Source organism: Phyllostomus hastatus, unplaced genomic scaffold, assembly GCF_019186645.2.
Source record: "Phyllostomus hastatus isolate PE091 unplaced genomic scaffold, TTU_PhHast_1.1 phas_contig_118, whole genome shotgun sequence".
Lineage (NCBI taxonomy): Eukaryota > Metazoa > Chordata > Mammalia > Chiroptera > Phyllostomidae > Phyllostomus > Phyllostomus hastatus.
This window is the reverse complement of record NW_025333543.1, coordinates 10,901,880-11,046,058: the sequence shown is the minus strand read 5'-3', so window position 1 is coordinate 11,046,058 and position 144,179 is coordinate 10,901,880. Positions and strand designations below refer to the sequence as shown.

At 34.8% G+C, this 144,179-nt stretch overlaps 1 protein-coding gene across 2 annotated transcripts; it reads left to right on the top strand.

Moving 5' to 3' along the window:
* Positions 1-49,474: 49,474 nt before the first annotated feature.
* PPP1R3A (protein phosphatase 1 regulatory subunit 3A) lies at positions 49,475-122,356 on the top strand. 2 transcript variants are annotated; one of them, XM_045847915.1, is made up of 5 exons: positions 49,667-49,914; positions 50,193-50,275; positions 114,809-114,867; positions 114,962-115,086; positions 116,934-122,356. In XM_045847915.1, exons 1-5 carry the CDS (start codon positions 49,807-49,809, stop codon positions 119,289-119,291), a joined length of 2,733 nt encoding a protein of 910 aa, XP_045703871.1. In that variant the 5' UTR covers positions 49,667-49,806; the 3' UTR covers positions 119,292-122,356. The 2 variants fall into 2 exon arrangements, with proteins under 2 accessions (XP_045703861.1, XP_045703871.1); XM_045847905.1 differs by having other exon boundaries at positions 49,475-50,275.
* Positions 122,357-144,179: the final 21,823 nt, after the last annotated feature.

The following is a 144,179-nucleotide window of genomic DNA, read 5'->3' as shown; positions in this document are numbered from 1 at the left end:
CAGAGGTTGCACCCCTCGTGGGAGGATAAGTTTTGTCTTCGTAGTGACTTATGGTCCCAAGGTCCCCTAGCCATGGGGCCTTTTCACTTGTTGGAGGGGTTACAGCTCCTGAAACCAGGCAGGATTATTCCTAACAGTAGGCCAAATGAGGCCTCAATACAATAGCAAGTTCCATGTTCCTGTCATGGCCCAAGAAAAGATTCCAAAGTATGATAGAAAGAGTTAGGAAGCACAGTAATTTTACTAAATCAATAACATGCACTCAAGAAGTAAAAGCATGCAACCTCAGTAAACAAGACATCTGATGAGGTCTAGGTAGAAATCTTTGATTAAACATAGGCAAGGCGGTGGGTAGAGTAGTCTTCTGCTTTTTTACATTGATAGGGTGAATGCCAATTTGTCTCTCCTTTGCCCATCCTCTCTGCATAGTGATTTCTCCTTGGGTCTTCCCAGAACTGTCATGATGATAATGGGGACAGGGAAAGGAGGTGTCTCAAAACCATAATGTATATTTATTATAAAAATATTATAATGGCTCTGCTGGTCACTTTTTGGTCATTATGGCTGCTGAATATAGTTGAAACAGGTTTTATTGATCTCAATTACATAAAATTGGGGAGGGGGAGTGGGAGAACAGGTATTCAGTGAAGGTCATGTCTTCAATGTTGCAGCAAAGACAGAAAAAAGGAGGAGTAGAGCTTGGGCCTTTGTTCTCTAGTGTAACTTCCCTGCCGCACATTGACCATGCTAATCAAACTGTATGTGAATGTTTTATTTTCACCAGCCACACAGGTTACCTTGACCAGATGGAAAGAAATGACTAAGAATGCAGATTTGTACAATACATCCTTATCTCAGGGGTCTCAGGATCTATTATAATTCTTCTTTAAAATAAGGGTGTTTTTTTTAGAACAAGGCATAATGCTCAGTAATAAAGAATATTCTGAAGAAGTGCCAACTGTCATGATGGTTACATTTACCAACTATTTACCATGCTGGAAAAAAAACAAAACAAAACTGGAATAGAGTGTTATATTTGGTATAGGATTTGAAAGACTGCTTCTTCAATATAAGTGTTTTGAAATATTATGGAGTCCTTAAAAATACAATGAAACTTACCAAAGAATTAATTAAAAGATTTTTGCCTCCTCACACTCTCTGCTTTTCAGTCCTCAGCCTCTTTCCATTATCACTAACATATTACAGAATTGAACATTAGAACAGATTTTACCCTTCACAACAACATGGATAGAACTGGAGAGTACTATGCTAAGTAAAATAAGCTAGGCAGTGAAAAAAAATATAATATGAGCTCACCTAAAAGTGGAACCTAATCAACAAAACAAACAAGATATCAACATAGAACCAGATGCTTGGAAATAAATAACAAACCAAAAGTAAACAAAGTGGATGGGGGAGGGGAGAACAGGGGAAAAAAGGGGAAGGGTCAAGTCATGTATAAAAGACCCAAGGAGAAAGACAATGCAAGGTGAAGGGGAGTGAATGTGGGAGGTGGGAGTGGGTAGGGCAGGGGAGAGTAATGGGAAAATGGGGATGACTGTAATTAAACAACAATAAAAACAAAAAAAAATAAACAGCGTTACATGTATAAAACAAAAAAATAAAAGAAAATGTTAAAAGGGGGTGAGAAGATACAAAGAGAACATAAGCTCTGACACATTTGTGAAAGATGACAGGTAAAGTGGTCACCAGGGTTATTTAGAGGAAAGTTATTTATAAAATGATCATTAAATGTGTCCCTCTCACTTGTAAGTTTGAAGAAGTAAGACATACTATTTCTTAAAGTCATTTTGTAATCTACTAAGACTTATTCCTTCTGTGCCCTCCTGACAATTTGTCCGTTGTTCCCAGATTCTCTCCTCATCCATTTTCTTCTTTGTTTTTGAAAGAGAGAAACCCAAGTCATTTGCCAGACCCAGTTGTTTGTGCTTACCATTTCCAATTGCTTTACAATGGATGTTTCATGAGACTGTATATATTAAGTATTAAGGAGACTCATTGTGTAATTTATGTATAACATAAAGGATTTATAATATAAAAAGCTATTTACAGTTTATGATCTAAACTTTCATGTCCTTTTCCTTCCTAGAGACACCTGCCTGGATATATTTCCCCATCTCTTGCTAATTGAATCTTCCATTTTAGATGTTTCTTTCCATTGCTTTTGTTTTGTTTTCTTTGAAGAGAACATTTGGTTTTTATTTTCACTTATCTTTTTTCATCTTCTTTTCTACTGAATAGGTGGCCTGCTTTTTTGTATCTCACTGCTAGGTTGTGAAATTCTTCACATCGATTTATTCAATGAAATAATTATGATTCTTCTAATTTTAATTTGGTCAACTACAATATATGTTTGGTTACTTCAAGTTCCTGGACTGACAGAAAGTGTGTCACTTCTAGCAGCTACAAATGCCATGGAAAATTAAAATTTGGTGTCGCTTCAACCAGTCAGCTTTCCCTTCTCTTTTTTAATTATTTATTTTATTTTTAATGCTCAACTTCTGTCATTAGGAAGAGGGTTATTCATTATTCCCAAAACTGCTAAGAACAGGACTGCTACCCAATCAGAAGAGGATCTGTTTTAAGTGGTGAGACATTTGGGTTGATTGTGAAAGAAATAGGTGTCTCATATTTCCCCTTCACTAGTAGAAATATTTTATTTTATTTTCTCAGACCTGGTCCTTATTCACATTATCCTCAAAATAGAGTGTAGTGACATTTATAAAAGGAGGAATGAATTCTACTTTTTTTTGTAGCTAAGTGTTTTATAATTTACATACTTCATGAGGAAAGATTAACAAAGTGTATCTATTAACACTGATAACTAAGTGAATTGAAGTCTGTAGAATTAGGTGTTGAAAGGGTTATTCAAAATATTTATTTATTTCCATCTATCTATATTACTGTAATTTGTGTTTCTCTGAAATACAAAGAAAGCAGAATTTAATTTGATTCAATAAATATTTATTATTCTAACATTATAATCAAGACAATGTGCAAAATACAACATGTAATACAAATATAGAAAATGTAATCTAACAAAAACTTGAGTTAGGTTCTGTTTATTTCAAACAATGAGTATTGAGCAGCTAGGTATGATATTATGTATCAAAAATACAACATACTTTTGTAATCAAAGGAACTTACAGTCTGGTGAATTGTGGCTGGTGAATCCTTAAAATTACATACAAAATTGTGTGTACAGGTGGTGTGTGTGAGAGAGTATGCGTGTGTGTGTGTATTCATTTTTTTCTAAGAAGAGGGGTACTATTTTCTGAATTCTCAAAATCTTCAGTGACTTCCTCCCACAAAATGTTAAAACTCATGTGTGCAATACAGGGTACACTGTCAGAACTATAAGAGAGTTTCAAATAACTACTACTCCTCTGGGTCATTCAATTGCCTACATGGTGCTAAGTGATGTTCTAAGAAGACCACTAACAAAATATTTTACAAGGCAAAGGAAGATAGACCTTAGAATCAGAAGGAAGTTAAAAAAAAGTTAGTGGTAAACAATGGGATATAAATGTTACAAAAGAGAAACTTGGAATAGGGGGACAACTTTTGGATCCCTGAAAGAAGTCAGCTCTGAATGGAGTCTTAAGGGACATGTAGGGCTTGAGTAATTGGGCACAGAAGACAGTGCACACCTGATATTGGAAGAGAGACTAATAAAAGCTACAGAGGAGGGAGAGAGCAGCAAATGGACGAGAATTATTTCTTAATTCTTCTATATATATCTTGAAATGCTGGAGTTTTGGACTCAAACTCTTTGGAGTCCAACTGTCCTTAAACCCCAACTCAGAAGTTGTCAGACATGTTATACCACTTCTGGCTGGGCTAGAAAACAAAGATTTTACATGCACAAATTTGTGTAAGTACACATACACACACATTAATGCCACATATATATGTGTGTGTGTATGTATATTATCAACTTTCATACAGCTCTTTTTATTACATTTTATTAATTTATTTATGAACACATACTTTTTGCTAAGCCTTGTGTAAGAATTAAAGGTGAAAAATAGTTCCTATTATTAAGCAGTAAATAGCATGAAGAGAAGAGAAAGAAGGTAAGTATTACAAAAAAAAATAGAATAAATAAAAGCAGGGAGATAGGAAACCTTATGTCTCTTTCTGGACATGACAAGCATATAATTTGAACACTCGTTGGAAAAGAAGTCCATCCAGGAATGAACTGATAAAGCAAGAATTCATGGCAGCAAACCACATCATCTTCAGAAGCTTGGGTTTTAGGTATCAGAGAAAATTTAAAAGATTTTAAGCATAAGAAAATGCAATTAGATTTAGATTTTAGACCATCACTCTGGCAAGGATGTGGATACTGAGACCAGGGAAAATTTGCACAGTCTTACAATAGATAAAATGAAAAATGTCAAATAGACAAGGACATATTAAGTAAAATTGGTAAGACTTGCTACCTTATTATATATAGAAAATGCAGTCCAAGAGGAATCTAGAATAAATATTGGGTTTAAGATGTGAGTGACTAAGTAGATGATGGTTCTACCCAACAAAGAACAGAAGTAAAAAGAACATGTAAATCAAATTATGATAAAATTTCTAGGAATAGTTTGAATTAGAGAGATTTGAGGAAATAAAAACATGGAATAATCTTAGATGATGAAGCCTGAAAAAGACCTCTAGATCAGGAGTCAACAAATGAGGGTAAGCAGGTTGAATCTGGCCCATCACTTATTTTTGTACAGCCTGTGAGCTAAGAATAATTTTTCCTTTTTTAAATGGTTGAAAAAATCAGAAGAGGAATATGTTGTGTTGGTTTGCAAGAGCTTCAGTAATGAAGTTTCACAGACTGGGTGGCTTAAACAACAGAAGCTAGAAGCTAGAAGTCCAAGGTGTCCATATGGTATAGGCAGGCTGGAGTCTTCAGAGACATCTCTCCTTGGCTGGTTGATGGGTGTCTTCTCCCTGAGTTATTGCACCACTGGTTTCCCTTTTATATCTCCCTGTCAAAATATTCTCTTCTTATAAATCTAGTTATAATGGATTAGGGCCCACAGTAATGAACTCATTTTAATTTAATTACTCTTTAAAGATTTTATTTCCCAATACAATCACTTTCTGAGGAGTTAGAGTTTCAACATGTGAATTTGTGGGAGAAACCATTCATAACATATATCATCACATGCAAAAGTTGTATGAAATTCAAATTCCAGTGTTTTATTGGAACACAGGCATGCTACTTTGTTCATATATTTTCTATGCCTGCTTTTTTTCTACAACAAAGGTTATTAGTTGTGACAGAGATCATATGCTTCCAAAACCTAAATTATTCACTATCAGCTCCTTTTCAAAAAAGTGTGCTGTCCTCTACTGTCAGAAAAAGATTTATTGGTAGTTACAAGTTTAGGACTCTTAATATAAGCAATGAGATTACTAAGGAAGAGTGTGTTGTATGAAAGGAAAGAAGAGAGACTTGCATGGTTACAATACAAACATATAAGGGTAGGAACAGGAAACAGGACTAACAAAGTAATGGAGTCAGAATGAGCAGAGCAGTCAGAGAAAAAGAAGAGTTGAAATGTTTATGTTGTGTTCCACAAAGACGGTATAATGAACAGTGACAAGAAAACAGAAGTCTTCTAATGTCACCAAGGCCAGTATTTAACACAGGAAGAGCTGGTAAATTAAAGCAAACACTATAAAGAATTAAGCATAGTAAGCATTAAAAATGTATTTTAGATTTATTAATTATATATTTTCCTTGGAAATTTAACATGTATAAATTTAATATGCTGAATAATTTATATATTTCAATTATGCATAAATTTAATTAATATATATTACTTTAATGAATATTTAAAATATGAACATTTAATTTAATGTTATATATAATACACATCACTGTGGTTTTCCTTTCAAAGGGCTTGCAGAATGTTGCTCAAGAAAGTAATCAACTGTGTGTACTATAAATACTTATATTCTGAAAACATTTCTTCTGAAATGGTCTCTAAAATACTGTTTTAACCAGTGAATAAACTAATATAAAAATGACACACTTTGCAATACATTGTAAAGCCAGTTGCTGGATACATATTTTAAATAGTGATAATAGCAAATATTTATGCCTATATATGTCAAATTTACCAGGAATATACGAGTTTTCTATTTTACTTTATTTTGAGAAAATCATTTTATAACATATTTAATGTCACTATTAAATTCTTAACTATTTCTCCTTAAAGCAAACCACTTTCACAGTGAAACTTTCATTTTTTGTACTACTTCATATTTATGCCTTGAATAAAGTTATTCAAGAGGTATGGCATTGAGAAATTTATTACAAATTTTCTTTTAAAATGGCATTTCAATAGAAAAATGAGCCATAATCATGAACCAGCAGTTTCAAAATTGTGATTAGGTCAAAACCAATGCACCCTTTCCACGTACTTATTAATGAGACCATCACAGAAGACCTATATATGCTTACAAGAATTACATTGCTATCAATAAGAAATTAACTTAAACATTTAGGTTCAGTATGTAGGAGCATAAGCTTATTGCAAAAGTACTAAAGAAGGAACTGTTGTTAAAATTCAGTAAATTAAAGACAAATATGTGATGAACACAGAGAATGATAATTGTTTTAAGAGTAATTTCATTACTATTAAATTCCCTTATGCCTCATATTTACTCTTGAAAATTATTTTTCTCTATTATTATCATTTTTATTTAGTTATTACCTTTAAATCTTTTTTCCGAAAGATTTTGACCCTTTCCACATTTCTTGCCATATTATTTACATATTTTGTACCCAAAATTATATATTTTCTAGCATTTTGCTTCTTAGGTAAGTACAAAATACTTTAAGGAAAAACATAAAATATTCCTGAGAACATGTTTTCTGAACTGAGTACTTTGACATACATTTTAATATTTGTATTGGGCTAGACCACACCACTTATTACTTAGAACTCTATCACTTCAGGAGCAAAGGAACAAAACAGTCTGTACCTGAGAAATGTATTTCCATTTATAACCCCCAAGACTCTATTAACAAATTATTTCTGCATATCAAGGTCCTAGAAATACATTTTAACTAACTGTTTTTGATAAATAAATACAAATGATAAAGTGTTTGGAGTTCATAAGTAATATAAGAGCATATTTACAATTGCCAAGATAAATACGACGTTTTTAGCCACATGCTTGATGTACTTAATGATTACTTCCTCCACAGAAAAACACTTGACTTCAAAGCAAAAATACTGGATTTCTTGAATACTTTCATATATAGGAAATTTTATTACTTAATATGCTGACACTACTCTATCTTGAAGAACAACTTAACATCAACTTTTAAAATATGTTCTCAAAAATGACTGTTTCTTAAAAAGACCATCATCTCCTGTTCCAGGCAATTTTGTTAAGTGGATACTGCATTGATACATATTATAGGTGCATTTCACTTTCAGGGGAAAAAAACAGTACTCCTGGTTGTAGAGGGAGATGGAAAAAAGAAAAAAAGAATGCGTGGTTAAAATATTCTGGAAGGCCTACAACAAACAGAACACCTGAGAATGTTCAATATATACAGCCTGCACACAACAAAGATTGGTGATTGACAGTGAGAGAACTAGAAGCGGATCTGGGAATTCCAAAAACTACTGTGTCTGGGATTTTGATGTAGAATATTGGCATGAAATGTGCAGTGGTAAAATGTGTTCCATGGTTCTGCTACCAGAGCAGAAAGAACATCATAACGCAGTTGCTAAAGATGCTGGAAGAACTGTGTGAGGTCCCAAGGTGTCTATTTTGAAGAGGACTGAGGAATCATTGTCCTATGTGCAATGTTTATTGTGTGTTGTATCTTCTGCAATAAACATCTCTATTTTTCATATTACATGGCCGGATACCTCCTGGACAGACTTCATATTTTCTGGTTTATTTGTCTGGATGCTTGTTCTCCAACTGCATCTTATCCATCAACACTCTACATGCATGTACTGCACTTAGATTGCCAGGTAGCCAAGCAGGAAAAACAAAAATCACAGTCTCAGAAGCTTATTTCCTAAGTTAGGCAATATTTTCAACTTTCTTGAAGATATTTTCTTTCATGGCTTTTTAATGAAAATACCAAATGGCCCTATCTCTTACATAAGAAAAAATGTAATCACTTACATTGGGGCATGGTGAAAAATGTCAAGGCTGACTGAGGTGCCAAATTATGTTACATTAATCTTCCACACTTAGTTCAGAAAAAAAATATTAAAACTTAAAGTAATAGGGGCTTCATTTTATAGAATTTGAAATTGTAATTTCAAACCTTTTACAACTTTTTAAAAGGCACCAATTAAGCTGTTAAAGTTTGGAGTGGTTTAGCTTAAATATAACCCCCTTCCCATAACTCAATGTTCATATGAATAGTCAAGAATGCAATTTGCCATTTTTTATTTTTATTTTTTCTATTTACACCCTCCACTCTTTTCAGCTCTGTATCTTGGTTTGTTTCTTAAATCCACTTTTTCTGCTGACAATCTTTTCAATTTTGATATAATTTCATATTAACTGGGTCTCCCTAAAAGTCCCAAAGTATCCAGCTGGCATAATGACAATACAATATTTTAACTTTAATTTTATAAATCACTTATACTATTTCCACAGTTGTATAAATATATAGGTTTGTATTATTTTACATTTTAATAAAAATATCTGGATGAGCACAAATGCAAACTTCAAGAGAAGAAATCAACACCTAAATCAAGCTGAAAGCCATTCAACACACTTTCTTGTTTTGTTCTGTTCTCTATGAAGTATCAGGTACAGTGATATGTATAGTGAATTAAAAAAAGATATTTAAGATATCCTTGACCTCAAATAGCTGACAGTCTTGTGAGGTAGAAAACTATATTTGTCTCCTGTAATGCATGACAGAAAAGATGTTTAGACCTTGTACAATTTTGAAACTAAACAAAGCTAACTATTCTTTACTGGCCATATAGCAAGGCTCCTTTTAAGGTATCTGCCTTCATACATATAATTTTAATTTTAAAAATGTTTTACAAAGTAGCCATCAATCCCAATAGAAGTTTGGAAAAATGTTAACAAAACAATATAAAACAAAAATTCTGAGTATATAAATTTTCAAATTCATTCTGTTTAAACTAAAATATTAATCAATAATTTTTTTACACAGAAACTCGGTGAATTTACTACTTTTTATTTCTTCTTCCCATTCCCAACATCTTTCTCTTTTAACCTTCTCCAGCACTATCCAGAGTCCTGTTCCCACAAATCCTTTGTACCTTATCTTGATCTCCCAAACAGAAAGAAAGGGAAGGACTTTCCAGTGAGAAAATGAAAAACAATGTTGTGTTTCAGTCAAAAAGCTACCTGAAAAGGTGGCTTTGCAAGAGACTGTAAAAGGTCCTGAGTGCCATATGTGGGTATGTGAATCTTAGTAAGTGTTCTGTTGGAAGGTTTTAAGCAAGATATGACTAGATTGGGTCTGTATTTTAGAAATAGGCTTGCAATAGCACAGAGGTAAAAAAAATAATTTCAATAATGTACAAGAAGAATAATGTGGGTCTGGAAGGCTTTTATAGAAGAATTTAATTATCACTTTTTTAGGCATAAGAGTCAAAATTACTTTGCTAGAAGTGTTATAACAGAGTACCACAAACTGAATAAATTAGACAACAGAAACTTGTTAGCTCCAAGTCCTGGAGGCTAGAAATTAAATCAAGTTGTTGAGAGGGTCAGTTTCTCTGAGGCATGTGAGAAGAAGATCTGGCCCAGGCCTCTGCATATGATATATAGATGGCTGATTTTATGTTTACATAGTTTTCTCAGTATGACTGTGTTTAAATTTCTTGTCTTTTTAATCTTCACCCAAGGATATGTTTATTGATTTTAGAGAGTGAGGGAAGGAGGAGGATGGGGAGAGAGAGAAAAAAAACATCAATGTACGAGAGAAACATCAATCAGTTCTCTCCCTTACGTGCCCCAGACTGGGGAATCAAACCCATAGCCTAGGTATGTGACCTGACTGGGAATCAAACCTGCAATGTTTTGGTGTATGGGGTGATGTTCTCATCAACTATGCCAGCCAGCCAGGACTAATTTTTCCTTTCTTTGAAGAACACCCATCATTTTGGATTTGAGTCCATTCTGATGATTTCATTTCTAATGTGCTTACCTATATAAAGACCTTAGGTCCAATAAGGTCATATTCTGAGATATTGGGGCTTAAGACTCAACTTATGAATTTTTAGGGTATATAATTCAACCCATAACAGAGACCCAAAGACACAGATTAAATAGTTAGAAATTACACAGCTAAGATTAAAGTCTATATCTGTTAACTCCTAGTCATCTACTATACTAGAGATGATGCTGGAAAGGACTCTGTTGCTAGCCAGCATGGTGGTTTCAATAAAGTACTTTCTAAACTGTTGATATTGCCCATCAGGAATTAACTGTTAGCAAAGAAATTGATTAATGTCTTGAGAAATTGTTAAATTAGAGTACTCTTTTTACCAACCAAATAGATTTTTCAATAGAATTTAGAAAGTAGGATTATTCTTTTTAAAAACAATCACACACAAAAAATCATGAGATAATTCAAAGTACTACATCCAAACTCTCACTCATGCAGTATTACTCTCAGAACTGTACAGTGGTGTTTTCACCATTGTGAAAAAATTTGGTGGGACAGTTTTTTTTCCACTGATTAGAACACCATTTTTCTTTTATATGCAATAAGGAGATAACATTTTTTTTCATAATAATGTTATATTGTTTATATCACAATATCCAAAACAAACCAAGACAAGGAGTAGATGGAAATAATATGAAGCCTAAGCTTGATAACAAATCTTATATTCACTTTTCCTGCTGATATATGTCAGCTTGTATGATGATTAGTATAAGATTTAAATGGGTAGTACTCAGATGCTATAAACTACCAAACAGATAGTTACAAATACAGGTAATTTAAATTATTCATTATACTAAATCATTGCACCATAACATAGAAATTTAATTAGCACTACTAAAAAGACTTCATTACTTGAAAAGGCAGAACGGTTTTATTAGTTGTCAGAATTATGTTAAGATCACTAACCCTTTCATTGGTGAGAGAAAGTGTGTGATAATAGTTTTGAATAAGTATCAGCTTACATTGAGGTGCCCCTCAAGGATCTTGGAAATAAGTAAAATTAACTTGTACATGAACACACAAATTGTAAAAGCAACAAGTAATGTATCAGAGAATAAATAAGCAGTCACTGAAAGAGATAGGATTTCCTTTTTTTTAAAGATTTTATTTATTTATTTTTAGAGAGGGAAGGGAGGGGGAGAGAGAGAGAGAGAGAAACATCAATGGCGGTTGCTGGGGGTTATGGCCTGCAACCCAGGCATGTGCCCTGACTGGGAATCAAACCTGCGATGCTTTGGTTCACAGCCCACGCTCAATCCACTGAGCTATGCCAGCCAGGGCTAGAGATAGGATTTCTCATAGGCTTTAGAGTTGGCTTTAATTCTAGTCCAGTTACACACACGCGTGCACGTGCACACACACACACACACACACACACACACACAACACACACTCACATACACAAACACTAAAAAGGACTATGCCCCTCAGGAAGGAAATGGCCATCAGAAAGGTTATCATAGAAGTAAAAAGAAAGAGTCATAGAGGCAGCTGTTACTAGTATCCATTGGAGCACTCTGTAAGCCCACAGCCACCAGACATTTTCTATCAATTTGGAAAGTCTGTCTCTCCAATGGAAATGGATGGAGGTGATGACAGATGATGAATTTACATATTTCTACTGCCATTGACAAACCCCTTACTTTGTGAGAATTGTGTGTTAAGCCACCTTAGAATGAGGCAACTCTATATTTAATTCATTTAACTTTTTTGTTTAAATTCTACTATGAAATAGTATCTTCCTAATTATGATGTAGTTCTCTGTATACCATGATTATATAGAGAGAATACAAAACTAGAATACAATATACATCTCTGTACTCCCCACTGGCTTATTTTCAATTTCAGTTTCCAAGGTTTCAGCTACCTGCTGTCAAATATATTTTTTAAAAATTTTTTGGCAGTAGGTAGAAGAGGATAAAGGGGGGATAAGTGGTGATCTAAGGAGGCTGACTTGAGGTGCTGAACATACAATACAATATACAGATAATGTATTATAAAATTGTGTACCTCAAACCTATAAATTCAATAAAAAAGTTTTAAAAGTCCAGAAATAATTCATAAGTTTTAAATTGTGCACTATTTGGAGTAGTATGATAAAATCTTGAGCTTTCATACATTGTCCCACTCAGATATGAATCATCCCTTTGTCAAGCATATCCTTGCTGTATGAGTTCCCCTCCCATTCATTAGTCAGGTAGTAGTCACCTGGTATCAGGTAGACTCATGGTATCATTGTGCTTGTATTCAAATAGCTCTTACTTTACTTAATAATGGCCCTAACGTGCTAGAGTAGTGATATTAGCAATTCCAATGTGCCAAAGTGAAGTCATAGTACTTGCTTAGGTAAAATGATGAAAATTTCAATAAGGAAAATAAAATCAAATGTTGAGGTTCCTAAAATCCATGGTAAGAACAAATTTTCTATTTGCGTGCTGGTCTAATTTACAAATTGAACTTTATCATAAGTATATAAATATAGGGGGAAAATCATTGTTCATGTAAAGCCTGGTACTACCTGTGGTTTGAAGCATCCACTGGAGGTCTAGAAATGTATCCCCATGGATAAGGGGAGCTACTATAGAATATTTTAGTCCTATACAATTTCCCTAGTTCTATTTACAAATGAATACATTGACATTCTAGCATTTTTTTCTTCAGACTTTTATGCATGTTAGCCAAAAATTATTCTTTAAAACATACACGCACAAGATGATATTTTAAGAACTTAAATATTAATCTCAGTGAACACTGAATTAGTTTCATCATAGAACTATAAACAGTTTCCTATAAGAAATTCAATTTACATTCCATTAGTTCATACTTTTTAAAATGCTTCAAATGAATATGTCTTTGAATGTGAAGTATTTTAGCCTCCTGAGGCATTCTATTTTTCATTAATGCTTCATCAAGAAATGGCTTTTTAAAATAACTTAGTTTTAGAATTCCATCAATAAGCACAAAACTTCATAAAAGACCCTTGAACTTCCATTCTCAATAACAAATAACTTTCATCTCTTTATTTTATACACACTGTACACCACAATTAGAGCCCCCTATAGAGACATTAGATTAGAACTTGTAAAATCAATATGGCATGCAGTCATTGCCCCACTATTTTTAAACCATCAGCAAAGAACAGTAAAAGGGGCAACTCGACTCCGCCATGTGGGACCATATTATGCAGCAGAGTATTTCTATAAGATGCAATAACTAGACCACCTGTGTAAAGTTAGATAAGTGGTAGGCTTAATGATGAGAAAAGCTATAAAGATTATGCAGTTCACCAAGCAAAGTAACATTGCACCCTGAAGAGTCTGAATCAGATGATTCAGCATGTGAAGAAAAATATTTGTATTTAACTGGAATTTAATTTAGTTTTACATCCTCACTATAGGTAATTGTCTTTTAAAATAGGTCAGTAAATGTGTAGCAATTTGAGGTGTGAATTTCTTTTACCATGTCTGTCATGTACACCAAGTTTTTAAGTTTATAATATAAATCAACATGGATCCAGATTAATTTAATTCAATTGTGTTAGAAGAAATGGCTAAAATAAAGACTACTGTTTTTTAACAAGAGTTTCAGCAAAAGTTCTTCAAACTTAATTTAAAGAGAAGGGATTTATTTGTAATTAGCTTCATCATTTCTAAATCTGTGCTAATAACTCTATCTCTAAATATTCTATGAAGCTTCAATTTATTTCCTAAATAAGTGGTTTTTCATATTATAAGAATTCTTCATATCAACTCAGATCTAATATTTTAAAACTCATGAATGGCTTTTGAGCACATGGTAATTGATAGGCATATATATTTTATGTCTTTCTAAGCAGACATTGGCACGCAGAAACAACCAGAGCTTCCTGCATCCTTAAAAGGAACATCAGAGAAAAAAAAAAAGATGGTGCTGAGGTAAGTGGGAGCGGGGCCCAGTTTTCCCTGTGCCCTGTAACACATAGCTAATGTTATGAAGAACAGAGTGAACAGCCAATGGAATCTCAGCTTATATGAAGTTTGGAGGCCAAAAATTGTAGAGGGCATTGAAAAGTAGATGGTGAGGAGATTGTGCTGGGACACTAAGGTCCCTGGGATCTACGCAGAGAACTAGGCTGCTGTGGCACCAGACTTGGTTTCTGATGCAGGATACAGAAAGGAGAGTTAGATCACCAGCTCCCTCCCCTACCAAAGAAGGGAGGGCAGCGCTGCACCAGGAAGGACCTGGATGCCTGAATTCACTGGGGAGAATAAAGACAAAGTAGGAGATACACAGAGGTGGTGTTCACTGACTGGGACTGGGGACACCAGCCAGGTCATTACCAGAGAAATTGGTGTGCAAGGTGACACCCGGGGAAGAGAGAAGTGTTGGTCCATGTCAGAACCTGACCTGGATAGTCTCCAGACTATTTAGAAAGTTGGACTGTCTGAAAAGCCATGCAAGTGTTAAGAACTACGGGCAGCTGCTTTGTAAGGAACTTGAGAGCAGTAGCTGGTTCACCTGGAGGGTGAGTTAAGCTGCACACATGAGATTGACTCACTCTGCACACCCAGAAGCTGAGTGGTTGATTTGAGCTGCATGCCCAAGTTTGACTTGTGCTGCTCAACCAGAGGCTGAGTGGTGCTGTGAACACAGAAGCTGACTGGCATTGCTTGCCTGGGTATGGGCTCTGGCCACAGTGAGCTGGAAAAGAGCAAGGAGGAGGTGCACTTCATAGACCTCAGGACAACTGGTGAATTAAACTCACAGGCCTGGCACAGATGGACAGTGGGTGCCTGGCATCATGAAAGACCTGGGCTGGAGGCTGAGTAACTGTGAATTTTGCAGCTCAGACCTGGTTCCCATCCTCAAAAAACCATAGGAAAAGAGAAAAGCAAAGCCCATGCCCCTCTTCCTGTGGCATCCAGGAAGACCAGCAGAACTCACTCAACAGGTTTAAAGTCAGGAGGATGCTTATTTTTTTCTTTCTTCCCTCCTTTTTTTTCTCTATCTCCAAGTGAGACAATAAGACCTGGCCTCATGAAAAACCCATAAGCAGATCCAAAAGGGTAGAGAAGAATGCTAACCCCCAAAATTGAGAAACTGAGACAAATGTCACTTTGCTATCCCATAGAACTGATATTTTACTGATTATAATTATTATTATTATTTTCATTATTTCTACTAGTTTTTTATTAACATTTTTGAATTTCTCTTCTTTATATTTAGTTTTCTTTGTTCTATTTTTTCTGTTTAATTGCATTGTTTGACTGGTTTTCCTTATTCTCTCTTTGTTGTATTTTAATTTTCCTTCTTTCACTTCACCTCTATTCCATTAACACACTACTCTTGATTGTGTACTTCCTATTCTGGCTAACCAAATTACATATTTCTTGCCATATTATTGTTGTTCCAGTACTACTGTAAATAATTGTTGTTCCATACAATTGTACATAACACAGCAACCCTCCCTAATCTTAGCACACTTCACTTTAACCCTGAGCATTATTAAGTTGTGCTTAACTCTATTCTCTCTCACACTACGCTGACTTTCTATTTTTAACTCTCACTACATCTCATCATCTAACCTTGTACAAATGCTCTGTTTTCTGTATTTAGCTCACAATATTCAACCCCTTTACCAAGAATCTTATCTCTCTTGTATCTTTTGTAAAAAGTGGCTAGTGGGGTAAAATATCATAGTTAACACTATAATTGTCCAAAGAATCTCCTTTCTCTTAACTACTTGCTGGTACTATAAATACCATAGAACATGATCCCACTGTCTTAACCCATTTTGCCGCCCCTGCCAGTGGTCACATACAAGAATAGTTGGGAGCTGAGAACATCACTTTACCTGCTGAGGAGAGAAATGACCAACAAAGGAAACACAAAAAAGTAAAGACCCAAGTACAACAAATGAGCCCACACAAATAGAAAAAAAGGCAAAACTAGACCATCCAGACAAGGAGATCAAAGAGATCACTGCACTGAACCTCATAAAATCCCTACCATATACGTTCACCCTACAACAACAGCTAGAAAATCAAAGCATCAGGAAACACAAAAACAAACAAAAAGAGTCACCTAAAATGGGGAGCAAAAAAAAAAAAAAAGAACATGCAATCAAAAGGAATGGGACAATCCCCACTAAAAGAGCTAAACAAAAGGGAAGTAACCAGACTATGAGATATAGAATTCAAAATAATGGTTATAAGGATTCTCAAGGAACTCACAGACAACTACAAAAAAACTGGGTGGGAGCTACAAGAGTATGAAAAATAATATAGAACATATAAACAAAACCCAGAAGAAATGAACAGTAAACTATTAGAAATAAAAAACACACTAGGAGGAATTAAAAGCAGGCTACACAAAGCAGGGGAAATCAGCAAACTGGTAGACAAGGTAGAATAAGAACACCCAGAAAGAGCAGAAAAAAGAAAAGACACTGAGAAAGAATGAACAGTTGTTAAGGGAACTGCAGGAAAACACAAAACATAATAATATCCACAAGGACACCAGAACAAGAAGAACAAGAGAAAGTGAGAGAACATTTGTTTGAAAAAGTAATGATGGAAAACTTCCCTCATTTGATGAGAAAAAATGTCACACAAATGCAAGAAACACAGAGAGCCCCAATCAAGATGAACCCAAAGAGGCCCATGTCAAGACACATCATAATTAAAGTGGCAAAATTCCAAGACAAAGAGATTATCTTAAAGACACCAAGGGAAAAACAGGAAGTAACATACAAGTGAGCCTCCATAAAACTAGCAGCTGACTTCTCAATAGAAATGCTCAAACCCAGAAGAGAATGGCAAGGAATAGTCCAAGTAATAAAAATCAAATAACTGCATCCAAGACTATTCTATGCGGCAAGGCTCTCAATTAAAATTGAAGTTCAGATAAGGAGTTTCCCAAACAAAAGAAGCCTCAAAGAATACAAGTCCTCCAAACCAGCTCTGAATGAGATGCTAAAAGGTCTGCTTTAAGAAGAGGTGGGGGAGGAAGACTGAGAGACAGAGGAAAACGGGAATGAAAAAATGGTGATGAATAAGTACCTATCGATAACAACCTTAAATATTAATGGATTAAATGCTCCAATCAAAACACGTGGAAGAGCTGATTGGATAAGAAATCATGACTCACACGTATGCTGCCTACAAGAGATCCACCTCAGAACAAAAGACCTACAAGACAAAAAGTGGAGGTCTGCAAACAAATATTCCAAGTAAATGGACAGGAAAAAAAAATCTGGGGTAGCAAACTCATATTAGGCAAAAGAGACTTCAAAAAAAAAAAGGGCCATAAAAAGAGACCTAGAAGGTCACTCATAATACCCAAAGGAAGAATCCATCAAGAAGATAAAAACAATGTAAATATACATGAACCCACATAGGAGGACCCAAATACATCAAGAAAATCTTGGAAGACTTCAAGAAAGACATTGACAGCAACACAATTATAGTAGGGGATTTAAAAAACAAACTGTCAAAAATGGATAGATCTTCCAAGTGAAATATAAACAAAGATATTGCAGCACTTAATAGTATCCTAGATCAAATCAATTTGACTGATATATATAGAGAGAGCCTTTCACCCCACAAGCTAAATACATATTCTATTCAAATGCACATGGAACATTTTCACAGATAGACCACATGGTAGGACACAAAATAGGCGTCAACAAATTAAAAAAAAATCATATCAAGCATTTTCTCAGACCACAAGAGACTGAAACTAGAAACCAACCTAAAGGAAAAAATTCAAAAACACGCAAAGTGATGGAGTTTGAATAGCATGCTATTAAACACTGAATGGATCAAGAATGTGATCAAGGAAGAAATCAAAAAGTTTCTGGAAACAAATCAAAATGAAATCACAACAATCCAAAATTATGGGAAACAGCAAAGGTGGTCCTGAGACGGAAGTTCACAGTGATAGAAGCCTACCTAAAAAAAAAGATGGAAACATTTTAAATAAACAACGTAGCCCTACATGTACAAGACCTGGAAGAACAACAACAAAGACAGGCCAGAGCAAGTAGGAGGAAGGACATAAGGAAGATCAGAGCAGAATTAAATGACATGGAAAGTAAATGCACAATCCTAAGGATCAATAAATCATGGAGCTGGTTCTTTGAAAAGATAAACAAAATCAACAAGCCTTTAAGCAGACTCATCAAGAAAAAAAGACAGAGGACCCAAATAAACACAATCAGGAACAAAAGAGGAGAGATTACAACTGATACCACAGAAATGCAAAAGCATTGCAAGAAATTACTATGAAGAACTATGCTCCAAGAAATTTGAAAACGTAGGTGAAACGGACAAATCTCTAGAAAAATATAGTCTTCCAAAAGCGAATGAAGAAGAACCAGAAAGCTTGAACAGAACAATAACAACTGACTAAATTGAAGAAGTAGTCAAAAATCTCCCATCACACAAAAGCCCTGGAACAGGCAGTTTCACAGAAGAATTCTACAAAGTATTGAAGGAAGAGCTAACCACTATCCTTCACAGACTATTCCAAAATATCCAAGAAGATGGAAGACTCCCAAACTATTTTCTTGAAGCCAGCATCATCCTAATCCCATAGCCAGTTAAAGACACAACAAAGGACAAAAACTTGACACCAATATTGCTGATGAACATAGACATTAAAATCCTCAACAAAATATTGGCAAACTGCATCCAGCAATACATTAAAAAGATCATACACCATGACCAAGTGGTATTAATCACAGGGATGCAAGAATGGTACAATATCGACCAATCAATAAAGGTAATACATCACATAAACAAAAGGAAGTACAAAAATCACATGATCATATCAATAGGTGCTGAAAAAACATTTGGTAAGGTACAGCACCCATTTATGATTAAAACACTCAGCAAAATGGGAATGGAGGGAGCATTCCTCAACATAATGAAGGACATATATCAGAGACTTACAGCCACCAACATGCTCAATGAGCAAAAATTAAAAATTTTCCACTAAGATCAGGAACAAGACAAGATTGTCCACTTTCACTATTTGTATTCAACATAGTATTGGAAGTCCTAGCCACAGCAATCAGACAAGCAAAAGAAATAAAAGGTAGTCAAATTGGAAAGAAGAAAGCAAAATTTTCATTGTTTGAGGATGACATGGTAGTGTACATAGAAAATTCTATAGACTCCACCAAAAAACTACATAACCTAATTAATAAATTTGGCAAAACAGCGGGATACAAAGTTAATATTCAGAAATTGATGGCACTTTTGTATGCTAACAATGAAATATCAGAAACAGAAATCAGGAAAAAATCTCATTTGATATAGCAACAGGAAAAATGAAATACCTAACTGAGGAGGTAAAAGACCTATACTCAGAAAGCTACACAACACTGAAGAAAGAAATTAAGGAAGACACAAACAAATGGAAGCAGGTACCCTCTTCATGTATTGGAAGGATTAAGATTATCAAAATTTCCATATTAGTCAAAGCAATTTATAGATTCAACTCAATCCCAAATAAAATACCAATGTCACAGTACACGAATATTGAACAAACATTTCAAAAATTTATATGGAACCACAAATGGCCACGAATAGCTTCAGCAATTTTGAGAAAGATGGACAAAGTTGGAGGGATCAAAATACCTGATATTAAACTGTATTAGAAGGCCACTGTAATCAAAACAGCCTGGTGCTGGCATATGAACAGACACATGGACCAATGGAACAGAATAGAGAGCCCAGAATAAAGCTCAGTCTCTATGTTCAATTAATATTTGACAAAGGGGGTAGAAGCATAAAATGGAGTAAAAAGAGCCTCTTCAACAAAGTGTGTTGGGACAACTGGACAGCTACATTAAAAAAAAATAAAACTGAATCTCCAAATTTCACCACTTACAAAAATAATGTCAAGGTAGATAAAAGACTTAAATATAAACCATGACACCATAAATGTCCTAGAGCAGAATACAGGTAGGGAAATCTCCAATATTCTATGCAGCAATATTTTCACTGATATGTTTCCTAGAGCAAGGGACCTAGGGAATAAACAAATAGAATCTCACCAAAATAAAAAGCTTCTGTGCAGCAAAAGGAAACAAAATAAAAATGAAACTAGAACCAACAATATAGGAAAACTTATTTGCCAATGATACCTCAGACAAAAGATGATCCCCAAAATATATAAAGATCTGACACAATTCCACTCTAGGAAGACAGAGAAGCCCAATTAAAAAATGAGCAAAGGACCTGAACAGACACTACTCCAGGAGGAACATAAAAAGGGCCCAGAGACATATTAAATGATGCTCAACATCACTATCCATCAGAGAGATGCAAATTAAACCCATAATGAGATACATTTCATACATGTGAGAATGGCCACCATAAACAAATCAACAAACAGCAAGTGTTTTAGAGGATGTGGAGAAAAGGTAACCAATGTACTGTTGGTGAGAATGCAGACTGGTGCTGCCATTGTGGAAAAGAGTATGGAATTTCCTCAGAAAACCAAAAATGGAACTGCCTTTTGACCAGTCAATTCCACTGCTGGGATTATATCCTAAGAACCCTGAAATACCAATCCAAAAGAACCTATGCACCCCAATGTTCATAGCAGCACAATTTACAATAGCCAGTGCTGGAAGCAACCTAACTGCCTATTCAGTAAATGAATGGATCAAAAAATGTGGTACATTTGCACAATGAAACACTATGCAGCAAAGAGAAAGAAGGAGCTCCTATCCTTTGCAACAGCATGGATGGGACTGGAGAACATTATGCTAAGTGAAATAATCCAGGTGGTGAAATACAAATAGCATATGATCTTACTTTTAAGTGAAACTTAATCAACAAAACAAACAAGCAAGCAAGATAAAAACAGAAAAATTAAAATTAAGAACATACTGACAGTAACCAGAGGAGAGGTGGGAGGGAATATTGGGGTAAAAATTAGAAGGGTTTACTGGAACATGTACAAAGGACAATTGTACAATACTAAGGAGCGGTTGGGATCAAGGGTGTGGAGTGTGGATGCCTGAGGTGGTAGAAAATGGTGTCAACTGTACTTGAACAACAATTAAATATACAAAAAAGAAAAAAAATAGGTGAAATAATGAATAAACAAACATATACATGAAGTATAAGGCAGAGAGAAGGTGCTCAATAAATAGCAGCTATTATTACCATCAATATTGGGCCAAAAGAATATTTGCATTTTTAATGTGTTGACATTGAGAGCAGAAAGCTTAATATACCCTATTTAATTTTTTAAAATTTTTTCACTTTTTAATTTGTTTCAAAAATTTTATTTATTTAATTACTTATTTTTAATTATTTTATTGTTCAAGTACAGTTGTCTGAATTCATCCCCCACCAGTCCCCCACACCCCTACAATCCTCACCGACCTCCCCAACTTCCAACCACCTTGATTTTGTCTATATGTCCTTTAAAGTTGTTCCTAAAAATTACTTCTCCCTTTTGCCCCCATCATCCCCTAAGGTTATTGTAAGATTGTTCTTAATTTCAGTGTCTCTGGTTATATTTTGCTTGCTTGTTTGTTTTGTTAATTAAGTTCCACTTAAAAGAGAGATCATATGGTATTTGTTTTTCACTACCTGGCTTATTTATTTCACTTAGCATAATTCTCTCCAGTTCCATCCATGCTGTTGCGAAGAGTAGGAGCTCCTTCTTTCTTTCTTTTGCAAAGTATTCCATTGTGTAAACACACCATAGTTTTGTGATCCATTCATTTACTGATGGGCACTTAGGTTGCTTCTAGATCTTGGCAATTGTAAATTGTGCTGTTATAAACATTGGGGTGCATAGATTTTTTTGGATTGATATTTCAGTGTTCTTAAGATATAAAACCAACAGTGGAATTCCTGGGTCAAAAGGCTGTTCCATTTTTGGTTTTCTGAGGAAATTCCATACTCTTTTCCACAATGGCAACACCAGTCTGCATTCCCACCAACAGTGTACTAGGGTTCCCTTTTCTCCACATTATTTCTAATATTTGTGTGTGTGTGTGTGTGTGTGTGCGTGCACTTTGTTTACAATGCCCATTCTCACCTGTGTAAAGTGGTATCTCATTGTGGTTATTAATTTGCACCTCTCTGATGGCTACTGAAGCTAAGCATCTTTCACTTGTCTCTGGACCCTCTGTGTGTCCTCTTTGGAAAAGTGTCTGTTGAGTCTTTTGTCCATTTTTTTAAATTGGGTTGTTGGTCTTCCTAGAGTAGAGCAGTGTGACTTCTTTATATATTTGGGAGATCAAACTCTTGTCCAAGGTATCATTGGCAAATATGTTTTCCCATATGGTTGTTTCTATTTTAATTTTAATCCTGTTTTCTTGTGTTGTACAGAAGCTTTTTATTTTGATGAGATTCCATTTGTTTATTTTTTCCCTTATTTCCCTTGCTCTAGGGGATATATTGGTGAAAATATTGCTGTATGGAATGTCTGAGATTTTTCTGTTTATGTTTTCCTGTAGGATTTTTATGGTGTTATGGCTAATACTTATTTCTTTTATCCATCTTGAATTTATTTTTGTGTACGTTGTCAATTGGTGATCAAGTTTCATATTTTTGCATGTAGCTCTCCAGTTCTCCCAACACCATTTGTTAAAGAGGCTCTTTTTACTCCATTTTATGCTTCTGCCCCCTTTCTCAAATATTAATTGACCAAAGAGACTTAGGTTTATTTCCAGGCTCTCTTTTATGTTCCATTTTTCTATGTGTCTTTTCTTATGCCAGTACCAAGCTGTTTTGATTATCGTGGCCTTGTGATACAGTTATATATCAGGTATTATGATCCCTCCTATTTCATTCTTCTTTCTCAAATTGCTGCTGGAATTTGAGGTCATTTATGGTTCTATATAAATTTTTCAAATGCTTGCTCTATATCTGTGAAATATGCTATTGGTACTTTAATAAGTATTGTTTTAAATCAATAAATTCCCTTGGGTAGTATGGACAAATGAATGATGTTAATTCTTCCAATCTATGAACACGATATATGTTTTCATTTGTTTGTGTCTTCCTTAATTTCTTTCTTCAGTGTTGTGTAGCCTTTTGAGTACATGTCTTTTACCTCCTTGGTTAGGCTTATTCCTAGATATATTATTTTTAATAGGTCATCTTGGTTTTTCCTGGGGTTTATAGGATTTTCTATGTACACTATCATGTCATCTGCAAACAATGGCAGTATTGTTTCCTCTTTTCCAATTTGCATGAATTATTTTTCTTTTTGTTGTCTGATTGCTGTGGCCAGGACTTCCAATACTATGTTGAATACAAATAGTGAAAGTGGACAATCTTGTCTTGTTCCTGATCTTAGTGGAAAATTTTTAATTTTTGCTCATTGAGCATGTTGGTGGCTGTAAGTCTCTGATATATGTCCTTCATTATGTTGAGGAATGCTCCCTCCATTCCCATTTTGCTGAGTGTTTTAATCATAAATGGGTGCTGTACCTTACCAAATGTTTTTTCAGCACCTATTGATATGATCATGTGATTTTTGTACTTCCTTTTGTTTATGTGATGTATTACCTTTATTGATTGGTCGATATTGTACCATTCTTGCATCCCTGTGATTAATACCACTTGGTCATGGTGTATGATCTTTTTTAATGTATTGCTGGATGCAGTTTGCCAATATTTTGTTGAGGATTTTAATGTCTATGTTCATCAGCAATATTGGTGTCAAGTTTTTGTCCTTTGTTGTGTCTTTAACTGGCTATGGGATTAGGATGATGCTGGCTTCAAGAAAATAGTTTGGGAGTCTTCCATCTTCTTGGATATTTTGGAATAGTCTGTGAAGGATAGTGGTTAGCTCTTCCTTCAATACTTTGTAGAATTCTTCTGTGAAACTGCCTGTTCCAGGGCTTTTGTGTGATGGGAGATTTTTGACTACTTCTTCAATTTAGTCAGTTGTTATTGTTCTGTTCAAGCTTTCTGGTTCTTCTTCATTCGCTTTTGGAAGACTATATTTTTCTAGAGATTTGTCCGTTTCACCTACGTTTTCAAATTTCTTGGAGCATAGTTCTTCATAGTAATTTCTTGCAATGCTTTTGCATTTCTGTGGTATCAGTTGTAATCTCTCCTCTTTTGTTCCTGATTGTGTTTATTTGGGTCCTCTGTCTTTTTTTCTTGATGAGTCTGCTTAAAGGCTTGTTGATTTTGTTTATCTTTTCAAAGAACCAGCTCCATGATTTATTGATCCTTAGGACTGTGCATTTACTTTCCATGTCATTTAATTCTGCTCTGATCTTCCTTATGTCCTTCCTCCTACTTGCTCTGGCCTGTCTTTGTTGTTGTTCTTCCAGGTCTTGTACATGTAGGGCTACGTTGTTTATTTAAAATGTTTCCATCTTTTTTTTAGGTAGGCTTCTATCACTGTGAACTTCCGTCTCAGGACCACCTTTGCTGTTTCCCATAATTTTGGATTGTTGTGATTTCATTTTGATTTGTTTCCAGAAACTTTTTGATTTCTTCCTTGATCACATTCTTGATCCATTCAGTGTTTAATAGCATGCTATTCAAACTCCATCACTTTGCGTGTTTTTGAATTTTTTCCTTTAGGTTGGTTTCTAGTTTCAGTCTCTTGTGGTCTGAGAAAACGCTTGATATGATTTCAATGTTTTTGATAGCATGCTACTCAACTCCATCACTTCGTGTGTTTTTGAATATTTTCCTTTAGGTTGGTTTCTAGTTTCAGTCTCTTGTGGTCATGGAAAATGCTTGATATGATTTTATTTTTTTTCAATTTGTTGAAGAGTATTTTGTGTCCTAACATGTGGTCTATCTGTGAAAATGTTCCATGTGCATTTGAATAGAATGTGTATTTAGCTTCTGTGGGGTGAAAAGCTCTCTCTATATATATCAGTTAAATTGATTTGATCTAGGATACTCTTAAATGCTGCAATATCTTTGTTTATATTTCACTTGGAAGATCTATCCACTTTTGACTGTGGGTTTTTTAAATCCCCTACTATAATTGTGTTGCTGTCAATATCTTTCCTGAAGTCCTCCAAGATTTTCTTGATGTATTTGGGTGCTCCTAAGTTGGGTGCATATATATTTACATTGTTTTTGTCTTCTTAATGGATTCTTCCTTTGGGTATTATGAGTGACCTTCTGGGTCTCTTTTTATGCCCCCCCCCTTTTTTTAAGTCTCTTTTGTCTGATATGAGTACTGCTACCCCAGTTGTTTTTTTTTTTTTGCTGTCCATTTGCTTGGAATATTTGTTTGCAGACCTCCACTTTTCGTCTTGTAGGTCTTTTATCCTCAAGTGAGTCTCTTCTACCTGATGCACAGAAAGTATGTGTTTGGATCATGCTTTCTTATCCATTCACCTAGTCTATGCCTTTTGATTACAGCACTTACTCCATTTACATTTAAGGTTGTTATTGATAGTTATTTATTCATTGACATTTTTCATATCTGCGTTCTTCTCTCTCTAAGTCTTTTCCTTCCTTTTCTTAAAGCAGTCCCTTTAGCATCTCTTGTGGACTGGGCTTGGTGGCATCATATTCTTTTTTACTTCTTTTTTTTTTTTCAAAGCTACTTATTTGATCATCCATCTTAACTGATAGCCTTGGTGGGTACAGCAGCTTTGGTTGCAGGCCTCTGGTTCCCATTACGTGGAATATTTCTTGACATTCTCTTCTGACTTGGAGCTTTTTAATTGAGAATTCAGAACCTAGTCTTATTGGGGCTTCCTTGTATATTATTTCCTGATTTTCCCTTGCTGCCTTTAAGATTCTCTCTTTGTCTTATGATTTTGTCATTTTAACTATTATGTGTCTTGAAGTAGGACTTTTTGGGTTTGTCTTGATTGGTCCTGTCTGTGTTTCCTGGATCTATGTGACTTTTTGTCTCATAAAATTAGGGAAGTTTTCCATCATTACTTTTTGAAACTTTATCCCTTGCTCTTCTACTTCTCCTTCTTGTATCATTATTATAGAGATAGTATTACATTTCATGTTGTTCTGCATTTCTCTTAACCCCTCTTTGTTCTTTCTGAGTCTGTTTTTTTTTTTCTTGATCTTTCTGGTTGCTTTTTCTACCTAGTCTTCCCTCTCACTGATCCAATCCCCTCCTTCCTCTAGCCTATTTTGATTCCTTCTAGTGTGTTTTTCAGTTCAAAAATTGTATTCTTCATTTCCTCTTGGCCCTTGTTGATAGTTTCTAATTCCTTTTTCATGTTGATATAGTTTTCAGTGAATTCGTTGTATTTTCCCTGTTGTTTTCGGTAATTCTCTGTGAGCTCATTGACCTTCCTGATAACCATTGCTTTGAACTCAATATCTGATGGTTCACTCGTTTCTATTTCATTTAGCATTCTTTCTGGAGGCTCTTCCTTTTCTTTCACTTGGAGATTGTTTCTTTGCCTTCCCATTCTTTGTGAGACCATTCTTGTTAGCCTGTTTCTTAAATTGCTCTGTTCTGACTCTCTGGGTTTCTGGTGCGAACTTCTACGGTAGAAGATCTGTGAGATTCAATGGTTCAGTCTTCTTAGTTTCCTGAATTCGCTGGTCTTGGGCTGTCATTTATGTTGGTTCTCTGTATGTCTTTAGGTTTTGATTGTTTTGGGATCTTTCTTTGGTGGGTCCTTCCCTCCAGCTGTTTAACTGGGGGTCACTTCATCTACCACTTCTTGTATTCTGCTGTGCAGCTGTGGACAGGTTGTGTTGAAGCTGATTCTTCTGTTTCTACAAGGTTTTGAGACTTCTCTCTCCCTTTTGTTTCTTCTGGATAATTTCTTCACCATTTAGTTGTATATCCAGATTGGACCTGGATTAAAGCTAGTATGGCTTCCACTCCTTCCTTCACCTTTTTCAGTTGTTATATCTTTGTGGTTTCTTTGTTGGTGGGTTTCATCGTCCAGTAGGTATCATGATGTTCACAGCTCTCACCTACTCTTTTTTGTTATGGTTGGAGGGGGGAGGCAAAATTGTTTAAGATGGTGGGAATAAATTCTAAGGTATTTAAATTACCAACCCAGAGAGAAGAGATAGGAGATCCTTTGGGTATGTATAGTGTTAACTGTGGCATTTCACTCAACTAGCCACTTTTTGGAAAAGGTAGAAAAAATATAAGAATCTTGTTAGGGGTGGGGAAGGATTGTGAGTTGGATGTAAAAAGTAGTTAGCTTTTGGGGGTCAGATTATGAGGTAAAGTGAGAATACAGGATAGAAAATAGGTGTAGTGTGTGAGAGAATAGAGTTAACCACCACACTAATAAAGTTCAGGAAACCATGAAGTGAGCTAAGATTTGGGAGGGGTGCTGTGTAGTATTTACAATTGTATGAAACCACAATTATTTACCATAGTAATGGATTAACAATCACAACAGTCAAACAATGCAATTTACAAAACCAAGTGAAGAATACTAATAACAGACCAATAACAGTCAGTGAATTGAAAGCAGTAATCTGAAAATTCCTGACACATAAAAGGTCTGGACCAAATGGTTTCACAGAATTAAAAAAGAAAAAAAAAGTAAAGATAAGGTATTTCCTATCCATCTCAGACTATTACAAAAAGTTCAAGAAGAGGGAAGCCACAAAAAACTCTTTTTTTCTTCTATCTGGCATATGACTCTTATTTATTATTTTAATATTTTTATTGTTGTTCAAGTACTGTTGTCTCTATTTTCCCTCCACTACCCGCCCCCCAAGTCATTCCTACTTCCACCCTCTGATCCCATCCATCCTTGGTTTGTCCATATGTTCTTTATAGATGTTCCTGAAAACCGTTGATTCCTTTCCCTCATTATCCTCTCCCACCTCTCTTCTAGTTACTGCCAGTTTGTTCTTAATTTCAATGTCTCTGGTTATATTTTGCCAATAAGGCCAGAATCATCCTATCTTCAAAATCAGATAAAGACACAAAAAAGAAAGAGAACTACCTGCCAGTATCACCGATGAAAATAGATGATTAAATCCTTAAGAAAATATTAGCACACTGGATCCAGTAATACAGTGAAAAGATAAAAAAATCTTGATCAAAAAGGATTAATCCCAGGGATTCAAGGATGCTACGATTATCACAAATCAATAAACACTGCATCACATAAACAAAAGGAAAGACAAAAATCACATGATCATATTAATAGAAAATGAAAAAGCATTTGATATGGTACAGTACCCATTGATGATAAAACATTCAGCAAAATGGGAGCAGAGAGAGCATACCTCAACATAATAAAGACTATATATGAGAAACCTACAGTTGACATCATACTCAATGGGCAAAACTAAAAGCTTTCTCACTAAGACCAGGGACAAGACAAGAGTGTGCACTTTCATCACTTTTATTCAAGGTAGTATTGAAAGTCTAGGCACAGTGACTTCAGAGAAAGAAAGAACTAAAGGGCATCCAAAATAGAAAGGAGGAAGTAAAACTGTCATTGTTTGCAGATGACATTATAGTGTCTATATCAAAAACCCTATAGGCTCAACCAAAAAGCTACTAGACCTAATAAGTGCCTTTGGCAAAATAGCATGCTACAAAGTCAATATTTGGATATCAAAGACATTTTTGTATACCAACAATGAAATATCAGAAACAGAAATTGGGGGAAAATCTCATTTGTTATATCTACAATTGAAATAAAACACCTAGGAATAAACCTATCTAAGGATGCAAAGACCTGTACTCAAAAAACTACACAACACTGAAGAAAGAAATTAAGGCAGACACAAATTAATGGAAGCATGTACCATGCCCATTGATTGTAAGAATTAACATTATCAACATGTCCATAGTACCCAAAGCAATTTATAGAAAGAAATTAAGGAAGACACACACAAGTGGAAATATATGCCGTGTTCATGAATTGGAAGAATTATCATCAAAGTTTCCGTAGTACCCAAAGCAATTTATAGATTCAACGCATGCCCTATTAAAATACTAATGATATATTTCACAGATATGGAGCAAATATTTCAAAAAAAATTATGGAGAAAGGACACATTGACAAAACCAAAAGTGGGTAAGATCAAAGGTGGAAAATGGGGATGACTGTGGTTGGGGGTGTTGGTGGGAGGAAAATGGAGACAATTGTATTTGAACAACAATAAAAAAAGGGAAATAACAGTCATATAGAAACATAAATGACCCTGGATAGCCTCAGCAACTTTGAGACAGAAGAACAAAGTAGGAGGGATCACAATCCTTGATAGTAAAATATATTACAAGGCCACTGGATTGTAACAGTCTGGTACTGGCATAAGATCAGACACATAGACAAATAGAACAGAAGAGAGAGCCCAGAAATAAACCCAAGCATCTCTGATCAATTAATATTTGCGAAGTGCACAGAAGCATGAAATGCAGTAAAAATAGACTCCTCATCAAATGGTATTTGGAGATCTGGACATACTAAAAAATGAAATTTGACCACCAACTTACACCATGCAAGAAAGTTTACTCAAGATGGATAAAAGACTTAAATATAAGTTGTAACTCCATAAAAGTCCTAAAGGAGAACACAGGCAGAAAAATCTCAGCTATTCCACACAAAAATAATTTCACCAATATGTCTCCTAGAGCAAGAGTCATAAAGGAAAGAATAAACAAATGGGACTTTGTCAAAATAAAGAGCTTCTGCATGGCTAAAGAAAATGTCAGCAAAATGAAAAACCAAGCATATGGGAAAATATATCTGTCAATGGTACCTGGGACAAGGGTTTGGTATCAAAAATGCATAAAGAACTCACACAACTCTTCTCCAGGAAAACAAACAATCCAATTTAAAAAATGGGCAAAGGACCTGAACAGACACATCTTCAAAGAGGTCATACAGGGGGCTCATAGACATATTAAAAGAGGCTCAGCATTATTAGTCATCTGAAAGATGCAAAATAAAACCATAATGTGATACTACTTTACACTGGTCAGAATGTTCATCATAAATAAATCAATAAACAAATGTCAGCCATGTGGAAAAAAGGGAACTCTAGTAGACTGTTGGTGGGAATTCAGACTGGTGCAGTCACTGTAGAAAACAGCGTGGAATTTACTCAACACACTAAAAATAGATCTACATTTTGACTTGGCAAGTCCACTACTGGGTCCTAAGAATCCTGAAATACCAATTCAAAAGAATCTATGCACCTCAATGTTCATAGCAGACAATTTACAATATCCATGTGTTGGAAGCAACTTAAGTGCCCATCAGTAAATGAGTGGGTCAAAAAATTATGGTACATTTACCCAATGGAATACTATGAAGCAGAACAAAAGGAGTTCCTACCCTTTGCAACAGCGTGGATGGATCTGGAGAGGATTATGCTGACTGAAATAAGCCAGATCATGAAAGACAAATACCATATGATCTCACCTATAAGTGAAACCTAATCTACAAAAGAAACAAACAAGGAAAATATAACTAGAGAAATTGAAGTAAAGAACAAATTGGCAATAATCAGAAATACAAGGGTAGGAGGATTACTGAGGAAGGATGGGGAGGATTCATCAATGAACATGTGTGAAGGATCAATGGATAAAGTCAAAGGTGGTTAATTTTGAGAGTGTGTTGTGTGGTTCAGTGGGCCTTGGGAGTATAGTAGACAGGAAGTGGAGACAACTCTTCTTGAATAACAATAAAAAAAGAAAAAAACAAGAGAAACAAAGGAAAAAATAAATAAGGCTACATTAAACTAAAAAGCTTCTGCACATGAAAAGAAGTATTCCACAAAATGGAAAGTAAACATACTATGTGGTAAGATCATTATCATCAGTGATAATTCTGATAAGGTGTTAATTTCTGAAATACGGGTTCTGGCAGATGTAAACCCTGCTTGAGTGTGTTTGGTAGTATAATAATATGGGTGTAATAATTTATAGTTTTGATTTCAACATTTCATCTAAAATTTCATGTGATGTGCTTGATTATGATATTATTATATTACAGAAATATATGCTTTTGTTTTTGTAGTATAAGATTTTGTAATAAGAAATGGACATTTGTTCCAGATCCTGTATATAAAGAACTAACACAAATTAACAACATGAAGATAAACAATCCAATGTAAAAATGGGCAAAGAACCTGGACAGACATCTCTCCAAAAAGGACATACAAATGGCCAGTAGGAATATGAAAAGTGTTGAATGCCACTAATCACCAGAGAGATGCATATTAAAAACACAATGAGATATTATCTCACACCTACCATAATGACTATCATCAATAAATCATATATATATGTGTGTGTATATATATATATATATGAGTGCTGGTGAGGAAATGGAGAAATGTGAACCCTAGTGCACTACTAGTGGCACTGTAGATTTGTGCAGCCACTATGGGAAACAGTATGGAGTTCCCTCAAAAAGTTGAAAATGGAACTACCATTATGGCCTATCAATCCTACCTCTGGAAACATATTCAAGGAATCCTGATACAACAATCAGAAAGAATATATTCGCCCTTATATTCATAGCAGCCTTATTTACAGTAGCCAAGATATGGACACAACCCAGATGCCTATCAGCAGATGAGTTCACAAAACGGGTGTGGTACATTTATGCAATGGAATAGTATGTGGTTGTAAAAGAAAAGAAACTGTTTTCTCAGATCAATGTCTATCCCTTTGAGACAGCACGAATGGACCTGGAGATTATTATGCTAAGCAAAATAAAACACAGATGTGTTCATCAGATGACAATCATTGGAAAAAATCCTCTGAATATGTTCATATATATTAACAGAGTACACAGATAAGTTGGTGGAAAATGGACACTTTGCCATTCCAGTCAGAAAAAGATAAATACCACACAATCTAGCTCATATGTGGAATCTCCTGAACAAAATAAACTGATGAGCAAACTAAAACAGAGACAGGCATACATGGAACAGACTGACATATCTCAGAGGGGATAGGAGTAGGGGATACTGAAAGAGATTAATCAAATAACATATATACATATACACAAAGCCCATGGTCACAAACAACAATGTGGTGATGGCCCGAGTGGTGGTGCAGGAGCTGGGTAGAGAGGGGCAAAGGGTGGGTGAGGGGATTGGGGACATCTTTAATAGTTTCAACAATAAAAAAACAATTTATCTTCCTTTGGCAAAGTTTCCATTTTCCATCAACTTATCTGTTTATTGTCTGTTATATATGTTCACATTTTAAGAGGCTTTTTTCCAATGATTGTTATCTGATGAACAAATCTGTATATCAAGTTGTTCTTGAAGTGGTGTTCTTTAGCTAATCGTCAGTGTCTTTTCGCTGCTGGCTCACTTCTGATAAAGTTCTTTTAAGCTGGTTGTGTCCCTTGATCCTCTCCAGCTAGAAAACAATTTATGGCACACTTTGCTTTCAAACTGTGATTTACCTCTTGTATCACCCCTTGAGAAATGGTAACAGCTCTTATGCCCTGGCCCTCAGTTTACTCCACTAGCTCTTCTGGATTTTCTGCATTTACACTTTATAAACAGACCCTTGTAAATAAGCCCTCCTGGAATTATCTTACTTTCAGCATGCCTATACTTTCAGCATGTCTATTTCCTATTTATCGGATTACTTATTGATATAGGCTTTTAGGTTAAATGTACCTTTGACAGTCTTTGATCAATGCAAAATAAAATGGAATGTGTGGATACCTGAGCTTTAGTTTGTAAAAACCAAATACGAAATCATAAAAAAAAAACAATTAAAACCCTAACTCTGCTAAAACAGTATACCTAAGCAGTCGAGAAAGAGTGTGGCAAAAGCCATGTTAAAATAGAGATAGTGATGAACATAAGAAATGGAATGTTGGTCTGATCTATAATATGACAAAGAAGCAAAGCAATGTAAATTTTAACTAATACAAACACCAAGTCACAAGGCTGAAATTGGTAGTGTTTTCCAAATGCTCCAGAAACACTTCATCTGTGGTATTACATTCATCCAGAGACAACTAACTAAAAGAATAATATAAACAAATGGGAAGAGTTCATAGAGGAGTAACAAAATGATGAAATGCACTGGAAGATTGACATGTGAGAAAAGATTAAAAATATGATATCACTCTGTTTTAGTGAAGGGGTGACTTGGGGGAACATGTCAATCATCTACATAAATGAAAAAAATTAGAAATCATTATTTAATATTATATATGTGGATTCTCAATAGTATACCTATCTATATATATCTTTCATTTATCTATTGATGTATCTTAGAAATCAGCCTTTCACAAACATGTGTGTGTATATATATATATATATATATATATATATATATATACACATAAATCATTACTACCATATTTTAAATGACTTAAATTGGTGGTGTGCCATTATTTAATAAAAATATGAGTTTCAGGTGTACAATTACATAATAAATCATTTGTATATTGCATTGTATATTTATCACCCAAAGTCAAATCTTCTTTTGTTACCATATATTTGACCCCCTTTACCATTTAATCTCTGATTCCCTTTTTGCCCTGATAATCACCATACTGTTGTCTGTGTCTATGAGTTTTTGTTTTTCTTGTTTGTTCATTTGCTGTTTTTAGTTTTATATCTCACATATGATTGAAATCATATGGCTCTTGGCTCCTTATTTTTTGGTTTATTTCACTTAGCATGACAGTCTCAAGATACATCCATATTGTTGCAAATGGCAGTATGTAATCTTTTCTTATTGCTGAGTAATATTCCCATATATATATCTATATATATATCTATATATATATATATATATATATCTATATATATATATATATATACCACATCGTTTTTATACACTCATCTATTGATGGACACTTCAGTTTTCATGTCTTGGCTACCATAAATAATGCTGCAGTGGGAACACAGGAGTGCATATATGTTTAAATGAATGTTCTCAGATTTTCTGGGTAGATACCCATAAGAGGATGGGCTGGGTTATTGGTAACTCTATTCTTAATTTTTTGAGAAACCTCCATACTGTTTGCCATAGTGGCTGCATGAGTTTACATTCCCACCAACAGTGAACAAGAGTTCCTTTTTCTCCACAACCTCTCCAACACTTGCTATTATCTGTCTTGTTGATAATAGCCATTCTAACAGGTGTAAGGTGATATCTCATTGTAGATTTGATTTATATTTTCCTAATGACTAGTGAAGTTAAGCATTTTTTCATATACCTGTTGGCCATTTGTATGTCTCCCTAGAAGTGTCTGTACAGGTTCTCTGCCCATTTTTTTTTGTATTGGGATTGTTTGTTTTCATGTTATTGAGTTGTATGAGTTCTTTATATGCTCTGGATATTAAGCTCTCGTCAGAGCTGTTGTTTGAAAATATATTCCCGCATTTAGTTGGTTGTTTTATGTTTTGTTGACAGTTTCTTTGGCAGCACAGAAGCTTTTCAGGTTGACAGAGAGCCATTCAATTATTTTTGGCTTTTACTTTCTTGTCTTTGAGGTCAAATTCATAAAATCCTCTGTAAGACCAATGTCCATAAGTTTAATACCTACATTTTCTTCTTTGTAATGTATTGTTTCAGGTTTTATATTTAGATATTTGGTCCATTTTGAGTAAATTTCCTTGTGTGGTGATAAAGAGCAGTCTAGCTTTATATTTTTTCATGTGGCTTTCCAATTTTTCCAGCAACACTTAATGGAGAGCCTTTCTTTTCTCCATTGCATGATTTTGTCTCCTTTGTCTAAAATTATTTTTGTGTGCTATATAGTTATATATAGATTTATATATATATCAACACATATATAATTATTTCTGGGCACTCAGTTCTGTTCCATTTGTCTTTCTATTTTTCTGCCAATACTCTGATATTTTGTTATTGCCACTTTGTAGTATAATTTAAATCAAGGAGTGCCATACCTCTGGCTTTGTTCTTTTTTTTTTTTTCCTCAGCATCGGTGTCTCTATTTGGTGTCTTTTGTGCTTTTGCTACCAGAAAAGACACCAGTGTTCATGCTGCCTGTCACTACCAAATCCAATAAGCAATGACAGCGATTGAATCTTTTATGGGCGCTTTATTCAGATGGCTGGTGATCCAAGAAGATAACAGGTTCATACCTTAACAAACCATCTTCCCTTCTCTTTCCTGACCAGATCTTTTATAAGGGGGTGAGGAAAGACAAACAAGGTGCGGTGAGGGCTTTGAGATTCAGAAGCTGCAAAATTCCTGTCCTAGGCAGTTAGCTGATCCCAATGGGGAGGGGTGGTCATCTGCTCTCCCTGAAACAAAGGTTCGGATGTCCCCAGGAGGTAATTTTCTATCAGTGTCCCAGGAGGTCAGCTGTTTTTCTCAGGAGCCAGGATGGGTCTTATCTGTATTTTCTGAAACAAAAGCTTTAACATATGCATTATTTGCTAGACTCATAACTTTTTACCTTAAGCTAAAGTTTTCTAAGTCTTGAGTCCCCTATCAGTTTCACAGAAAACTGACAATGTTTTTGTTTTATTTAAAAAATCTCCATTGGGATTTTGATTGGGATTACGTTAAATCTGTATATTGCATTTGGTAATATAAACATTTTAATTATGTTGATTCTTCCCATCCATGAACACAAAATATCTTTTCTTTCTCTCTTTAATTTATTTAAATGATGCTTTATAGTTTTCAGTGTATAAGTTCTTCATATTCCTTGTTAAGTTTTTTTTCCCCCCCAGGTACTTTGTTTTTTTGTTGCAGTTACAAGTGAAATTGTTTTTTAAAATTAATTTTTCTGAAATATCATTTTTAATATATAAGATTGATAGGGGACTCAAGACTTGGAAAATTTTAGCTTAAGGTAAAAAGCTGTAAGTCTAGCAAGTAATGTGTATGTTAAGTTTTTGTTTGGGAAACTACAGATAAGGCCCATCCTGGTTCCTGAGAAAAGCAGCCGACCTCCTGGGGCACTGGCCAGAGATTACTGCCTGGGGACATGTTGGAGGCATCCAGGCCCTTTGTGTGACCACCTCCCACCCCTTGGGAACAGCTAACTGCCAAGAACAGGAATGCTGCAGCTTGGCTCACCTAATCCTCCCTGAATTTCAAAGCCCTCACTGCACCTTGTTTGTCCTTCCCCACCCCCTTATAAAAGATCTGGTAAGGAAAGAGAATGGAAGATGTTTTGTTAGGGTATGAACCTGTTTTCTTCTTGGATTGCCGGCCATCTGAATAAAGCGCCCATACAAAATTCAATCGCTGTCATTGCTTATTGGATTTGGTAGTGACAGGCAGCCCAAACGCTGGTGTCTTTTCCGGTTACAAGATCACAATGGATTTTTGTACATTGATGTTTGTATCCTACAACTTCACTGTATTTGCTTATTGTTTCTAATTGTTTTTTGTTTATTTGTTTGCTAGACTCTTTAGAATTTTAAATATAAAGGATCGTGTCATATGTAAAAGTAACAATTTTACTTTTTTCTTCCCAATTTGGATGTCTCTTTCTCTTGCCTGATTGTTCTGGCTAAGATTTCTAATATTATGCTGAAAGACAGTCTGAGAGTGACCATCCTTGTCTTGTTCCTGCTCTCAGAAATAAAGCTTTCCGTTTTTCACCATTGGATATGATAATAGCCGAGGGCTTATGTATTGAGGTACTTTCCTTCCTTACACATTTTAATGAGTTTTCTGCATCTGCTGATAGGCTCATATGATTTTTTTTCCTTTATTCTGTTAATGTGGTATATCATATTGATCAATTAACATATGTTTAACTATCCCTGTGTTCCTGGAATAAACTTCATTTGATCATTATGTATTTTCTTTTTAATGTATCATTCTATTCAATTTACTAGTATTTTGTTTAAGATTAAGTATTTGTATTCATAAGATATATTGGTCTGTAGTTTCCTTATTTTGTGTCATTTGTACCAGCTTCTGGTATCAGGGTTATGTGGCCTCATAAAATGTTTTAGAAACTATTGCTTCTTCTTCAAATTTTTGGAAGAATTTAAAGAAGGATAGGTATCAAATCCCCTGTGAATGTTTGGCAGAATTTAATAATGAAGACCCCTGGTCCTGGACATTTACTTTTTGTGAGATTTGATAGTTGTTTAAATTTCCTCACAATTGACCAGTCCAATTAGAATTTCCAGTGCTTCATGATTCATTCTAGAAAGCTTATATATTTTTAAGAAATTGTCAATTATTTTAGGTTATTTAATGTGTTGTCATATTATTTAATGGCATTCTGTATGACCCTTTGTATTTCTGTGGTTTACATAATAATTTCTCTTTTGATTTGATTGTGTATATTTGTGTCCTTTCTCTTTTTTTCTTATTGATTCTTGCCAGAAGTTGACAATTTTATTTCTTTTCAAGTAAATAATTCTTTGTTGCATTGATTTTTGTATTGTCTTTTTGTTCTCTATTTCATTTAATTCTGATGCAGTATTTTAAAAATTTGTTCTTTGGTAACTTTGGGCTGCATTTTTTTCTTCTTTTTATACAGTTTTATGATGTAATATTGGGTTTTTAGGTTGGAACTTTCCTTGTTTATTGAGATAGGCCTATAATGATATAAATATCTCCTTTTTATCATTTTTACTGCATTGAAAATTATTTTGAAATGCCATATTATTAATCTGATTTTCTTTTATATATATTTTCATCTCTCATTTTATATATTCTTTGTTTTTTTAGTAGTATGCTATTAAATCACTACATATTTGGTTTTTTTCCTGAATTCTTTTTTCAGTTGATTTAGAATTTCAAAGCATTGTGGTGGGAGAATGTGCTTGTTACAATTTCAGTCTTCTTCAATTTGTTGAGGCTAATTTTGTGACCTAAAATGTGGTCTGTCCTTGAGAATGATTGATATGCAAGAGGGGAGAATGTTCAATCTCATGCTTTAGAATGAAAGGATCTATAAATGTCAACTATATCAATTGGACCTAATGTATCATTTAAGACTGATATTTCCTTTTGCATTTTCTATTTGTTATGATCTATCCATAGATTTGAATGGGTTATTTAGGTCCCTGACTCTAATTGTGTGTGTGTGGGTGGTGGAGTGGGGGGGGAGGTTGTCTTCTCTCTTTAGTTCTATTAGTAGTCGCTTTATGTATTTTGGTGCTCCCTGATAAGATCCATATTTATTGAAGTGTTATGTCTTCTTTATGTATTATCCCCTTCATTATTAAAAAATGTCCAACTTTGTCTCTTGTTACTTTTCTAAAAATATTTTTTATTTTTGTTCAAGAACAGTTTTCTGCCTTTTCCCCAACAGCTCCCCACCTCCTTCCTCTGTTTTGATCCCCACTTCTGTGTTCTTTATAATTGTTTCTGCAAGCCCTAAACATTTTCCCCTAAGAATCCCCTCCCCTCTCCCCTCTGTCCACTATCAGCCTGTTCTCAGTTGCAATGTATTTGGCTATATTTTGCTAGCTTGTTCATTTTGGTGATTAGGTTCCTCTTGAAGGTGAGATCATATGGTATTTGTCTTTCACTGCATGGTTTATTTCACTTAGCATAATTCTCTCCAGTTCTGTCCATGCTGTCTCAAAGGGTAGGATTTCCTTCTTTCTTTCTGTTGCATAGAATTCCATTGCATAAATGTATCATAGTTTTTTGATCCATTCATTTACTGATGGTACTGAGGTTGTTTTGAGCACTTGTCTATTATAAATTGTGCTGCTATGAACATTGGGTTGCATAGGTTCTTTTGGAAGAGTGTTTCAGGGTTCTTAGAAAACAATGTCAGCAGTGGAATTCCTGGGTCAAAAGGTAGTTCCATTTTTAGTTTTTTGAGTAAATTCCATACTGTTTTCCATACTGGCTGCATCAGTCTGCAATCCCACCAACAGTGCAGTAGGGGCCCCTTTTCTCCACAACCTTTCCAACACTTGCTGTTTGTTGCTTTGTTTATGATGGCCATTCTGATCAGTGCAAGGTGGTATCTCATTGTGGTTTTAATTTGCATTTTTCTGATAGCTAGTGATATTGAGCATTTTTTTCATATGTGTCTGGACTTTCTGTATGTCATCCTTGGAGAAGTGTCTGTTCAAGTCCTTTGTCCATCTTTTAATTGGGTTGCTTGTCTTCTTAGAGTGGAGTCCTGTGAGTTCTTTATATATTTTGGAAATCAAAATCTTGTCTGAGGTATCCTTAGCAAATATGTTTTTCTATAGGGTTGGTTTTCTTTTCATTTTAATACTGTTTTCTTTAGCAGTGAAGACGCTTTTTATTTTGATGAGATTCCATTTGTTTATTCTTCTCTTTATGTCTCTTGCTGTAGAGGACATATCAGTGAAGATGTTGCTGCATGGAATATCTGATATTTCCTGCCTATGTTCTCCTCTAGGACTTTAATGGTGTCACAATTTATATTTAAATATTTTATCCACCTTGAATTTATTGATGTGTATGGTGTAAGCTGGCACTTGAGCTTCACTTTTTTGCATGTAGCTCTGCAACTTTACAAACACCATTTTTTGAAGAGGCTATTTTTACTACTTTTTATGCTTCTTCACCCTTTATTGAATATTAATTGACATTAGAGATGGTGGTTTATTTCTGGGCTCTCTGTTCTGTTCTATTGGTCTATGAATCTGTTATTATGCCAGTACCAGGCTGTTTTGATTACAGTGGCCTTGTATTACATTTGGATATCAGATATTGCAATCCCTCCTACCTTGTTCTTTTTTTTCCTCAAAATTCCTATAGTCATTCAGAGTCATTTATAGTTCCATATAAATTTTTGAAGTGTTTGTTCTATATTTGTGAAATATGCCATTGGTATTTTAATAGGTACTGTGTTGAATCTATGAGACGGTTTTGGTAGTATGGACATTTTCATAATGCTAATTCTTCCAATCCATGAACACGGTATATGTTTCCACTTTTTTGTGTGTTCATTAATTTCTTTTTTCCATTTTTAGTAGTTTTCTGAGTACAGATCTTTTACATCCTTGGTTAGGTTTATTCCTAGCTATTTTATCAAATGGGATTTTTTTTCTTGATTTCTGCTTCTGATATTTAATTGGTATACAAAATGCCTTTGATTTCTGAATATTGACATTGTATCCTGTTGTTTTGCCAAATTCATCTATTAGATCAAATAGTTTTTGGTGGAGTCTATCGAATTTACTATGTACACTCTCATGTCATCTCTAAACAATGACAGTTTTGTTTCCTCCTGTCCAATTTGGATGCCTTTTATTTACTTTTCTTGTCTGATTGTTGTGGCTAGGACTTCCAATAATAGGTTAAATGGAAGTGGTGAAAGTGGACAACCATGTCTTGTTCTTAACATAGTGGGAAAGATTTTAGTTTTACACATTGAGTATGATGTGTGCATAGGTCTTTCATACGTGGCCTTCATTATGTTGAGGAATTCTCTCTCTATTCCCACTATTCTGAGTGTTTTTGTCATAAATAGGTGCTGTACCATATCAGATGCTTTTCCACATATATTGATATGATCATGTGATTTTTGTCTTCACTTTTGTTTATATGATGTATTACATATATTGATTGGTAAATATTGTCTCATCCTTTTATCACTGGAATGAATTTCACTTGGTCATGGTCAATGAGCTTTTTCAAGTATTGCTGGATGCAGTTTGCCAATATTTTGTTTAGGATTTTAGTGTCTATGTTCACCAGTGATATTTGCCAGAAGTTTTCTTTTTTCCTTGTGTCTTTATCTGGTTTTGGGATTTGGAAGATATTGACTTCATTAAAAAGATTTGAGAGTCTTCCATCTTCTTGGATTTTTTTGGAGTAGTCTGTGAAGGATATGGGTTAGCTCTTCCTTAAATGCTTTGTAGAATTCTAAAAGATCAACAAGCCTATAAGCAGGCTCATCAAGAAAGAAAGAGATAGGATCCAAATAAACATAATCAGAAATGAAAGAGGAGAAATTACAACTGATACCACAGAAATAAAAAGGATTGTAAGAAATTACTATGAAGCACTGTATGCCAAGAAATTTGAAAACTTAAGTGAAATGGACAAATTTCTAGAAAAGTTTAATCTTCCAAAACTGAAGGAAGAAGTAGAAAGCCTGAACAGATCAATAACAGTTGATGAAATTGAAGCAGTAATCAAGTAGCTTCCAGCACACAAAATGCATGGCCCAGACAGTTTCACAGGAGAAATCTATAAAGGATTTAAGGAAGAGCTAATCCCTATCCTTTACAGACAATTCGAAAAAATCCAAAAAAATGGAAGACTCCACAATTCTTTTAACGAATTGAGCATCATCCTAATCCCAAGACCAGATAAAGATACAGCAAAGAAAGAAAACTAAAGGCCAATATTGCTCATGAACATAGACACTAAAATCCTCAACAAAATATTGGCAAATAGCATCGAGCAATACATTAAAGAGATCATACACCATGAGCAGGTGGGATTCATCACAGGGATGCAAGGATGGTACAACATTCACCAATCAATAAATGTAATACATCACATAAACAAAAGTAAAGACAAAAATCACATGATCATATCAATAGACACAGAAAAAGCATTTGATAAGGTACACCACCCATTTATGATAAAAACACTCAGCAAAGTGGGAATGGAGGGAGCATTTCTCAATATAATAAAGGTCATATATGAGAGACCTACCACCAACATCATACTCAATAGACAAAAACTTAAAACTTTCTCACTAAGATCAGGAACAAGACAAGGTTGTCCACTTTCACTGCTCCTAATCAACATATTATTGGAAGTCTTAGCCATAACAATCAGACAAGAAAAATAAATAAAATGTGTCCAAATTGGAAAGGAAGAAACAAAACTATCATTGTTTGCCTATGAAATGATAGTGTACATAGAAAATCCTATAGACTTGACCAAAAAACTACAAAAACTAATAAATGAATTTGGCAAAACAGTGGGATACTAAGTCAATATCTAGAAATCTAAGGTATTTTTGTACACCAACAATGAAAATACCAGAAACAGAAGTCAGGAAAAAAATTCCATTTGATATAGCAACAAGAAAAATAAATTTCTAGAAAGAAACATTACCAAGGAGGTAAATGACCTATACTCAGAAAAGTACACAGCACTGAAGAAAGAAATTAAGGAAGACACAAACAAATGAAAGCCTATACTGTGTTTATGCATCAGAAGAATTAACATCATCAAAATGTCCATATTACCCAAAGCAATTTATAGATTCAATGCAATCCCTATTAAACTACCAATGGCATACTTCACAGGTATAGAACAAACACTTCAAAATTTTATATGGAACCATAAACTACCCTGAATAGCTGCACCAATTATGAGAAAAAAGAGCAAAGTAAAATGAATCACAATACCGGATATCAAACTACACTACAAGGCCACTGTATTCAAAACAGCCTGGTACTGGCATAAGAACACACACATAGCCCAATGGAAAAGGATAGAGAATCCAGAAATAATCCCAAGTCTCTATTGTCAATTAATATTTGACAAAGGTGACAGCAGCATAAAATGGAGTAAAAATAGACTGTTCAACAAATGGTGTTGGGAGAACTAGACAGCTACATACAAAAAAAATGACTCAACCACCAACTTACACATTACAGAAAAATAAATTCAAGGTGAATGAAAGATTGAAATATAAGTCTTGACTCCATTAAAGTCCTAGAGGAGAATATAAGCAGGAAAATCTCAGATATTCCATGCAACAATATTTATACTTACATGTCCCCTAGAGCAAGGGACATAAAGGAAAAAATAAACAAATGGGACCTCCCCAAAATAAAAAGCTTTTGCACAGCTAAAGAAAACAGCATTAAAATGAAAAAAGAACCAACCCTATGGGAATACATATTTGTCAGTGATATCTCAGACAAGGGTTTGACCTCTAAAATATATGAAGCACTCACAGGACTCCACTCTAAGAAGACAAGCAACCCAATTAAAAAATGGGCTAAGGACTTGAACAGACACTTCTCCAAGAAGGCCATAGAGAGGGTCCAGAGACATGTGAATGAATGCTCAGAATCACTAGCCATCAGACAGATGCAAATTAAAACCACAATGAGATACTACTTCACACCTGTCAGAATGACCATCATAAACAAACAACAAATAAGAAATGTTGGAGAGGGTGTGGAGGAAAGGGATCCCTAGTGCACTGTTGGTGGGATTGGAGACTTGTGCAACCACTGTGGAAAACAGTATGGAATTTCCTTAGAAAACTAATGATGATAATGCCTTTTGATCCAGCTGTTCCACTGCTAGGATTATATCCTAAGAACCCTGAAACACCAATCCAAAATAACTTAAACATCTCAATGTTTGTAGCAGCACAATTTACAATAGCCAAGTGCTGGAAGCAACCCACGTGCCCATCAGTAAATTATGGATCAAAAAACTATGGGAGATCTACACAACAGAATTCTACCCAACAAAAAGAAAGGAGTTCCTACACTTTGCAACAGCATGGATGGAACTGGATAACATTATGCTCAGTGAAATAAGCTAGGTGATGAAAGATAAATACCATGTGATCTCACCATTAACAGGAATCTAATTGACAAAATGAGCAAGCGGGCAAAGTATAGCCAAAGACATTAAAATTGAGAACAGGGTGACAGTGATCAGAAAGGAGAGGGGAAGGGATAAAAGGATAAAAGGGTGAAGGGTTTACAGGAAAAATTATAAAGGACATATGGACAACAACAAGTGGGACTGGAAATGAGGAAGGGAGGCTGGAGGGCTAGGGTGGTGGTAGGGGTTGTTGAAAAAGGTAGAAAACTGTATGTGAAAAACAATAAAAAGAAGAGAGAAATCTCTCAGAAAAAAATGAAATAAAGTACCAACTCATAGAGAAGAGATAAGAGATCCTTTGGATATGTATAGTGTTAATTGATATATCACCCAACTAGCCACTTTTTACAAAAGGTGGAAAAAGAGATAAGACTCTTTTTATGGGTGGGGAAGGATTGTGAGTTGGATCTAGAAAACAGTGAACTTTTGGTAGGTCAGATTATGAGTTAAAGTGAAAGTAAGGGTTAGAAAATAGGTGCAGTGTGTGGGATAATAGTGTTAACCACCACAGTAATAAAGTTCAGGGAACAGTGAAATGAGCTAAGATCCAGCAGGGGTGCTGTGTAGTATTTACAATTGTGTGAAACAGCAATTATTTACAATACTAATGGAGCAACAATCATATGACAGAATCTATGTGATCTGAATAACAAGAATAGGTAGTACAGGGTTTACAGCAGTGTGCTATTGGAACACAAGTGAAGTGGAAGATGAACAATTAAAAATACACTATGAAAGAGAGAACAAAGAAAACCAATCAAATAATGCAATTTATCAAACTAAATGAGGAAGAGTAAGCAGAGGAAAAATACAAAAATACTAATAAAATAAAGGATGCAATAATGAAAAATGATAATACAAATATACAATAACTTGCAAATTCTCTGGAGTAGCAAAATAAAATTTGTCTCACTGTCTCATTTGTTGGGATGAGCACTCTTTGGGTCTAACTCTGGTCTTTTCATATCTCCAGGTTTTATTGTTTCACTTGTGGGAATAAAAAAAGAAAACGAAGAAAGGAAAGAAAAGAAGAAAGAAGGAATAAAAAAAAATGCATTCTGCTGACTTTAAGCAGGCCAAGCCAGTTCTTCTGGTCTTCCTAGCTACAGCAGGCTGAGGGTTTGGTTTTCCTTTTCCCCCTTCCTGATCTGCACTCTTCCACTCTTTGCAGTTGCCCAACCTCCAACCAATTTCCTCAATTCATTATGGGCCCCCCAGTGCCCTTCTGCACCTAGCCTGTGGGTGCATAGTCCACCAGTTGTGCTGTCCTTGAGATGCACCACCTGCTCGCTCTTTGTTGTCCTAGATGCTAGGGACTCTCAGTGCTCCTTCAGGGTAGTTCAGCCCCCCACTGAGTTAAGTCTTTCTCAGGATTGCTGACTCCCTGAGCCCTGCAGTTCTCTGCCCTCCTCTCAGAGAGCCAGTTGATCCTGCAGGGCCCTGGGTGCAGGGGCTTGATGGGAGGTGCCTCTGGGCAGCAGTGTCAGGCACCCTCTGTGCCAGGGCTGCAGGCTGGTCCTGAGCACTTGGATTCCCTGCTGGGGTGGGATGGGCCACTGTCAGGCCTTGGGATCAGGTGCCCACTGTCCCTGGGGCTTAAGGTATGAGCTCAAGGCCAGGTAGGGGATAAGGGTACAGGAGGTGGGGGCCGCTACTGCAGGAGAATTCCCCAAACAGCTGCTGAGTGGCTCTTTTTTTCTCTTTTGCTTTGTGAAAAAAATTTCCTATTCACTTCTGCCACTCAAACCAGCACCTGGCCTCTCCACAGCCGCACTCTCCAACCAGACGAGGGATTGACCCAATCAGGGTTTGTGATTGCCCATCTCTTAGCCAGTGTCCATAGTCTCAGTGGTTGAACACCTCTGCTGTGTGTTTGCCACTTCGTCCTTATTCTCCTCCTGCAACTTCAAGCATCCAGGTTTCTCCTGGTGCTGCACAAACCTTGTTTTGCAGGGGAGGGAGCCACTGACCTGACTCTCTCCCCCAAATCCTGGGGCAGACACAGAAGACTCTGGGCCTGGGGCTATAGATTCCCTGGTCCCCATACTGTTCCCAGGGACCTTATTGTCCTGAAGCACTCTCCTTACCATCTGATTTTTCAATATCCTCTACAGTTTTTGGTCTCCAATCTTCATATATGCTGGGATAACGTTGGCTGTTCGCTCTATTCCTCAGAGGACCAGTTAGGTGTTTCACCCATGTGCAAGGGAAAGTGGACTCTGTTCCCACCTACCCATCTCACCTCCATCTTCTTTTCTCTTGCTACTTTTTTAATCTTCAAATTTATTTTGTCAGATATAAGGACTGCTGTACCTGCTATCTCTGGGTGCCATTCACTTTGAAAATTACTTCCTATCCTTTCACTTTGTGTCTATATTTGCCCTTGTAGCTGACTTGTGTCTCTTGAAGGCATTATATGGTTGTGTTTTGTTTTGTGAACCATTCTGCTACTCTGTGCCTTCTTATTAATGAATTCATTCCTTTACATTTAGAGTGATTATTGATATATGAGGATTTCTATAGCTATTTTCTATTTTATTTTCTGGTGGCTCTGTGTCCCCATTGTTTATTTTTTTCTTGTGTTTTGTCTGTTGTTTTAATTTGGTGGTATTCTATTACTTTTCCCTCTTTTTTCTCTTTTTTTTTCATATTATGTGTCTAAGTTGGAAATTTTCTGCATGGTTTTCATTAAGTTATGCAAAAGAAAGTTGCATATATACAGTTCTCCATTTTCTTCTGAGTGCATCTTAACTCCATTTCCCTTTGCAAATTTAGACCTTCACCCCTCCTCATTTTGTTTTTGTGACACTTGAGGTTTGTGTAACTAGTTATCAAGTCAGAGTCACACTTGTTATTAAATTAACCATACAAATTGCTTCATCAACTAAGAACGGCCAGGTACTACCACCTATAGAATTGAGAAAGACCTAATAACCTCTCTATCCTGTTTGTGTCCTATTACTATATGTTGTGTACTAGAAATGTAGCCATGCATCTCATTTAATTGTTAATATGTATGTTTACAATTAAGGAAACAGAGATAATTTGAGTGATGTTCTGAAAATAACTCAACTAGTAAGTGGCAGAGTCAGGCTATAAACTCAGGGGTCTTTATCTCTTATGTCTCTGCTTATAATCCTTAAATAGTTAAACTACTTTGATATATATCATATCTGTAATTTTTCATTACCTATTTACATAACTGTATGGATTAATTAATACTAATACATTAATTCTAAGAAGTATTTTGTTACTAATTTTCTTGAATACCTAACAATATATTTTAGGTATTTTGGAATAACTATTCATGGCTCATGTTCATTAAATTTACAAAGGAGAGGCATTTTTACAGCCATTTGCCCTTCTTGAACTGCACATGTGATCACCACCCATTCTAGCTATATGAATGTTTTAAAGCGTAAATAATTTTATTTTTATTTCAAACACTACTCAGTTTTAAATTTGACAAATAATTTCTTGATCCATTACTATACACAATTTGAATTGTCCAATAAGTTGTGATATATTTATAAAGTTATAATATTTTTAAAAATATGTGCTATGGATTTCTCTCTTTATTGATTTATTTTTTACTTTATATTTATTGTTGACACTATTGCAGATGTCCCCATCCCCCTACCTCCCTCTTCACCCACTTCCACCCTGCCCTCATCCCCCTTTCCCTCTGGCCATCACTGCACTGTTGTCTGTGTCCATTGGCTAATATTTTTTTTTGGCTAATACCTTCACCTTCCTTCATTCAATTCCTCCTCCCCTCTGACAGATGTTAGTCTGTTCCATGTATCCATGTCTGTTTTTTTTTTTTTTTACTACTCACCTCTCCAACATATTTTGATTTATTTGAGTTGAAGATAAATTTTAAAAAATATATCTTGATCATGGTTAACATTTCAAACAGTACAGAAGACTGTAGGATGAAATGAATGAGTCCTTCTTCCCCTACAACCACCAACCTCTGTGTTTAGAGATAACTGCTGCTTTGGGATACTATTAGCAGCAGTTAGGGATTTTCTATGTGCATATATGTGCACACTAAGTTATTTTTAACTTAGCCACTTATCTTGGTTTTCTTTTCATTTCAACACATACAATGCCACTTTAACCTTTTTAATGTCCATAAAAGCATTCTAATATATGTACCATTATTTATCCAGTTTCTTATTGATGGATGTTTCTAGAGTTTTAGAAAAATTATCTTATATCCTTTGGTCATGTGGCTAAGTTGGTTGCAACATCATCTCATAAACCAAAAGGATGTTGGTTCAATTTCCAGTCAGGGCACGTACCAGGATTGCAGATTTGATCCTGGTTGGGGCATGCACAGGAAGCAATACATCAATGTTTCTCTCTCACATTACTTTTTTCTCTCCCTTCCTTTCTCTCTAAAATCAATAAACATATCCTTAGGTAAGAATTTTAAAAATAAATACAAAAAGTTAAATTAATAATAAAAATTCTCTTATAAATATATCTAGATTTATCTCTACATACCTATTCCATACCAGTAGGACATATTTGTAGCTGGGGCATTCTGGGTGAAAGCATATATATGTTTAAATGCTTTTATAGGTTTTCACTCAATCATTGTCCCCAAAATCTTTTTATATGAATACATATAATAGAATCTAAACAGGCTGTTCATATTTTAAAATTCATATTAAACTGCAAGACATAAATAGCTTCACTTTTGTGAGTACAAAATGGAAATTTGCCAAGTATAAATATTTTATTCTACATAAATATTTCACTCCTGGGCAAGTCTTCCCATGGCTCACATATTCAAATCAATAACACATTTTTTGTGCATATTTTCCATGGCTTAATTAAAAAACATGCTAATGTTTAACATATTTGACTATTTGCTATAGGCCTTGACTCACACTATTTCTTCCACTTTGACAAATATAACCAGAAATATTGAAATAAAGAACAAGCTTTCAGTAACCAGAGGGGATGGTGGAGGGGGATAATGGGGGAAAATAGGGAAAGGACTATCAAGGAACATGTATAAAGGACATGTAGACAAAGGCAAAGGGGCAAGTTTGAGGGTGGGAGGTAGAAACAGGTGGGGAGTGGGGCATGGTGGGGAAAGATGGAGACAACTGTATTTGAACAATAATAATAAGTAAAATTAAATAAATACATAAATAAAAAGTTAAATTTTTTTACACACAAAAAAAGAATATCCATCTCACTTCATGTTGATGTCTTACTAGCTCCTATTGGTTTATTTCGAATAATACCTTCCCCATCTAAATAATATTTTCTTCCTCTGCTCCCAGCACTTCTAGTTAACATTATATGTTCCTGATAAATGGTAACTACTATTATTATTAGGCACTGGATATTTTCATCTCTATAAATATTCTCATTCTCATCTGTTGTGCTTGTCTGCTCCAATGGATTGGTTTAGCTGAAACTACATGTTTAGCATTGTGATACTACTTTTATTTTCTTTTAAAGTAAATGATCTGAAATTTTACTCTTAACAACTGAATAAAATATTTTTATTCTTAAATTTCACATTTTTTTTTAATGCAGAAAAGTGTCTCTGGAACTCAGCTTACAAACACATGCAACTTTGAAAAATAAGAGTTAAATCTGAAAATACTGGTGAGAGTAATATGAGTGTTATCATATTAAAGGTCTTCAGAGGCAAGCTGGCATAGTTTACATGCCAACAAATCTATTTATAGAACTGACTCCTTCTTGTAATGTCAGCTGTAACATTATACTTATTTTAGCCTTTGTATCTCAAATATCAACCTGTACTAGTTGTACAGTTCTCCCTTACTTGATATCAGAGAGTCCAGAGGAGCCTTCCATGGAGCCATCTGAAGAATCTAGTCAAATTAACAAAGATAACTTTTTAGAAGTTCCTAACTTATCTGATTCTCTTTCTGAAGATGAAGAAGTTAAAGCTACCTTCAAACCTGGTTTCTCCCCTCAACCTAGTAGACGAGGTTCTGATTCTTCTGAAGATATGTCCCTAGACATTCCACCTTCAGGTGTGAGAAGAGTTTCATTTGCTGACACCTTTGGATTAAATCTAGTATCTGTCAAAGAATTTGATTGCTGGGATTTACCAAGTGTTTTAACCAATTTTGACTCAAGGAAGGACATTTTCCACCCAGAAGAATATGTTTTATCTCCACTGTTTGACTTACCTTCTTCAAGAGAGCTTATGCAACAACTTCAAGAACAGAAAGCAATACTGGAGTCAGCTGAGTATCTTCCTGGATCTACAAGTATGAAAGGCATTATTCGAGTTTTAAATATTTCTTTTGAGAAGTTAGTATATGTGAGAATGTCCTTAGATGATTGGCAGACACATTATGACATATTAGCAGAATATGTCCCAAATTCATGTGATGGTGAAACAGATCAGTTCTCCTTTAAGATTTCATTGGTTCCTCCTTATCAAAAAGATGGCAGTAAAATTCAGTTTTGTATACGTTATGAAACTTCTGTTGGTACATTTTGGTCAAATAATAATGGCACAAATTATATATTGGTTTGTCAAAAGAAAGAACAAGAACTGAAGCCTGTAAAACCTTGGGAAGACCTTGCTAATAGACAAATAAAAGGCTGTTTAAAGGTAAAATCAAGGTGAGAATATATCTTACATTCTTTATTCTATAATCTTAAAGTTTTTTGTCATTGTTTATTTCATGTAGTGTTAAGAGATAGCCATTCCGTTTAAAATAACAAGGTAAATGCTATTCAAATAGCACTGTGTTATCTCTTCTCCAAATAAAAGAGACAATTTCATATAATGTCAGATGAAAGAGAGAGTGTAGTATATGTATGCATACTGCAGAGTGTACTGTGTGTGTGTGTGTGTGTATTGCCTAATGAGATATAAATTGCTTAAGTTCAACCCATTGAATCTAGATTCTTAACATGTAAAACTATTTATCTGTCATTTAAATAATATTTTTAAGCATTTAAAAAATCTTTACTGTACTTCAAAACATTTCTGAAAAACATAAAACTGTGTTTCAATGTACCTACAGCTCAGAAACTTCTAGACTTCCCCTAAAATCTGCAACCCATTTTTGTTTGGAGTGATACATGTTAAGTTAAATCATAAAACCTATGACTTTAATGATAAACTAAGAGAAAGATATAACCATATGAGTGATGTATGAATTACACATAAAGCTTCATAATGCAATTATAACCAAATGTAACATGAAGCACAAAGGGATATGATTTAGTAAAAGTAAATGGAGCCAAATAAAAGAAATACATAACTAGAAATAAAAATATGTAGCCTTATAGATTAGAAATTTGAACTATAACCCCATATTAGTAGCCTTATTCTCCCGTTAATATGCAAAAAAAATAGAAAACTGGCATTCAATTCTCTTTATTGTAGAGTTGACTGATTTTCATGACACTTGTTTAGTAGATAAAACATCTACTGCAGAATGTCCTACTAGAAAACTTCACACCACTCCACCAGTCACAGTCAAATGTTTGATTATTCTCTAGGTTGTTCAAACTCATTAGGCCCAAAGATTATAGTAATTGAATCAGAAATAGTATGATATAATAAAAAAGGAGCTGTATTAGGGATCAAGATACCCAGGTTCTAACACAATTAAATAAATACCTAAGAAATAATATTGGAAAATCCAAACTTTTTATATATTAATGCCTGATCTAAATATATAATTTTAATGCATTAATAAATTGCATATAATATAGATGGAAGAAATTCAACTATATAAATCATTTCTACTTTTTACTATTCTTCAAAGTCATTTGAAAAATCTGCTTACTCAACTTTGTGAATTTTGCCAACTTTGTTAGTCTAAAGAAAACTTTCTCAGGTTTTAACTGATACTATTTAGAGAGTAAATATAATCATAATCTCTACATGTGCTAAAATAATAATTTATACATTTATGAAATTACTCAGCAACATGATATTTATACAGATAAAATAAGTTAACAGTATTTAACAAAATAATTTATATACATACATATATGCATATTTCATTCCAAATGAGTTTATCATCATGATATCTATTAAACATGCTGCAAATTGGTCTATATGATAGAAGGAAGCAAAATTTGGAAAAGGCACAACCTTATTATCAAAAGTCTCATAAAAGAAGCATTGTTTGAGGATTTTTGTGCAAATTAAATATGCTATTTTATTTTTAAAGCACATTTTATTGATTATGCTATTACAGTTGTCCTAATTTTTTGTCCCTTTTATTTCCCTCCTCCCTTCATCCCCCAACCCTTTAACATTCCCTGCCCCTCAATTCATGTGCATGGGTTGTACATGTAAGTTCTTTGGGTTCTTCTTCTCATACAAAGTTCTAAACCTCCCCCCTGTCTATTTTGTGCTTACCTATTAAGCTTCTTATTCCCTATACCTTTCCCATTATCCCCCTCTCCACTCCAGCTGATATCACTCCACGTGATCTCCAATTGTGTGATTCTGTTCCTGTTCAAGTTGTTTAGTTAGTTTTTGTGTTTTAGGTTCAGTTGTTGATAGATGTGAGTTTGTTGTCATTTTACTATTCAGAGTTTTTGATCTTCTATGTCTTATATAAGTCCTTTTAACATTTCATACTATAAGGGCTTGGTGATGATGAATTACTTTAACTTGACCTTATCTGGGAAGCACTTTATCTGCCCTTCCACCCTAAGTAATAGCTCTGCTAGGTAGATTAATCTTGCATGTAAGTCCTTGCCTGTCATGACTGAATATTTCTTGCCTGCCTTTTCTTTCCTGTAAGGTTTCTTTTGAGAAAACAGCTGAAAGTCTTATGAAAACTCCTTTGGAGGTAATTGTGTCCTTTTCTCTTGCTGCTTTTAAGATTCTCTCCTTATCTTTAAACTTGGTTAACTTAATTATGATATGTCTTGGAGTGTTCCTCCTTGGATCCAAATTCTCTGGGACTCTCTGAGCTTTCCAAACTTCCTGGAAGTCTATTTTTTGACAGATTGGGGAAGCTTTCCTTCATTGTTTGTTCAAATACATTTTCAATTTCTTGCTCTTCCTCTACTCTTTCTGGCACCTCATGATTTGAATGTTGGAGCATTTAAAGTTGTCCCAGAGGTTCCTCAGCCTCTCCTCATTTTTTTGGATTCGTGTTTCTTCATTTTTTTCTGGTTGGATGTTTATTTCTTCCTTTTGTTCCACATCATTGATTTGAGTCCCAGTTTTCTTCCCTTCACAGTTGGTTCCCTGTATATTTTTCTTTAATTCGCTTTGTATAGCCTCCATTTCTTCCTTCATTTTGTGACTGAGCTAGACCATTTCTATGAGCATCCCGATTACCAGTGTTTTGAACTCTGCATCACATAGGTTGTCTATCTCTTTGTTGCTTAGTTCATTTTCTGGAGTTTTGATCTGTACTTTCACTTGGGCCATATTTGTTTATCTCAGCATATTTGTCACACTGTAAGGGGTGCACACCTAAGGAGCTGTTCACCAGGGCAGAGCAACCCTTTTTGCTTCATTGTGCTGCTGTCTTTGGGGGAGGGGTCAGACAGGGAACAATGCCACTTGCTCAGCTCTCACCCCACTCCATCACTTCCCTCACTTCCCACAAGATGATTGTGCCCTTTTAGGTGCTGTTTCCCTGAGTAGGTTTCTGTACATTCTAGGACTACCAGACTTTTCTGCAATATTGGGAGTTTCTCCTACTGCCACAACCTCTACAGACTTTCACAGCAATAGATTTTGAATCTTTAGTTACCCACACTGAAACCCTGGATTTCACAGTCTGTACCACTCTCCATTTGTTCCTCCTGGCTTATCCATTTGTGAGTGTGTGATAGCCTGCCCTGCCAGCTCCCACCTCACCTGCTGGTCCGCAGCCTTGCCCTGCATCCTCTCTGCCCTCCTGCCTGTCTCCACCCCTCTTATCAGTCTGGATGAATCTTTCTTTAACTCCTTAGAGTTAAAGGAGCTCTAGTTTCATAACTTAGTTCATAAAGGATAATTCATGGTTGTTGGACTTCCATGCAGTTTGATCTTCTGGCAGTTCTGGTTGTTTTTAAATTGGTTGTTCTAAAGGTCTGTAAAGATTCCTAATGAGCTATAAAAAATGGAAAAAAAAATCTCTCCTTCAAAACCACAAATATCTTTCTTTTGTTTGTTCGAGGAAAAGAAGTGTTTCTACCTACTCTTCCATCATGGCAGGAATCCTACTAGGTCTTGTCTTCAGGGACCAGAAGCATTCCCTACTGCAGAAGATCAGGCAGCAGACTAGGTTGCTGTTTTGATTGTAGAGGGGAAAATCTAGGTTGTAGGTTTGATGCCCTGGTTGGGGCACATGTGGGAGGCAGCAAATCATTGCTTCTCTCTTGTGTCAATGTCTCTCTTTCTGTCTCTCTCTCTCAACCAGAAGTCTTAATCTTCCTGTCTACAGAGCTGAGGTGGCCTCCTAGCAGGGCCGTTTTCAAGTTCAACTGGCCATCCGCCAACTCTCAGCACCTGCAACTGGACCTGAACTCTCTGATGGCTGCCATAGCTAAATATTCAGTTTTAAAATTACAGGCAATATATGCTGAACTATGGTACAGAAAGGGGATTCATTTGATAAACCAAATTTTGTTTGATATTAAGAACCAAGTGTGCAACTGACAGGCCTAATCTACCTCAGTCACTATATTATAGAATTTTCTAATCTAAGATATATATAGCTATATACAAGGTAGGGCAAGAGTAGTTATTTGTATTAAAAATAATAAATAATAGAACTCTGCTTTGCATACTCACTACTGCAAACTGACTTTTGTCTCACCCTGTATATATATATATCCATAAACACATTTGTATTCAGAACAGTAAACACTGGATTCATAGCAGACATCATTCAAGTTTTAATATTGCTTTGGGTAATAATCTGAAAAGAATTAAACCACAAAATAGTCTAAAGGTCTGTAAAGTTTCCTAATGAGCTATAAAAAAATGGAAAAAAATCTCTCCTTCAAAACCACAAATATATTTTCTGCACTTCTATAACTTAAAAATCACTAACATAATTCAAACCACATTTTGAAAAAAAAAGCATTTGCCTCTGGAGGAGGTCTTTTTTGCTGAGTTTTAGTCCAACATGAATTTTTACATCTGATTTATATACCATTCAAAATGGAGTGTATAAAGGAAATCCTGACAGCTACTTAGAGCAGCATGTGCTATTATAGAATATTTATACAACTTTTCCATGATATAATTTATATATAATGGAGTTTCAAATATTCCCAAAACCCACACAAGAGAGCATTGTCAAATTTCTAAGTGAATACTACAGTTGGATTTCACTGTAAAGAATTTGGTTAGGGGAAAATTACACACCTTATTAGTGCTATTTTACAAAACATGTACTTGGCTAAAATAAAAATGAACTAATACTTATTGGATAAAAGTTATAGCCTTTAAAATATCTTCCTCCTCCTAAAGAGTTATAAAATCTAAATTTGTCTTTTTTGAGTATTCCCACACTTAATTTGGAGGTCAGATATTTCCAAAGATAATACAAAAAAAGAAACATATGTGAATTTTAGCTTTATACATGCAAGCAAATTGATATTAGTGTATAATATAAGTCAAAGTTAAAATGAAAATAAAGTTGTCCTAATGTAAATCTAACATGAATTCCTCTTAATACCAAAGTTAATTTGCTGCTGAGGTCTTGGATATTGCATCTTCTGTGAATGTCAATAATTTCTTCTAATAAGTTCAGAATGAACTGTGGGAACACATTTAGTAAGGCAGGATTTCAGTTAAGTCAGTCATCTTAGGAAATATGGTTTTTTTATGGAGGTTTTTTTCAGATCAGAGATTGCAAATCTCCATATTAATGCAGTTGCCTATTTTTTGATGTTTGTTACTCCATCTACTTTGGATAAAAAGAATATATAGAGGGAGAGAAAAGTTTGTAGCTCATAGATGTGTGACTGAGAGTAACCCAAAGGTATTTAATTGTACCAATAAGGCATGCATCATGAGATACTTGGTAAGTGTTATCATGTATATGGCTTGGGGGTATGTGCTAGCAAACTAAGGAGATTTCTGATCTACATCCCATGGGCTTTATTTCAAAAGAAATAAATAATGTTGATATAATTTACATGAAATATATGTAGATAAATAGGCTAAAAGAGGCATAGAAAAGCAGTATAACCTCTAAGTTAAAATTAGGGGCTTCTGAGTCAAATATTTGTGGTTTTGGAGTCCCAGTTTCATCACATGCTAGCTGTGTGATCAAGTTAAACTTTGTTTCCTCATTTGTTAACTAGGAATAATAATAGTACTATCTCATAGGAGTTTTCATCTATGCATCTACATGAGATAATACATATAAATTTTGGACATGAAACCTGGCACATGATAAGTTATCAGGAAATATTAACTGCTGTAAAAAAGAAAAGAGTGAATCCAGTTTTAAGTGGATGTGAAAAACCCTAAAAAGGCTTAAGCTGCCCCAAAGTTCCTCACCTCTTTCCTTTCAGAATTTCTAAATTTTCAAATTATGAGAGCTATTTCTTTGTCTCTTGTAGGACTTTAATAAATAAGCAAAATTAATTGAACTGCAAATTTTCTGAGATATGTGTCATCTTATAGCTGGAACATCTTAAATTTGGAAGAGATCTTAATGACTATTAATATTTCCATATTTAATAGATGAAACAATGGATGACCAGACTGGAAAGGTTAAAAAGACATTAACCTTGCCATTGAAAAGACATGTGCATTAATTCCAGTAAATGTATACTTAATAGCAATGTGGCCATGGACACATCACTTAATTTCTCAAAGACTCAGTTTACTCATCTATAAATGGTATAACAATGCCTGATATTGTGATGGTTAAAGTAAAATGAGATTATATTTTTAAAGTTTTCAGTACAGTGTTGGGCATACATAAGGAAAAGACCTCCCAGAGGATGAAAGCTGAGAGGAGGAGAGAGAGAACATCAAAACCAAGCTCAAATTCTTTGGATATACAATGGAAGCCATGGATAAAGAAGAAATAAGAAACACTTACATTACATTTAGAGATTTCTAAAATATGTGGTGTGTAACTGATCTTGTGTATTGGGTAAGGGAGTATACATTTTCAATATCTTTTTTTTCCCACCAGCTGCTAAATGTACAATTGGGAACATAGACTAACTTCATCTGGTTTTGTATTTCAGTAAGTGCAACCAATATATTATTTTAAATAAAGAAACAACATGACATAGGTGTTGCATGGTATTTCTAAGTTGGCCAGGTAAATGCAATAACTTTCCGAAAAATTGTAATGCCAAAGGAGAAAATTAATTAGTGGTCAGTTTTTGTACCTAAGGAATAGAACTGGGCACATTCAAGAACTGGGAAGAGAGAAATATTTTCTAAGGTATGATTTTAAGATTACAGAGTGTTTACCTTTCAAGGTGGTAAAATCATTAACATACAGCCAAGAAGAGCATTTGGAAAATGGAGCATAAGATATGGCCATGTTGCCATGTTCCAGTTCGTGCTATTGGATTGTGAGACTTCCTTTATTTATACTCACAGTATAATCTGGGATCCTGGAAATAGTCCAAATAGGTGTAAATAGCTCCAGGAGGCCATAAGGATGTAATGTATTTTATAGCTAACTTGTTTTGAGTCCACAGTAATTGTGGAGGGACTTCTGTCAAGGCCATATGGGAACATAAAACACAGCTGCAAATGAACTGTCAGGAGGACTATTTGGAGCCAAACAGCTTCGAGTTTCCTTGGAGACCTACCAAGGCTTTGTGGTTTCCCAGCTTAGTGGAAATTTGTACCATTTGACCTAGACTTTCCTTAGAGTAATTTTGAACCTTTTCTGAGAGAAGAAGAGAAACTCATCATTAAGAGTTTCTCTCAAGTTCTAGCTGAAGAGAAACACTTTGGATAGCATGTCTCACTTGGATCCTCTGGGATCTCTCTGAAATGAACTTCCCACCCAGAGCCCATCTGCAGCCTGTAAAAAATTGGAGCAGGGCTCAAGAACTCTGAACCACTAAAGCTCCAGGCCAAAAAAAAAAAAAAATGGGGGGGATTGTAAAGTAGGACAAGCATGACACAGATTTTCATTCTCTTCTCTTCCTGCTGAATGTTGCTCTTCTCTGTTCCAAGTTTTTATTCTAACACCTCAATGGGAATAATGTATGTGAAGTGACCTAAAAGGCACACAGTTGAGGTGGGCCTACTTACCCAGTGCTGTGTCAGACTTAAGATTTTCACTACCGTGACGCCTCACTTTGAAACTGCGCCTGAAATATGTGTGTTTGTTTTTATATGTGGATACACACAGACATATATGACACACACACATGCATACATAAAATTCCACCTCTTTAAATGCAGACAGCTTAGGATCTCAGGGATGTCAGGTGCTATCACCATCTTACACCCGATTAAGGTCAGTTGCTCAAATGGGCTTTGACTTTTTATTGAGACCACAGAAATAGATAATTTTAGAGCACAGAGCACTGTGAGGCTTCAGGCAGATTTGAGTACACAGTTATGGTAATTGCTCTATAGAAGCCTGAGAGCAAGGAGTGTGTGCGTGTTTAGGTGTCTCTGTGTCTGTATTTGAGAAGAAAGTGGACTCAAAAACAATGAAGCATAATTAAAATAACCCAGGCTTTAACGTGGGGCAGATTTGGACTTCCATTCTAATTAATTTTTGTATAAACTTAGATAAATTTTATTTTGCATCCATTTTATTCAGGAGTGAAATAGGGATAATAATTTCTACTTGCAAGAACTGGGAAAGAAGGGGAAGAGTCATCAAGGAACAGATATAAAAGACAAGTGGACAAAACTAAAGGCGGATAAGATCAAGCATGGGAGGCGGGGATGTGTGAGGGGGGAGAGTGGAATGGGGAAAATGGAGACAACTGTACTTGAACAAAAATTTAAAAAAGAATTGCTATAAGAAATACATTCAGTGACATGCATCTTCCAAATGTTGGCACTTTGTAGATACTTATAATACTTATAATGGCATAAGTGATAAATTCTACATTAAAAATCTTGTGTCCGGTGAAATTAATGCCTGAAATTAATGGAGAAATTCTTGTTTTTCTTAATATCATACCTGCTACCAGGGCCCAGGATGAAATTAATAGTTTTTAAATTAGTTATGTTATGGGTTCAGTAATCTTTTAGTCACTAACCAGGAAATCTAAATGATATTTATGGTGATGTTTCCATGGGGAAAATTATTTCCAAAATCTAGCAACTTTTGGGTTACAAAATATTTTGTTATATCACCTGATCATAAGTTGGACACTAGCTACTTTTTAAAAATGAAATACACATATTTTTCTTAAAGTAGTTATTCTTGCCCTGGCTGGCGTAGCTCAGTGGATTGAGCGCGGGCTGGGAACCAAAGTGTCCCAGGTTCAATTCCCAGCCAGGGTACATGCCTGGGTTGCAGGCCATAACCCCCAGCAACCACACATTGATGTTTCTCTCTCTCTCTCTCCCTCCCTTCCTTCTCTAAAAATAAATAAATAAAATAAAAAAAAATTAAAAAAAAATAAAGTAGTTATTCTTAAGATGGTTCTTTTGGACTAAATAACTGAGCTGGTTGTATACAATTTCGCCTTATCATACCAGTATATCTATGAAGAAAAGATAAAATTGAATTTTATATAATATTTTCCTCCAAGAAAATACATTATACACTATTACATTCTGGCAATTCCTTTGTTTTAAAGCATTCTCTTTAACTGACCACTATATAAAAAAGAAAAAGCTCTTGAAAACATCTCTCAGATCTTTTCACATTGTAATTCTGTTTCTCTAATAGTTTCACTTGGTAACTGGCATGGTAGAGTTATTAACTAGTTTTGAAACCTTCATCATACTGACCTGCTGTTTAAAGATTTTATGACAAATAGAAATTCATTGCTAAATTGTTCTACTGCATTGTGTAGTGGAGACTAATTGTACTTTAAACAGAACTGCCTTATAAAATTTTGCTATTCCTTCCCCCATTAAGTTACTCTGAAAATGATCTGAGTGTATTGTACAGTAGTGCTATTTAAGTTACAATTAGAAGTATAATTCTACCATCATAAACAATGATTGTCCTATGTGTAGTTGTGGATTTTTTAAAACAAATTTCATACTTTATTCAGATTTCCTTAGTTTTTAAATAATGTCTCTTTTCTGTTCCAGGATTTCAGCCAAGATACCACATTACTAAAACTTATTATTTCTCCTTAGGTTACTCTTGGCTATGACAGTTTATTTTTTTTATTTTCTTAAACTTTTAATCATTATTTTATTAAAGTTGTCCCAATATGACCCCCTTTGCCCTCCTCTGCCCAGCCCATTCCCCACTCCCCCCCATCAATTCCCATACATTTGACCACATCCATGGGTTATTTATGTATGTTCTTTGACTAGTACCTTCATTTTTCTCCCCTTATTATCCTCCCCTCTGGTCACTTCCAGTCTGTTCCATGTTTCCATGTCTCTGGTTCTGTTTTTCTCATTAGTTTACTTTTTTATTGGATTCCTTTCAATAGGTGAGATCATGTGGTATTTGCCTTTCAATGCCTGGCTTATTTTACTTAGGATAATATTCTCCAGTACCATCCATGCTGTCACAAAATGCAGGAGTTTCTTCTTTCTTTCTGCTGTATAGTACTCCATTGTGTAAATGTGGCACAGTTTTTTGATACACTCATTTAGTGATGGGCACTTAGGCTGTTTCCAGTACTTGGATATTATAAATAGCACTGCTATGAACACAGGGGAGCATAGTGCTGTTTGAATTGATATTTCAGGATTCTTAGGGTAAATTCCCAGCAGTGGAATCCTTGGGTCAAAAAAAGCTTCCATTTCTAGTTTCTAACAGAAATTCCATACTGTTTTCCACTGTGACTGCACCAGTCTGCATTCCTACCAACAGGGCACCAGGGTTCCATTGTCTCCACATTCTTGCCAGAACTTGTTTGTTGATTTATTAATGATGGTCATTACTCATTGTGGTTTTAATTTGCATCTCTCTGATGGCTAGTAATATTGAACACTTTTTCATATGTCTATGGGCCATCTATATGACCCCTTGGAGAGGTTCCTTTGTCCATTTTTTAATTGGATTGTTTGTCTTCATGGTATTGAGTCATGATTTCTTTATATATTTTGGAGATCAGAGCTGTGTCTGATATGTCATTGGCAAATATGTTCTCCCATATGGTCAGTTCCCTTTTTATTTTGATGATGGTTTCTTTACCCATACATAAGCTTTTTAATTTGATGTAGTCCCATTTTTTCCTTCATTCCCTTGGACCTAGGAGTATATGGGCAAAAATACTGCTACATGAGATTACTGAAATTTTACTGCCTAGAGTTGTCCTCTAGGACTTTTATACTGTTATGACTTATATTTAAGTTTTTTAAATCCATTTTGAGTTTCTTCTGGTATATGGTATAAGATGGTGGTCTAGTTTAAAAATTTTTGGCATGTACCAGTCCAGTTCTCTCAATGCCATTTATTGAAGAGGATATTTTTACCCCATTGTATGCTCATATCCCCTTTGTCAAATAAAAAATTGACCATAGAGACATAAGTTTAATTGTGGGCTCTTATTCTGTTCCCTTGATCTATGTGTCTGTTCTTATGCCAGCATCAGACTGTTTTGATTACAGGGGCCTTGGTAGGATGGTTTGATAACTGGAATTGTATTCCTGCCTACTTTATTCTTTTTCTATCAGTATTGTGAGGCTATATGGGTTCTTTTTTGGTTCGATATAAATTTTTGAAATATTTTTTCTAGGTCTGTGAAATATGCCATTGACATTTCAATAGAAATTATGTTGACTCTATAGATTGTTTTGGGTACTGTGGACATTGTAGTAATATTAATTCTTCCAACCCATGAACATGGCATATGCATCCATTTGTTTGTACTTTCCTTACTTTCTCTCTTCAGTGTTTTATAGTTTCCTGAATACAGATCTTTTACTTCCTCAGTTAAATTTATCCTTACGTGCTTTATTTTTCTTGTTGCTATAGTAAAAGGGATTTTTTTCCTAGTTTCTCTTTCTGCTATTTCATTGTTGGTACAATAATTTGCAAATCAATAAACATAATACACCACATAAACAAAATGAAAAAATAACATTATCATATCAATAGATGCTGAAAAGCATTTGAGAAAATCTAGCACCCATTTATGATAAAAACGCTCAGCTAAATGGGTATAGAGGGAGCATATTTTCACATAATATGGCCATATACAAGAAAACTACAGCTAATATCATATTCAATGGCAAACACTAAAAGCTTTCCACTCAAGATCAGGAATAAAATAAAGGTGTCTGCCTTCACTACTTTTATTGAACATAGTACTGGAAGTTCTAGCCATGACAATTACACAAGAAAAACTATAAAGAGTATCCAAATTGGAAAGGGGGAAGTAAAACTGTCATTCTTAGATGTGTGATAGTGTACATAGAAAACTCTATAGTTTCCAAAAAAAAAATCCCTATTTGACTTATTAAGAGAACTTGACAAATTAGTGGGATACAAAGTCAGTGTTCAGAAATCAAGAGCAATTTTGGAGCTGTGCATTTAAATTTTACTTATCCCTTTTTAAAGGTGTAGTAGTCAAAATGATCAAATTATTTGCCCAATTTTATTTGTAAAGCATGCCAAATAGTAGATGCCTTTCCTATCTGAAACAGATTTTAGAGCCCATTTAATTATTTGGTTCATTTACTTTTTGTCTTGATGAGTTTGATTAAAAGTTTGTCAATTTCATTTATCTTTTCAAAGAACCAGCTCTTGGATTCATTGACCTTTTGTATTGTTTTTTTTTAACTTTACTTCATTTATTTCCTCTCTTAATTATTAACTTCCTTCTACTCACATCAGACCTTGTTTCTTGTTCTTTTTCAAGTTCCTTTTTTAAGTGTGAAATTAGATAATTTATTTGAGCTTTTTCTGGTTTATGAGATGGGCTGTAGGGCTATGAATTTTCCTCTAAGGATTGTTTTCCACGTGTCCTATCTTAATTTGTGTTTATTTCAGTGTGCTCCTGCATGATTTCTAGTTTCATAACATTGTGAACAGAGAAGATGCTTGATATCTTCTACTGAAACTTGTTTATGTTCTAACAAGTGGTCTGTTCTAGAAAATGTTCCATGTGCAGTTATAAAGTATGTATATTTGCTGCTTTGGGGTGAAATTCACAGAAGATATTAATTAAATCCATTAATCTAGTGTGTTGTTTAAGGCCACTATCTTCTTGCTGATTTTCCTCTGGGGAAATCTATCCATTGAAGTGAATGGAGTTTTAAAATCCCCAACTATGACTGTGTTTCTTTGGATCTCTCCCTTTTTGTCCATCAAGATTTGCTTTGTTTTCCTGGCTGGTGTGTCTCAGTGCATTGAGTGCTGACTTACTAACCAAAGGGTTGCTGGATCGATTCCCAGTCCGGGCACATACCTGGATTGCTGGCAAGGCCCTCAGTTAGGGGTGCATGAGAGGCAACCACACACTGATGTTTCTCTCCAATTCTTTTGCCTTCCCTCCCCTTCTCTCAAAAAATAAATAAAGTCTTTACATTCTTAAAAACTATATTTGCTTTGCATATTTAAGTGCTACTATGTTGAATGTGTAAGTATTTACTAGGGTTATATCCTCTTGTTGGATTGTTCCCTTTATCATTTTGTAGTGTTCTTTTTCTCTTACTATTACCTTGTTTTTAAAGTCTGTTGTTTTTTTCAGGTGTAAGTACTTTGATCTCAACTATTTTTTCCCATATTATCAACTATATTTTTTCTATTCCTTTTATTTTAGTCTGTGTGTATCTTTTCATATGAGATGGGTTTCTTGGAAGCAGCATACATATGGATCATGATTTTTTTTAATCCATTAAGCTACTCTCTAACTTTTGGCTGGAGCATTTAAACTATTAATATTTCAGGTGGTTATTGATAGACACACATGTAGTGCTATTTTATTGTTAGATTGTTTCCTCTGTTTTTTTTCTTTCTCTTTTACTTCTTCAAGTAAGCACTTTAACATTTGTTGCAGTATTAGTTTTGTGTTAGGATGGTGACTAGAGAGGAGAGGGGAGGGAATTTTAGGAGAAAAGGCTGAAGAGTTTGCAGGAGTGATTATAGAGGACACATGGACAAAAATGGGGGGTGTGGAGGTGGGAGGGAGGTGGGGAGGGCTGGAAGGTTAGGTTGGGTGGGGAGAAAAAGCAGAAAAGTGTACTTGGACAGCTAAAAATGTGGAAAAAATAATTAATTAATTATTTAAAAATGAATAAAGAAACCATGAAGAAAAAAATCTTAAAAAATATTGCTTTCACTTTTTCTTGTCTGGGAAACTCCTTATTTATCCTTCACTTTTAAATGATAGCTTTGGTGGGAAAAGTAGCCTTGGTTGTAGGTCCTTGCTTTTCATCACCTTGAATATTTCATGCTACTCCCTTCTGGCCTGAAATGTTTCTGTTGAGTAATCAGATGACAGTCTAATTGGTGTTTCTTTGCAGGTAACATCCTGCTCTTCTCTTGTAGCTGTTAGGATTCTCTACTTATCTTTAAGCCTTGTCACTTTAATTATGATATGTCTCAGTGTAGGTTTCTTTGAGTCCAACTTATTTGGCACTCTCTGAGCTTTCTGGACTGGTACAACACTTTCCTTTACAAGACTAGAGAAATTTTCAGTCATTGTTTCTTCAAAGAAGTTCTCAACCCCTTGCTCACTCTCTTCTCTTTCTGGTATTCCCATGATATGGATATTGTTATGCTTCATGTTTTCTAAGATGTCTCTCAAGCTCTTCTCATTTTTATTAATTCTTTTTTTTTCTTTTTGCTGCTATGCCTGGTTGTTTTTTTTTTCTATTTTGTCTTCCAAAACACTAATTCGATCCTCTGCTTCATCTGACCTACTGTTTTTTTCCTTCCAGTCTATTATTTATCCCAGATATTGCATTCTTTATTTCTGAATGAACCTTTTTTATGGTTTCTATGTCTTTTTACATGATTTGAATATCATTATAATCACCCTAAACTCTATTTGATGAATTGCTTACTTCCATTTCATCTAGTTCTTCTGGAAAATTCTCTTATTCTTTCATCTGGGTTTTGTTTCTTTGTCTTCTCATTTCGGCTGCTTCTTAGAATTTTCCACCTCAGATGTTAAACTGATCAGTTGTTAATCTAATCAATTTGTAACCACCAGTCAGGCTTAAACAGCACAGGGTAAGGAGGAGTAATTCCTGTGAGTGGGGCTTTTTCTTCCCCTCAGGCTGCTGCTATTCAGAGTGGAGTGTTCTGCATGAGAGAGATGGCTCCTGCAGTGTGTGGAATGACCCAGCACAAGGATCCTTGTGGCTGTTCTTTTAGTTCTCTCCTCATAGACACCAATACCAGACTCTCCTCAAGCTTCTCTTGTCCACTCTGCCCTCCCTTTTTTGGCACACAGGGTAAGTGGCCACAAATGAAATTTTGTACTTCTCCAGATGTCTCTCCCTGGTGGACAGAACCTCTGCTGCTTTTCACAGCTGGATGTTCTCTTGGTTCCTTTCTGGCTCTGTTGTTGTAGGCTGGGGAGTCAAGCTTGATATTTAGACCCAACACTTCTTAGAGGTAACCCCTAGGCTGCTAATATATCCCTATGGCACTTTAGCTTCCACCTATGGGAACCCAGCCTGCCCTCTCACATCTCTTCCACACTACCAGTCACATTGCACTGAAATATTTTCTACTGTCTGTGGTTGTAAGGCTTCTTCTTTCTATCTAGTGTGCAGTTGGTTTTTCAAGGTGATTTCTCTACAATTCAGTTGTAGTTCCATTTTGGTCCTGGGAGGAGGTTAGTGTAGCTTTCATTTACTCCTCCACAATTCTTGCTATCTTTTCCAAAGGTTTCTTAACAATTTGTATTGAACTATATTGTTATAGAACATATCATCTAAATTTATCCTTTGCTTTCAGAGAATGATTCTTAAAACTACTTATTTGTTGTTTGTTTACTCTGATTTTTACTTGAATTAAATGTTGGAGTCTGTTATCTCTACATTTTAAAATTTAGCAGTATTATATTGTTTCTGTTACTAATTATTATTTTCTATGTTGAATAGCCACAGTAGATTTACTTTTAGATCTTTGCTTTGAGGTACTAACTAGTAAACTAATAAATTAGTTTGTGGTATTTTAATGAAAGATTCAGAGAAGAAAAAAACTGATAAGCAACTAGATTCTCTTAAGGAATGAATTTTATCATTACAAGAACTTTGCTTTACCAGTGTTAAAATATCAAGGAGTGGTCAATAGGTTAATAACACACTACCTATAAAGCTCTCTCTCTTTGAAGAAAAAAAAACTGATAAGCAACTAGATTCTCTTAAGGAATGAATTTTATCATTACAAGAACTTTGCTTTACCAGCGTTAAAATATCAAGGAGTGGTCAATAGGTTAATAACACACTACCTATAAAGCTCTCTCTCTTTGACTATTAAAGGCATTAATGTTATTACTGTACCTATTATGAAAGTCAAGGAAAAGAAAGCTTTCACAAAATTATGAAATTAAATGATTGAAAAAATTCACCCAGTTTATAGCTCAATTGTACATAAAACAGTAGTTGTATTAAAATTTTTAATAGCCTCTTAGACATATAAAATAATTAAAATATTCATTATACTGTTTTCTAGATACAAAATTTTTAAATAAATTGTTTTTATGAATGTTATTGTATAAGTAAGGCACTGAAAAGAAATCTTGGTTCGATTTGTACAAATCAATTGTTATGTAAATCAGCTGAAATTTAAATTTCTTATAAGTGTATACTTTTGTAGAAAGGTTAATACTGTGTTTATAGGCAAAATTCATTTAAATATATGTTAAATTTTTTTATGTGTGTGTATGTGTGTAAAATTTTAACTAACACCTATTTATTCTGGTAAATGAATAGGTGTACAGGGCTGGTACCACAAATCCAGTTGATAATTTATTTAGTAAATTGAACATAGATGACAGTATACATTTAAGTTATAGGGAGCAGTATACATTCAAAACATCTACATTTAAATCATGCTTGATGCATTGCTTATTTTAGTGGAAAAATACACACGTGTATGCATTAGCTTTGTTTAAGTCTTATCTTATGTGTGTGTTTAATAAAGGCACTCTTTAGTTAATTTTTTTCTAGTATGTTGCATTTTCTGTGTTAGTGATAATGAAAGCTAATTTCAACAAACTAATTTTTTAGAAAATGCTAGTTATATGAACACACAAGATATTTGTTTCTTAATCTTAGAGAACTCTTGTCATTCAACAGGACCCCTACCCCAATTGTTGACTTATCTATATTATGGAACTCGCATTTGCCCTTTCATTTCTTTGTCATACTCTTTTATATTGACAGTATTTCTGGGAATGTTTTCCTATGAAGTACCTTGAGGGTGCAAAAAAATTATTTAAATGAAAGGACTGCTATTTGCCACATTTGCACCCAGTGCAATCTATTTATAGACAACAAAATTAATATTTAACAAAAGACGTAATGTTTATCAGATGATCAGATTTTTTTTTTTTGTATGGAAGGAAGATTACTTCTGCTATATAACCCTATATATCTCTTTAGTCAGAATGTTTACATTGGTGGCATTTACAAAATGGTGATCTTTTCCTGTACTAGTATTTTTTCATATATTTTCCTTTTTACTGAATTTATTGGGGTGATGTTGGTTAAAAAAATTTAACAGACTCCTCAACTTTTAAATACCTTACATGTGTGCTATCTTTCCAAGTGGATTTCAAGTTCCTTGAAGTAAATCATGATATATTAATCTAAAAATCATTCCCCTCACTAGGCAGCAAAAGACAAATACCATATGATCTCACCTATAAGTGGAACCTAATTAACAAAACAAATAAATGAGTAAAATAGAACCAGAGACATGGAAATAAGGAACAGACTGATAGTGACCAGAGGGGAGAGAAGAGAGTGATAACAGTGGAAAAAAAGGGAAGGGTCTAGTCCAGAAACATGTTTAAAGACCCATGGTAATAGACAAGAATGTGGGGATTGACTGAGGGAGGGGAGGTGGATAGGGCAGGGGAGAGCAATGGGGAAATAATTGGGACAACTGTAATTGAACAATTAAAAAAATTATTCCTCTCAGTGACCAACACAGTGTATTGCACATAAAAATCTCTAGAAAATATTAAAGGCAACTGTTTTTCTCATTGATAACTTTCAGGCCTGGTAAAATACAAAAAAGTACCTCTGAATTATCAGAGAATGTATTATGCTTATTATAGTTTTTCAAAGTTAACTTTTATTTATTTTTATTTATGTTCTTATTGTCAAAATTATTACAGATATCTCCCTTTTTCCACCCTTTCCCCCCTCGACAAACTCCCCCTTTCCTGGCTTTCACCACATTGTTGTCTATGCCCATGGACTTTGCATATATGTATATATATTCTTTGGCTAATCTCTTCCATTCCCCCCCAACCCCCTCTGAGTTCTATTGGTCTTTTTCATGTGTCCATGCTTCTGGTTTTATTCTGTTCATCACTTGACTTTGTTCATTAGATTCCACATATGAATGAGATCATATGGTATATGTCTTTCTCTGACTGGCTTATTTCACTCAGCATGATGTTCTCCAGGCTCATCCATGTTTCTGCAAAGGCTAAAAGTTCCTTCTTTTTTACAGATATGGAGCATTCCATTGTGTAAATGTACAGCATCTTTTTTATTCACTCATGTACTGATGGGCACTTGGACTGTTTCCAGACCTTGACTATTGTAAATAATGCTGCTATGAACACAGGAGTGCATGTATTCTTTCTGATTAGTGTTTTGGGATTCTTAGGATACATTTCCAAAAGTGGGATCACCTAATAATGAGTGCTTTTATTGTTTTCACAACCTAAAAATAAGATGCTTTCTGGACATCTTCATCTGGATATCCAGGTGGCACATTAATTCCCCTAAAGTCCCCAAAAGTTACATTTCTCTTCCAATGTTAATTCTACTTTTTTTATTCTATATTTAATTTAGAATCAGTCATCTTTGTTGTCATAAAAATAAGAAACTTCAACCTAATAACTGATTTCCCTTTTGCCAATTCATTAATTTTACACTCCTATTCTATGGCTGTGGAGATAATGGCTGTTCATTTGATGTAAAATAAAAATTACTTAAAAATTAAGAATAGAGTAGAATATACAAGACTATACTATATAAGAGCAGATGGATGAAGTTCCAGCCAAGATTGAGGCATAGGTAGAAACCCTTTCCTTCCTTTCACAATTAAAAGGAGGATAACAACCAATCTAAAATCAGTAAACAACAAGAAGCACCAGAAAATCAAACTTCATGGAACTCTGAGAACCAAGGAATTAAAGAAAAAATGAACCAGATAAACCAGACCAGGTAAGGTGGACCCTGTGGGGTGAGCTACTCAGAAAAACTGTGGTGAGGCAGCTGAGGGGCAGGGCTGACTGGGGAGAAGTGGAGCTACACGGGAGGGATTGAATTAAGGGGGAAACTGAGACTCAGAGCTGACTGTGGGCTAAGGCTGGAGTTGCCGCAGTGGGAAATACTTCCAGTCTGACTCAAGAGTCTGTTGGAAAGTGTGCTAGAGATGAGCGGGTGAGTTGCATTGCTCCCTCTCTGGCCCCTCCCCCACAGACAGCACACCAAAGAGGGTTGTCATGCCTGGGTGAATACCTAAGGCCCCACCCCTTACAACTTATCAGGTGCACCAACACAAAGAAATATGGCCCAAATGAAAGAACACAGCAAAGCCTCAGAACTAAGTGATAAGGACATTGCCAACCTAATTGATGGAGAATTTAAAGTCCTGGAAATCAGAATGCTCACAGAACTGATTGAGAACTGGGTTGAAAAATGAAAGAAGAAATGAAAGATACCCAAAATAAAATAAAGCAAGATATTCAGGGAACCAACAGTGACAAGAAGGAAACCAGGATCCAAAGTAACTATTTGGAACATAAGGAGGAAATAAACATCCAGCTGGATCAGAACCAAGAAACAAGAATCCAAAAAAGTGAAGAGAGGCTGAGGACTCTCTGGGACAACCTGAAATATTCCAATATCTGAATTACAGGTGTGCCAGAAGGAGAAGAATGACAGCAAGAAATTGAAAACTTATTTGAACAAATAATGAAGGAGAACTTCCCCAATCCAACAAAGGAAATAGACTTCTAGGAAGTCCAGGAAGCCCAGAGAGTCCCAAAGAAATTGAACCCAAAGAAGAACACACCAAGGCACAACATGGTTATGTTACCCAAGACTAAAGACAAGGAGAGAATCTTAAAAGCAGCAAGAGAAAAGGAGACATTTACCTACAAAGGAGTTCCCATAAGGCTATCAGCTGATTTCTCAAAAGAAACCTTACAGGCAAGAAGGGGCTGGAAAGAAGTATTTGAAGTCATGAAAGGCAAGGACCTACATCCAAGATTACTCTATCCAGCAAAGCTTTCATTTAGAATGGAAGGGTATATAAAGTGCTTCCCAGATAAGACCAAGTTAAAGGAGTTTCATCATCACTGTATCTTACTATAAGGAACATTAAAGGGACTTATCTAAGAAAAAAGAAGGTAAAAAATATGAACAGTAAAATGACAACAAACTCATAACTATCAACAAATGAACCTAAAAGGAAGGAAAAACAACAAAAACAAAAACTAAGCAAACAGCCAGAACAGAAACAGAATCAGAGAAATGGACATCACACAGGGGGAGTTCAGTGAGGAGGGGGAAGGGAGGAATAGAGGGGAAAAGGTACAGGGAAGAAGCATAATTAGTAAGCATAAAGTAGATGGGGAAATATAAAAATGGTATAGGAAATAGAGAACTCGAAGAACTTGTATGTACAACCCATGGATATGAACTAAGGGGGGGGGGGATGCTGGAGGGTTGGGGGGGCAGTGTGGAGGGGGGTAAAGGGGGAAAATTGGAAAAACTGTAATAACATAATCAATAAAAATACTTAAAAAAGAGCAGATAAAAGGGAAATTTTTCTCTGGAGTCACCATACATTGTTGTCTAAATTGACTCAAAATTAAATAAAAAATTGAAAATATTAACCTTGTTAACATCTTGCAGACAGTCTAATTTAGATGTTACTTTCAATGACCAAGTTATCAAAGAAAGAGGGGGGTAACTGGGGAAAGAAGGGAAAGGGCCAAGTCAAGGAACATGTATAAAGGACCCATGGACATGGATAACTGGGTGAGGGTTGGCTGTGTGAGTTGCAGATGGAGGTCAGAGGTGGGGCTGGAGTGAACAACAGGGGCAAATTTGTGACAACTGAATAATTAGCAATAAAAATAAGCATAAATTAATATAGTCTACTATAGGATACTTTCATTATTGTATTTCCTCCTTTTCTATGTCTTCTAAGGAGATGATTCATTGAATTGCTAAAATTTTACTTTCAGTAATGTCAGGAAATCTTAATATCTCACATAAAAGAAATATTCATTGCTTGGCCTTTGGCATCTTTAATGCTACAGTCCAGACTAATGGGACCAGAACCAGAAAAAAATCCAATAGGCTGCATAAAGAAGACCAAAGGCAGATACTGCATGTCCATTAATTAGAACAGAGTCATTCAGTCTTTGTTCTTGCCGGGGCCAGGACCAGGGCCAGTGATCCTGTTAGTCCAGCAGCTCATGTAAGGTTCACAAATTCTGGCACCAGTCAATCTGGACCTGGCTGTCCTGTGACTGCTTTTTTTTTTTTTTTACTTTATGACTTCCCTTTTACCTCTACCAGATTCTTTCTTTGTACCTAAACACTGTTAAGTTGCATACCACTGTTATCTCTGTTTTTACTTTGCAGTCTTGGTCTTACCATACATGAAACGTAACAACAAAAACGAAGGAGAGCAATGCAATACATCCAAGGTTTTAATGTTAAAACCTTTAAAAAGGCAGTGTGATCAATCTGCAATACTCTATTGAATACTACTTAAAACTATTTTGCTAGAATTCTAGATGAAAAAAAAAGAAGAATATGAAGACTACCCATATTTATGTATACAAATGTTTTGAAATTATATAAAAGAGGGATCCAGTTGCACTGATTCTTGTAGGCAACATCTTTTACTATTGAAAACTTTAAGCAGTGATTAACTTTATTGTTTGCAGCTCATTGCCTATTTTGCATATATAAAATACATTTAAAGTGTTTTGTAAAAATATTAAAAACTTCAAATAGAAAAAGCACTAATCTAAAAATATAATTCTTTTAAAAAACCTTTAAAGTTATATTATTTTACAACATTTTAAGAAATAAATTATTATAGACATTATGTGGTAAAAATAATAATGTATTCTTTAATATAACTTTTAAATCACCACTTTCAACTAATATCTCATAGTGTTCATTAAGACTTTAACTATAATTTTCCTAATATCTTAAATAAGTTCACTGAACAAAAGCTAAAGTGTCTACCCAAAGTATGTATGTATTATGAGGTACATAATGCATGACATTCACTAATAATTATATTTCACTTTCTCGAAAATTTTCAATGAAATTAACTGAAAATTAATGTTTGATCATTTATGTTTGTTTGTTTTTTCCAGTTAATTTTCAATATGTGGATAGGTTCCCACTGTAAATGACACTTGTGAGACTGAATTAAATATTTCCTGGGGAAAGCTTAGCTGTTGGTTAAACAATTTAGAAAGTTTTTTTCATTTGTTTGTTTAGTATAGTTTACTAGTCTGTGATAAGTTGTTATCTCTGAGGAAATCAATTTTTGGAAACCCTTTCTAAAATTATGTGGGAATGATTTTGAGGGCTAACTGTGTGTCTTTGTGTGTTTCTCTAATTCTTGGTAAACTCCTTGGCCACTTATGACAATTTGGACCAAATCTTTTTTATTCTCCTAATTTTGTGAGAATTTACCTGCAAACACTTGTGAGAATTTACCTGCAAAACGAGGTAAGAGTTTCATCCCATACATGGACTGTAGCCTATTGGTAACTTTGATTTTATGTTCTTTATTGAGTTAGTTTGGTTTCTTTTGTTTAGAAATGTATAATTATATAAACTTATACAATGTATGTTTTAATTATTTTTACTATTTCCTAAGTGATATAAAATTACCTTTCATTTGATTAATTTTATATATTATAGTAAGCAAAGCCAGTTCAATTTCACATAAGAAGAAATTTTGGCAAAGGGATTTATTTGATCGAGTGCAGGCAATGTGTGGAAAAGCTGATTTTGTGACTTAAGGTCTTTATTACCTGTGTCTCTAACCAACAGTGACTTAAAAAGCCAGTTATTCATAAAGAACATTTGGAGTTCTTATTTTATGTAGAACCCTTCTAGGTAATTTTTATCTTCAAGCATTAATTTGGTTGAGACAATATTTATACAGATGAGAAGTTTGTGTATACTCAGTATGTGCCAAATGGGATGGCATATACTCAGAGGAAAACATAGTAGTTAAAGAATAATAGACATTATAGAAATGATTGTGCTGCAGGTTACTTTGATTAGGAACAGCATCAAAAGTAATTGAACTTGACCTTGAAATGGTAAAACTTGGGTAGGTGCAGAAGGTGACAGGAAAGCATTTATGTAGAATAAAAAATACTTTTGGAAATGGCAGCAAAAACACAAGTTGGAGCTTCTGTTAGTCAATCAGAGTACCTTGAGTGGAAAGAAATGTGGGACCCAAACTTAAAAAATAAAGCTGAAAAGAATTGTACAGTCTTGCCAGGCAAAGAATTTTCAACTTTAGGTTCTATGTTCAAGGACATAGCAATATTTTAGTTGTACTAATCCACAAACAGTATGAAGTGTACATTAGAGTGAAGAAAAAAGTGTGAATCAGGTTGAATATAATTGTAAATGTTGAATATAACTTCCCTAATATTTTTCTCTTTAGATGCTTTCTATTATAGATTAAATGATCTTGTTTATGTTCATAACCATTTTTTAAATTATTGTCTCTACATGTTGAAATGTTTAAAACATAGATTTTATCATTTTCTCATTATCAATATTAATTATTGAGTTTTTCTATAGGCCATTTTAATATAAATCAGTAGTTATGAATATGGCACAGAATATATATATGTGTGTGTGTGTATATATAATTTACATATACATACGTATTTCATGGGTGATTCATTTGACTAATTTTATTATGCTTAGAAGAATTTATTTTTGAAATTAGTTTTGACCTCAATTTTTTCTTAAAAGTATTATGATTTATATTTTAACTTAGTAAAAAAATGTCACCCCAAGTATTTGAACCTTTATACTCTTGGATGTATGGAAATTACACTAATATCTTTTCCTCTATAACAATATTGACCTCAAGATTGAGAGGGTATGGATCTTGTTTAACATGAAATAAAAATAATCATATCAGTTAACAAGCTCTTATAATCTCTTTAGTTTGTGCATTGATGGGGAGTAAAAAAATCAATAACTGGAAGAAATAATATGTAATCCTTATACCTTCAACAAATATTTATTGAACACATACTATGTGCTAGACAATCCTTGTCCTCATTTAACATGTATTCTAATGGAAAAACTAGTAAGTAATAAGCATAAAGAATAAATATGTAAGAATATAACAAATGCAGTTGAAAATATAAAACACAGAGCAGCATAGTAAGAATACAGAGTAAATACTGTACTTCATTGAAAAAGCTATAATTGAATAGATATTCAAAGACAGTCAGTCATGAAGAAATCTGGGGGACAAGAGTTTCACACTGAATGAAGCAACCAGTACAAATACGCTAAGCAAGTTCAAGTGATAGACTTCCCACTCTGTTTGCATTGGACTCTCTTGCTCTTTAGGTCTCTTATAGACTCATGGGCTTATTTTCTGTAGGACAAGTCACTACAATCAGGGTCTCTGAGAGAAAGCGAGAGTGCAGGAGAAACATAGATGAAACATGCAATTACCAGTTTGTCTTTGGCATCAATTTTTTTAGAGTCCCTTTCTCTTTTCTCTGGCTGTTTTATGACTGCACAGATCCCCGTATCCTATCTTTTATATTCATCTTTTCCATCGAAGCATCCAGTTGCAATGTTCTCTCAGTGAGGGTAGAGTTGTATTTCAGTTAATCTAATCAAAGAGAATAATCCATATTTGAGTTATCATAAAAAGTGCTAAATGTATCTATCATTATTTTGATTTTCAAAATGTTTGATTATCTCAAATATAGACTACTAGTATTATACACATCAGGTAAGTTTATGTACATTAATACTTGTGGTGGGAGTGAGACATCTGGTTAAGATGGCAGCATAAGTAAGCACAATTCACCTTCTTTTACAACCACATCAAAATTCCAACTAAATTACAGGACCATCACTCAGAGCCATCAGAAATCTAGTTGAATTGAAGTCTGACAACTATCAGTCCATCCAGACTGATAAGAGGGACAGAGTTGGAGAATACACTGGCCCCACATCCATGTGTAGTGGCTAAAAATTCTGGACAGATATCTTGGGACCAAGGAATCCTTGCCCCACAGCAGGGTTCCAGTGCCAGAATGATAAGGGATAACTTCTGGCTGCAAAAAAATATCAGAAATTGAGTTGGTAGAAGAAACTGTTGGAGTCTCAAGCAGTTCCTCTTAAAAAAAAACTCACACACAGTTGTCCCCACTTCCCTCCACCACTCCCCCCCAACCCCAGCCATCCCCACTCCCCACCCCTGATCCTACCCCTCTTTGGTTTTGTCCATGTGTTCTTTGTACACATTCCTGAAAACTATTCCCTCCTTTCCCCTCATCATCCCCTTCCACCTCCCCTCTGGTTATTGTCAGTTTGTTCTTCATTTCAATGTCTCTTGATATATTTTGTTTTCTTGTTTGTTTTGTTGATTAGGTGCCACTTATAGGTGAGCTCATATGGTATTTGTCTTTAACCACCTAGCTTATTTCATTTAGCATAATGCTATCCAGATCCATTCATACTTGAACAACAATTAAAAATAAAAATAGATAAATTAAAAAGTAAGAAAAACAAGCTTCCCTTTAAAGTCACCACAAAACTCCCCAAAATGAAATTTGAAATATTTTAACATTACTGCTTAAAAATTAATAAAGATATATAATTTGAAATAAACTCAGACACACACACTTACTCAGACTTACTCTGCCTGAGCTCCAGCACTAGGGAAGCAGCTTTGAAGGCACTAGTAGCATACAGAGAGGAGCTGAAGTGTCTGGCATCAAGGAAAGAGCTAGGGACAGCTTTTTCCTGGACAGAAAGGTAGGCAGAGGCCATTGTCCCTTCTCTGAATCACCCCTAAGAGAGCCACAGAACTGGCATATGGGCACCATATCTGAGACTCCATCAACATGGCTAATACTGTTTGCCCCATTCTTGAGATCACCTGAGACTTTGTCTCACACAACTTAAAGGCCTGCCCAAGTTGTTATATCAGTGACTGGTCTTGGCTTATACTTCACAGCTTCTTAAATACTTACAAATAAGCAATAGCCAGCCTCAGGTAGCCTCTAGCCCCTGTACCTATTGCTAAGTGGACTTAGGCCTGGCAATAGCAGCAGTCAGTCTAGATTCACAGCTTGGATTTGACTGGGAATCTCCAAGCCAAGGATAAGTAGCAGCCATCTCAGATTGCTTTATAGCTCAGGCAGGGTGGCATTGGGCAGAATGGGTTCTGAAATTGGCCTGTACCACCCAGGAATACTAGAGCCTGCACACCCAGTAGACAGCTACAGACTACACTGGAGCACAGCCACCTTGCTGCTTCACAGCTGACCTTCCACAGAGGATGGGAGTTGGTGGTCAGTGCTCAGAGACAGTCCTTATAGGTGACTGGCCTGGATTAATCCCTTCCATTGACCTGCCAACAGCAACCACATCTCAACTATGAGAGAAGGGTGTACTCAGTTCACATGAAGGGCATACCTGGAGTACCCAAGTGGGTGATAGCAGAGGCTGTGCCACTGGACCCTACAGGAAACCTACTATATTATGCTACATTACCAAGACAGGGAGTAATAGCAGCTCTACCTAGAAGACAGAGAGACTGCAAAAATGAGGACACAAGGAAACATGAATTAAGTGAAAGAACAGATAAAAACTCCAGAAAAAGATCTAAACAAAATGCGGATGAGCAATCTATTAGATGCACAGTTCAAAACACTAGTTATAATGATGCTCAAGGAACTTAGTGAGGACCTCAAAAACATTTGAAAAAAGATACAGTCAGAAACAAAGGATACACTAACTGAAATAAAGAACAATTTACAAGGAAACAACAGTAGAGTGGATGAAGCCAAGAATCAAATATATGATTAGGAACATAAGGAAGCAAAAAAAAGGAAGAAAGAAATAATAGAAAAAAATGGGTATAGTGTAAGCAGCCCCTGGGACATATGCAGAGGATAGCATATGCATCATAGGGTTGCCAGAAGGAGAAGAGAAAGAGCAAGAAATCGGAAATCTATTTGAAAAAAATAATGACAATTTCATTGATTTGGCAAAGGAACTAAGCATCAAGTCCAGTCAGCATAAGAGAGTACCAAACAAGATGGATGCAAAGAACCACTCCAAGACCCAGGGGGTGTCAGCTGATTTCTCAATAGAAAGTTTGCATGATTAGAAGGGACTAGCAGTAATTTTCAAAGTTATGAAAAGCAGAGACCTACATTCAATATTGCTCTATCCAACAAATATATCATTTAGAATAAAATGGCAAATATAAAGTTTCTCAGACAAAAAAATAAATTAGTTTATCATCACCAAACCATTATTATATGAAATGATAAAAGGACTTAAGAGAAAGATGATCAAAACTATGAAAAATAAAATGGCAAAAATACATATCTATCAACAATTAAATCTAAAAAACAAATTAAGCAAACATAAAGAACAGAGGCAGAATCGTGGATATATTTGTTTATTCTTTCCTTTATGTCCCTTGCTCCAGGGGACATATCAGTGAAAATATTTCTGCATAGAATATCTGAGATTTTCTTGCCTGTTATCCTCTGGAACTTTTACAGTGTCACAACTTATATTTAAGTCTTTTATCCACCTTGAATTTATTTTTGTGTGTGGTGGAAGTTGGTGATCAACTTTCATTTTTTTGCATGTAGCTGTTCAGATCTACCAATACCATTTGTTGAAGATGTTCTTTTTACTCCATTTTATGCTTCTACCCCCTTTGTCAAATATTAATTGACCATAGAGGCTTAGGTTTATTTCCAGGCTCTCTAATCTGTTCCATTGATCTATGTGTATGTTTTTATGCCAGCACCATACTGTTTTGATTATAGTGGCCTTGTAATACAGTGTGTTATCACATATCATGATTCCTCCTACTTTGTTCTTCTTTCTCAAAATTGCCATGACTATTCAGTGTTATTTACAGTTTCGTAAAGATTTTGGAAATGTTTGTTTTATATTTGTGAAATATTCACTGGCATTTTAAAAAGGATTACATTAAATATATAAATTGTTTTGGGTAGTATGGACATTTTGGTGATGTTAATTCTTCCAGTCCATGAACAGTATATATGCTTCCATATATTAGTGTCTTCCATAACTTCTTTCTTCAGTATTTTGTAGTTTTTTGAGTACATGCCTTTTACCTCCTTGGTAAGGTTTTTTCTTATGTACTTTATTTTCCTCGTTGCTATAGCAAGTCGGATTTTTTCCTGATTTCTGATTCTGATCTTTCATTGTTGATGTATAAAATACTTTTGATTTATGAATATTGAATATGAATCCTGCTGTTTTGCCAAATTCATTTATTAGGTCAATTATTTTTTTTTTGGTGGAGTCTGTAGGGTTTTCTATGTACACTGTCATGTTATCTGCAAACTGTAACAGTTTTACTTTCTCCTTTCCAATTTGGATGCTTTTTATTTCTTTTTGCTGTCTGATTGCTGTGGTTAAGACTTCCAATACTATGCTGAGTAGAAGTGGTAAAACATTGGGATCTCATAAAAATAAAACTTAGAGGTAGAAAGTTTTCTGCACAGCCAAAGAAAACAACATTAAAATGAAAAGAGAACCAACCCTATAAGAAAACATATTTGCAAGTGAGACCTCAGTCAAGGGTTTGGTATCCAAAATAAAATATCTAGAAATCACATGAGTTCACTTCAGGAAGCCAAAACACCCAATTAAAAAATGGGCAAAGGACCTACACAGACACTTTCCTATGGAAGATATACAGAGGGCCCAGAGACATATGAAAAGATGCTCAGCATATCTAGCCATCAGAGAGATGGAAATTTAAACCACAATGAGATACCACTTCACACCAGGGTGGTGAGAATGGCCATCAAAAACAAATCAACAAACAACAAGTGTTGGAGAGGTTGTGGAGAACAGGGAACCCTAGTGCACTGTTGGTGAGAATTCAAAATGGTGCAGCCACTGTGGAAAACAGCTAGGGAATTTCCTCAAAAAACTAAAAATGGAAATGCTTTTTGACCCAGCAATTCTACTGCTGAGATTATACCCTAAGAATCCCGAAACACCAATTCAAAAGAACCCATGCACCCCAATGTTCATAGCAGCACAATTTACAATAGCCAAGTGCTATAAGCAACCTAAGTGCCCATCAGTAAATAAGTGGGTCAAAAACTGGTATATTTACACAATAGAATGCTACATAGCAGAAAGAAAGAAGGAGCTCCTACCCTTTGCAATAGCATGGATGGAGCTGGAGAGCCTTATGCTAAATGAAATAAGCCAAATACCATATGATCTCACATATAAATGGAATTAATCAACAAAACAAATAAGCAAGCAAGATCCAAGCAAAGTCATTGAAATAAATAACAAACTGATAGTAACCAGAGGGTGGGGGGTGGATAATGGGGGAGAAGAGGGCAAGGGCCATCAATGAACATGTGCAAGGAACACATAGACAAAGCCAAAGGGGATGAGTTTGTGGGTGGGAAGTGGGTATGGTTGGGGCTCTGGGGAGTGGTGAGGTAAAAATGGAGACAACTATATTTGAACAACAATAAAAAATGAATCATGGTTACAGAGAGTTTTGATGGTGGCCAAATGGGAGGCGGATGTGTGGGAAAGAGGGAAGAGGCAAGGGGATTAAGTACAAAAGGTAATTAAAGAATAGCCATGGGGATGAAAAGAACTGTACTATGTAGGAAATAGAGTAGCCAAAGAACTTATATGCATAACCCATGGACATGAACAATAGTGGAGGGGTGTTGCCTGAGGGAGTGGGGTGTGCTATGTAAATGGACAATTGTAATAGCATAATCAATGTAATATAATTTAAAAAATAAATTATTACTTCTGGGAAGTAAATTTTTAATAAAATCTATAGCACATAAATAAATAAATTAATTAATAACATTAACACCCTATACAATACATATAAATCAAGCAAACCCTTATAAAATGATGATTCTGAAAGAAAGATTAATCTTTCAAGCCCCTTCACTATCAACAAATCAGGAAAAAAGAAGACCACAATATATGTTGTTATTGTATTTTTTATAAAACATCTCTTAAGTATGATGCACTTCTGACACAAGTAAACTATCAGCATTACTCAGAAATTTACACTTAAACCATTCAATTGAGTTTATAGTTTTTCAGTAACTATCACCTCATCTCTATTACTGTTACTTCAAACTCGTAATTGTTTCTTTTATGAGATGTAATCTCTGAGTGTCTTTGGCAATATACTTTATGTTGCTTGCATTTACAATGATTGTGCAATTTGCTGCATATCACATCTGGAAAACATTTTATTAGCTCAGGTCTAAATCTTACAAACATGATCATTTTTATGATAAGCAATATAGTTGTTCACATAGTAGTGATAAATGTCAAATTACCCCAAAGATCAGCACTAGGTTTCCTTTAAGTTAAAACGTAATAACTTTAAATTCATTGAAGTATGGACATGTAATACCAATGATGAATAGAAATTAATTGTTGTATAGAGCTAACAGTAGCAGAAGTACAATCCATATTTAATTTACATTAATGCTGGTCTGTTTAATTTTATGTACCCTCTCCTCTCCACATTCTTTGAAATGCTTTAATAGAAGAGTATTTTTACTGAAAGACTTAATTTCATACTTTCATACTAACAAAATCCATATAGCAAAATCCAGTATAGAATATTAGTATAACCAGGGTTTCTCAAACTTTGCTGCTCATAGAAAAGGGAAAATAAAGCACCCTTACTCAGATACCACTATGAAGACTCTAATTTAATTGGTCTAAGGGAGGTCTCAGATATATAAAAAATTTTTTTGAAAGCTTCCAACGTGATACAGATATGCCCAAGGGTTGAGAATGGTACAAACAAGACATAAACACAGGTGCTCTGAGTTATAATTATGTTTGAAATTGAAAGTCATCTGTTCTCACTATTCACCAAAAGAATAATACTAAATACAGGAAAATTAGTAAATCTAAACAAAAAAATTCTTTTGCAAATATGACATGAGAGATTTTTAGACAATAATAGCAACATTAAGAACTGTGGAATACTGAGATAAAAAAGGGAATCATTACACATAGGCATTTATTAAAAATTCTTTGCTTCTGTACAGACTTGAGGAAGAGAAAAACAGCACATCAAGTAGCATGGTAAAATTAATTTTCATTTAGAATGAAGTAAACTTTTAGAAAGTAGCCATTGTTTCTTTTTGAAAAATGCATATTTTATGATTCAGAAAATCAAACTTTTTAATCTGATCTCTACATACACAATTGCTATTGTCTTCCCTGAGTTTGAGTTAGCACTTTTATTTTCTATTATAGGACCCCAAATTCTGCAATCACAAAGGTACAACTGTGATTTGAAAATGCTAATTAGCTTTTATCCTTAATTATATTGTAAACTTTATAAAAACAGAGTTTATTTATTTATTTTTATTTAAACTTTATTGCATTTTCCATTACCATTTAGTTCCCTTATACCTCCTTCACACCAAGAATCACTGCACAGTTGTCCATGTCCTTTTGCTTAATCATTCTATGCCCTGACAAGCCCCACAACCACTATCTGTCATCTGCTCTTCATCTATGAGTCTATCTCTGTTTTGTTTGTTAGTTCAATTTGTTAATTAGATTCCACAGATGAATGAAATCATATGGTATTTGTCTTTCTCTAATTGGCTTATTTCATTTAGTATAATCTTCTCCAGGTCCATCCATGCTGCTGCAAAGGGTAAAATTTTCTTTTTTCTTTTTACAGCTGAGTGGAATTCCATTGTGTAAGTATCCAATAGTTGTTTTATACACTCATCAGTTGATGGACATTGGGCCGCTTCCATATGTTGGTGATTGTAAATAATGCTGCAGTGAACATAGTAGTGCTTGTGTTCTTTCAAATTAGTATTTTGGGTTCCTTCAATATATTCCCAGAAGTGGGATCCCTGGGTCAAAATGTAGGTCCATTTCTTAATTTTTTTTGTGGTATCTACATTCTCATTTCCATACTGGCTGCGCAATCTGCATTCCACCAACAATGCAAAAGTATTCTTCTTTCTCCACATCCTCACCACAATTTGTTCTTTGTTGATTTATTGATGATAGCCATACTGATAGGTGAGAGATGGTATCTCACTGTGCTTTTAATTTGCATTGCTCTGATGATTAGTGACATTATGAATCTTTTCATATGTGTATATGTCCTCATTGGAGAAGTGCCTATTCAAGTCCTTTGCCCATTTTTTAATTGGGTTATTTGTGTTTTTGGTGCATTGAAATAAATTTTGGATATTAACTAACTATCAGATGTATCAGCAAATATGTTCTCCCATTCTGTGAGTTCTCTTTTTATTTTGTTGATGATTTACTTTGCTGTGAAAAAAACTTTTTAGTTTGATATAGTCTCTCTCACTCTCTCCCCTTTTTTTTTTTTTTTTTTGGTTTGTGTGGTTTTTTTTTTGGTTCCCTTGCTATGGAGATATTGCTATTAAAAATCTTTTAGGAGCAATGTCTGACATTTTGTTGTATATATTTTCTTCTAAGGTATTTATGGTTTGGGGTCTTACATTTAAGTCGTTGATCCATTTTGAGTTTATTCTTGTGTGTGTTGTAATAAGGTGGTCTAATCTCATTTTTCTGAACATATTGGTTCAATTTTCTCAACACCATTTATTAAGTAGACTATATTTAGCCTATGGTGTGTCCTAGAATCTTCTGCTGAATATTAATTGACTATAAAGGTGAGTGTTTATTTCTGGGCTCTCTATTCTGTTCTATGATCTGAGTGCCTGAATTTTTATGCCAGTATCATGCTGTTTTGATGACTATGGCCTTGTAGTATAGTTTGATATTAGGTAGCATGATTCCCCCAAACTTGTTCTTCTTTTTCAGGATTGCTGTTGCTATGGGAGGCATTTTGTGTTTCTATATGTATTTTTAAATTATTTGTCTGTGAAATATGTCATTGGAATCTTGATTAGAATAGTGTTGAATCTATAGATAGCTTTGGGTAGTAGGAACATTTTAATAATGTTAATTTAACCTATCCGTGAACATAGTATGTGCTTCCTCTTATTTATCTCTTCTTCAATTTTCTTCCTCAGTGTCTAATAATTTTGTGAGTACAGGTCACTTACATCCTTGGTTAGGCTTATTCTTAGGAATTTTATTTTTTTAAAGAAATTGTGATTAGGATTGCCTTCTTATTTTCCTTTCTGTTGGTTTGTTATTGGCATATAAAATGCAGCTGATTTCTGAATATTAATTTCATGCCCTGTTACTTTGCTGAATTAATTTACCTGTTCTAGTAGTTTCTTGGTGGAATCTTTGGCATTCTCTGTGTACAGTAGCAAGTCATCAACAAATACTGATGCTTTTACTTCTTTCTTTCCAATTTGGATGTCTTTTATTTGTTCTTCTCTGATTGCTGTGGCTAGGACATCCAGTACTATGTTGAATAAGGGAGGTAAAAGCAGACATATTTGTCTTATTCACAATCTTGAGGGAAATGCTTGTAGTTTTTGTCTATTGAGTATGATGCTGGCCATGGATATGACTTACACAGCCTTTATTATGTTTAGTTGTGTTCCCACTATTGCTGCATTGGTAAGAGTTTTTATCATATATATGATATGATGATATGATATGATATGATATATATCATATATATATGGTTGCTGGATTTTATTTACTGATTTTTCTGCATCTATTGATATGATAATGTGGTTTTTAGCCTTCATTTTCTTTATGTGGTGAATCATATTTATTGATTTGTGAATATAGTATCAACCTTGCATTCCCAGAATAAATCCCAGTTGATCATGTTGTGTGATCTTTTTGATACATTGCTGAATTCCCTTTGCTAATATTTTGTTGAGGATTATAGCAGCTATGTTCTTCAGGGATATTGGCCTGTAATTTTCTTTATTTGTAGTATCTTTTTCTAGGTTTGGAATTAGAACAATGCTAGCCTCATAAAATGAGTTTGGAAACCTTTCTGCTCTTGAATTTCATGAAATAATTTGAAAAGGAGTGGTGTTACTTCTTCCTAAAATGTTTGGTAAAATTCACCTGTAAAGCCATTGAGTCCAGGGCTTTTGTTTGTTGGAAGTTTCTGATTACTGCTTGAATTTCATTAGGTGTAATTTTTCTATCCAGATTCTCTGAATCATTCTGATTTATTTTTGGAAGATTGTATGTTTCTAGAAATTTATCTTTCATCCAGTTTGTCCAGTTTGTTGGCATATTACTGTTCATAATATTTTCTTACAAACCTTTATATTTCTTTGGTATTAGTTCTTATTTCTCCCCTTTCATTTCTGATTTTATTTTCTTTCTTTTTCTTTCTTCTTTCTTTCTTCTTTCTTTCATTGTTGTTCAAGTCCATTTGCTTCTATTTTTCTTTCTTTCTTTTTCTTTCTTTCTTTCTCTTTCTTTCTTCTTTCTTTCTCTCTCTCTCTTTCTTCTTTCTTTCTCTCTTTCTTTCTTTCTTTCTTTCTTTCTTTCTTTCTTTCTTCTTTCTTTCATTGTTGTTCACATCCATTTGCTTCCATTTTCCCACAACCACTTTCTTAATGAATCTGATTAAAGATTTGTCAATCTTGTTTATTTTTTCAGTGAACCAACTCTTGGATTCTTTGCCCTTTGTATCATTTTTTTCAGAGTTTACTTTTTTTATATTTCTACTCTGATCTTTATTATTTACCTCTTTATATCCACTTTAAGCTTTGTTTTTCTTTTTCAAATTCATTTAGGTAAAGTGTTTTATTGATTTTTGAGCTTTTTCTTATTTATTTAAATATTTTTTTATTTATTATGCTATTACAATTTTCCCAATTTTTCCTCCTCTGTCCCCACTCTGCCCTGACCCTCCAAACCTCCAGCATTCCCCTCCTTTAGTCCACATCCATGGGTTGTACATATAAGTTCTTTGAGTCCTCTGTTTCCTATATGATTTTTTTATCTCTCCCTGTCTACCTTATGCCTATTAACCATGCATCTTCTTCCCTGTGCCTTTTCCCCCCTATTCTTCCCACCCCTTCCCCACTGAACTCCCTCTGTGTGATGTCCATTTCTCTGATTCTGTTCCTGTTCTGGCTGTTTGCTTAGTTTTTTTTTGTTGTTGTTGTTGTTTTTCCTTTCTTTTAGGTTCATTTGTTGATAGATATGAGTTTTTTGTCATTTTACTGTTCACATTTTTATCTACTTTTTTTCTTAGATAAATCCCTTTAACATTTCATATAATAATGGCTTGGTGATGGTGAATTCCTTTAACTTGACCTTATCTGGGAAGCACTTTACATGCTCTTCCATTCTAAATGAAAGCTTTGCTGGAAAGTTAAATGAATGTAGGATGTAGGATGTAGGATTTAGGATGTAGGTCCTTGCCTTTCATGACTTCAAATACTTCTTTCCAGCCCCTTCTTGCCTGTAAGTTTTCTTTTGAGAAGTGAGCTGATAGTCTAATGGGAACTCCTCTGAAGGTAACTCTTTCCTTTTCTCTTGCAGCTTTTAAGATTCTCTCCTTGTATTTAATCTTGGGTAAGTGCTTTGGTATGTCCGTCTTTGGGTCTAACTTCCTTGGGGCTCTCTGGGCTTACTAGAATTCCTGGAAATCTATTTCCTTTGCAGACTGGGGAAGTTTTCCTTCATTATTTGTTCAAATACATTTTAAATTTCTTGTTGTTATTCTTTTCCTTCTGGCACCCCTATAATCCAGATATTGGAATATATCAAGTTGTCCCAGAGGTTTTTAAGAGTGTATTCACTTTTTCAAATTCTTGTTTTTTTTTATTTTGATCTGGATGGCTATTTATTTTCCCCTTTTGTTCTAAATCATTGTGTTGTGTCCTGGATTCCTTCCTGTCACTGTTCCCTGAACACTTTGCTTTGTTTCACTTTGGGTATCCTTCATTTTTTTTTTTTTAATTTTTCAATGAAGCTCAATCAGATCTGTGACCATTTTGATTACCAGGGCTTTAAATTCTCCATCAGATAGGTGGGCAATCTTCTCCTGGCTTAGCTCTGTTTCTGAAACTTTACTCTGCTCTTTCATTTGGGACATATTTCTTCATCTTGGTGCAGCTGATAGACTGTAAGGGGGTGGGGCCTTAGGTATTCATCCAGGCAGGGAACCCTCCTTCACACAACAGCACTGTCTGTGGGGGAGGGGCCAGAGAGGGAAAGGTGTGGTTCATCTGCTGTTTCTTAATGGACACTCAGACTGGGCTATGATACTGAGAGTATTGCCTACTGCAGTAACCCCAGCCATAGCCAACAGCCACCTCCGAGTCCCCTTTAAGGCAGCCCCTTCCAGGCAGCCTGTTAAGCTGAGCAGCCAGCCCTGCCATCAATGTCTGCACATCACTGTGGTTTTTCTGAATCTGTAGGCCCAGTCTGCTGCCTTATTGGTCTGGTTGTTCTGGCTGATTTTTTCTTTAATTCCTTGGTTGTTGGAGTCCCATGCAGTTTGATTTTTTGGCTCTTCCAGTTGTTTACTGATTTCAGATTTGTTCTTGTCCTCCTTTTGGAGGAAGTGAAGGGTCTCTACCTACCTCTCAATCTTGGTCAGACTTTTTCTTGTTTTCTGAGATAAGCCTGTAATGCTATGAATTTTCCTTTTATGATTACTTTCCCAGTGTCCCACATATTTTCTATCATTGTGTCCTCATTTTCCTTTAAGGTAGCTTGTGATTTTTTCCCTTTTTCTTGTTGTTAACCTATTCATTGTTTAATAATGTGTTATTTAGCTTCCATGTCTTTGCTGTTTTGAAGTGTTCTTGTGATTAATTTCTAGTTTTATAGCATTATGGGTAGAGAAGATATATATTGGTATGATTTCAATATTCTTAAGTTTGGGGAGCTTGTTTTGTGTCCTAACATGTGGTCTATACTATAAAATATTTCATGTGCACTTAAAAAGTATAATAATCACTAACAAATCAACAAACAACAAATGCTGATGAGGCTGTGGAGAAAATGAAACCCTAGTACATTGTTTATGGGAATGCAGACTGGTGCAGCCACTGTGGAAAACAGTATGAAATTCCCTCAAAAAAAAACTAAAAACAGAACTGCCTTGTGACCCAGAAATTCCACTGCTGGGATTATACCCTAAGAATCCTAAAACACCAATTCAAAAGAACCCATGCACTGCAATGTTCATTGCAGCACAATTTACAATGGCCAAGTGCTTTAAATGGCCTAAGTGCCCATCAGTAAATGAATGGATCAAAAATCTGTGGTACATTTAGGCAATGGAATACTGTGAAACAGAAAGAAAGAAGGAACTCCTACTTTTCACAACAGCATGAACAAAACTGGAAAGAATTATGCTAAGTGAAATAAGCCAGGCCATGAGAAACAAATACTACATGATCTCACCTATAAGTCAAATAATCAACAAAAGAAACAAATGAGCCAAAGAGAACCAGAGACTCGGAAATAAAGAACAAACTGAGAGTGACCAAAGGGGCGATGGGAGAGTGATAACAGGGGAGAAAGAAGGGGAAGGGACAAGCAAAAGAAAATGAATAGAACACTCATGGGCACTGACAATGGAGGGCAATAGACTGTTGGAATGCAGGGGGAATAGTGTAGGGATGAGCAATGAGGAAAAGGCAGGGCAAAAATAGCTGTACAAAAAAAAGAAAAGAAAGTATGTATATTCTGTTGCTTTGGGGTGAAATACTCTGAAGCTGTCGATTAAATACATTTGATCTTGTGTGTCATTTAAGGCTGCTGTCTCCTTATTGACTTTCTACCTTGAAGATTTATACATTGGAGTCATGGGGTGTTAAAATCTCCAGCTCTAACTGTATTTCTGTGGATCTCTTCCTTTACATCCATCAATATTTGCTTAACATATTTAGGGGCTCTTATGTTTACTAGGGTTGTTTCCTCTTGTTGGATTTTTCCTTTTATAATTATGTAGTGTCCTTCTTTGTCTCTTAGTATAACCTTGGTTTTAAAGTCTGTTTGTCAAATATAAGTACTGCTACCTCAGCTTTTTTTTAATTTTTAATTTTCAGGAAATATGTTATTCCTACCCTTTAGTTTTAGTCTGTGTGTATATTTTTATTTGAGATGGGTCTCTTCTAGGTAGTATATATATGGGTGTTGTTTTCTTACCCATTCAACTACCCTATGTCTTTTGGTTTGGAGTGAATATTTCACTCCATTGCCTTCTGGCCTGAAATGTTTCTGTTGAGTAATTAGCTGTCAGTCTAATCAGTGTTCTCTTGTAGGGTACTTCCTCCTTTTCTCTTGCAGCTTTTAGGATTTTCTCCTTGTCTTTAAGACTGTCATTTTAATTATGATGTGTCTGAGTGTAGGCCTCATTAGATCCAACTAGTTTGGGACTGTCTGACCCTAGACTTGTGTGTCTTTTTCCTTCACCAGATTAGGAAAGTTGTTGGTCATTGTTTCTTCAAATACATTCTCAATAGTCTGCTTGCTCTTTTCTGGTATTTCTATGACATACATGTTCATATGCTTCATGTCGTCGAAAATGTTTAAGCTCTCATTTTTTAATTTTGTTTTTCTTTTTTGCTGCTCTTTCTGGGTGTTTTGTCTACCTTGTTTTCCAAATCACTGATTTGACCCTCTGCTTCATCTAATCTACTATTTACCCTTCCAGTGTGTTTTTTATTATGACTAATACTTTTTATGGTTTCCATATGTTTTTCATGCTGTTAATATCCTTATAATCATTAAACTCTTCATCTGATCAATTGCTTGCCTCTATTTCATCTAGTTTTTATGGAGAAATCTATTGTTCTTTCATTTAGAGTCTGTTTCTTTGTCTTCCCTTTTTGGCTGCTTCTTTGTATTTCTGCCTTAGGTGATACAGTAATCAATTGCCAAAAACGATCAATTGTTAATCTGAGTAAGATGTGATCAGCCACCAAATTCAAGCACCACATGGTGGGGAATAATAATTTCTGCAGATATAGCTATTGTTTTCCCCCAGGCTGATGCCATTCAGAGAGAAGTGTTCTGCCCAAGAACGATGGCTTCTGCAGTATTGGGAGGGAACCAGCACAAGGATCCTGACACTTTTTCCTTCAGATCTCTCTCTCTAAATCTACCAGCCCCAGACTCTCTAGCATCTCTGGTTCACTCTGCCCTTCCTCCACCAGAGTCCAGGGTAAGTGGCTACAAATGAAATTTTGTGCATTGGACCTTTAAGTGGCTCTCAGCATCTCCAGCCATCTCTCCAGGACAGACATAAAACCTGTGGCTTTTCACAGCTGGATATTATCTGGATTCCTTTCTGGCTCTGTTGCAGTAAGGGAACCCAGCTTGTGGTTTAGACCTCACGCTTCTCAGGAGAAGTCTGTTGGCTGCTGAAATATCCTTCCAGAACTTTAGCTGCCACCTGTGGGAACCCAGTCAGCTCTCTTATGCCAACTCCTCACTTCCTACCAGTTTTGTTGTGGTGAAGTTGTTTCTTCCATCTCACCTTGGTTATAAATGTTCTCTCCAGGTAGTGTTCAGTTGGTTATTCTGGATGATTTCTCTATAATTAATTGTAATTTTAAGATTGATTCTGGGAGGATGCTAATGTAGCTTTCTCTTATTCCTCCACCATCTTGAATCTGATTGGGATCACTTCCTAGTCAAATTAAAGAATTATCTGCTCCCTGAATACCCCATCTTGAGAGTCATTTTTATTTGAAAGTGTTATGAGCCTTGGAACTCTTGAGACTTTTCAAGGTAAAATTTTCATAGTCTCAGAGCTGGGTTCCTGAGTCAGGTGGATATTGCCTCACTGCTCAGTATTAGTGGCTAGACATGCCAGAGTGTAGGAGTACTTTGGAAAAAGAATGCCATGCACACTTGATTGAATACATGCAGGAGTAAGACCACCCTAAATTTTAGTTGGCTGATTCCAACTTCAAACTCATCTTCAACTCCTGATGATTTAGGAAATTCATTTGCAAAAATAATTCAAACCAAAGGCAACCTTTGGGATAGGCATTCAGAGGCCTGCTGGATGGCAGAGCTCAATTTCTCCATCTCCTAGACCTGTTAAAACCCTTCAGTAAGCCAAGGTTCAGCACAGTATTAGGGCCTATGGGGTCCTTCAGTTCTGTCCCTGTTGTGCTGGATTTGTGCAAGGCAGAGTTTATTTAATCTCACCTTTTACTATGGTTTAACTTCTTGCATAATGCTTAATACACTAAATATTTATTGAATGAGTACACACTGAATTTTGTACCCTGTGAAACAGCATGTATGGAACTAGAAAGCATTATGCTAAGTGAAATTAGCCAGGCAGTGAAAAAGAAATACCATATGATCTCACCTAGAAGTGGAGCCTAATCAACAAAACAAACAAGCAAGAAAGCAAAATATAACCAGAGACATTGAAATTAAGAACAAACTGACAGTAACTAGAGAGGAAGTGGGAGAGGGATAATGGGGGATAATAGAAGAAGTGCCATCAAGGAACATATAAAGGACACATGGACAAAACCAAAGGGGGTAGGTCCGAGGGTGGGAGGCAAGGATGGCTGGGGTAAGGGGTGTGATGAGGTGAAAATGGAGACAATTGTAATTGAACAACCATGAAAAAAAGCAGTAGCTAAATAAAATTTAATGCTAAAAAAGGATTACTCTGAATTAGTATGATATCCATTAGTAGGTCTGAGTTCTTTTATACTTGACTGTAAAATCTCATACTGCATTGTTAAAAGTGGGGCAGAGATCACCATCTTCAGCAATGTACCTTCATCTCAGAATTTGATTCCTGTACCTGACACCTTCTGAAATCCCAGTCTGTCCAACCTTCTTCAGTCACTTGCTCCTTGCTTTTTGGTTCTCAACTTGTCCTTCCAAGCACCATATTGCTCTTGCACTAATCTCCAACCATATCCTACTTTAGCGAGCCCTTTTTACTTTATCTTCTTAGGATTTCTTGACAATAAATTTTGTTCTATTTAATCACAGATCCAAAAGCCTTCAAGCAGAAGAGCCATCTTGATTCTGATAAGCTTCTCCTTGCCTATTCCATCTCTCCCAGTGGTAGTCTCAAGAGAAAATAAAATGGTGTTTGTAGTTTAAGCTTCCTAAATCAGTTGGGCTGCTTTCCTTGAATATATACTTACATTTGCATCATCTCTGAATCTACTTATTACAGTCTAGTACTTGTGTAGGACAAATAACTGGTGGATGTTTTCCAGCATTTAGTATTGAAAGGAAAATGACCAAGAATGTAAAATTAATTAGCTGCTTGTGATAATGATAACAATCAAGTTGATTCATATTAAAATAATCTCATTTCTTATTTAAAGAGTTTTTGTCAAATCTATGAAGAATAATTTCAAGATAGCAAAAACCTTAAAGGTAATTTTAAAATTGTGTTAGTTGGACATCATCCAAATTTAAAAACTTTGGCCCTTCAAAAGACACAGTCAAGAAAATGGAAAAAAAAACCTCTCATAGAAAATATTTTCAAATTATATATCTAATAGGTGACTTGTATCCAGATGAACTCTCACAACTCAATAATAAAAAGACAACCCAATGTAAAAATTGGCAAATGGTTTGTATAGACTTTTCTCCAAAGAAGATATATTAATGACTAATAAACCCAATAAAAAGCATTCAACTTCATTAGTAACTAGGGAAATGCAAATCAAAACCACAATAAGGTATCACTTCACACCCACTAAAATGACTAGTTTATAAGACAGAAAATAAGTGTTAGGAGAATGTGGAGAAATTCAAATTATAGAATTATTATAAACCCAACAACCTAACTTCTAGGTATCTTCACAGGGAGAATGAAAACACATATCTGCAAAAGCATTTGAATGTAAATGTTCACAGAATCACTATCCACAAGAGCCAAAAGGTGGAAAAAACTCAAGTGGTCATCAATTGTTGAATTAATAAATGACATCTGGAAAATACTTCAACAATATACAGAAAAAACTGATTCATTGTACAGCATTGATTAACCTGAAGAGCATGCTCCTCAGAAGAGGTCAGACACAAAAGAACATATATTTCATGATTCCCTTTGTATGAAATGTCCAGAATAGGCAAATATTTGAAGACAGAAAAAATATTAGTTGTTGCCTAGGACTGGGGGTAGGAATGAGGAGTGACACTAATGGAAACAAGGTTTCTTTTTTGGGTGGTGGATGTGTTTTTAAATTAGATTTTGTTAATGGTTGCACAACTTTGCAAATATACTATATACTAAATAGTGTATATAAAGAAAGATATATATTATTTATGAAATTTAATATGTATGTGTGTGTATATATATACTAAAAATAAATGAAAATTAAAATGGGCAAATTTGTGATATGTAAATTATACCTCAATATAGCTGTTAAGTCAAAATAATTATGTTATTGATTTTTTATGAGGATACAAATATTTTATGACACATAGATGTAGACTTCCGCACACCCACTGTAGTTCATAGTTCATAGAGGTTATAAGTTTAGAAATAATGGTGTGTTTCTCCTGAAATTTTGGGAAAATAGTATTGAAAGATTGTATTTTAGATGAGGCTAGAGTAATAAAGTCACAAAAAATAAATATAGGTAGCATGTAAAGTTCATATATAGAGATGTGTTATAGCATATTTTACATACATTTGGGTAAACTTAAAAAATATTTAAGTAACTCCATAAATTGAATAGCTAATTTTACTGTAAGAATAAGTAATATGTTTGATCCCTTTCTTCAAAGTGTGTTAATTCAAAGACTGAACAACTTTTATTCAATAATCCTTTGTTATTTCAATATGTGACATGGATACTAACCACATCTTTGCACAAGTGCAAACTGTTAACTTATAAAAATAGGTAAATACTTATCGTTTACTTGCTCTATGCCAGGTGTTTAATGGTGTGAATCAATTTCTTCATTTATTGTGTTATACTGCTGTAAATATTTACTCTTCTAACTTGGTTTAATTTCACTTCTTTTGGGCCTTCCCCTTCTCTTTTTTCTCTACTTCACTACTCTTTTCCCACCCACTTACCATCCTAATTATTGAGGTGATGGTCATACTATTCATGTTTCAGAGTCTCATTTAAAAAACAAACAAACAAACCAAAAAACAAGCACTTTGTGCACAATGCTCTGTCCTTAGCTAAAAAACACTTTAACACAGGAAAAATATATCACATCAGCTTTTGTGCTGAATTTTTACTTATTTAGTAAACATGTCCAATTGGTTTTTGTATGTAAACCTGCCTTAAAAAATGTGGCTTAAAGGGAAGGGGTCTTTGATTTGAAGTGGTAGATCTCATGAGTAAATCATCTTTTGTGAATAAATATGTAACAAAATGAAAGAAAGAAAGTATTTTATAAAAGATGTGGGTGAAGGGTAACAAGGAAAACATATAACACAAAATGTGGACATTTTTGAGGTATGCCTCAGTGCGTTACAATAATAATTTTCATGTTAAGAAGACCCACTCTTCAAGTTAATGAATCCCTAACTAGTTCTTGACATAATAGACTAAACCTTTTCTAGAGAAATTATTATGGCCTGTCATGTCAATGATATGCATATTAATGACTCTCATATGCTTTCATCAACAGGTAGCCTAATAGGCTTCCACTCATTTCTTTTTCATTTGCTTTTTAAATATATTCTCTTATCCTACTTTTACAGCACTATTGTGAAGCTTTGGTAAAAAGGTGCAATAAGATGATTTTAATGTGTGAGGCAAATTAACAAATGCATAACATTTAGAAATAATACCTTAAGACTTATTGAGTCTACCTAAAAAACTTTCCAAATGCAGTTAAGTACTAATCCAGTTTGATAATAGGGTTGTTATTTGGATTTTACTACAAATCATCCAACATAATTTACCATATTTCTATTTCCCCTGATATATCAATTTATTCTGTAGTTAGCATAAACAGAATAGTGAGTATGAAAATGTTTGTAAAACCAAATTGCTGAAAATAGAAATGAATGACAGCAAATTTCATATCATAGAAGTTTTTAAAGCCTTATTAAAATAAAAGATAATAGCTAATTGCATAATACATTAAAAATGTACAGGGGGACTAGACATATATTGATTGTATAGGAATAAAGAAATGAAAAAAAAAAGAAATAAAGAAATGGTTCCAGGATCTAAAAATATGACTTCATAACTTTTAAATTTAACATTTAGTTAAAAGTAGTTACATGATGACCTCAAATATCTTAACATTTCTAACATGCTTTGGCATGCTTTGACTTTTACTGGTCCCAATTACGGTATTTAAGATATCTGGCCATTTTTTACAAACATAAAATCTATGATCTCCTATAAGAAATACTGAAGAACTGCATTTCTAGTATTTATATTGAATTATACACTATTTTACCTGATTTACTCTCCAGTTAAATGGAAGAGTATTTGATGCAATCACTGACCAGCAGTAATCTCAGAATGCTGTGGGTGGCTCATCAACACATGAGAAAAACATACACAGACACAACCAAGTCCTGTGGGGAAGTAGGAACTAAATGGCCACTCTCTCTGGTGGGAGGAGAGACCTGTTCCCCCTCAGGAGAGGCTTTCTATTGGTTTCATTTGTATAAGAATTCAGGTAAAGCTCATTACTCATTGCTAGGAAGTAAGGATCAAACAATAGATAACAAGGAAGTCTGAGGGTCTATTTTGAGTCAGGGTCAAAGAGCTGTAAAACTGAGGAATAAACTTACTTCTTCCTTGGACCCTTATCATTCAACTGAAAGCATTCTAAACAAAGCAGGTTTCACAGGATTTTACATATTCTTTTTTAGGCCTAATCACCTGGGAACCCGCCCTTTTCAGCACAGAGCTGCACCACCCTGTCATTGTTTCAGGCTTAGGTGGAGCAAGGGAACTAAGGCATCCAAGAGATAAGGAGATTTTCTCCCAGACAATGAGGACTCAGGCTATGTCAAAGCCCAGGAATGAGGGTCCATCACCCCCTTTTGCTGTAGCCCCCAAAGTCCTTTCTTGGCACCTCCCACATGATCCTGCCTGTCTTAGATCATTCCGCCCTTGTGGAATCTTACCTGTTATTAGCTAACCGACCAAGCATTAGGGTTCAGTTATGAATGAAGCAGCAGAAGCAGCGCTCCTGCCAGGGAGATAAGCTTTTGTCTCCTTGCTGGCTTAAGGTCCAAGGCCACTCCCTCAACCTTAGCCTTGGCTGGGGTTACAGCTTCTGATACCAGGCAGGGTGGTACCCAACAAGTATTGACAGATGTTTAACATTCTTTGTCAAGAAACAAGAATAGAACAGAAGCTAGAAAAAAAGTTGGAGACATTTAGCACGTTGTTCCCCATAAAAATTTTTATTAAAATAAAATAAACAACCAAATGTAAACATTACTTTGCTGAGGAACAATAGAGGACACAGATACTCAGGTGAGTGACTGCATGTTGGTGCCCTGACTTAACAACTAACTAGTCACCTTTACTTGGGCAACAGATCCAACTCCTGAGACATATCACTTCTGAATGATTTGATTTCAGAATATGGTTGCTTGCCCCTTTGTATTCTCTCTCTCTCTTAAACTTTCCAGACATAAGCCTTGTAAATATTTACTGGAACTATCAATTTAAATTTTAAATTACCTGTTCTTTTTAAATTAAAATTATTGGGGTAGCATTTATTAATAAGATTACATAGGTTTTAAGTGCACATTGCTGTGATACATGATATGTATATCGCACTGTGTCCCCACACACAAGTCAAATTGTCTTCTATCACCATACATTTGCCCCCCACTTTACTCTTTAATATTCCCCACCCCCTTTCCTCTGGTAACTACTATACTATTGTTTGTGTCTATGAGTTTCAGTTTTATATACCACATATGAATGAAATCACATGGTTCTTAGCTTTTTCTTATTTTGCTTAGCATTCTATTCTTGAGGTCCACTCATGTCATCACAAATTGTAGTATTTCATCTTTTCTTATGGCCAAGAATTATTCCACTGTAAATATATATAATATCTTCCTTACCCAATCTTTTGTATGATACTTTGGTTGTTTCCATGCCTTGGCCACCTTTATTACTGCTGCAATATACATAGGTGTGCATATATCTTTGTAAATAAATAGTTTCAAATGTTTAGGTGGATACCCAGAGGAGGACTTTCTGGGTCATGTGGTAACTATTTTTAACTTTTGAGGAACCTCCGTAGTGTTTTCTATGATGGCCATACCGGCTTACATTCCCATCAACACTGAATGAGGGTTCATTTTTTTTTCTTTTTACAACCTCTCCAACACTTGTTATTTCTTGTCCTGTTGATAATAGCCATTCTAACTGTGTGAGATGGGATCTCATTATAGTTTTCATTTGCATTTCCCTAATAGTAGTGAAGATGAGCATCTTTTCATATATTTGATGGCTATTTATATATCTTCTTGGAAGAAGTGTCTGTTCAGGTCTTCTGCACATTTTTAATTGGATTATTTGTTTGGTGTTGAGTTTTATGAGTTCTTTATATATTTTGCATATTAACATTTTTCATTAGAACAGTTGTTTGCAAATATTTTCTACCAATTAGTTGTTTGCTTTTCTTTTTGTTCTGTTGGCAGTTCCTCTTGTTGTATTACAGTTTTTATTTGTTGTACTCCAATTCTTTTTTTTTTTGCCTTAACTTTTTTGCCTTTGGGGTCAAATACATAATATCATTTTTATGACCAAAGTACATAAGATCAGTAGCTATGTATTCTTTGTAATTTATTGTTTCCAATCTTATATTTAGGTCTTTGATATATTATGTATTATTTTTTTGTATGTGGGGACAAGCTGTAGTCTACTGCTATTCTTTTATCTTTTCCTAAAACAGTTTTCAAGATAATGTGTAACACAAATATGCTAGAACTTGGATGTGAAAGTTCAGTGCTTCAGAAAACAAATAATTTAAGTGACAATAAAGGAGATTCCACAGGAAAAAAAAATGTCATTTTTTTGTTTATTTTGTTTTAATTTCACCTCTTTCTTAAAAATGCATTATTTTTTAAATTTTTCTTCAAGTACAATTGTCTGTATTTGCCCCCCACCATTCGCCCAGTCCCAGCCATCCAGACCTCACTCTCCTGATCCCACCCCTCTGCCTTGGTTTTCTCCATGTGTCCTTTATAGTTGTTCCTGAAAAGCCTTCCCACTTTTCCTCCCATCACCCCTTCCACCACTACCCCTTGTAGTTTGTTCTTAATTTCAATGTCTCTGCTTATATTTTGCTTGGGTGTTTGTTTTCTTGATTAGGTTCCACAGAAAGCTGAGATCATATGGTATTTGTGTTTCACTGCCTGGCTTATTTCATTTAGCATAGTGCTCTCCAGTTCCATCCATGCTGTGGCAAAAGGTAGGAGCTCCTTCTTTCTTCTGCTACATAGTATTCCATCATGGGAATGTACCATGTTTTTGATTCATTAATTTGTTGATAGGCACTAAGGTTGCTTCCAACATTTGACTATTATGAATTGCCCTGCTATAAACATTGTGGTGCGTACATTCTTCAGATTGATGTTTCAGGATCTTAGGGTATATCCCAGCAGTGGAATTGTTGGGTCAAAAATCAGCTCCATTTTTAGTTTTCTGAGGAAAGTCCATATTGTTTTCCACAGTGGCTGCACCAGTCTGCATTTCCACCAACAGTGCACTAGAGTTCCATTTTCTCCACAATCTCTCCAACACCTGTTATTTGTTGATTTATTTATGATGGCCACTCTCACTGGTATGAGGTGATATCTCACTGTGGTTTTAATTTGCATCTCTCTGATGGCTGCTGATGCTCAGGATCTTTTCACATGTCTCTGGACTCTCTGTATGTCTTCCTTTAAGAAGTGTCTGTACATGTCTTTTGCCTATTATCACATTGCACTGTTTGTTTTCCTGGAGTGGACTCATGTGAGTTCTTTATATATTTTGGAGATTAAATCCTTGTCTGAGGTATCATTAGCAAACATGTTTTTCCATACAGTTGGTTTTCTTTTCATTTTAATGTTGTTTTCTTTAGCCATGCAGAAGCTTTTTATTTTGATGAGATCCCATTTGTTTATTTGTTCCTTTATATCTCTTGCTCTAGGAGACATATCAGTGAAAAGATTGCTGTGTGGAATATCTGATATTTTTCTGCCTATTTTCTACTGTAGGAATTTCAAGGTATCATGACTTATATTTAAGTCTTTTATCCACCTTGAAGTTTTCTTTGTTTATGATGTAAGTTGGTGATCAAGTTTCATTTTTTTTTCATGTAGCGGTCCATAATGCCCAACACCATTTGTTGAAGAGGCTACTTCTACTCCATTTTATGCTTCTGCCCCATTTGTCTCATATTAATTGACTCTACAGATTTGTGTTTATTTTTGAACTTTCTAATCTGTTCCATTGGTCTATGTGTCTGTTCTTATGCCAGTACAAGACTGTTTTGATTACAGTGGCCTTGTAATACAGTGTGGTACCAGGTATTGTGATCCCTCCTACTTTGTTCTTCTTTCTCAAAATTGCTGCAGCTATTTGGGGTCATTTATAGTTAAATATAAATTTTTAAAATGTTTCTTCTGTATCTGTGAAATATGTCATTGCTACTTTAATTGGGATTGCACTGAATCTATAAATTGCTTTGGATGGTTTGGATATTTTAATGATGTTATTTCTTGCAATCCATGAACAGAGAACATGCTTGCATTTTTTGTCTTCCTTAATTTCTTTCTTCAGTGTTGTGCAGTTCTCTGAGTACAGGTGTTTTACTTCCTTGGTTAGATTTATTCCTAGATATTTTTGTTGTTGTTGTTGAGATATCAAATGGGATTTTTTCCTGATTAAGAATCAGGTATTTTAGGCATTTCATGTTGGTGTACAAAAAATGCTTTTGAATTCTGAATATTGACTTTGTATTCCGCTGTTTTCCAAATTCACTTATTAGGTCAAGTAGTTTTTTAGTTGAGTCTACAGAATTTTTTATGTACACTATCATGTCATCTGCAAACAATGACAGTTTTGCTTCTTACTTTCCACTTTGGATGTTTTTTATTTTCTTTTCTTGTCTGATTGCTGTGGTTAGGACTTCCAATACTATGTTGAATAGGAGTGATGAAAGTGAACAACCTTGTCTTGTTCCTGATCTTAGTGGGAAAGCTTTTAGTTTTTGCCCATTGAATATGATGTTGGCTGTAAGTCTCTCATATGTGGCCTTTATTATGTTGAGAAATGCTCCCTTAATTCCCACTTTGATTTATGTTTTATCATAAATGGGTGGTGCATCTTATCAAATGCTTTCTCCGCACCTATTGCTATGATCATGTGGTTTTTATCTTTGCTTTTGTTTATGTGATGTATTATGTTTATTAATTTGCACGTATTGTACCATCCTTGCATCCCTGGGATGAATCCCACCTAATCATGATGTATGACCTTTTTTAATGTATTGCTGGATGCAGTTTGCCAATATTTTGTTGTGATTTTTACATCTGTGTTCATTAGTGGTATTATTGCCTGAAGTTTTTTTTTCTTTGTTGTATCTTTATCTGGTTTTGGGATTTGTATGATGCTGGCTTCACAAAAAGAAAATGTTGGGAGTCTTCCATCTATTTGGATATTTTAGAATAGTCTGTGGAGGATAGGGGTTAGTTCTTTCTTAAATGCTTTGTAAAAGGCAAAATATTTATATGATTTGAAGAGAAACAAGAATATTCTTTAAATTATTTTTAAAATTCCCCTGCGAAACTGTCTGGTCCCAGGCTTCCATGTTCCAGGAGTTTTTTGATTACTGCTTTGATTTTGTCAGCTGATATTGGTCTGCTCAGGCTTTCTGCTTCTCCTTCATTGAGTTTTGGAAGATTATATTTTTCTAGAAATTTGTCCATTTAACCTAGGTTTTGAAATTTCTTGGTAAACAGCTCTTTGCAGTAATTTCTTACAGTCCTTTGTATTTCTATGGTATCAGTTGTTATCTCTCCTCTTACATTTCTGATTGTGTTTATTTGGGCCCTCTCTCTTTTTTTCTTGATGAGTCTGCTTAAAGGTTTGTTGATTTTGTTTATCTATTCAAAGAACCAGATATTGGATTTATTGATCCTTAGAATTGTGCTTTTAGTCTTTATGTCATTTAATTCTTCTTTGATCTTGGTTATTTCCTTCCTTTAAGTTGCTCTGGGCTGTCTTTGTTTTTTGTTTGTTTGTTTGTTTGTTTTGTGTGTGTGTGTGTGTGTGTGTGTTTAATTTCTTGTAGATGTAGGGTTAGGTTGTACATTTGAAATGTTGCTCTTTTTAGATAGGTGTTTATCCTTATACATTTCCTTCTCAGGACTGCCTTTACTGTGTCCCACAAGTTTTGGACAGTTGTGAAGTCATTTTTATTTGTTCCCAGAAATTTTTTATTTCTTCCTTGATCTCATTGTTAACCCATTCATTGTTTAATAACATGCTATTCAATATCCATACATTTGAGTGTTTTTGAGTTTTTTTCTTGTGTTTCATTTCTAGTTTCAGTCCCTTGTGGCTGGAGAAAATGTTTGATATGATTTCAGTCTTCTTGAATTTGTTGAGACTTGTTTGGTGTCCTGTCACATAGCCTATCTTTGAAAATGTTCCATGTGCATTTGAAAAGAAAGTATATTTTGCTTCTTTGGAATGAAAGGTTCTATTTATATCAGTTAAGTCCATTTGATCTAGGACATTGATTCATGTCACAACATCTTTGTTGATATATTTTTTGGAAGATCTATTCATTTTGACAGTGGTTTTTAAAAATTTCCCTACTGTAATTGTATTGTTATCTATATCTTCCTTAAACTCTTCCAAGATTTTTCTTATATATTTGGGTGCTCATATGTTGGGTGCATATATATGTACTATGTTTATGTGTTCTTGATGGATTCTTCCCTTGAGTATTATGAAGTGACCTTCTGGGTCTCTTTTTAGGGCCCTTGTTCTGAAGTCCATTTTGTCTGATATGAGTATTGCTACCCTGGCCTTTTTTTTTCCTGTCCATTTGCTTGGAATATTTGTTTTTAGCCCTTCACTTTCATTCTGTGTAGGTTTTTTGTTCTGAGGCAGGTCTCTTGTAGGCAGCATATGTGTTGGTCATGGTTTCTTATCCGTTCTGCTATATTATGTCTTTTGATGGGAACATTTAATCCATTTATGTTTAAGTTTACTATCGATAGGTACTTATTCATTGCCATTTTACTTTGTTAGTGCCTGTGTTCCTCTCTCTCTCTCATTCTTTTTCTTCCTTTTCTTAAAGCAGACCCTTTATCATATCTTATTGTGCTAGTTTGATGGAGGTATATTCTTTGGACCTTATTTTGTCAGGAAACTCCTTACTTGGCTTTTCATTTTAATTTAGAACCATGCTGTATTGAGCAGTCTTGGTTTCAGGCCTTTGTTTTTCATTACTTGGATATGAAAAATCATGTCTTATCAAAATTTTTAGCTTCAACTAGCTAGCTCAATATGCATGAGACTGTTATAATATATTCTACATAACCATAAAGAAATCAATATTATTATAAAGTAATAATGTCTGAAATTTAGTATCCTTAAAAATATACATAGCAATACCTGATTATTTTTTTAAAATGGAGGAAGTGTAAAGTTCTTAGTAATCCTTTTACAGAGGAATTGAGGAGAACAGTAATGTGAGACTTCTGAGGTAGCAAGACTCACAGACATATAATCACTTGTTTTTTTGTCACCCACCTGCTCCATGGTTGCTTCCTTTATGTGCCCTTACCAGTGACTGAACACACAACTTTAGCAGTGGTGATGAACTATCTTAGTTTTTATTTTTTTTCTGGGAAACTTTTTATTTGTCCTTTGATTCTAAATGATAGCTTTGCTGTGTAGAGTAATCTTGTTTGTAAGTCCTTGCTTTTCATCACTTTAAATATTTTGTGTCAGTCCCTTCTGGCCTGCAAAGTTTCTGTTGAGAAATCAGCTGACAGTCTTTTAAGATCGCCCTTGTAGGTAACTGCTTTTCTCTTGCTCCTTTTAAGATTCTCTCTTTGTATTTAACCTTTGGCATTTTAATTGCAATATGAGTCTCTTTAGGTTCATCTTTTTTGAAACTGTCTTTACTTTCTGGTCTTGTATGTCTATTTCCTGCTCCAAGTAAGTTTCTTATTATTATTCCTTCAAATAGGTTTTCAATCCCTTGCTCCCTTTTCTGCTAGCACTTCTCTCTTAGAGAAAGCTGCCTTTCCAGGCCACATCCTGAAGCCAGACAATTCAATTCTTTCACATACATCCCTGGTGCCTCTTGAATTGCTGTTTCAGCACTGGATCTCAGAGTGAGTGAGTCCATTAGCAAGTAAGTCTGTCAGGGAGTAAATCCACGTGTGTGCCCTTTAAAGGGAACTACTAGGACTCCAACAGCGCTTCATCTCACTCAGCCATGGTCTAAACTGGTTTTTACAGACAGAAGTTATGGGGACTTCTGTTTTTGGCAATAGCACCCTAGACTAGGAAGCCTGGTATAGGTCTGGACTCCTTGGTCTGCACAGGGACCTCTGCATCTGAGATATTCCTCCAGATTTTTACCTACAACATGTAGGTTGAAAACAGCTCATTCCACATCTTGAGCTTTACCAATCTCAACTAAGCTTCTTCTGTATGTCCTTAGTTATAGGATTTCTGCTTAGCTAGGCTTCAGGCAGTTCTCAGTGATTGCTGTTCAGTAGTTTAGTTGTATTAATGTGGTAGTGTGTGGAAGCTACTGCAGCATTCATGTATTCTGTCATGTTAACTGAAAGCTCTTTAATCAAGAGTCAGTTTGGAAATGATACTTTGTAATGTTAACTTTTTTATCCTTCTTAATGTAGAGTTATAATGTTGCTGCTTACAAAATAATAATGATGTTTACTCTGACTTTTGGGTGATTCCATCACATCACACTTAGATGGTGTCATAGAACAAGTCTTTGAGAGGTTCACTCATATTTTAGGAGGGTTTTGGGGCTTTTAGCACAATATTACAGAACTTTAGGGAAGACATATTATTATTTATACTATAATTACTACATTTTTATTTACTAAATTTTGACCATTTTAAAATTAACCTAAAGAAGCAGATGAGCCACACACACAGAAACTACAATAACAGTAAAATGCTTCTTAATTCTGATACTCAATACATCAGTTGTGGAGTAATAAAAAGTGAGAATTGACATTCCCATGCAAACTGCATTCAGAGAAGACATTTTAAAAAATTATTTTCACTAAAAATCTAATGAATTTCCTTTGGAGCATATTAAAAAAAGACTAAGCCCAGAAATAAACCCCGGACTCTATGGTCAATTAATATTCAATTAAGGGGTCAGGGGAATTAAATGGAGTAAAAATAGCCTCTTCACCATTGGTGTTAGGAGTTCTGGACAGCTACATGCAAAAAACTGAAACTCAACCACCAACTTACACCATATACAAAATAAATTCAAGGTGGATAAAAGACTTAAATATAAGTCATGGTACCATAAAAGTCCTAGAGGAGAACATAGGCAGGAAAATCTCAGATATTCCATGCAGCAATATTTTCACTGATAAATCCTCTAGAGCAAGGGATGTAAGAGAAAGAATAAACAAATGGGATCTGTCAAAAAATAAAAATCTTCTACATGACTAAAGATAATGGCATTAAAATATAAAGAGGACCAACTGTATGAGAATAATTTGCCAATGATACCTCAGACAAGGGTTTGATCTCCAAAATATATAAAGAACTCACATGACTCCATTCCAGGAAGACAAGAAATCCAATTAAAATATGGGCAAAGGACCAGAATAAACACTTCCCAAGAAGGGCATACAGAGGGCCCGGAAATATATGAAAGGATGGTCAGCATCACTAGGCATCAGAGAGATATAAATTAAAACCACAGGGAGATATCACTTCAAACCAGTGAGAGTGGCCATCATAAACAACTCAAGAAACTTCAAATGCTGGCCAGATTGTGGTGAAAAGGGAATTATAGTACACTGTTGCTGGGAATGAAGACTGTTGCATCAATTGTGGAAAACAGTATAGAATTTTCCCAAGAAACTAAATATGGAACTGCCTTTTGACCCAACAATCCCACTGCTGGGATTATACCCTAAGAATCCTGAAACACCAATTCCAAAGGACCTATGAACCCCAATGTTAATAGCAACACAATTTACAATAGTTAAGTGCTAGAAGCAACCTAAGTGCCCACCAGTAAATGAGTGGATCAAAAAATTGTGGTACAATTAGACAGTGGAATATTACTCAACAGAAAGAAAGAAGGAGCTCCTACCTTTTGAACAGCATGGATGGAACTGGACAGCATTATGCTGAGTGAAATAAGTCAGGTGGTAAAAGACAAATACCATATGGTCTCACCTGTAAGTGGAACCTAATCAACAAAATGACAAGCAAGCAAAATAAACTGGAGACATTGAAATGAAGAACAAACTGACCAGAGTGGATGGAGGAAAGGTTAATAATGGGGAAAATAAGAGGAAGGGCCCTCAGGGAAATGTATAAAAGACCCATGGACAAACCAAAAAGATATAGAATTAAGGGTGGGAGGTGGGGGTCAGTGGGACAGGGGCAGATGGTGGGAATAAAATGTATAAAACTGTACTTGAACAACAATTGTAAAAATATTGAACAAATATGCTATTATGGGTTGCAAATTTTACTTTTAAAAGCAGCTTGTGCATTAAAGATACATGAGAATGGAATAAACATTAAAAATATAGATAATTCCAATAAAAAGTAGCATTGGAATTGGGTACTTCCGTAGCATAGAACTAATAATCAGTTTAGTATTTACCACATGGAATTAATAATGATAATTAATAGTAGCAATATAGTAATTCATTTATTAAACACTCCATACACTGAGAACTATGCTAAATAAATGCCCTTTGCAAGGAACAGGAAATAGTTTGGAGAAAAAATGAGACATGTAAAGGTTAAGTACCTTGTCTTTGGTCACATGGATAGTAAAGGGCTTGGTAAATGGCAAATAACAGGAAAGATTGATATGTGCAACATTATAGATTGACCCTCTACTAAAAAAAATACACTGACATGATAATCAAGGAACTTGAATCTAATTCTAGCATAACAACTAGTTAGCTTCTGTGACTTCTGCCATATTAACTAGGCTTTAGTTTCTTTCTCTATAATATGATGGGATGGGCCTATCAAACTATGAGTTCCCTTACAAATGTGGGATTTTATGAATTGGAGGAATTTGACATAAAAAGTAAAATAAACTTTTTGTAAGTTACATAAGGCTCAAAGGTAAACCCTCTAAGACTCAATTTTTGGGTGATTAACAGTGGACTGAGAAACAAAAATTATTGTTCTCTTATTAATTTATTTGATAGTTTACAAATACATTTCAATACCAACCTCATCAATGTTTCATTATTTTTTTCTGTAATGTACATAGAGTGGTCTAATCTTCAATGTGTTTCTTCTTCAATGTGTTTCTTCTTCAATGTGATACATAAACAATTTTCTTTCGTGCATAGAACTGCAGTTGTTCTTACACAGTTGGATGTGAAAAGCTAGAAAATCAGAGACAGAAAGAGGCACTTCCTGTATCACTTCCTGGAGTCTTAGAGTATCTACTTGTTGCCCTTTTGTATGTGAAGTTAAACCATGTGTTCCAAAACACTAGTGTCCTTTCATATACCTGAGTTTCTAGTAAAAAAAAAAATTACTGACTCCCCACTCCAGAGATGCTATTTCAGTAGATTTGTATTTTGGCCCCTGAAGCACTGTTTGTAACAGGTACCAGGTGATTTTCATAGAGGAGGTCTGTGAACCACATTTTAAGAGGTGCTGCTAGTTTTTAAGTTTGTGTCTTTTGATCCAATTGACTATAGATTGGTGCCCTGACTTTTATATTTTCATTATTGAATTACCTGACATGTTAAAAATAATTATTTTTTATTGATAAGGCCTTTGCATATGATGTCTTAATTTTATAATTGCTGCTCCTTTCTTCTCCAATATGACTTTTTGTTTAGGTTTTAACTTAGTGTCCATGTCTTCCTGGAAGTCTTTCCTGCCTCACCCTGTACCTCACTGAGCACACATTTATTACATTATGCAATCACAGTAGTCTTGACTTTTCTGAAAGTGATAGTTCCAAGACCTCAGTGGACGCCTGAAACCATGGATAGTACCAGCCCCTTTTATATATGTTTTCTGTTCATGCCTTCACCCACAAATTTAATGCCTTTTCCACCTTAACTAAGACTATGACTGTAACTTTTGCGATTTGAGATGCAAAGAAAACCTAGCCTGAATTCCTTTTTTTCTTCTTCACAACTTCAGAAGATTTGTTCTTAGCAAAGACTTTAGTAACTTCAGCATCTGGGTTTTTGCATTCATTATTAAGTCAAAAATTTTATCTCTTAGAGGAAGCACTTTCTGGCTTCTCTTTGGCATATCTGAATGGCCAGCATCACTAATCTTGCACTTTAGGTCCTTTGTTAAGTAAAATAAGGGTTATCTGAACACAGGCACTGTGATAGTGTGACAGCCTGTCTATCTGATACCCCAGAGGCTATGAAATGAGTAATGGGAAGGGCGCACTAGAGTATAGATATGCAAACAAAGCGATTCACATCCTGGGTGGGATGAGACAGGGAAGCTCAAGATTTCATCATGATACTCATAACTGTGTGCTATGTGAAATTTTTGAAATGTTTATTTCAGGAATTTTTCATTTAATATTTTCAGACCATGGTTGACTACAGGTAACTAAAACATTGGAAAGCAAAACGTCAGATGACGGGGGATGACTGTATTGCTTTACATAATTGTCCCCCTTCCCCATTTTCTTGTGAGCCCTGTGATAGCAGGGTACTCTGTCTTATTTATTGTGATCAAGTACAATATTTAGAAATTTGCGGGCACTCAATATATATTTGTTAAATGATGAGTGATTGATGATTTAATGAATATGAATTTCTATTTATTTAAATAGCTATTACATTTTCATCAGGATCACTATTAGGTAAAAATATTCACTTCATATATTCAATACACATTTGTTTAATATCTAGTTAAGGACATCATGTAAATTTTAATTTTATGTCCTATTTCTTTCAAGTGAGGAAATTTTTTCTTCAAATTCTAAGATGGTGCCAGCAGTTCTGCAATGATATTGAGAGAGATCAAAGGAAAACAACAAAAACTGGGCATTTTTTATTCAACAAGCACTAACTTTCATTTCTCACTTGATCAGAAGCTCATATCCCCTAGACCTTATAAATATAATGCCTTTCCTTCAGAAGAAGTCACCCTTTTCCCTTCAACCTTGTTTACCCTACTGAATTCTCCATCTTAGGTTTTGTGGGTTGCATCTTTAAATTCTCAAACTAGAAGCCTCTGCCTCATATTTTATTTTTCTCGACTCATGCATGTGGCCTAGATTGTAGTAAAGTGTGCTGTACTCATATAAAACTAATACAATGTAGAACTAGGTTTGGGGCCCAGAGATCCAACTAAAGAGGATGAATGACCTCCCAACTCTCTAGTAAAGGGGGAATCTAGACAGCTAAGTCCAATGTGCTTGTGTTCTAAGATACATTTTTGCATGCATCAGAAGTTTGCAATTCTTGCCCCACATCAAAACCATCTTAGAAGATTCCCAGTACCATCATTCTCCATTCCTTCTCCCAACCTTCATGTGCATGTCTTTTAATTTAGAATTCACAGAGATAGGAACTAGTATTTCTGATATGAAAGGTAACTTGGGAAATTATTGTTATATTTAAAAGCTATAGTATTCATGGGAGAAGGGAGGCCAAGGTAGTAGTGCCCCTAAACACCTGAGATGCCTATAATTCCTTCATGAGCTTAAATTCTAGTTTCCTAGAAATTCCTCTCAGTAGAATGCCTAAATCTAGCAAAGAAGATTGGTTACCATTTCTAGGTTGGTTAAGAACTACTGAGAATAGTATGGAACCAGGTGAACAAAATGTGACTGAACTTGTATTTTATTTTTCCTCAGTGAAGTGCTAGAATAAAAGCCAGGAACCTAGACATAATTTGCTGGTCCACCATTGAGGAATTTATACCAGATATTAAGGAAGAAGGTACTTTTCATGACCATCTGAGAAGCAAATCACACAGCCTGTTAGACATCAGAAATCAGACTTCAGATTAATTTGACATTCCTCATTTACAGTGCAGGAGCCCCAGTTAACCACCTGACTTAATTCTTTCTTGCTAAGATCTTAAAAGGGAAAATACTAGATTTCTTTTTTTTTAAGATTTGTTTATTTATTTATTTATTTAGATTTTTGTTCAAGTATAGTTGTCTCCACCCTCCCCATCCCCCCATCTGCTTCACCCCAGGTACCCCAACTCTCCATCCTTGATTCTACCTGCCTTTGGCTTTGTGCATATAACCTTTATACATGTTCTTTGTAGACTCTTCCCCCTTTTCCACCCATTGTCACCTCCCACCTCCCCTCTAGTTATTGTCAGTTTGTTCTTAAATTCAATGTCTCTGGTTGTATTTTGCTTGCTTGTTTGTTTTGTTGATTAAGTTACATTTATAGGTGAAATCATATGGTGTTTGTCTCTCATGGTCTGGTTTATTTCACTTAACATAATGCTCTCCAGCTCCATCCATGGGGTCTCAAAGGGTAGGAGCTTCTTCTTTCTTTCTGCTGCATAGTATTCCATTGTCTAATTGTACCACAGTTTTTTGATCCACTCATTTACTGATGGACAATAGATTACTTCTAGGTGTTATAAATTGTGCTGCTGTTAACATTGGGGTTCATAGGTCCTTTGGAATTGGTGTTTCAGGATTCTTAGGGTATAATCCCAGCAGTGGAATTGCTGGGTCAAAAGGGGGCTCTATTTTTAGTTTTTTGAGGAAATTCCATATTTTTTTTCACAGTGGCTGCACCTGTCTGCATTCCCACCAACAGTGTACTTGGGTTCCCTTTTCTCCACAACCATGACAGCCCTTGTTTGTTGATTTATTTATGATGGTCATTCTGACTGCTGTGAAGTGATATCTCATTGTATTTTTAATTTGCATCTCTCTGATGGCTTGTAATGAGGAGAATCCTTTCATATGTCTCTGGGCCCTCTGTGTGTCCTAAAGCTTATGAATGCAACCAAGTTCAGGCAGAGGGAGGCATTTCAAAAATCTATTTATAAGAAATTGATCAACAAATACAATTGATGCTGTATCAATAGATGTAAATCAAATTTTATTTCTCTTCTTTTTTCTCATTGCTGTTACATTTAATCTCCACCATTTTTTTTTGCCTGAAATGTTGCTGGAACCTTATAACAAGTCTTCCTGCTATATTGTGGTCCATTCCATCCAGGCTCTCTAAATGTATCTCCAGAGATTGATCCCTAAGTATAAATCTAACCATGTCTCTCTCTCATTTAACTCTCTCTCCCCTGCCACCACATCCCCACACTGATTAAATAGTGCATGGAAATTCAGCCTTACTTCATATGGCATGCTAAGACTTTTAAACCTGACTGGATCAAACCTTACTTCTGTTCATTTGAATTTTTTCCTCAATATACAGTCTGAACATTGAACATTTCATTGATTTCAGATGTGTATATTTCTTTGGGGTTTTCTTACCCGTAGCTCTTTGTCCACTTGTTATTCTCCCTGACTGGAATTATCTTAGCATTTTGTTCTTATTGGGGAACTTCTACTTTCCCTAAAATTTAACTCAGAATGTTGGTCTCTTTGTGAAAAATTCTGTGATTTCCCCCAACAAAGCACTTGCTTCAATTCTGTCCTCTCTTTCTTCCTAAGAGAATATCTATCAAATAATATTATTTATTATAATTTTTATCATTTATTATAGCAATTGATATTGATGTGTTTTTTCATCATTACATTATAGCATTCTTGAGGTAAGAAGCTACAGATTATTCATGTGTGAGTGCCAGTACTTATAATAATTTATGGCACATACTAGGTACTCAAAATATCTATTAGAAGAATAAATTACCCCTCTTATGATTAAATAATATCACATTATATAATTTAAGGTTCACTATAAGTTAACTGTTTCTCCACAAAATATATACTTTTGACTTTTTAATTTTAAAATTTACATTAGCTTTTAAAAAATTTGTTTAATTATTTGAACCCATAATTAAAAATATTGTCCTGAACTTTGAAAGGAGTAATACTTGAAGTTTTATGAGATGTACAAAATATGCATAATTTAATTTATTGGGCAGAACTTTTTCTGAAATTTTAATTTTAAATTTTAATGAGGAAAGGACAAAAGAACAATATTAGATAATATGACAAGAGGTAGAGAGAAGGAAAGTGTAGAAAGGATGCTGTGCATTTACTCAAGAGCATTTATTATGCCATGATTATGTGTAGGCCATGTGTTAGCCACTGGGAATACAGATAAGTAAAAAATTCAAAAGGAACTCAGGAAACACAAAGGGGAGCATAGAAACATTTAATAGTACATTTCATTTATATCACAATTGTATATAAATCCGGGCCTTATCATCATCAAACATCAAATTTGTCTTTTGCCTCAAGTGTTCTAAATTTGTTTAATTATACACTTTACATGTAATTAGTTATATGATGGCTATTTTGAGTTTCAGAGAGGGATTTTATTTATAGATATCCCCCATTCTTGGACATAGAGAAACCCATTTGTTTTAGTTAATTATCTGAAAGAATTTAATTAATCAGATAGTATAAACAATACAATGAGCACTGACAAAACTACCACTCAAAACAGGAACTGACTATTACTATTGCCTTTCCTCATTTCTATTACCTAACTTGTTCCACTTGATGAAAGCCATATCTTAAAAGTCAAGCTTTCTTTTTTTTGTAACTTTTTATTATAGTCTATGTGTTTCTTGACATATATTTAAATTATTTTAATTATTTTTAGTTTAATAAAAAAGTACATCCTCTGATGTAATATTTTGGAATTCTTCATTTAATATTATTTTGGTAAAATTTATTCATATTGTAGGTCTCTGTGGTTTACATGATTTTTTGTGATATGAGATGGTTTTGCATCTAATCATGATGGCCATTTGGTTTGGTTCAAGTTTATATACTCAATAGTAATTCTGATCCATTACTACTAAGTGGTATAAGGGTTCCTTATGATCTTGATTTGTATTGCTCTATTTTTTAAATAATGGTGACTATCTATTCATGTACTTACTAGCAAAGTGTATTTTGTCTTCTGTGAAATATCTCACACCCTCCCCTGATTCTACTGAAATCTCTGTGTGTCAGTCACCGGCCAGCAGTAACGTGGAGCACTGCAGATGATCGAGGAGATGACAGAAATACACACAGACTTCCGAGTCCTGTGGAGGAATAGGAATAGAATGGCCACTCTCTCAAGGGAGGAGTGCCACGCCTTCCCACCCAAGTAGGCTTTTATTAAAGATACAGATACAGTTTGTTGATTATAGTCTGGCAGGGAAGATCAAACTGGTAAATAACTTTCAAAGAGCTAAAAGGGCTCACGGTGAGTTGGAGTCTTATCACCTAAAAACTACAGGACCTAAAGGGCTAGTTTCATTTCCTGCCCATGCCTTCATATTCTAATTAAGAGTATCCTACAGCAAAGTAAGTTTCACAGGGTTTTGCATATTCTCTGCTTCAGGCTAATTACCCTGGGAGGTCCACTGTCTCTAGTCTGGACTGCACCACCTCTTGTCATCACTACAGGCCTGAGGGGCAGAGGAGACAAAGACAGCCAGGAGATTTGGATTTCTTATAAGTAGAATAAGGACTCAGGCTTTGTCAAAGCTGAAGGGGTGGGGGTCGATCACCCCCTCTTTTCCACAGCCCCCTGAGTCTGTCCCTGAGGGCCTTCCCACATGATGGTGCCTGTCTTAGATCCATCCTCCTCTGAGAAATGTTACCCATCATTGGCTAACTGACCAAGCAATGGGGGCCATACATGGACCAGGCAGCACTCATGCCAGGGAGACAGGCTTGTTTTCTTAGTGTCTCTCACTCAGCCTTAGCTTTGGGGGGTTGCAGCTCCTGAAACCAGGCAGGGCAGACCCCAACATCTTTGTGTTTTTTATTGATTTGCTAGAGTTCTTTATAATATTTTAATAATTATTTGTGATGATTTTGTGTAGTGTAAGCATGTTTTTCCAGTTTGTAATTTATACTGTTTTCATTATAAAGATATCTTTTAATGAGCAAGTTTTAAATATTGATAAAGTCACACTGAACATTTTTTGGAGTCCCTGTTTTTTTTCTCATTTAAGAAAACATTTCCTACTTTTAGATCTGACAGATACATACATATACTTTCTACTAACAATTTCAAGGGTTTTTTTTTTTACATTTAAGGTCATAATCAATCTGGAGTTCCTTTATGAATATATGCTGTGCTAATTTCATCTTTCCTCATAAGAGTTGCCATTTTTGTGTCTCCATTTACTGAAAAGTTCCTTATATCCCTGCTGTTTGACATGCTATATTTGTCATATACCAAAGTTTAATGTTTCTAGATGTGTTAGTAGGTTTCTCAATTCTCATCCGTCTCTATGCCAAAGTAACTGTCTTAATTAAATCTTCATAAGAACTCTTAAAGTTAAGTACAGCAGGTTCCTCTTTCCTGCTATTTCTCAGAAATATTCCAGGTATCTTTAGCTTTTTACACATTTTTTATAATCATATTACCAAATATTGTGAAAAACTGAATTGGAATTGTGATTAAAATGTAGTAGATTAACTTGGGAGAGAATTAATATCTTCACAATACTTTCTTCATATCTATGAACATGGTATATTTCTCAGTTTTTCTAGTTTTTATATAATTTTATTCTATTTGAGTCTTACTACGTATCTTCTATTAATTTTGTAGACACTTGATATATGTAAACTTCATCTATTTCAACTTCTCTTAAGTATATTTATCACTGAAGTTACTATTTCCCTTTACATTTTTTGTGTGTGCATGTTATTACAAGACATGAATATAATAATACATTTTTGATAATTAATTATTTGTGTCCAAAATGAGTTAAAAGTGAGTTTCTTTTCTTTTGACATAATTTTTTAAATAATTATTTTATTGTTCAAGTACAGTTATCTGACTTTTATCCTCCCACCTCTCCCCCCATCCCAGCTATCCCCACCTCTCTCTCCTGATTCTATGCCCCCCTTAGTTTTGTCCATGTGTCCTTTATGGTTGTTCCTGAAAACTCTTTCCCTCTTTCCCGCCATTATCCCCTCCACCTCCCTTCTGGTTAATGTCAGATTGTTCTTAATTTCAATGTCTCTGGTTATATTTTGCTTGCTTGTTTGTTTTGTTGATTAGGTTTCACCTAAAGGTGAAGTCATATGGTATTTGTCTTTCATTGCCTGACTCATTTTACTTAGCATAATGCTCTGCAGTTCCCTCCATGCTGCCACTAAGGGTAGGAGCTCCTTCCTCCTTTCTGTTGTGTAGTATTCCACTGTGACACAATCTTTTTTAAATTGAGGTATTTTAGAGAATTGAATTTAAAAAACAATTAATAGTATTTTGGTTAGGTGAAAACAAAAGGCTTTAAATGGCGATTTTGCCTCTACAAATGAATTTTTCCACATTGTTATGGGAATGAAGAGGAAGCTAGAACAATTAAGTGATGTTTAGTGCTTTATATATTTTTTAAGCCCATAAATATTACATACATGGAGAAGGGAAAATGTGACAGCTTGCAATATATTTCACAAAAAAATGGGACTTAACATAATTATTATTCTCATTAAATAACATAGATGTATGCATTAAATCAGTATCAATTATGCAAGTACTATAATTTTTCTAATGAATTTTTGTAGAAATATTATTTTCATCCATAGACCCACTGAAATATACTAAATATTTTGGGTTAACTTTAAATTAAACATCATGAGTATAATAAATACTACATTATCTCAGATAATTTGCAGTTATCTATGAATTTTTTGATATAAGATTAGGCTTCCTGGGATTTGGATCACATTGTCCACTGAAAAATAAACTCTATTACACAAATTTATAAGCCATTGCCAATGCCCTAGGTTTCTTTTATTGCATATCCAGCTGAAATAGAACAAGAAAATCTGATGGATTGGCATGTATCATAACTATACACAAAGTGGGCTTCTTTACTAACATTTTTGTTTTTGGCCAAGTGTCATGGGTAAATCTAAATATAATGATTCAACAAATACATCTATAAATAGATTACATTTGAAAGTAAAAGATATTTATCTTTCTCAATTAGTATTCAGGATATGATTGAAAAGGGAGTATAACTTGAAAATATATGGATTCCTATGAGCAATCGGAAGTCTTGGTTTTAAAATCGGCTTGTGGCAATGCACACATAAAGTCTTTTAACTGAATATAAATTTAGCTTTTGTTCAGTTTTTAGTAGTTTTTAGCCCCTTCTTTTCTGGAGAGGTAGAGCTAATGTTATATCAGTCCAACTGAATTTTAGTTAAGATAGAACACAAAAAACTTAATAATTAGGATGTTAGAAAACAATTTCCATGACCACAAATGAACTGTCGGTTCATAAAACTTTATCACTTAAACTAAGACAAAAATGTTCTCACTTGCAAATATTATATTCATGAATGATGAAATAATTCCCTATGTATAAAAATGCTTAGAAGATATAATCCCAGAAAAAGTGTATAACATTTTGTTTTAAATTTAACAGTAAAGAAGAATCATCAGTAACGACATATACGAATCACTTTGAGAATTCAAAGATTACAGGTAATCTTATTTAATTTTTAAACAAAATCTGTGGCTTTGTTAAAGTCTACAATTATAACAATCTTACATAGATACAATTCTATTAACTTTTCAGATACCTATATCCCAACAATTGTTTGTTCTCATGAGGAGAAGGAGGACTTGGAAATTGGTAATCAAAATGTAAAAGATGTAAACAGGGAACATGATGAACTTAATGAAAAAGAATTAAAGTTGATGGTAAGTGTTCTGTTTGCCACAGTATTAGAGAAGATGAGTTATTTAATGTTTCAAAGAGGCTACAATGCTGGCCTTTCAATAGCTTCAGCTAATGTAATTTGCAAATGTGAAAGTACAGTCTATTCTGTTCTAGCTTGATCAACAAGGCACTTTGATTTCAGTATATTTCTTCTGCTCTCTGCAGTGATAAATTAACACTCATTCTTTACCTTTTTACCAGCTCTGAATAATAGTTTGTAAGAATTACAGAAGAGGTAGCACTGTTCTAATGTACATTTCTAATCTTTGTGACAAGTGTACACTTAGCGTAAACTTATCTGTAACAGTAGAGAGCTGGGCTAGGTGATTGCTAAGGCTCTGTCCAGCACTACAAAATTACATTTAGCAACATTTTGTTCTACTTTCATCTTTGTGAGAATCTCAAAGTTCTATATAACTGGAAAGTATTAAATTACAAAATGAGAAAATATTCTGTGCTATATTTTGAAGACAGGAACCAACCATAGTACTATACAATTTAGTATTAAATTTGTTATAAATTTCACACTTGGTAAGCATTCAATCTATTTGGAATTTGGAAGGGGTGGGTTACATGTTTTTTATTAAAAAGGAAAAAATAAGAGTAAATGAATCACATAATCTATCCTTTACTGTGCACTTGGTTAGAGCACTTGTCATTAGAATACATAGATTCATAATTATCTAAGATTAAAATGACATTTGCCTCTTCAAGTGTCAGGTCTGAAACAGAAAAAATATATAGCTCATCTTTTTAACACATATTCTCCCTTTTCTATAGTGATAGGGGAGCTGCATCACTAAAGTGGGCAATATACTTTGTTCTAACTTTAAGAAACTACAAAGTTGTCACCATTATGAGAATTCTTACCAGCAGAAAGTTAACATAGCCATTTTTTTTCAAACCACAGAATATAATGAAAGAGAACTGAAAAATTATGTACTTCACCAATTATACCTCATTAAAATGCAGGCTCAGATACAAGTTTATTTAGAAGTTACTGAAATTATATGTCCAATAAGTGAACAGGGAGCTTTAATTTAGAAGCTAATTTGCTCCATGATGACATTAATGCATAAAACAATGAAGCTCTATAATAGATGGAAATACAACCACATTTGTAGAACCCACAGGCATAGGCTTACAAGACAGCTGTGCAGTTGACAAGTAACATGAGCCTTATGTGAGAAGAAGGGGGAAACGTAAGATTTGCATATAATTATTGAGATCATGCAAATGTCAGTTATCAGGAGAAAAAATACACAGGCATCTCACTGTTAAATCCTGACAGTTGGCATCACTGAAGAGCTCAAACGCATTTGAGTACGCATTGGCAGAGGGTCATTAAAACAGAATTTGCAGAGACATTAACTCCCTCACTTTTCTTTGAGTGACGTTTTACTATTAATAGTTTGCAGAGGCTTTGCAGAAAACATATTAATAAAAGAAGCCGTAATAAGGGCACCTACAGCAAGTGTGAATGCAGAAAGCTACTCTTTAATTGATTAGTCTGATGCAATCAATGTTTATATTCTAGGTGGTGAGAAAGTGCAATGACAAGCAAGAACAGTTGAATAATATAATGTGTTATTTGTAATCTGGGAAGGAAAATGATTAATTTTGGTCTCTTTCTTATTACTCTCATTCCCAAGTCATAGCCTATAAGTATTGCCCCCAAACATCTAGCTTCCATAATTTGTACCAAATCCACAGCTGAAATGAGTCAAGGAAATCTACCAAATAATTAGTAGCCAAGTTAATGAAACCTAATTCATTTTGTATATTTAAAATCATTTAGTCATTATTTCTCTTTTTTTAATTTCTTAAGGTAAATCAACATTTAATCAAAAGCCCTGCTTCTAAAGATGAAAAGAGTACATTTTCAACATATACAGTCAATTTTCCAAATAAAGCTGAGGGGTTCAAGAAGAAACATATTTATGATGAAGTATACACTGACTTGCTTGAAAATACTTTGTCATCAAGTTCATCACCAGAAAGCAACTTAAAGAGAGATTTTTACCATGATGAAAATGTTCTCTCAGGAAATGATTGTAGTCATCACCCTTCACAGAACATTACTTCAGATATAAGAAAAATCAAGCTGCCATTGACAAATATTGGCAGTGATGAATTAGTGAAATCACATATCAGTATCAAAGAGGTATTGGACGATAATGCTAATTCAGATCAAAGAAGAGGTAAAGTGCAAATATCTTGTTCCTCCTCAGATCAATTAATGAGAGACAAACTTAATAAAAAACATGAAGGAGAAGCTATGAAAATTAAAATAAAAGATTTGGAATGTTTAAGAAGAGATTTACCTTCAGATTTTCATTTGGAAGAATCCATAGAAAAAGCATCTTCCATGAAAGATCACGGGACTGGTATAAATGAGAAAGAGAAACATTTAGGTGTTAATAAAAAACAAAGCAAAAATCTTCAATCAATGTTACACAACCAAGAGAAGAAGATGAGCCACTCTGAAATGAATGTGAAAAGAATTGGAGCTAGAGAACTAACTGTTCTACCGAGTAAAGATACTACAACTCCTGACCAGGAAATCAGGACAGATTTGTTTCAATCACCAACAGGAAATCTTAGTTTGGAAGAAGCTGTGTTAACAACCCCAGAGTGTGATCCCTTGCCTAGTAAAGGCACTACTTTAGGAGAGATGCCTGGTCAAGTTTGTTCAAGAAATAGAATTGTCTTGAGGAATTATCATGTTTACCAAGGTGAAGAAGAAACTTCATATTGGGCTAATACTGAAGATCAGAATAAGAACAAACCACATAAACAACTACAGAATGTTTTGGAAGGTCATGAAAAAACAAGAAAGAGTAAGACAAATACAACAGAGCAGATCAAAGAACAAGTAGATTACGAAGACATGTGGAAAAAAAGAGATAATACAATGAGTTTGAATGTTACTCCTACAGAATTGTTTACCTTCCAAGAAACAGTGAGCTGTGAACTGTCTTCTCTAGTTGATCATGATATTAATGAGAAAGTGGGAGTAGGTACAGCTTATACAATTAAGACATCAGAAAGTCCTCTAGAAAGCATGTCTGCTACAGAAAAAGCAGTAATTGCTAAGCTATCTCAAGAGACAGCACAAAATTACAGGCCCATTGAGGTAAAGGAAACAGTGTTTGATCCACATGAAGGGAGAAAAGATAATTCACATTATACCTTTTGTCAAGGAGATAAAGTAGGTGTAATCTATGACAATGATTTTGAAAAAAAAACATGTTTAGATATTTACAATGTACATGTAGGTAAAGTGGAGAGTGAAGAAATGCTACCTATGTACAATCCTCCAAAGAAATGTGGCATTGGAAATAAATCATCTGTAGAAGAATCCTTACAGGTCATTAGTGGCAATCAAAGAGCAGATTCAAAACTGAATTTTCATTTGGGAATGTTACCAACAGATAAAAAAATATTTCCAAAAAATAGAGACCATGGACAGGTCCAAGAATTTTCAAAGGAAATGGATGTCGCTGCCATTATTAATCCTGCTTTAAACTCAGACCCTAATAGACTGTTTGAGAATGGCTCTCACATTTCCAATCACCATGCTAAAACTTCAGTGTCATCTTATGAACAGGCGGTTACTATAGAGAATACAGTTACTACCATGACTCTCCAATCTATTCCTTCTAAATCAGAATATAATTGTAATTCATCAGGTACAATCCAAGGTATTGAAAAACACCTGCATCCTTGGGATATACCTGAAGAAGTTTCCAAAACTTCAGGCATAATGACAGTTAGTAGAAATGAAAAATCTATAGGTCAGATTTTCCAACAAAGAGAATGTAATGTGAAAAAATATTTAAGGCCAATGGCTTCAATCACTGAAGATATTGAAAACATAGAAGAGACAAGGCATAAACATGAAGGATTGTTAAACTCTGGACAATCCCGGTGTTTTTCAAGTGACAAGGAATCTAAGAGCCCTACTTCTGCTAATCTCCATGCCCAAGAATATCAAGCTCAAAGCAGTAGATCTCTGCTTTTAAAATACATCAACTCAGACATATCTTATTTCCTTTTGTTTCTGATATTTCTTGTAACCATCTACCAGTATGACTTAATGATCAGCTTGGCATTCTACCTTTTTTTATTGTATTGCCTATCTTGGGAAGGGGGGAGACAAAAAAAGTCTGTCAGAAAAAAGTAACCTCATGACTATTTTTCTTCAAAGATAAGCTATTTAGCCCCAAACATTTGGATTGGTGAAAAAGACTATTTATTGTTCAAAGAGCCAGTACAGGTTTTTCTCTTAAAGGATGATTTAAAAAGGAATGCATATGAAATTTGCTCATTCAATAAGTAATTATTCTATATAGGACCATTATGTTTGGTTCATTAAATGCCTATATGAATATGAGATCTGAAGCACATGAAGTTGAAATTAGGTACAACTGTTACTACTTAGCAGGCTATAAAGTTGCAATGCTTCATGTCTCTTTACTACTTAAAGTGCTATTTCTTGCATTCATTTCTTTTACAGTAAAGCTTCATTTTTCCCTGAGTATTTTTTTCCTCTATGGTTTTTAAAAATAGTTAAACATTCAATACTGACCATGCAATTTGCATTTACTGCTGTATGATTTATCAGCACATTTTGATAAATTAAATCTTTCAACTTCAAGTTAATAATTTTAGAAACAATATACATGTATATTAAAATATATAAACTTAAATTGAAGAAACACATCACTTGCTTGAATTGAATAATGCTTTATACACACACATACCTTTCACTTCTTTTATGCCTACAAAGTCAGGACATTTATAAGTCAAATCTGACAAAAACTGAAACAATTGGTAAATGATCTTTCAATTCTATAAAATTTTGTTGATGGTCTGTCTTTAAGCAATTTTTCTCTGTTATAAAGGGAGGCTGTGTAACACAGTTGAACAATTTCAATGTCAACTATTATTCAGAGTTGAAAAATTTAAATAACTACAAACATTGCTTTAAATAATAACAATTTAAAATAGTTCCAAATAAACTCTTCTACTCAGTAGTATTTTTGTCCTCATACAAATTTTTAATCTTTTCTCACTATAAGACAATTAATTATTCCTCAAGATGAATTTAGATGACAACTAATCATTAGTGATATTTATTATATAACTATCAGATTTCTAGATGATAACTCAAATTTTAAAGTAGGAATATAAGTAGATATGGAAATCTAGTGAAGAAGAGATGAATATCGAATGTAGCATTAATTTTGACTGTTGTTATTATCTATAGCTAAGTCTGTGAAACAATGGAACTAGTCATTTTAGTCACATGAGGGTAATGCAAAGATTTTTATACAATTGATTTTACTGAATGACTACTATAATTTCAAGTCCCACAGAAATTAAATGCTTGACTTTAACCATTTAGTTAAACAAATAGAAACATCTTGAAGTAGAACTTAGCGAAAATATTTTATTGAGAAAACATATTTTTATTAAATATAAGTGGGATACTGTAGGTCGTACCTAGAATGTAATCTCTAAAATTGCTGTTTTGTTAACTTTGTTGACAGATATAAATTACAGTGATGTTAAGGTTAGCATTTCTTCAGTTCTTAATAGCTTGGGTTTTTCTTTCTACCTTTAAGATTTTCACTCAGAATACCGTATCTTATTAATGCGAAGAATACTACATTACTTCATGAACAGGTGGGTGGACTGTAATTATTCCCTTATTCACAAAAGAATGTAAATTCTTTTATCTTTTTTATCTGACCTCTGGTATCAACTTACTAAACATTCTCATGAATGTTCATAATATGAAAACCCAAGGATTTAAATACTCACTGTGTATTTCTCTCCCTGCAACAAAAACAATGTGATTTAATTGACTTTCTAAACATCACTTATGAAACATTTGAAATATTAATAAACTTATAAAACTATTACTAGGTGGAGAAGTAGATTTTTGAAACACGACTTAGTCACATCACCACGTTGAACAAGAAAAGTAGTTCTCAGGAAGACCTGGCAAAGCCCAGTTAATAAAAATTTGATTGTGAGTCATCATGGAAAGAATGATCTCTGCAAACATAACTGCCTTCACTGTATCTTCTGAGCATTAGTTAAGAGCCAAAAAAGGGTATGTCATGAGAATAAGCTCAAATGCATTTCACATATGCTTCTTATAGTGGGTAAAAAATGTGATATACTAACAATCACTTTTTATCTTGCTGGGCTTCTATCAGAGACAGAATTACAAAAATTAATTGGCAAGTCTAGCAAGTGTAGGTAGTAAAATCACCTTAAAAATTCACATTTGTTTAAGCCAAATATATTTTTCACTGTAAGAAGAAAAGAGTCATTGAAATGACATTCATGCCTCAACATTTAAGAAAATTGGGTTAATGCAGTTGTGTTTCCTTCCTGAGCTGCAATATTTTGCTAGTAAATTATTTTATAAAATATATGTGTGTATATATGTATATATACATATATATTCTGTTACAATTTTGTGAAAAGAACAGGAGTATGTTTTGTTTTTCATCTTAAATAGGCCTTCTGGTTAAATATGCACATTCAATTTGGGAAATGTATACACCAAATTTGGGGGAAAAATAAAATACTTATTTTTTTCCAAATAGCAATTATGTTATGTTCTTAATAATTTATTTTAGTCATGAATATTATTTTATATCACCAACTTGTTGTCTTCTTTATTAGGCTCACATTTTGTGTAAAAATAAATCAAAACTGAAAACAAAGGAAAACAAAAACTAGCAGGAGAACTAATACAGATGCAGACAGGAGGGCTATGTCATCTCTAGGACAATTTCACCTATTTATTTCTCTTATCAAGATCTTTGACTTTAATTTTAATTCTCATTGAATGAATATAGAAATTGAACTACTCAATAAGGCTCATTTTTGGTTAGTAGTCCTGTCTTAGTTCTTACATAATTAAAGAATAGAATCTACTTTAATTTTGAAGCAAGGTACAAAAGCAATATTACAGGCCATGCTCTTCCAGCATCACTAGAATTATATATGTATATGAAGAGAACAGCTAAAAAAGCTCCTTTCATTGATTTGATTGTCTGTTTTCAGAAATAATTTATAATAATTTATAGCAACATTAATTTTCATTTTAAATAAGAAAATCTGTCATTAATCATATGTTTCCATAACTTTACTAAAACCTCTTTAAAACAGCAAATTACATTTTCACTAGATTTTCATCCTAGCTTTGAATGATCGTGTTTTATGAAAAATGTCATTATTGTAGTATGTTAAAACCTTATTAAATAACTCTTCAAAAAGTTGAGCATTTTTATTTTGTGTCATTTCTATATTTGTTAAATACATATATATTACCTTCATTTTTCAAATATAAAAGTATATATTACGCAGAAATTCTCTAAATCTTTTCCTAGTATGTCCAAATTTTAAAAAATATTGTATTTATTTGTTTTGAGAGAGAGGAGAAGGGAGAGAGAAACACACAGAGAGAAATATCTATGTGTGGTTGCCACTCATGCACCATTCCTGGAGACCTGGTCTACCACCCAGGCATGTGCCCTGACTGGGATTCAAGACAATAACCCTTTGGTTCACAGGCTGACACTCAATCCACAGACCCACACCAGCCAGAGCTGACATATCCATTTTTTTTAATATTCATGATATATTAAAGAAATGCATGGATAAATCAATAATGAATTACAGAGGAATTATTTTTATTTGCCTTCAATGATTCCAAGATCTGATTCTGCAACATATTTCAATGCCTAATTAAGTTACTGGTTTTGGTTGGAATTAGTGAATCTGCTTTGCACTTCACATCATCCTGCCTGCACCATGCAGCCTTGTTTCTACTTCTCTCTGTGTCAAGTACTCTGTCAGTCCAACCAGTCACTTTGCCCCTAGAACATGCTTATCTGGTTCATTTGTGACTGGTCATGTCATTCCCCTAGAGGTCACTTTCATTTGTCTATATACCTTTCTCCCCATTCAACTCTGCACATTTTCTGTGCACAGCTCAAGTATGCACCCTTTTGAGGTCTCTATTTCAGAAGGTGGATCACTGTTTTCACTTCTCTAGTGACACATTTTCTTTGCTTTTCTTTCTTTCTTTCTTTCTTTCTTTCTTTCTTTCTTTCTTTCTTTCTTTCTTTTGCATGCACTGGGCATAACTGGACTACCTGCTTGTTCAGGAAATGGACAAAGTTTTATTGTTTTTCCCTGTACTTCACAAAGCTTAGTTTATTTTGTAGGAATCCTCAGTCAATACTTGTGGCTAGAATTGAATTGCAGTGCTGTCTCCTTCCTATCCTATTCCTGAAACGTGGACAGGGTACTCTGAGGTCTGATTTTAAAACGAATAGACTTAATCACAACAAAGCTAGGATGTTTTAATAAAATATCAAAGGCAAGATAGAGTAAAAGAGAATGTGGACAAAACATAGTAGTATGGTAGATTTGGGTTGTACAAAGAAACAATCCTTTCTCTCCATTCCTCTTAATAATTAAACTGATTTCTACATTTATTAGTTCTTCCTACCACAGAACATTTTCTGCTAATTTAATTTCATAGGAAATATATACATATTATACACTAAAAGAATAATAATTTGTATCTTTGATCACTAGTTCAGGTAATAATTAATAGAACAAAACATGTTTTCAGATAAAGTAGCTCAGTAGCTTAAAAATCAACAAACATCACAAGGTATAAAGTGTAAGAAACTCAATCTTCCCAGCTGCTGCCATGCCCTTTGAAAATGACTGACCTCTCAATTTCACACCTGTTCTGTAGGTCAACTTTTAAAGTAAGCAAGTAGAACTCACAAAAATAGTATTTTTTAAGAAAATGTTTGCTTGATTAACATAAAATTATATATATACAAAAACATGTACATAACTCACACAGACATAAATATGTATGTACAGACACAGTATTCCAACATCTGACAACAGTAATGACAGTAGTCTATTAACACAATGTATAATGATGTATATAACATATCAGAGGTTATCTCTTTCTTGAAGAAACTCACACTATGCTATTTAAATATAAAGTTAAAGTGATAATGCAAAGACATGGTTATTTTTAAGTCAGAGTCTAAAGGAAATCTGTACATGGCCTAGAAATGTAGTAGCATGTCATAAAACAGCTTATGACCACCAGTAATTATTCTCTGAAGACTTAAATCAAAGCCAGATACATGTCCGCTATATTGTAGAATTCTTCAGTATCTTGTATCTGTTGACTTAGCTCTGAGTGGAAAGATTTAGAATTTTCTAAAGACATACTCTATTAAACATGATATTAAACAGTAGAGTCATGCTTAAAAACTACTATAAGTTAGAAACTCTCTTTGTAAACACTTAAATAACCCATAATATACTTTTAATAATTGTATGTAGGAAGCTTTCAATGTAGAGTTTATAAAATATTTTTAACATAAAGCATTTGTAAAAATATTGCACATTTAAATCATTTTAATGCATGCACTCTAGAATGATATGGATATTTTGTTTATAAACATTAAGTGACCTTCCCCATTAATTCATAAATCCTCAGAAAGTACAATTGTCATTTTATTATTCAAATAAACTTTCCCCATGTTCAAGTAAAAACATTCTGCATTAAATAAAAGATAATCTATTTCTATATTCAAAAACTTAAGTGAAGAGGGGGGTGGAAAATGGCAACAAGGTAGATGAGAATTAAACCTACTTGCTCATGCACTCAACTGGGACACCTAGCTGGTCTTTTAAAGAACAGAGTGAATGGTCAACAGAATTTCTAAGAATCCTGAAAAAAAAAATTAAAAAGAATCTATGCACCCCAATATCCAAAGCAGCACAATTCACAATAGCCAAGTGCTGGAAGCAACTTAAATGCTCACCATAAGTAAGTGAGTGGATCAAAAAATTATGGTACATTTACACAATGGAATACTATGCAGCAGAAAGAAAGAAGGAGCTCCTACCCTTTGCCATAGCATGGACAGAACTGGAGATCATTATGGTAAGTGAAATAAGCCAGGCAGTGAAAGATAAATACCATATGATCACATCTATAAGTGGAATCTAATCAACAAAACAAACAAGCAAGCAAAATATGACCAGATAAATTGAAATAAAGAACAAACTTACAGTAACAAGAGAGAAGGGAGGAGAGAGATAAATGGAGGAAAGTGAAAGGGCCATCAGGGAACATGTATAAAGGACACATGTAGCCCTAGCTGGTATGACTCAGTGGGTTTAGTGTCGGCCTGCAAACTGAAGCATCACTGGCTCGATTCCTAGTCAGGGCACATGCCTGAGTTGCCATCTGGGTTCCAGGTGGGGACATGCGAGAGGCAAGCACATATTGATGTTTCTCTCTCTCTCTTAGTTCATTTCCCTTTGTCTAAAAATAAATAAATAAAAAATCTTTAAAGACAAAGGACACTTGGACAAAGCCAAAAGGGGTAGGTTCCAGGGTGGAGGTAGTGATAGGTGGGGCAGGAGGGCATGGTGGAGTGAGAATGGAGACAACTGTACTGGAACAACAATAACAAAATTTAAAAAAAAATCTCTTTACCAAAAAGAAACCATAAGTGGAAATACTTTAAATATATTTCTACTACAAAAGTTGGATAGGAAAAGAAGTAAGAGATTATAAATGCCCTCCATATTTATTTCACAGTATTTAATATTTGGGGTGAGACCTATACATTTATTTATTTATTTATTTATTTATTTATTTATCTACTGGGATCTATTTATTTAACTTATTGGGATGACACTGGTTAACAAAATTATACAAGTTACACAGAGCACATCATCTGTACAAGGTATTATGTATTTATTATCCCAAGTCAAGTCTCTGTTTATCACCACTTATCTCCTTGTACCCTGTTCCTCCTCCACTTCTCTCTCTCCCCCTAGCAATAACCACTGTGTTGTTTACATCCATGAGTTTTATTTTCCTTTCTTTTTTTTCTCAATCCCTCAACCCCCTAGCCAATCTCCCATTCACAACACCTGTCAACCTGCTTCCTATGTATGAGTCTGTCTCCATTTCACTTGTTAATTCATTTTGTTCCATGTATGAGTGAAGTTATATTGTACCTTTTCTGACTCTCTTATTTCAGTTAGCATAATGCTCTTGAGATCCAACATGCTATCACAAAAGGTTAAGATTTCCTTCTTTTTATGGCCAAGTAGTATTTCATTGTGTAAATAAACTACAGTTTTTTATACCCTTTCATCCACTGATAAACACTTGGGATGTTTCCAAATCTTGGCTATTGTAAATAATGCCACAATAAGCATAGGGGTGCATATATTGTTTTGAATTAGTGTTTCATGTTTCTTCAGATGTATTCTCAGAAGTGGACTCCCTGGCTCATAAGGTATAGGAGACCATTCTGCATGGCGAGGGCCCAGCACCCACTTGGAAAGGCCAGTGGAAAGCGAGGTCTGATGCACAAAACCCATGCTCACAGATAGGTTATCCTGTGGGGAATCAGGCCTGCATTTTACCTAGACTGTTATGAGACTTGTCTTTGCTAAAACTCCCTCACCCTGAATTGAGGCAGCAATAGCTTCCTAAAGTCTGTGCTAAACCTCCCCAGTACGAAGTGTAACTGGTTCAACCACTTTTTCCTTTGGTCTGCAACATCCTTCTCTTCAGAGTAATTAGAAACATTCTTTTGTTTTCTGTAAAATGGTAACCACCTAAAGCGAACCTGTGCATAGTAAATGGGGACTATCCTCAATGTAATATGCCCAGAAAAGCAATAAAAGCTTGTCAAGACAAATTTCAGTGTGCTCTCCCCTTGAGAGAGTGGCTGAGGTACTCCGAGGTGCTCTCCCCTTGAGAATGTGGCCATGTCGTACCTTTTCTTCCACAGGACTCGGTAGTCCATGTGAATTTGTCTCGTGTCTCATGCACAATGCTGTGGACACAGGGACACAGCTTGCTAGTGACCACCTCAATAAGGGATATTAGTTTTTATTTTTTTGAGGAAACTCCACACTATTTTACAGAGTAGCTGTACCTGCCTGCATTTTCACCAACAGTGAACAAGGGTCCTCTTTTCTTTACATCCTGGTCAACCAATGTTTGTTGATTTATTGATAATAGTCATTCTGATAGGTGTGAAGTGATATCTGACTGTAGTATTAATTTTTAATTCTCTGCTGATTAGTGACATCGAGCATCTTTTCATATGTCTATTGTCCATCTTATGTCCTCTTTGGAGAATTGTCTATCCAGGTCTTTTAATCATTTTTATTATTTGGACTATTGGGTTTTGGGTGTTTAGTTGGATAAGTTCTTTATAAATTTTGGTTATTAACCTCTTACCAGATGAATAATTGGCACATATGTTCTCACGTTCAGTGAATTGTCTTTTCATTTTGTTGATAATTTCCTTTTCTGTGCAAATCCTTTTTAGTATGATGTAGTCCCATTTGTTTATTTTTTTGTTTGTTTCCCTTACCCAAGAAGATATAACAAAAAATATTGTTACAGGACCAAGACTTCACTTCCTATGTTTTCTTCTAGGATTTGTATAGTTTTGAGTCTAACACTTAAATCTTTAATTCATTTTGAGTTTATTCTTTTGTATGGTATAAGAAAGTTTTGCTTTTTGCATTCATCTGACCAATGTTTCCAATGCCATTCATTGAATAGAATGTTTTTACCCTACTGAGTGCTTTTGCCTCTTTTGTCATATATTAATTGACTATGAAGTTGTAGGTTTAGCCCTGGTTAGTTTAGCTCAGTGGATTGAGCGTGGGCTGTGAAACAAAGGGTCGTCAATTCAATTCCCAGTCAGGGCACATGCCTGGGTTGCAGGCCAGGTCCCCATTACAGGGCATGTGAGAGGCAAACACACACTAATATTTCTCTCCTTCTCTTCCCTTTTCTCTAAAAATGAATACATAAAATCTTTAAAACAATAGAGTTGTAGGTTTATTCCTGGTTTTATAATCTTCTGAATACAGGCCTTTTACATTCTTTGTTAAATTTATTCCTAGGTATTTTATTATTTTAAAGCAATTAAGAATGGGATTCTTTTCTTAGTTTCCCTTTCTGATACTTCATTATAGAATTTAGTTTAAGTCTATTGTCTATTCCCATGTGAATTCTTTGATTTACCTGGTCTTATTCCAATCCTTAAATTAGTATTTAATTTGGATGCAACATGTTTTTTTTTATTAAATGAATAAGCAAGGAACCCAATTGTAGTCTTGATCTTTGAGTACAATATCTACATCTGTATCTCTATTGATTTGTGTATGTGAGCTTCAATATTTAACAATAATAGTAATTATAATTGTTATAATTATTATTATAACAACACCATAGCTGACTCTTGTTTTTTTTTTTTTATATAATCAGATGCTATTTTCAGCTCTTTAGTGAAACAACCCATTTATGTTTTATAACTCCATGGGAGAAGTACTACTACTTCCCCATTTTACAGGTAGAATCAAGTGCACAGAAGGCTAGATTTTCCGAAGATCACACAGCACCTAAGTGGCTAAGTCTAGATTCATAATACAGCAGTCTTTTTCCAGAGTTGATCCTCAACCATCGTAGCATGTTGCTTATCCAGATATAGCAAGTTATCTTATGAATTGTGCAGTAATATATTAGCATGCTTCATGGACCTATATTAAAATATAAGTACATTATATGTAATACACTATAATCTTTTCACAGATAATCCTATCTTTGTTTTTATTATTTTTTATCCTCACTGGAGGATGATTTTTTCATTGCTTTTAGAGAGAAAAGAAGGGAAAAAGGGTTTATAAATAGGAGAAGAGAGGGGGAAAAAGAGGGAGAAAAATATCAATGTAAGAGAGAAACATCCATTGGTTGGCTTTTGTATGGGCCCTGAATGTAGAACAAACTCAAAATCTAGGCATGTGCCCTGACTTGAACCAAACCCACAACATTTCAATTTGCAGGATGATGCCCAACCAACTGAGACAAATTGGCCAAGGTTAATCCTATCTTTATTTATATACCTAAAAATGAAAATTTCTAAAATATTCTGTTATTTTTCTATTTATTCATGTAATCTTAATTCAAAAAGTACACATTGAATCCCTTCCAAGTCACAAATAAGATGCTAGTCCCAGGAGATGAAGACATAAATCAATAATTGAAATATTTTGTGACCATATCAATAATAGAGGTAAGATTTAGGAACAGAAATGGCACAAATGAAACACTGTTGGGTCCTGCAAGCACCATGCTACTTATGTTTCAGAGATTTGACATATTTTAACGCTATAATTTTAGGTACAAAGGAAATCACAACAAAGCCCACCAAATATCTCCCTACTATTCTTTTATAAATATAATAACTACAATGAAGAAACATCTTGATATAATTGATGTAGTGCTTATTTATGCCTGCTGTCTCAATGTGATTATTAATAACACTTCTTTTACTTTCAAAATTAACATGATTGGATGAAAAAATTATAAGGTCAACATAAAATACAGTTAAATATCCTCACCAGTAAGTGTAAGTCACTCTGTGTTAGATGAATAAAGAGGCAGCTTTTTAAAAACATCCTCATCCAATATTTTTATTGATTTGAGAGACAGAGAGAGAGAGAGAGAGATTGAGGTGAGAAACATTGATTGGTTGCCTCCTGTATGCTCTCTAGAGGATTGAACTCACAACCTGGGTATGTATATTGACTGGATCAAAACCACAAACTTTTGGTGAACAGGACAATGTTCCAACCAACTGAACTACTGTCCAGAACAAAGAGGCAGCTTTCAATATTAATATTATCTATAACTTACAGACAGAATTCTTGCCCTAAGGGTCATAGAACATAATTCAGATATGCCAGCCCCTGGTCAGCCTAGGTAGAGTAAAGCAACATTTTCTGCAGATTCAATATGCAGAGGGCAATGATACAAAATAATAAAATGAAACAACAACCAGTAGGGACATTTTGTAAAGAATACACTGGCCAAAATCCATTAAAAGAAATAATTTATATTACTGATACCAGATAATCATATCACTGTAGAACCACATACTGTAGCTTATACCCTATTCAAAAGGCTCAGGACATGATAACTCTGTCATCCAAGGTGGTCAAAGTGAAAAAAAGATAGAAGAAACTTCTGCAAAAGTTATAGAAGCCACTGTATGTCACTAAAAATTATAGTAGTGTATATTTCTGGAAGACATATTATGTGTATACATTAAGCTAATCATCTGTAAGAAGAAAAATTGGAAGAAACTAGATTATATTACTGGAATTTATTAATCATAATGTAAGCCAATAGTATTGCAGTAGCAAAAAAATAAATAAAACAAAAAATGGCCCAGGATATTCAATAAAACAAGAAATAGTAAGGTGGTACTGATGTTATTCCATCTAGGCTTGGCCTTTGCAATGCCTTCACATTTTGGCCTCACTTCATATAGGTGTGTGGTTCTGAGACGCATTTTCTTCACTTCTATGTCAAAAACGTGTGCATTGGAAACTTACCCCAAAGAACTCCATAATTTAACACTGTAGAACATTGTCATGCTAAATTAATGGCAAAAAGCTAGCTTAGTTTCCTTAAAAGCCTTTATAGATGTGCCTCTGCTACCTTCAACCTAACTTAACCACATAAGACATAGAAGTAGAGTTTCTAAATACCTATGTTTTTTGTTTTGTTTTGGTTTGATTTTTTTGCTTTAAAAATATATCAGAGTGGTCAATTTAATGTTTCTATAAACTGTTCAGTCATTGAAAGTGTAGAGGCTGTGATAGTTCATAAAGCTGACATTGCCATTTTTAATTGCTAAGACCAAAGGAAATGTAATAATAGTCAATCCATATTACTCAAAGCTCTTTGGCTAGAGATGACAAAACCTGCTCAAACTATTGAGCAAGGAAAAACAACAACAGCAAATCATAAGAAACTCTGGCGCTTTAGGGCTGGAAGTGAAAATAGGCATCTCTAGGGACATAAGCCAGGGCATAAAGAGCCATCAGAATCTCCTGGCTTTCATGTTCCCCCTCCCCTCTATTTTCTCCATTCACTTAATTTTTCTGTTTTTCCCAGTGAGCTATCTCTTCAAGATGCATGGTTCCTATAGTAGAATTCTCCAATGGTAGTGTTACATACTGTTTTACATACTGTTACAAAAGTTAACTTGTTAGAGTGGTCTGGACGTCAGATTTAAACTCCCAGAAAAGAGAAAATCACTGGTTCAGTATGAATCAGATGTTCATTCTAGATGCCATACATTATATCCCAATAACTGGAGGCAGAGAATTTGCCATTTTCTCATAAGGGATGTGATAGAGGACTCACTGTAAAATAAATTATTTCCAGGTTTTCAAAGAGTAGATATGAATAGAGAACTTATAATATGTATTTATAATGTGCCAATTCTCAATTTTATGGGTATGTTTCAGCTTATTTTTGTTCTGTAGATCTGCATGACTTTGATTTTTATAGATTTATAGAAGATCCTGATATCGTGTGAAGCAAGTTCCTCTACCTTGTTCTTTAAAATTCTGTAATTCTTGACCTTTTGCTCTTTCATTTGAATTATAGCATCAGCTTAACAAGTTTTTTAAAAATATTGTTTTCATTGGAATTTTACTGAAGGTAAAAAATAATTTGATATTTGAAACTATGTAATATTTCCATCCATGAGAATAGTGTATTTCATATATATTTTTTCTTTCAATTATAATTTATAATAGGCACTTTGAATACATTGCACATTTAATAATAGATTTATTCATAAGTACCTTATGTCTTTTGTTACTATTGGGAAAAATATTTTGAAATGGAATTTATTTATTTTTATTAAATTTCTATTGTTGTTCAAGTACAGGTGTCTCGATTTTCCTCCACCACTCTGCCCCACCCCAAGCATCCCCATATCCTACCCTCAATACTACCCCCAATTGGTGTTGTCCATTTGTCCTTTATACATTTTTCTTGAAAATCCCTCACTCTTTTTCCATCTTTCTCCCATTCAACCTCCACTCTGGTTACTGTCCATTTGTTCTATATTTCAGTGTCTCTGGTTATATTTTGATTGGTTGTTTGTTTTGTTGATTAGGTTCCACTTATAGGTGAGATCATATGGTATTTACCTTTCAGTACCTGGCTTACTTTAATTAGGATAATGCTTTCCAGTCCCATCCATGCTGTGGAAAAGGGTAGGAGCTCCTTCTTTCTTTCTGCTGCATAGTATTCTATCATGTAAATGTACATACGTTTTTGATCCATTAATTTGGTGATGGGCACTTAAGTTTCTTCCAAAATGTGGCTATTATGAATTGTGCTGCTGTGGACATTGTGGTGCATATGTTCTTTGGATTGGTGTTTCAGGATTCTTAGGATATAATCCCAGCAATGGAACTGATGAGTCAAAAGTTATCTCCCTTTTCAGCTTTTTGAGGAAATTCCACACTACTTTCTACAGTGACTGCACCAGTCAGCAATCCCACCAACAGTGCACCAGGGCTCCATTTTCTCCACATAGTTCTCTAAAACTTGTTGTTTGTTGATTTGTTTATGATGGCCATTCTGACCAGTGTGAAGTGGTATCTCATTGTTGTTTTAATTTGCATCTCTATGATGGGTAGTGATGCTGAGCATCTTTTCATATGTCCCTGGGCCCTTTGTATGTCTTCCTTGGAGAAGTGTGTCTGTTCAAGTCCTTAGCCCATATTTTAATTGGGTTGTTAGTCTTCCTGGAGTTGACTCAAGTGAATTCTTGTATTTTAGGAGATTAAAAGGTTGTTTGATGTATTATTGGCAAATATGTCTTCCCATATGGTTATTTCTCTTTTCATTTTAATGCTGTTTTCCTTAGCTATTCATAGCTTTTTACTTTGATGAGATCCAATTTGTTTATTCTCTCCCTTGTTCCAGGAGACATATTGGTGAAAATACTGCATCATGGAATACTGAGATTTTCCTGCCTATGTTCTCCTGTAGGACTTTTATGGTGTCATGAATTTAAATCTTTTTCCACCATGCATTGATTTTTGTGTATGGTGTGAGTTGGTGATTGAGTTTCATTTTTTGGATGTAGCTGTCCAGATCTCCCAACATCATTCATTGAAGAAGCTATTTTTACTCCACTTTACGCTTCTTCCTCATTTGTTGAATATTAATTGATCATAGAGACTTGGGTTTATTTCTGAACTCTATTCTGTTCCATTGATCTTTCTGTCCTTTTGCCAGTACCAGGTTATTATCATTACAGTGACCTTGTAATACAGTTTGATATCAGGCATTGGTGTACCTCCTACTTTGTTGTTCTTTCTCAAAATTGCTATGGCTATTCAGTGTCCTTTATGGTTCCACGTAAATTTTTAAATGTTTGTTCTATATCTGTGAAATATGTCATTGGTACTTTAATAAAGATTGCTTTGAATCTGTAAATTGTTTTGGGTAGTATGGACATATGGATAATGTTAATTCTTCCAATCCATGGATACAGTATATGTTTTCATTTGTTTGTGTCTTCCTTAATTTCTTTCCTCTGTATTGTGTACTTTTCTTAGTACAGATCTTTTACTTCCTTGGCTTTGTTTATTCCTAGGTATTGTATTTTTCTCATTGCTATGTCAAATGGGATTTTTTCCTGATTTCGGCTTCTTATAATTCATTGTTGGTGTACAAAAACACCTTTGATTTCTGAATATTGACTTTGTATCCTGCTGTTTTGTCAAATTCATTTATTAGGTCAAGTAGTTTTTTGGTGGAGTCTATAGGATTTTCTATGTACACTGTCATGTCATCTGCAAACAGTGACAGTTTTGCTTCCTCCTTTTCAATTTGTGTGCTGTTTATTTCTTTTTCTTGTCTGACTGTGGTGGCCAGGACTTCCAATATTATGTTGTATAGATATGTTGAAAGTGAACATATTTGTCTTGTTTCTGACCTCAGTAGGAAAGATTTTATATTTTACACATTCAGCATGATGTTGGCTGTAGGGCTCTCATATATGGTCTTTATTATGTTGAGGAAAGCTCCCTCTATTCTGACTTTACTCAGTGTTTTTATCATATATGGATGCAGTGCCTTATCAAATGCTTTGTCCACATCTATTGATATGATCCTGTGATTTTTGTCTTTGCTTTTATGTCATTTATTTTATTTATTGATTTACAAATATTTTGCAACCCTTGCATAGTCAAGTAGAATTCATGACTTATAAAATTTCATGAGTGGAATCCTACTTGACTATGATGTATGATCTTTTTGCTGTGTTGCTTGATGTTGTTTATAAGTATTTTGTTGAGGATTTTGGCATCTATGTTCAGCCGTGATATTGGCCTGTAGTTTACTTTCTCTGTAGTGCCTTTTCTAGTTTTAGGATAGAATAATGCTGGATTCATGAAAATAATTTAGGAGTCATATGTCTTCTTGAATTCTTTGGAATAGTCTGTGGCATAGAGGGGTTAGCTCTTCTTTAGATACTTTGTAAAATTCTCCTGTGAAAATGTCTGGTCCAGGGCTTTTGTGTGCTAGCAGTTTTTTGATTAGTGCTTTGATTTGGTCTGCTGTTAATAAGTATGTTCAGGCTTTCTGCTTCTTCTTCATTCAGTTTTGGAAGATTATATTTTTTTCTATCACCATTTTATATCACTATTTCACCTAGGTTTTAAATTTCTTGTATATACTTCTTCATAGTAATCTCTAACAATCCCTTGTATTTCTGTGGTATCAGTTGTCATCTCTCCTCTTTCATTTCTGATTGTGTTTATTTGGGTCCTCTCTCTTTTTTTCTTGATGAGTCCGCTTAATGTTTTGCTGATTTTTTTATCTTTTCAAAGAACCAGCTCCTTGATTTTTTGATACTTAGGATTGTTCTTTTAGCCTCTATGTCATTTAATTCTGCTGAGATCTTGGTTATTTCCTTCCTTCAACTTTCTCTCAGCTGTCTTTGTTGTTGTTCCTCCAGTTTCGTTTTTTTTTTAACATTTTATTTATTTATTTTTACAGAGGGAAGGAAGAGAGAAAGAGAGAGAAAGGAACATCAATGTGTGGTTGCTGGGGGCCATGGCCTGCAACCAAGGCATGTGCCCTGACTGGGAATTGAACCTGCGATGCCTGGTTCACAGCCTGTGCTCAATCCACTGAGCTATGCCAGCCAGGGCTTGTTCCTTCAGTTTATGTAGATGTAGGGTTAGGTTGTGTATTTGAAATATTTCTATCTTTTTTAGGTAATGTTGTATCACTATGAACTTCCCTCTCAGGACTGCTTTCACCATGTCTCATAATTTTAGACTGTTGTATGGTCATTTTTGTTTGCTTCCAAAAAAATTTTGATTTCTCCCTTAATTTCATTACTGACTGATGAGGACTCTGGCCAGTGGTGTCTGTGTTGTGGATGTAACAAAATGACATGGACTGCAGACATCCTGCGGAGAAAAGGACCACTCTCTGAGTAAGAGTGTGCCCCAACTATTGCCTGGACAGGTTTTTATTGCTGTCTAGTAGCATTACATCAAAGAAGGTTGTCATTCATTATGCTCAGGTTTAATTTAAGTGATTAGTTCTTACAGATAACAAAGAAAAGAATGTTACAAATGAAAGGGAACTATCAAAGTGACTTATCTGGTTACACTCTGTCCTTGGGACAGCTTAGCACAGACTTTAGGGAGTTACTTCACAGAAGTACATTAAACATATGTATCAGGGTGAGGGAGTTTTAACAAAAGCAAGCCTCAAAGCAGCCTAGATATAATGCAGGTCTATTTCCCCATGGGAAAGCCAATCTGTGGGCCTGGCTCCTGTGTGTCATCTCATGTTGGTTGGTTTTCCAAACAAGGGCCAAGCTCCATTCACCCTTGCCATGCAGACAGGTTTCCTATAATTGACTCATTCATTAACAACATGCTATTCAATCTCCATGAATTTCAGCATTTTTGAATTTTTTCCTTGAGGTTGGTTTCTAGTTTCAGTCCCTTGTGGTGAGAGAAAATGCTTGATATAATTTCAATTATCTTGTATTTGTTGAGGCTTGTTTTGTGTCCTATCATGTGGCCTATCTCTGAAAACATTCCATGTACATTTGAAAAGAATGTGCACTTTGTTTCTTTGGCATTAAAGGCGCTCTCTCTCTCTCTCTCTCTCTCTCTCTCTCTCTCATATATATATATATATATATATATATATATATATATATAGTTATAGTTATGTAATCAGTTAAATCCATTTGATCTAGGACATTGTTCAATGTCACAATATCTTTGTTGATATTTTGTTTGGGGGATCTATCCATTTTTGACAGTGGGGTGCTAAAATCCCCTAGTATAAGTGTGTTGCTGTCTCTATCATCCCTGAAGTTCTTCAAGTGTTTCCTTATATATTTGAATGCTCCTATGTTGAGTGCATGTATGTTTACAATGTTTATGTCTTCTTGACAAATTCTCCCCTTGAGTATTTTAGGCTTGCTGGATAGAGTTGTCTTGGTTGCAAGCCTTCACATTTCATTACTTGAAATATTTCTTCCCATTCTCCCCTCGATTGGAGTGCTTCTGTTGAGAAATCAGCTGCTAGTGTTCTCAGAAACCCTTTGTATATTACTTCTTTTTTTTTCTCCTGTGCTGCTTTTAACATTCTTTGTCTTTGAAATTTGGCATTTTAATTTTGATGTGCCTTGGAGTAGACCTCTTTGGGTTCATTTTGGTTGTGGCCCTCTGTGCTTCCTGAATTTGCATGTCTTTTTTCCTCTCCAGGTTCAGAAAGTTTTCTGTCATTATTTTTTCAGACAGGGTTTCTACCCCTTGTTTCTTTCCTTCTTCTGGAATTCCTGTTTCTAATGTTGTTTCATTTCATGTTATCCTGGAGTTCCCTTAAGCTATCTTCATATTTATTGAGTCCTTTTTTTGTGCAGCTGTTCTACCTGGGTGTTTCTTTCTATGTTGTCTCCAGCTCACTAATTCAGTCCTCTGCTTCATCCAACCTTCTTGTAATTCCTTCTAGTGCCTTTTTATTGCAGAAATTTTATTTTTCATTTCCTCAAGGTTTTTGTTTATAGTTACTATTTTCTTTTCATGGTGTTGTAGTTCTCACTCAATGCCTCATAGTTGTCTGTGAGTTTCTTGAGAATCCTTATAACCATTATTTTTAATTCTATATGTGTTAGTTTGCTTACCTCCATTTCATTTAACTCTTTTAGTGGAGAGTTTTCCATTCCTTTTAATTGCAGGTTCTTTTATTGTCTCCCCATTTTATGTGACTCTTTTTGTTTGTTTCTGCACTTTCTGGTGTTTCGCTTTGCAAGCTGTCTTTGTAGGGTGAACTTCTATGGTAGGAGTTGTATGGGATTCAGTGATGTGGTCTCTTTGATCTCCTTGCCCGGATGCTCTAGGGTTGCCCTTTCTTCTGTAGGTTCTCTTGCTGCACTTGGGATTTTACCCATTGGTGGTTCCTTTTTTTGGTGGGTTCTCTTCTCCAACATAGAAAGAAACCAGTACATAGGTACTGGTGTTCACAACTCCCACCTAATCTTGTATGTGATTAGTGGCAGGGGGAAGGCAAAATGGATTAAAACTCTGAGAGCATATTCTATGGGATTTAAAGTAGCAACTGGTAGAGAACAAATAGGAGATCCTTTAGAGAAGTACAGTGTTAACCATAATATTTCACCCAACTTGCCACTTTTCATAAAATTTGAAAAAGAGATAATCTTATTAGAGGGGAGAAGGAATGTAAACTGACTTCAGAAAATACAGCATTTGCTCAGGTTAGATGGTGAGATATAGTGAAAGTAAAGGATAGAAAGTAGACATAGTGTGCCAAAGAATAGAGTTAACCACAACAGTAATAAAGCTCAGGAATATAGCAAAATGGGCTATGGTCAGGGAAGGGTGCTGTGTAGTATTTATAATAGTAATGGAACAAGAATAAAATGACAAGAAACATATCATCTGAATAAGGAGAATAAGTACATTACCAGCAGTAGTGAGATACTGGAACATGAGTAAAGTGAAAGAAGGAAAATATACATTTAAAGTACATTATGAAAGAAAGAACAAGGAAAACCAGTCAAACAATGCAATTAAACAAATAAAATGAAGAATACTAAACAAAAAGAAGAGAAATAAAAAATACAAATAAAATGAAAGTAAAATAATGAAAAAATAATAATACAAATAAACAATAACATGCAAGTTCTCTAGAATAGCAAGGTGAAATTTGTCTCAGTTTTTCAGTTGTTGAGGTTAGCCTTGTGTTCCCTCTTTGGGTCTGTCTCTGAACTTGTCACAGCTCCCGGTCTTATTTTCTTACTTGGTCAGGGAGAAAAGGAAAATAAACCTCCTGCTGACTTTAAGCCCTCCAAGCTAGTTCTTCTGGTCTTCCTGGATGCAGCAAGCTGATGGAGGGTTGGGCTTCACTTTTCTCCCTTCTTTGTGAGGAGAAGGTTTTGTGAGGAGGGGCGCCAGTTCTGGGCTGAAATATTCACAGTTGCCCAGCCTCCAACCCTGGTTCTCAATGTGCTGCCAGGCCTGCACAGTCCATATGCACCAGCCTGGTGCCTTTAATTCATTAGTTTTGTCACCTGTGAGGTATACTAATTAGGGGCAACTCACACATCACCTTCTGCCTCTTTGCTGGCCTAAGTGCTGGACACCCTCAAAGTCTCTTCAGGGTAGTTCAGCTCCCCCACTGAGTTAAATATTTCTGGGAACCACTAACTCCTTGTGCCCACTGCCCTGCTGCCCTCTTCTGGATGGTCTGTGTGGGGAGCCTCCTCTTTCTTCTTCACAGCCAGCAGCAAGAGGCACAGCCACATCAAGAGTTCCTCAAACAGTGACTGATTTATTTTTTTAAATACAATCCTTAAGAACAGTTTAAATCCACTGTTCTTAACAAGTGCCCAGCTTTTCACTCAGCCCAACTTTCTAACCAGACCAGAGACTATCTGGGTCAGGGTCCAACATGGCCCAACTCTTTTCCCTTGTCCAGGTGTCCCCTGGCTCCCCAATTTCTCTTTTAATGACCTAGTCAGAGTCCATAGTCCCAGCAGGTGACCACCGCTTCCATGTGTCTCCCACTTCATCTTTATTCCCCCAACAATTTCAAGCAACCAGGTACCTCCTGGTGCTGCTATGTCCTCCCTGCTTTCATAGGGGAGGGAGCTGTTGACTTGGCTTTCCTCCAAAGATTCTGTGGCTGGTGCTGGGATGGGGTCCTCAGCAGCCTTGCTCCCTGCACTGGTCCCAGGAAACTTACCATCCCATTGCAAACTCCTTACTGTCTGTTTTCAATATGTTCTACAGTTTTGGCCTCCAAACCTCATATAAGCTGGGATTCTGTTGGCTGTTCACTCTGTTCCTCAGAAGATTGGCTAGGTGTTCTACCTGTGCATAGGGGGAAATGGGCTTGCTACCACCTACCTTGCCACCATCTTCCTCCCTTCATGAATAAAACATATTTTTAGAATATTTTATTTATTTTTTATTTTTAAGTATTTTATTTATTATGCTATTACACTTTTTCCAATTTTTCCCTCTTTATCTCCTTTCCATCCTTTCTCCCCAACCCTCCAGCATCCACCCCCCTTACGTCATGTCCATGGGTTGTACATATGTAAGTTCTTTGAGTCCTCTGTTTCTTATACCATTTTTTATCCCTCCCCATCTATTGTATGCCTACTAATTATGCCTCTTCTTCCCTGTACCTTTTCTTCCCTACTCCTCCCTTCCCTCTCCCCATTGAAATCCTTCCATGTGATGTTTATTTCTCTGATTCTGTTCCTGTTCTGGTTGTTTGCTTAATTTTTCTTATTTTTTTCTTTTCTTTTAGGTTCATTTGTTGATAGTTGTGTTTGTTGTCATTTTACTGTTCATATTTTTTTATCTTTTTTTTCTTAAATATGTCCCTTTAACATTTCATATAATAATGGTTTGGTGATGATGAACTCCTTTAACTTGACCTTATCCGGGAAGAACTTTATCTGACCTTCCATTTTGAATGAAAGACTTGCTGGATAGAGTAATCTTGGATGGAGTTCTTGGCCTTTCATGACTTCAAATACTTATTTCTAGCCCCTTCTTGCCTACAAGGCTCCTTTTGAGAAATCAGTTGATGGTCTTATGGGCACTCCTTTGTAGGTAACCCTCTCCTTTCCCCTTGCTGCTTTTAGGATTCTCTCTTTGTCTTTAATCTTGGGTAACTTGATGATGCTGTGCCTTGGTGTGTTTTTCTTTTGGTCCAACTTCTTTGGGACTCTCTGGGCTTCCTGGAAGTCCTGGAAGACAATTTCTTTCCCAGATTGGGAAAGTTCTCCTTCATTATTTGTTCAAATAAATGTTCAATTTCTTGCTGTTGCTCTTCTTCTTCTGGCACCCCTATAAATCAGATATTGGAACATTTGAGGTTGTCCCAGAGATTCCTCAGCTTTTCTTCTTCTTTTTTTTTTTTTTTTTTGATTCTTGTTTCTTCATTCTGATCTGGCTGGATATTTATTTATTCCTTTTCTTCCAAATTGTTGCTTTGAGTCCTGGTTTCCTTCTTGTCACTGTTGGTTCCCTGAATATCTTGCTTTATTTCATTTTGGGTATCTTTCATTTGTTCTTTCATTTTTTGACCCAGCTTAATTAGTTCTGTGAGCATTTTAAGTACCAAGGCTTTAAATTCTCCATCAGATAGGTTGGTGATCTCCTCCTCCCTTAGCTCTGTTTCTGGAGTTGTCTTGGCACAGCTAAATTGTAAGGGGGTGGGGCTTTAGGTATTCACCCAGGCAGGTCAACACTGTTTGCTGCACTAAGGTGCTGCCTGTTGGGGAGGAGCAAGAGAAGGAACAATGTGGCTAGCCTGCTCTTCTCTAGCACACTTTTCAACAAACTCTGCTGTGAGACTGGGAGAAACTCCCACAGCAGCCGTCACAGCCATAGCCCACAGTCAGCTCTGAGTCTCAGTTTTTCCCTTAAGTTAACCCCTCCCGGGCAGCCCACCAAGCTCAGCAGTCAACCTCACCCCCAAGGTCTGCCAGGCAGCCATGGTTTTTCTGAGTCTGCCTGCTGGGTCCGCTGCCTTACCAGTCTGGTTGTTCTGGTTGTTTTTTTTCTTTAATTCCTTGGTTGTCAGAGTTCCATGCAGTTTGATTTTCCTGGTGCTTTTGGTTGTTTATTGATTTCAGATTGATTGTTATCCTCCTTTTGATTGTGCAAGGAAGCGAAGGGTTTCTACTTTGCCTCCATCTTAGCCTGAACTCTGAATACATCATTTTTGTATTATATTTTCTTTGGGGAAATTGATATATTACAATATTTGAATTTTATGTCACTTTTTCAATTACTTTTTTGAACTTTCTCATTATTTTTACTAGGTATTAATTAGGTAATTAGCTAGTAGTGTATAGAAACACCTTATTTTCATATGTTTTGTTATGCAGGTGAATAAACCCTCATTAGTATAACTATGTAGTTTATAGTATTTTCTTGTTAATTTTTTCCTAATATTGATTATAGATAGAGGGAAAGGAAGCAGGGAAGAGAGGGAAAGAATCTTTAATGTGAGAGAGAAATATAGATCCATTGTCTCTTGAGTATTCCCTCACCAGGGACCAAACCCACATCACAGGCATGTGCCCTGACCAGAAATCAAAACTGTGAACTTTCAGTTTGCTGAATGAGGTCCAACCAATGGAATCATACTGGCCAGGGCATTTATAGTATCTTTACTTCAATTGCTTTTATTTTCTTCTTTTTTCTTTTCTTTTTTTTTTTTTTTGGCTTCTTGGAGTAAATGTGTTCAGCCCATTGACTTTTAATCTCTCTTCTAAAGAAAACAATTCATATAAACTATAAAATAAACCTAATATTTTTAACTCTATTCAATTAGTTTTAAATAATTCTCTATATCTCAAAACATATGTAATAATTTTTAATTTTATTGACTTTGAGTAGTTTTCTATTTACCATTGAAAATATTGTAATTTAACACATAAGTTATTTAAAGAAACATTTAATTATTTTAATGATCTTTTATTATTGGTGTCAAATTACATTAGTGTATTGTGAAATATGGCTCATTGTTAATTATCTGAACTATAACATTATGTGATCAACTACATTGTCAATTTATTATTTCATGTACACATGCCATTCAGGGGTACAGTGTTTTATATATGTTCATTAGGTTAAGCTTCTTAAGTTTTATTGTTCAAAATCATATTCAAACTAATATTTAGTCAGCTTCAACTATCATTACTCTAAATCTCCTACTGATGTTTTGGTGGTATTTATTTCTCCTTGAAATTAGTTCTCACATCTGCCTTTCTTGCCTCAGTAAGACCCTCACCAGCAAAAAGATTACATCTCACTGATGGTTATATATATTTTTTTAATTACAGTTTGTACTGTTTTTTAGAAATAGTGCTATTGCACACAATAGACTACAGTATAGTGTAAATGTAACTTTTATATGCACCGGGGAATCTAAAAATTGACTTTCTTTGTTCTGATATTTGCTTTATTTTGGTGCTCTAGAAATGAATCCATGATATCTTACAAGTATACCCATATTTGTCATTTGATTTCCTCATGTGTTTTTAGAATTTTTGTGTACAATTTCATTCTCTTTCTTTTTCTCTGAATTTATTTTTTCCTGCTTTAACCTTGTTTTGTGGTTATTTTCTCCTGGCTTCTTAATTCTCATATGCACATGATCATATCATCAGATATGGGGCTTCTGTGCTATGGGGATAATAGAAATATTGCACATTCTGTCAATTATAAAGTCAGTTGGTTGCTTTTGTGCTATTCTTAATAGACTAGATATGTCTGAATTCTCTTTAGGCCTGGAGCTGCTTAAAGTTACATTGTAGGTTTTAGTTTGTGTTTTGTCATGAGAAGTGAAGCCTCACTTAATACTTGTCTTAAAATTGTAAACATGTTTTACATCACATTATCATTTTTTTTTAGTTATCCTGGTATTGTCATGTCCTAGGAAATGGCAGGGGTAGGAGTTAGAGGAGAAAAATTCAGTCCTGCATAGTAGATAAAAATGGTGTTAAATGGAATAGAAAGATATTATGTGTACTGGTTATCTCTCTTTTAATATTTATATTTAGCTCAGTTTACTCCAAAAAAGGCTTTGTTTAGAAGGCTTAATTAATCAATGCTAATTTTAACAATAGCAAGATATATTGTTTGTGTATCTTGTCTCTTTATTCTCTTTGAGCTGTGCTAAGAGTATCTTAATATTAAAACGAATTTAGAATTTTGGTCAAACAGAGATACTGTGTGAAATTAATTTTCTCAAAGATTTATGAAGTAATCATACATTACACTATCCCATACCCTTTTACAGAATTCAACAAAGTAGAGCTCATGTTTGAAAATCATTATGTTTGAAAGAGAAGGCAATGAGGCATTTGATAAAATGCTTATTTCATTGTGATTCAAGGATTCCTTAAGTTTTGAATGATCTATGTTTAAATGACTTGTAATCAAGTCTCCTTTGTTATGAAATCCAGAAACTTGCATTGGAAGAAGTATTATTTTTATCATATTCTTCACATTGTAGCAGGAAAACTGAAAGTGATTTATACAAGAGAGTTTTATTGAGAAACATGAAAAAATATAGCTTTTAGATTTCTAGGCTTTTCTTTTCCACTTTCATTTTATATTCCACTTTCCCCTTCTTTTCTTCCTAATCTTTGCCACTATGAGTTTCATTCTATTACCTTGAGATCACATCAGCCATTATAAAACTATACATTATATATATATAAACTTAGAAGGTTTTAGAACTAAGTCATGGCAGATTAGTGTTTTATGGTTCCATTAAAGTGTGAAAAAATGTCTAATATTATATAGCTTTTTCCCATTAAATAACTTAGGAAAAGTGATGAAAAATTTTTGTGTAAATGTTTCATCTTTGGTATTTTAACACTACTTAGGGACCTTGAGAGATTTTTTTCTTTCAATTTATAAATTAGAATTCCACTGTAGTTGTTACCAAGTATAGTTTATACCCTCACCCAGGTCTTTCAAAATATCCTGTCTACTACAATAAAAGTCTTTCATGTTTAGACAAGTCAGTGGAATGCTTAGATTCAGAGCACAA

Coding starts and splice junctions, on each gene's coding strand:
- PPP1R3A (XM_045847905.1), top strand. CDS start 49,491: ATGGAGCCATCTGAAGAATCTAGTCAAATTAACAAAGATAACTTTTTA. Junction 114,868..114,961: donor TGAGAATTCAAAGATTACAG/GTAATCTTATTT, acceptor TTAACTTTTCAG/ATACCTATATCCCAACAATT. Junction 115,087..116,933: donor AAAAAGAATTAAAGTTGATG/GTAAGTGTTCTG, acceptor TAATTTCTTAAG/GTAAATCAACATTTAATCAA.